Source organism: Triticum aestivum, chromosome 5B (assembly GCF_018294505.1).
Source record: "Triticum aestivum cultivar Chinese Spring chromosome 5B, IWGSC CS RefSeq v2.1, whole genome shotgun sequence".
Classification (NCBI taxonomy): Eukaryota; Viridiplantae; Streptophyta; class Magnoliopsida; order Poales; family Poaceae; genus Triticum; species Triticum aestivum.
This window is the reverse complement of record NC_057807.1, coordinates 647756179-647900357: the sequence shown is the minus strand read 5'-3', so window position 1 is coordinate 647900357 and position 144179 is coordinate 647756179. Positions and strand designations below refer to the sequence as shown.

The window sequence follows — 144179 nt, the reverse complement described above, 5'->3', positions numbered from 1 at the left end:
GAGGCACCGGGCTTGCCTTCAGTGCCTGGGGAGTACCGTGTCTCATTCCGGCTCTCTGTAATGTGCGGCTGCCTAAAGATTTCAAGGGTCCACGTAAGGTTCCTAATTACACCGCTGATCAACCGCCCGAGGCATGGGTGGTAAGTTATGAGATGGCAAGGGAGATGCTGGATGTGGATGAAGCGGCTTGTGCAAAGTACTTCATGATGATGTTGGCGGGAACAGTCTGTACATGGTTGAAGAACCTGCCAGCTAACTCCATCGAGTCATGGGACCAATTGAAGGCCCGGTTTATAGCAAATTAAAAGGATACATGCAAATAGCCTATGTCCATTGTGGATCTACAAGCCTGTGTTCAAGGAGAGAACGAGTCAACAACTCATTGGGTGCGCCGGGTTTCAGAAGTTTTGCACTCGTCAGACCGCATTAACGCTGGCCAAGTAATCATAATGCTGGAGCATAATTGTCGGTTTAAGTCACTGAAGATAAAGTTGGGACGGCTCAAGTGCCACTACAATGACATTGGAACCCTTATGGCAGCCTTGGTAAAGTATGCCGATTCTAATAATACCAAGGATCCCGATTCTGATGAGGAGAAACCGGAGAAGGGAAAGAAGAATGGCGGTGCAAAGGGACAGCAGCACAACCAAGGGGGCCATGTGAATAATGGTAAGCGCAAAGCAGATAGTTCAGATTTTGTGGCTAACACCAATATGCAGCATCGTAAAGGTAAACCGCCCCAACGCGGTGGCGGGATGAATCTGGAGCGTTTGTTAAACCAGCCCTGCCCAAAGCACGGGACCAAGGACATGCCAGCAACACATCTTTGGAAAGATTGTCACATTATGAAGGAGTTCAAAAACTCTGATCTCTTCCAATATGATCAGGGTCCATCGGGCGGTTCAGGTCCAGGTTTTCATGGTGGCGGCGGTTCAAACTCTGGATTTCAGAATAATGAGGGCAACCAGAACAACCAAGGTGGTAATAACCAACAGAATAATCAAGGGAATCAGCAGCAGTCAGGTTATCAGAGTCACCCAAAGCAGTTGAATGGTGGGTAGTATCATGTGTTCACTACTAGTTTGTGCAAGTGTAATCAGAAGCTTCAAAAGAGGGCAGTTAATGCTATTGAACCGGCAGTATCACATTATTTGCGGTGGTCCGAGCAACCTATTGTGTGGAGCAGAGAGGATCATCCGCCCCGGGTTGACAATCTGGGCCACTTGGCCTTAGTGGTGGCGCCTCAGGTGGGAGGTTATAAGTTCACCAAAGTGCTTATGGATGGAGGGAGCAGTATCAACATTCTGTATTATGAGACCTTCCGTCGCATGGGGTTGACAGACAAGAGTCTTAAACTGTCAAACATTATTTTTCATGGTGTAGTACCAGGTAAATCGGCATATCCCGTTGGCAAGATCGCTTTGGAGGTTGTGTTTGGTGATGAGCATGACTCCCGGTCTGAAACATTGACCTTTGAAGTGGTGAAGATCCAGAGCCCGTACCACGCACTGTTTGGACGGCCGGCTTATGCAAAGTTCATGGCAAGGCCCTGTTATATTTATTTGCAGCTCAAGATGCCGAGTCACAAGGGGACCATCATAGTTCATGGAAGTCGTAAGATCGCTTTGGATTGCGAGGAAGGTGATGCAGCTTATGCCGAGTCAGTTTGTGCTACAGAGGAGTTGAAACACTACAGGGACAATGTTGATCCAGCAGACATGACCCCTCTGAAGAAGCCCACCACTGAGCATGACCCGAACCTGAAATTCAAACCGACCGATGAGACTAAACTTGTCGACTTTGTTCCTGGCGATTCATCCAAACAGTTTAGCATCAGCACAAATCTGGATCCGAAATAGGAAAGCGCGCTCACCAAGTTTATCCGTGAGAACCGGGACATTTTTGCATGGAAGCCTTCTAACATGCCAGGTGTACCGAGGAAACTCGCTGAGCACACTCTCAATATTGATCCCAAGTTTAAACCGGTCAAACAATTTCTTCGCCGCTTTAACGAGGAGAGACGCAAGGCAATCGGTGAGGAGGTAGCCCGGCTGTTGGCTGTTGGTTTTATCATTGAAGTGTTTCACCCTGAGTGGTTGGCTAATCCGGTGCTTGTTCTTAAGAAAAATGGCACTTGGCGCATGTGTGTGGACTATACAGATTTGGACAAAGCTTGTCCGGCCGATCCTTTTGCTCAACCGCGTATTGATCAGATCATTGATGCGACGTCAGGTTGTGAGCGTTTGAGTTTCTTGGATGCTTATTCAGGTTATCATCAGATCAAAATGGCAGTTAAGGACCAGGAGAAGACCGCCTTCATTACTCCTTTTGGAGCCTTCTGCTACGTTTCTATGCCCTTTGGGCTCAAGAGTGCCCAGGCAACTTATCAGCGTTGTGTGCAAAATTGTCAATGTTCATGCCTATGTGGATGACATTGTAGTAAAATCCAGGAAGAAGGAGACATTGATAGATGATCTCAAGGAGATCTTTGACAATCTGCGTGTTTATAAGATGATGCTCAATCAGGACAAGTGTGTTTTTGGTGTTCCGGCAGGCAAGCTTCTAGGATTTCTGGTGTCCAACAGAGGCATTGAGGCTAATCCGGAGAAGATCAAAGCGATTACATCTTTGGCTACACCGGTGTGCATTAATGATGTTCAACGTCTGGCAGGTCGAAATGTAGCCCTAAGCTGGTTTATTAGCCGCTTGGTAGAGAAGGCGACCCCCCTATATCAGATGTTGAAGAAAACATACACCTTTGTCTGGAGTGATGCGGCTAATGCGGCGTTTGAAGACTTGAAGTGGCAATTGGCTGAACGCCGGTTCTTGCTGCTCCGGTTGACAAAGAGCCCTTGTTATTGTACATGGCTGCTAATGCCCGTGCTATCAGTGTGGCAATTGTGGTTGAGCGCAAGGAGGCGGGAAAGGAATATACGGTTCAACGGTCGGTTTACTATTATCAGTGAAGTGCTTATCGAGTCAAAACAACGATATCCGCATTGGCAGAAGTTGGTCTATGGGTGTTTTATGGCAAGTCGGAAGCTCAAACAATACTTTCAAGGCCATCCCATTACAGTTGTCAGTTCAGCTCCTTTGGGTGATATAATTCAGAACAGGGAGGCAACTGGCCGGGTTGCAAAGTGGGCAATTGAGCTTGGTCCACATGGGTTGAAGTATATGCCTCGAACAACCATCAAATCTCAGGCGCTTGTGGACTTCATCAATGATTGGACCAAGTTACAAGCACCAGAGGACAAATCGGATAACACATACTGGACTATTCAGTTTGATGGATCCAGGCAATTTGAGGGCTCGGGGGCTGGAGTTGTCCTTACTTCCCCTCAAGGTGATAAAATTCGTTATGTTCTCCGTTTAATGTTCCCCTGTACTAACAATGCAGCTGAGTACGAGGCTTTACTCCATGGGCTCCATGTGGCCAAGGAGATGAATTTAAACTGGGTACGATGCTTTGGAGACTCTGATCTGGTGGCCCAGCAAGTTTCTGGCACTTGGGATTCTAAGGATCCACTCATGGCGGCTTACAGACGCGAGGTGGATATTGTGGCGGGTCACTTAAAAGGGTACGAGGTTGAGCATATTGATCGGTGCAAAAACGAAGCGGCAGACGCTTTAAGCCGGTTGGGATCTCAGTGTAAACCGGTACCTCCCAATACCTTTTTAGATATCTTGCATAACCCGTCTGTTAAGTTGCCTACAGAGGAGGATTTAGCTGTTCCTGATCTGGAGGCCCAATTGGTGGCCGCTTTACATGTTGTTCCGGATTGGACGGTTCCATATTTGGCGTATATGAACTGGGGCGAGTTACCAGACGATGAAGTTCTGGCCCGGCAGATAGTCCGGCGATCCAAGTCCATGGTTATTCACAATGGCGAGTTACACCGCTGCAGCGTTTCAGGCGTATTCCAGCGTTGTGTTTCTCCTAAAGAAGGCCAAGAGATTCTACGGGAAATTCATGAAGGGGATTGTGATCACCATGCCGGTTCAAAGTCCCTGGTTGCTAAAGCTTTTCGTCACAGGTTCTACTGGTTGACAGCTCATGCTGATGCTGAAGATCTGGTAAAGCGGCATGACGCTTGTCAGAAGTTTTCACGCCGAGCTCATGTTCTGGCTCAAGAATTAGGGATGATTCCCATCACTTGGCCGTTTGCCACTTGGGGGCTTGATATGGTGGGGCCCTTTAAGCGCTCCAAGGATAAGAAGACCCACCTGTTGGTGGCGGTTGACAAATTCACTAAATGGGTTGAAGCGGAGCCCGTCAGCAAGTGTGACGCAGCTACGGTGGTTCAATTTCTGAAAAAGATTATCTTCCGCTTTGGCTTTCCACACAACATCATCACGGATAATGGCACAAACCTTTCTAAAGGTGAGATGGAGGACTTCTGTCAGAGAGAGCACATCCGGCTTGATTTAGCATCCGTGGCGCACCCCCAGTCCAATGGTCAAGCTGAGAGAGCCAAACAAGAAATCTTGAAGGGTATCATGCCCCGGCTCATGGTTCCTTTAAAGCGAACGCCGGGTTGTTGGGTGGAAGAATTGCCTTCTGTGTTATGGAGAATCAACACCACCCCCAATAGATCATTGGGTTACACACCTTTCTTCATGGTTTACGAGACAGAGGCGGTCCTCCCAAGTGATATTCGTCATGATTTGCCCCGGGTTGCCAATTATGTTGAAGCGGACAATGAGCAAGCACGCCAGGAGGCGTTGGAACTGTTAGATGAAAAACGGGACATGGCTTTGGCTCGTTCGGCGGTTTATCAGATAGACCTGCGGCGTTATCACAGCCGCCGGGTTAAAACAAGAACTTTTCAAGAAGGCGACTTGGTGCTCCGGCTCATCCAGGATCAGACCGATATGCACAAGTTATCCCCACCTTGGGAAGGACCCTTTGTGGTTAGGAAGAATCTGCACAACGGATCATACTACCTCATTGACGTTCGAGACAACTCACACAGTTCTTAGGAGGAGACCCGGAGGCCGTGGAACATAGCTCTCCTTTGGCCTTACTATACTTGAGCCATAGGCTTCTCTTATGTACATATTTTGACAATGTATATATTATGATCAATATAATAAACCGGCATCCTTGATATAAGCAGGGCCTCTGCTATTTTTTCTCAAATATCTTTTGAGTTACATGGGGGCTTCAGCTGGCAAAGCGGAGTACTACCTGTTAAACCGGCTATCATGCCACAATACAGCTTGGGAGCTTCACACCTAAGGGGCCAAAGAGAGTCTGAATGCTATGCACAACTCAAACATAGGCACCCAATGAGCACAGCTCACAAAGTTACTTGGGGGCTCTTTGTGTAAAGTAACAAAGAGTTTGAAAGGACCCTTGTAATTGGGTATCGACCCACGGCTTGGAAGCCTGGTGTATTCACCTAATACCCCGAGTTAACCTACCTTCATCAAGTAAGCCACTCCTATCCAGGTAATCCTGGCATGACCCGCCGAACGTTTGACAAGTCAATCTTATACAGACCCTGAACTTGTCAAAGTTAAAACGACGATTGGTTAGTTGGAGGTCCATCTTAAAAGGCTTTGCAAAATGGTTTAACTCAGTGGCCTGGCAGCCCATGAAAAGCCTTGAATTTGGGTCTGGCAGCCCTTGAAAAGCCTCGACTACACGGTTTTATTTGCCTTTGTCAAGATTTTTATCTTATAATGAATTTTATGTTGAACTGGTGTCTATTGACCTGGTATGGCTTTTCAGTCATCATACTAACCCGGTGTTTGTTAACCCGGCTTGGCTTTCAACTACAAGTTGTCAGACCATATTATCAACCCGGTGTTTGTTAACCCAGCTTGGATTTCAACTACAAGTTGTCAGACCATATTATCAACCCGGTGTTTGTTAACCCAGTTTGGATTTCAACTACAAGTTGTCAGACCATATTATCAAACCGGTGTTTAAAAACCGGCCTGGCTTTGACTACATGTCGCCAGTTTGATCATCTGGTGTTCATCGTAATCCGGCATGACTTGTTACACACCATCATTACATGGTGAGAGTTATCAAAGCTCAAGATTTGGGTCTTCACCCTTACTACAATAAAAGTTGGTAAACCAACTAAGTGATTTCATAGCACAGTTATGAGTTATTTCATATTTATTCAGCTTTGGTTATTAGCCAGGCTTTGTCTTGGGCATTGTGACCCGTTCGGCGGTAAACCGCCCGGACAATTTTTTGTATGCAGAAATCAAGATCGCATGAACTAATCAAAGTATAATCAAGCACAGTAAATATCATGGTAGATCAACAATGTCATGCATCAGTACCACAAATCAAAGTATTTTAACTAGCCTATTACAAGGCGCTTTTAGGCCCAAAATAATGATTGTTTGTACAGAACAAAGTCTGTAATAATAACCAGATAGTCGCATCAAGATTCATCGCCGGGCTGACGTGATGTTGATGGATCTTCAGGCGTCGGTTCAACCTCCTCCTCTCCACCCAGTGGCTGGAAGTCAACGGTGGTCCAGTCAATCCGGGTTAAAGCTTGAAAGACAACATCTTCACTTATAAGATTCGACGGTTCAACGTCAGGAGCATAAGTGTGCTTACAAATTGGCGGAATAAGATTCTGCACTTCCGTCATAGCAGTGTCAACTCAATGGTTGTTGGCATCATAGAAGGACCAATGCGAAGTCAAATTCACCTCGTCAGCCAGCTGACTTGCTACTGGATTCATCTCCTTGGTCAGGGCCTTGAGGGCTTCATTATCGAACGCTGATCCGTTTTCTTGTTCATCCGGGTAGCCCTTGGCGATATCAACTGGATCCAGGTCAGCCATCCATGATTTGGCACATGTCAGTGCTAGCAAAGCACCTGCTCTGGCAGCCGATCGCTTCACCTCCTCTATCTGACCAGGAGTCATTGAGAGCCTCGCCAAGGTATCCTTGATAAAGGTGGGTGCCGGTTTGTTGTACGAAGCTACAGAGATGACTCATTGTGCACCAGTATACAATTGCTCAATCAATGTGTATGCTTCCTTCAACTTCATCCACATGTCTGCGCCTAGATGACCAATGCGATTTCCTGCGACGGTTTACGAACTTAATGTTAAACTGGTGGAGTTGAAAATACTTCAGAGCAGGCTATTATAAAATACTTACCAAAAACTGCAGCTGTCATGGCGTTCACTTGATGTTTCAGCCCAGTCAGCTCTTCTTCCACCGGTTTAAGAGCCGATTTGGCATCTTCAGCCCGCTTCAACAAAGCAGCCTTTTCGGTTTCCCAGTTGGTGCGTTCAGTTTTGAAGCCATCCTTCAATTTTTCCATGGCAGTCAAAGATCCCTTTAGCTCCTCTTTGGCTTTAGAGGTTTCTTCCTGCTGGGACTTGATGTTCTCTTGAAGATCAGCGATTTGAGACTCTTTGGTGTTTATATCAGCCTACAAAGTCAAATGATGAAGCAGTTAGTATCTCTTAAAGTCCCAAGTGCATAACAAGTTATACACTTGGCACTTGGGGGCTAATGCGGATTGCTTCTTAAACCGGATATTTTAAAGTCCCAAGGTTCAATACAAGTATTAAACTTGGCACTTGGGGGCTAATGCCTCATTGATCAGTGAAATGACAAACTAAAGGCAGTTGATAAAGACAAAGTGTTAACAGAAAGTCCCGATTCATCTTGATGAGGTAAACCGGCCCTTGGGGGCTACTCAGTTGAAGTATTCTTAATATCAGAAGACCCGGTTTGTCTACAACAGATAAACCGGCCCTTGGGGGCTACTATGGAGTTGATATATGTTGCAAGCAAATTTAAAGTGTTTTGAAGATTACCTCATAGCTCTCCTTCATTAAGTTCACCAAACCGGCCTCATAGTCTTGGCTTGTGAAGAGGCGGTTTAAAAATCCAGAATGAAGCTCCTCGGTGCTAAGGTTAACGAAGCTGGACAAATATGTCTTCCCTTTCCCCTTGCCCATAGCTGCAAATTCCTCCTTGGCAGTGTGCTTTGACAAAATAACTGGGTTATCAGGGGTAGTGAAACCATGACCAGTGATAACAACATCATCATTGCCACCTTTTGAGGGGGTTGGCGGCTTGACAGTATCCCTGGCCGGGCTTGACACGTCGTCACCCTTGGCTGGGCTTGGAGGATCAGCATGCGGATTAGACGGATTGACTTCTGGCGCTTCAACATATGTATCCTGACTTTGAGGTACAGGGTCATCAACGGCAATATCAGCTTCTTTGTCAGCGCCTTCTGAAATTCTGTCCGGTTCAACTTCTTCAGCAGGGATAGTGGTCTTTGCTTTCTTGCTCAGAAGAGTTTTGGCACTGTGATATTAAAACAAGAGGTCAGTTGGTAAACCAGTGCAAGAAGACAAAGTTAAAGACAGTATCCTTACCCAGGGAGGGTCTTGAGGGGAGCCATCTGAGTGGTGGATGAACCGCCAGATGAAGAATTGGAAGACACCTGGTAATTCAAGTCAGATGGATTAAGAGGGTCACGGAAGCAACCCTTCAAGGGATAAAGACTTTCGGGAGAACAAGAAACCTCTGGACGACGCTTCCGTTTTGGTGTATCTGGTAAATCGGAAGAAGTGACCTGTTTGCCGCTGTGCCGGGTTGTGCGACAACCTTCATGTTGCTGTGTCTTAAAAGAAAATTGTGGATCCAAATGAGCAAGAGGATGAGAGTGTTTTACTTTCCGAACGGCTCAGCGAAATCTTTGAACCGGCACAAGTTCAGAATCAGAAGAAAGGATGATTACCTCAACATGGTCCGCACGACTAGCTTTCGCATCATCCTGGTAATAATCATTGTCAATAAGATGTATGAAAAATGAGCCAAGGGATTCAAGTTCTACCTCGTTTTCTGATTCATTGACATCCTCAGGAGGATCAGAAGACTCGCCAGTTTTCTTCTTGCCCGCCTTCTTTATGACTTTGCTTTTTGGGCGTTGAGTCCTCACCGGTTTGTCTGAAGCTTTTCTCTTCCAGAAAGAGTTGTTGGCCTGTAAAAACAAACAAAGTATTATCAGGATAAAGTTAAAGCGGAAATGGATCAATAAAAGTGGAAAAGGATAAAGTTCTTACCATTGGTGGTTTGTTGGAAGTACAGAAAGGAGCCAATCTGGTCTTGCTGCATTGAGCGATCGGTTCATCCAGCATTTTCTTCACGACTTCAGTAACTTCCTCATCAGTCTTTTCTATTTCATTGGACCGTCGAGGGTCTTTTACATCTCCGGTATACTCATACATCAAACCGGAGCGGCGGCTTAAGGGAAGGATACCCCATGAAACCTAGCATCGAACAAGGTCAATGACGGTTAAACCATTCGCTAGGAGGGCCCGGAGCTTAATGATTTGTGGTGCATAAACTTGCCGCTCTTTAGCAGTGAGCCGTGGAGGCAGTGGATGATTATTGCTAAGCCGCTGAGCACGGTAACCCAACAGAGGGTTTTCATCAGCAGGTGCAGTGTTAAGACAATACAACCAGGTTTGATTCCAGTCCTTTGGATGGCTGTGGTGTTTTGCATGAGGGAAGTCAACTTCTTTCCTTTTCTGAATTGATACGCCGCCAAGTTCAGTGTTGGGGCCGTCAGAGAATTCGGTCTGGCGGTTTAAGTGGAAAAAGTCTCTGAAAAGCTCAACAGTTGGTTCCTCTTGAAGATAAACTTCGCAGAACACTTGAAAATTGCATATGTTGGACACAGAGTTTGGTCCAATATCCTGAGGATGGAGTTGAAAGCTAGCAAGCATATCCCGGAAAAACTTTGAACCGGGCGGGCTAAAACCCCGGTCTAGATGCAACATGAACACAATCACTTCCCCGGCTTGAGGTACTGGAGGACACTCAGGGCCAGGAACTCGCCAATGGAGGACATCTGTCTTGGCCAAAGCGCCAATCAATACATATCCATTGAGCTGCGTTTCGGTGATCCGGGAAGGAACCCAGTTGCATGCAGCGAATTGCTTGGTCATATTGGAAAGGAAACTGAAAAAAGCACGAAGGTCGATTTACGATTTGAAGTTGATGTATACCAACCAGAGTTAAACTGGGTAATCATGCATGTTAAACCGGCTATTGCTACTCAAGTTAAATGGCGGTTTTAAGTGAGGGCTAATGGTACCAGGCGGATTATGATTTTCTACAAGTTAAACCACCTATGAGGGAAGCAACAGAGATGAAATTCACTAAGTGTTGCAGAAAACAGGTTTCACACAATGATGAAATTATTTTTGGATCTACCATGCTTCAGTAAAGAAATATTTCTGCGACCTATAAAGGCGTTAAGCAGAACAGAGAAGTTTGTGCATTCTACTAAGGATTCTTTACAAAGAAGGAAGATCTACTAGTGCCGAAAATGGATGCGGAGCAACTACCGCACGAGATCTACGCTACTGTTGGATCAAAGAAACCACGGCAGAAGCAAATGCGAAGAACTGAGATGAACGAGGAACTGTACAGATGAACTCGCTAACCCTAGCTTGGATCTAAATGCGGAAAAGGAAAACTTACAGCAGTGGATCTGTTGCGGAGGGGCGCCGCTGTTCTCTGGAGCTTTTCAGGTTGATGCAGCGGCCTGGTCGGTGCAAAGATGAAGACGACGATGCGCTCTGCAGCGGCAGTGGAGCTCGAGCGGTAGGGGTTCGCGAGAGGAAGAAGAAGAGGCAAGGGGAGAGAATGGAAAGACCCGCCGGCTTTATTTACAAGGAGAATGGGATAAGTGGCAGGCATGAAAATCGAGGAGCCTGAAGCGGCAAAAGAGGGCACGCATGTCACCTCGATCTTCGGGATACCATTTATTAAGGGAATCTTTTTAATCTTTTTATACAAAGATGACGTCATGATGATCTGTTGTTGTGTCCGGAAGATGATGTCACGGCAGTTTAACAAAGCTTACAGGAGAAAACATCCTAGCGGTTTACGATAAATGTAAGGAGATGTTCACATAATTTCTTGAAGTACTGAAGATTGACATGAACAGGTTCAAATCAATCTGGGGCCTAATGTTGAGGATATAACTACTGAGTGTAAACCGCCTAGGAGGGGCCGGTTCACGCTCAACTATATTGAAGCCCATGGAGACCCAGAAGATGGCGCTTTACTAATGAAGCTTAGAGGCCCGGAGCCCAAAGGCGGATTAGGGCCCATAGTGGTAAACCGCCATGGTTATGTAACTTGTATTGTAAGTTAGGAAAGGAGAGACCGAGTTGGACACTTGTATGAGCCGGCCTCGGAACTCTGTAAATCGTCCGGGCGTCAACCCGTGTATGTAAGGGGATGACCCGACGGTGGTTCAGGAACAAGAAACAACAATTTGAGTGCCAGGCATAGCGTGTTTTGCTCCCTGGTTATCGAGACCCCAATAATCCCATCACAACTAGACGTAGGCTTTCACCTTCATCGAAGGGGCCGAACTAGTATAGAAATCCTCGTGTCCTTTGTCCGGTTTAACCCCTTTAAGCTAACCCGTCGCGATGGCTCCACGACTAAGTTCTTTCACGAGGACATCTGACGTGATATTTCCACGACAGTATGTATTTTTCAAATATTCTATGTCTACAATGCTCTGCATGGAGCTACTCTAGCTAATTGCTCCCACTTTCAATATGTATCCAGATTGAGACTTAGAGTCATCTGGATCGGTGAAAAAGCTTGCGTCAACGTAATTCTTTACAACGAACTCTTTATCACTTCCATAACCGAGAAATATTTCCTTAGTCCTCACTAAGGATAATTTTGACCGCTATACAGTGATCCACTCCTGGATCACTGTCGTACGCCCTTGCCAAACTCCTAGCAAGGAACACAACTGGTCTGGTACATAGCATGTCATACTTTATAGAACCTATGACTGAGGCATAGGGAATGACTTTCATTCTCTTTCTATCTTCTGCCATGGTCGGGCTTTGATTCTTACTCAATTTTACACCTTGTAATACAGACAAAAACTCCTTCTTTGACTGATCCATTTTGAACTCTTTCAAAAACTTTGTCAAGGTATGTATTCATTGAAAAATCTTATCAAGTGTCTTGATATGTCTCTATAGATCTTGATGCCCAATATATAAGCAGCTTCACGGAGGTCTTTCTTTGAAAAACTCTTATTCAAGTATCCCTTTATGCTATCCAGAAATTCTATATAATTTCCAATCAACAATATGTCATCCACATATAATATTAGAAATGCTACAGAGCTCCCGCTCACTTTCTTGTAAATACAGGCTTATCCAAAAGTTTGTATAAAACTATATGCTTTGATCACACTATCAAAGCGTTTATTCCAACTCCGAGAGGCTTGCACCAGTCCATAAATGGATCGCTGGAGCTTGCACACTTTGCTAGCACCCTTTGGATCGAAAAAACCTTTTGGTTGCATCAGATACAACTCTTCCTCTAGAAAATTATTCAGGAATGCAATTTTGACATCCATCTGCCAAATTTCATAATCACAAAATGCGAAAATTGCTAACATGATTCGGACAGACTTAAGCATCGCTACGGGTGAGAAAATATCATCGTAGTCAACCCCTTTAACTTGTCGAAAACCTTTCGCAACAAGTCGAGCTTTGTAGATACTAACATTACTGTTAGCGTTAGTCTTCTTCTTGAAGATCCATTTATTTTCTATGTCTTGCTGATCATCGGGCAAATCAACCAAAGTCCACACTTTGTTCTCATACATGGATCCCATCTCAGATTTGGCCTCAAGCCATTTCACGGAATTTGGGCTCATCTTCGCTTCCTCATAGTTCGTAGGTTCACCATGGTCTAGTAACATGACTTCCAGAACAGGATTTCCGTACTACTCTGGTGTGGATCGCACTCTGGAAGACCTACGAGGTTCGATAGTAACTTGATCTATAGTTTCATGATCATCATCATTAGATTTGTCACTAATTGGTGTAGGAATCACTAGAACTGATTTATGTGATGAACTACTTTCCAATAAGGGAGAAGGTACACTTACCTCATCAAGTTCTACTTTCCTCCCACTTACTTCTTTAGAGAGAAACTCCTTCTCTAGAAAGGATCCATTTTTAGCAACAAATATCTTGCCTTCGAATCTGTGATAGAAGGTGTACCCAACCGTTTCCTTTGGATATCCTATGAAGACACACTTCTCCGATTTGGGTTTGAGCTTATCATGTTGAAGCTTTTTCACATAAGCATCGAGCCCCAAATTTTAAGAGGCGACGACTTTGGTTTCTTGCCAAACCACAGTTCATAAGGCGGCGTCTCAACGAATTTTGATGGTGCCCTGTTTAACGTGAATGCAGATGTCTCTAATGCATAATCCCAAAACAATAGTGGTTAATCGGTAAGAGACATCATAGATCACACCATATCTAATAAAGTGCGGTTAGGATATTCGGACACACCATTATGTTGTGGTGTTCCAGGTGGCGTGAGCTATGAAACTATTCCACATTGTTTTAAATGAAGGCCAAACTCGTAACTCAAATATTCACCCCCACAATCAGATTGTAGAAACTTTATTTTCTTGTTACAATGATTCTCTACTTCACTCTGAACTTCTTTGAACTTTTCAAATGTTTCAGACTTGTGTTTCATTAAGTAGATATACCCATATCTGCTCAAATCAAATGTGACGGTTAGAAAATAACGATACCTGCCATGAGCCTCAACACTCATTGGACCGCATACATCGGTACATATTATTTCCAATAAGTCATTAGCTTGTTCCATTGTTCCGTAGAACGGAGTTTTAGCCATCTTGCCCATAAGGCATGGTTCGCAAGTATCAAATGATTCATAATCAAGTGATTCCAAAAGTCGATCACCATGGAGTTTCTTCATGCGCTTTACACCAATATGACCTAAACGGAAGTGCCACAAATATGTTGCACTATCATTATCAACTTTGCATCTTTTGGCATCAATATTATGAATATGTGTATCACTACGATCAAGATTCAATAAACCATCAACATTGGTTGTATGACCATTGAAGGTTTTATTCCTGTAAACAAAATAACAATTATTCTCTATCTTAGATGAATAATCGCATCGTAGTAAACATGATCTAATCATATTTATGCTTAACGCAAACACCAAATAACATTTATTTAGGTTCAACACTAATCTTGAAAGTATAGGGAGTGTGCGATGATGATCATATCAATCTTGGAACCATTTCCAACACACATGGTCACTTCACCCTCAACTAGTCTCTGTTTATTCTGTAACTCCTGTTTCGAGTTACTAATCTTAGCAACCGAACAAGTATCAAATACCCAGGGGCTACTATGAATACTAGTAAGGTACACATCAATAACATGTATATCAAATATACCTTTGTTCACTTTGCCGTCCTTCTTATCCACCAAATATTCAGGGCATTTATGCTTCCAGTGACCATTTCCTTTGCAGTAGAAGCACTCAGTTTCATGATTTGGACCAGCTTTGGGCTTCTTCACGGGAGTGACAACTTGCTTGCCATTCTACTTGAAGTTCTCTTTCTTTCCCTTTGCCCTTTTCTTGAAACTAGTGGTCTTGTCAATCATCAACACTTGATGCTCTTTCTTGATTTCTACCTTTGTCGATTTTAGCGTCACGAAGATCTCGAGGATCCTTTTCGTCATCCCTTGCATACTATAGTTCATCATGAAGTTCCAGTAACTTGGTGATGGTGACTAGAGAATTATGTCAATCACTATCTTATCTGGAAGATTAACTCCCACTTGATTCAAGTGATTGTAGTACCCAGACATTCTGAGCACATGCTCACTAGTTGAGCAATTCTCCTCCATCTTTTAGGCAAAGTACTTGTCAGGGGTCTCATACCTCTTGACACGGGCATGAGTCTGAAATACCAATTTCAGCTCTTGGAACATATCATATGCTCTGTGACGTTTCAAAAACGTTTTTGAAGTCCCGGTTCTAAGCTGTAAAGCATGGTGCACTAAACTATCAAGTAGTCATCATATTGAGATAGCCAAACGTTCATAACATCTGCATCTACTCCTGCAATTGGTCTGTCACCTAGTGGTGCATCAAGGACACAATTCTTCTGTGCAGCAATTTGGATACACCTCAGATCATGGACCCAGTCCGCATCATTGCTACTGTCATCTTTCAACTTAGTTTTCTCTAGGAACATATAAAAACATAGGGAATCTATAACGTGAGCTATTGATCTACAACATAATTAGCAAAATACTATCAGGACTAAGTTCATGATAAATTAAAGTTCAATTAATCATATTACTTGAGAACTCCCACTTAGATAGACATCCCTCTAGTCATCTAAATGATCACGTGATCCAAATCAAGTAAACCATGTCCGATCATCACGTGAGATGGAGTAGTATTCAATGGTGAACATCACTATGTTGATCATATCTACTATATGATTCATGTTCGACCTTTCGGTCTCAGTGTTCCGAGGCCATATCTGCATATGCTAGGCTCGTCAAGTTTAACCTGAGAATTCTGCATGTGCAAAACTGGCTTGCACCTGTTGTATGTGAATGTAGAGCCTATCACACCCGATCATCACGTGGTGTCTCAGCACGAAGAACTGTCGCAACGGTGCATACTCAGGGGGAACACTTATACCTTAAAATTTAGTAAGGGATCATCTTATAATGCTACCGCCATACTAAGCAAAATAAGATGCATAAAGATAAACATCACATGCAATCAAAATATGTGACATGATATGTCCATCATCATCTTGTGCTCATGATCTCCATCACCGAAGCATCGTCATGATCTCCCTCGTCACCGGCGCGACACCTTGATCTCCATCATAGCATCATTGTCGTCTCACCAACTATTGTTACTATGACTATTGCTACCGCTTAGTGATAAAGTAAAACAATTACATGGCGATTGCATTGCATACAATAAAGCAACAACCATATAACTTTTTTACAAAACATCATCATCTCATACAAAATTTATATCATATCATGCCTTGACCATATCACATCACAGCAAGCCCTGCAAAAACAAGTTAGACATCCTCTACTTTGTTGTTGCAAGCTTTACGTGGCTGCTATAGGCTTCTAGAAAGAACCTTCTTACCTACGCATCAAAACCATAATCATTTTTTCGTCAAATGTATTGTTTTAACCTTCAACAAGGACCGGCCGTAGTCAAACTCGATTCAACTAAAGTTGGAGAAATAGACACCCGCCGGCCACCTTTGTGCAAAAGCATGTCGGTAGAACCAGTCTCATGAACGCGGTCATGTATTGTCGGTCCGGGCCGCTTCATCCAACAATACCGCTGAATCAAAGTAAGATGTTGGTGGCAAGCAGTATGACTATTATCGCCCACAACTCATTGTCTTCTACTCATGCATAGATCTGGCTTGGATGCCACTGTTGGGGAACGCGGTAATTTCAAAAAAATTCCTATGATCATGCAAGATCTATCTATGTGATGCATAGCAACGAGAGAGGAGAGTGTGTCCATGTACCCTCGTAGACCGAAAGCGGAAGTGTTATTTAATGCGGTTGATGTAGTCGAACGTCTTCGCGATCCAACCAATCCAAGTACCGGATGTACAGCACCTCCGCATTCAGCAAATGTTCAGCTCGATGACGTCCCTCGTACTCTTGATATAGTTGAGGCCGAGGGAGAGTTTCGTCAGCACGACGGCGTGGCAATGGTGATGATGAAGTTACCAGCGCAGGGCTTCGCCTAAGCACTATGACGATATGACTGAGGTGTGTAACTGTGGAGGGGGGCATCGCACACGGCTAAAAGATCAACTTGTGTGTTCTAGGGTGCCCCCTGCCCCCGTATATAAAGGAGGGAGAGGGAGAGGCCCCGGCCCTAGGGGGCGCGCCAAGGTGTGGAGTCCTACTAGGACTCCCTAGTCCTAGCAGGATTCCACCTCCCTTACGGAGTAGGAAAGGGGGAAGGGAGAAGGAGAAGGAAAGGGGGGCCGGCCCCCTTCTCCTAGTCCTAATAGGCCTCCTGCCCAAGGGGGGGGGGGGTGCACCAGCCCCTTGTGGGCTGGTGAGCTTCCCTCTAATGTCACATAAGGCCCATAACTTCTCCCATGGGGTTCCAGTAACCTCCCGGTACTCCGAAAAAATGTCCGAACAACTCGGAACCATTCCGATGTCCAAATGCAGCCTTCCAATATATGAATCTTTATGTCTCGACCATTTTGAGACTCCTCGTCACGTCTGCGATCTCATCCGGGGCTCCGAACAAACTTCGGTCATCAAATCACATAACTCGTAATACAAATCATCATCGAACGTTAAGCGTGTGGACCCTACAGGTTCGAGAACTATGTAGACATGGCCGAGACACATCTCTGGTCAATAACAAATAGAGGAACCTGGATGCTCATGTTGGCTCCTACATATTCTACGAAGATCTTTATCGGTCAAACAGCATAACAACATACGTTGTTCCCTTTGTCATCGGTATGTTACTTGCCCAAAATTCGATCATCGGTATCATCATACCTCGTTCAATCTCGTTACCGGCAAGTCTCTTTACTCGTTCCGTAATACATCATCCCGCAACTAACTCATTAGTCACATTGCTTGCAAGGATTATGATGTGCATTACCAAGAGGGCCAAGAGAATCCTCTTTGATACTCGGAGTGACAAATCCTAATCTTGATCTATGCCAACCCAACAAACACCTTCGGAGACACCTGTAGAGAATCTTTATAATCACCCATTTACGTTGACGTTTGATAGCACACAAGGTGTTCCTCCAGTATTCGGGAGTTACATAATCTCATAGTCTGAGGAACATGTATAAGTCATGAAGAAAGCTGTAGCAATGAAATTGTAATGATCATAATGCTAAGCTAACGGATGGGTCATATCCATCACATCATTCTCCTAATGATGTGATCCCATTCTTCAAATGATAACTCATGTACATGGCTAGGAAACTTAACCATCATTGATCAACGAGCTAGTCTAGTAGAGGCATACTTGGGACACTATGTTTTGTCTATGTGTTCACACATGTATCAAGATTCCGGTTAATATAATTCTAGCTTGAATAATAAACATTTATCATGAAATAAGGAAATAATTAATAACTTTATTATTGCCTCTACGGCATATTTCCTTCAGATACAAATATGTGGACTAAAATGTTGTATAATATCCATAATTGTCGATAAAATATGTAAATCAATTCCCCCTTTTTCAAGTTTCTTCTAAATTTCATATCATAGATTGTAGCCTTTTTTATTCATGGGGTAGTGATTTATATAACCCTTGTGGTGTAGGTGGCACCACGGATTAGGCCATGCAGAGGTACATTGCAAGTTGCCATGTCCCTAAAAATGTTGCATGAATGTTATCTCCACCATGCTAACAACCTGCCATTTGATTTGTCTTTGTATATGTCATGCTTATCATCCCCTAATTTACATTGGTTTGATTATTTATGTGCTTTCTTGGAGTGGAGAACATGTGTGAGAAGACAAGAAGGGAGATGGGATTAAGGTGAAGAGGTAGATGCAAAGGGGTTTTTGATCTGACTATTGTTATACACTACTTTCTTATTTTGAGAATGTATGTTACACAATATATGATGACTTGAATAGTTATCATCATATTCTTGGAAGGTTGAGCATTTTCATATGATATGGTGCCTTACTACATAGATTTTACACAAAACAAGTTCTCCAAATACTATATTTGTTTTTCTTTTCTTTATGTGTGTCAAAATCATTGTTGTAATCCAATATTAAATTATTACTCTCTATTAAAGTATGTGGCAGCCAAAAAATGAGATCAAAAAGAATATTATGATTCGATAAAGAAATATAATCTATAGACGTACAATTTTTGTAGAAGATGGATTGGACTTTACACATGACAACGAGAATGAAAGTGAAGGAGGGGAGGGGTCCCTTGAAATATATGTGCTTTGTCTTCTTGCAAGGAGAGGGTGGTGCCAAAACTATAATGAGCGGGAGAGAGAATCGATTTTTGGAAAACGAATGAAAACATTAACTCATATCCACTTTGGAACAATTATATCGATAACTGTGATTGTTCATTGTTCCATTCCAACACATGGACATTTAGCTAGTTACTATCTCTGTCCTTGTTGATTGGTCCCCTTTGTATTTTGCGCTAAAATTTGACCATATATTTAACAAAATGCTAATGCACGTTACCGAAAACTATATTGTTGGATTCGTATTTGAACATAGTTTTCGATTATATTATTTGTGTTGTGTATAACCTATATTTTATTAGTTAAAATCGTAATAAAAAATGACACTAAATATGAGGGGTACTAATAAACCAGGATGGAGGTAGTACTATATGGTGTGTGTGTGTGTGGCTTCTTGTGTAGGTGCAGCTCATCACAAGTAGAGAGAAAAAGAGAGAAATTCCATTTTGGAAAAGAAAAGAAAAATAAATTGCAGCAATCATATCCTATCAGCTCCTAACATGGATGCCCACCTTGGGTGCAATGTTAACACAGGAAAATGATGGAAACTAACTTATGTTTACGACTTTTTTAACACAACCGATGAACAAACATCACTAAAAAGTCTCACATAAATCCAAGAAATGCAAACATCGGTGCCAAGTCTAGAACTTCAACTCTGATGGGTTGGTTCCACCACAAGCGACCTAACCATCTAAGCTACGCTTAGTTCGCACACTTGTTTATACAACTAAAAGAAACGTAAGTTGCTCGTACTTTCCAAATAGAGAATACCAAGCCATCAATTAAGTATTTAAATCTTGAAGGCATGCAAAACCAAAATCATATTTGTTTGATAAAATATTTTCTTGGACCAAGGAGCCCCTCACTCCAGATTTTTTTTCCAGAAAACCCATAACACAGAATCCGCTGACGAGGTTCAGGAACAACACAAAAATAAACAGGCCAAAAACATCATTCAGGAACACAAAAACAAGTGAAAGAAAACCCAAGAGATGCCAAACTTTCGCAATGTGCATTGCCCTCGGGTTTTATACATAAAAAACTAGTCATAAAAAAGTTGGAGTGGACCATAAGTGAAAATCCTAAGATCCCAAAAACACGATAAAGGGTTATGTCACGTGATCGTCTTGGCGCTCATATCAAGCGGTTGAGGGGGAGTAAACTTTAGCTTTTTGCTTGGAAACTACCAATAATGTGTTTAGCATGGAAGATATTGAAAACCCTTTGTCGTGAAATTGGCTGGAAACGCACACCTTTCAAAATGTATTCATCTCTATTTTAAGCTTCGGGTTGTGATACCTCTACAAATCCCTGCTTCCCTCTGCGAAGGGCCTATCTACTTACTTTCATGTTATTCCCTTTTATTGTTGAGTCATCACCTTCACATTTGAAGCACCAATCTTGAGAGTGCTATTGGCATTCTTATGCATTGAGTTGAGTCAATGTTGGATGTGACCATGGCTGGATCTCTTCTACCATGGATTATAATGTTTAGTCATTGCTTGATCCTCAGAGGTGCTCTGCATTTATGTTTTGCGGTCTCAGAAAGGTCTAACGAGATACAATGTTAGCATATCATAAATTCATAATTATTTTGACAAATTGTTGGCATCCAAGATATCTTATTATTGCTCGTTAGTTAGTTATGCTACTATCATGAGTATAAATGAGACGTAAGTGTCATCATTCATGTGGTTAGTTCATAAAGTTTGCTGAAAACTTGAACACTAGTTAAGCATATATACAACAACGAGAATAAAAGAGTTTCTAGAAGTTTTCCTTTATCACTTTTAGTTTTCCAACTGAATTGCTTGAGGAAAAGCAATGAGATAAGCTAGGGGAGTTGATACATCCCAAATGAATCTACTTTTCTAAATAGTTTTACCCTTGTTTTGGACTCAAATTTGCATGATTTGAATGAAACTAACCCGGATTGACATTGTTTTCAGCAGAATTGCCATGCTGTTATGTATGAGTAGAAATAAAAGCTCTCTAATTGGGCTAAAAATTTATGGAGATTATTTCTAAAAAAATATGAAAAATATTGTCGAAGAGACCTACTGGAGGGGGCCACCCAGGAACCATGAGCTCAGGGGCGCACCCACCCACTCCCCCAGGGCGTGCCCTGGGAGCTCGTGGGCCCTGCGAGCCTCCATTTACCCTGATTCCAACTCCATAAATATCGTCTCACGGACAAAAAAATCAGAGAGAAAGTTTCATCATGTTTTGCGAGACGGTGCCGCCACCACCTCCTGTTCTTCATCGGGAGGGCTGATCTAGAGTCCGTTCGGGGCTCCGGAGAGGGGGATTCATGCTTGTCACTAGGGCCCGAGTACCATGATTTCAGATCTGAACTCTCCATGTTTTCACGAATATATTTGAGTTCCTAATCCTATTTGCTAGTTATATGCAGTTGTTATTGTTCTGATCCGTAGACCCCAAAGTGACAATAATTAGGATATTCTCCGGGAATGGTTGTAAATCGAGGAGTGTCAGTGTCAAAACCGACGGATCTCTGGTAGTGGGTCCCGAACTGCGCGTCTAAGGTCGATGTTAACAGGAGGCGTGGGACACGATGTTTACCCAAGTTCGTGCCCTCTCTATGGAGGTAATACCCTACTTTCTGATTGATTGATCTTGATGAATATGAGTATTACAAGAGTTGCTCTACCACGAGATCGTAATGACTAAACCCTAGAAGTCTAGCCTATATGATTATGATTGTCCTCGCCTCTACGGACTAAGCCCTCCGGTTTATATAGACATCGGAGGGGACTAGGGTTGTACAAAGTCAGTTACAGAGAAAGGAATCTTCATATCCGGGCACCAAGCTTGCCTTCCACGCCAAGGAGAGTCCTATCCGGACACGGGTGAGAGTCTTCGGTCTTGTATCTTCACAGCCCATCAGTCCGGCTCATGTTAATAGGCCGGATGCCCGAGGACCCCTTAACCTAGGACTCCCTCAGTAGCCCCTGAACCAGGCTCCAATGACGAGGTTTTCGGCGCGCAGATTGTCTTCGGCATTGCAAGGCGGGTTCCACCTCCGAATACTCCAAAATAGTCTTCGAACATAAAAAACGTGTCCAGCTCTACAAAACAAATTCCACACACAACCGAAGAGAGTCCAATCTGCTGACAAACTTTTGTAGCATGACATCACGTCGCCGCCCGACCATAATATCAAACCGTTTTTTAGCCTGTCACCCCATGTTTCAAGATGCGGTTTCATTGGCACGTCTTGTCAAAGCAGAGATCATGTCCCCTTATTGCGGGATTCTCATCAACACGGGCGTGGGTAACCCAACCGTTCCGTTGGCATGATTCCTTGGGAATAGGCACGTTTTAAGGCCTAAGAAGGGGCGTTTAATATCCATCGCCTTTATAAAGGGGCTAAGACTCATCCTTTTTCCTTTACGCCAAGCCTTTCCTCAACCTCTCCCACCTCGAGTTCCAGCACCCAAGGTTCACCTTAATCACTTCGTGCTTACCAGTCATGTCCGGACCCAGCCCTCAAGGCCAGTGGGTGGCTTCCTCTGTCACAGAGGAGCATATCGCGAAGCTCCGGGAGGCGAGATACCTGACCGCAGAAATCCCCCACAGGCTTTCTGCTCAAGGGTAGGTTATTCCTACTCCCAGATCCGGCGAGAGGGTCGTATTCATCCCCCACTTCCTCCGAGGGCTAGGGTTCGCTCTTCATCCTTTCGTTCGAGGGCTCATGTTCTATTACGGGCTAGATTTTCACGATCTAGCTCCGGACTCCTTTCTTCACGTCTCGGCGTTCATTATCATGTACGAGGCCTTCCTCCGTATTCCCCCACACTTTGGCTTGTGGGTCAAGACCTTTTTTGTGAAGCCTAAGGTAGTCGATGGGAAACAAGTGGAGTGCAGTGGTGATGCAGTGAGCAAACTTACCTATACTCCTTGGCCAAGGGCTCCTTCCCAAAAACTTCCAACCTATGGCAGCGGGAGTGGTTTTACATCACTGAACCCCATGGTACCAAGTGGGCAGGTACACCTGTGTTCTGATCTGGCCCTCCGTTACAGCTTGCATCATGGGATTAATAAGGGGTTGGACTGGGGATCCATTGATGAAGTGCAGACGTTGCAAGGCCGCATTCAAATCCTCATTGAAAAGGACACCAGTCTCGTCAACGTAATCCAAGTAATGCTAGTCCATCGGGTCCTACCGTGCCAGCGACAGCCTCTCTGAATGTGGGAGTTTGATCCGGAAGGACCACAAACCCTTCAGCACTTCTCTGGCGCGACACTTAGAGGAATGTGGAAATTATTCTTCGGGACACGAAAACAGTGGCCGGATACTACAGAAGACATTGGCCTTGACTGCAATCATCCGGATACCTCGGTAAGCACTCGACTCCCGAACACAGTTTAGTCAAATTCCACATAACAATATACTGAGAAAATCATACTCGTCCAGGGTTGGATAAAGAAGGCGGAGATAATTAGGTGTTCGGCCCCTCTTCCCAAAGACTCAACTGATCCGGTGTTAACAAGGATGCTGGCTCCGGCACCATATCAAGTGTCGGCGAGGGAAGACAAGAAGGAGAGCAAGAAGGCCCAAGGTGGCCCCCATTCTAGAGGCACACCAGACACCTCGTTCGGGGAGATTGGAACTCCCTCTTCTGAAGATGAAAGGGAAGGAGAAACTGACATCCCTTCTCCCCATGGGAAGAAGAGGACCGCCTCCGAATACTTGAAGATAGAGACTTCTAAGCGAGGGAAGATATCCCTGTCAGGGGGTTCTGGTTCGGGAGGTGACGTTGACACGCAGTTCCTCTGTAAGGACAGGCCCTTAGCTGAATCGTAAGTGAACAAGGGTGTTTTAAACATATCCCGTTCTTTCCTGGTTGCAAGAGTAACATTTAAAATATATGTTTGCAGTCCGGCATGCAGCCTTCCTCAACAGTCCTCCTCCTCGGCTGATCTTCTTCCAGAGATGATGGAGAGCAAGATGCCTCCACAGATCTCCCCGCCCAATAAGGCAGACGACGCCGAGGTGTCATCTCGGAAGATCTCTCCCGATCAACAAGCGGTGCGAGGGACAATGAAGACTAGGCCCGAAGGTGACACTTCGGCCGTCCAGGGATCCGGATGCGCCGGATACATTGATGGACATATTGCAACGTGCGACCGTCTCAGAGGAACATCGTACCTTGATGGGCACGGTGGTTGAGAGGGGTCTGTCCATGAAAATCGGATTGAATGAAGTCTTTACGAGCCTGCTAAGAGGCTTCGAGGTACGTAATGTAATGTCTTCAATTGTACTATAAACGCAAAATGCGCATGTGTATAGATAATAGCCCCTGAGACTCTGGTTGGCGTCCAAAGGGAGGCGGTCAAGGGATCAAGAAAGATATGCCCAGGAAATAATCTGACTAATTGGAACACAGGCTGTTACATCCCTGGCGACTGCCCAAGCTATAGAGGTTGCAGATCTGAAGCAGAAACTTGATGTGGCGGATGGTGACATCACACATATTAACAAGCGGCTCAACGGGGCGCAAGGTATGCTTTTTGGGGCAATCAGTTTATGCAAGTACTATTATATGAGCATGATGCTGAGAACAGTATACTAAGATATGCATAACTGCAGATAGTGCCGCCGCAATTGAGACCCTTCGGGCTGAGCTTGCCCAGGCCAAGGAGCAAGCCAGGATGAGTAATGCGGCCATTAAGGAGGTGTCAATGCGGCGAACTAGGAAATCGGACTATAGGGCTTTAACACTTTCACTTAGCCATAGGAGTTTGACGGTGGGTCTACGATATAGCCCCTGGTACGTACGCGGTTATCCGAATACGGTGCGTTGACGTACGTGACCAGAAGAACGGTCCTTCGTGTAATACGGAGGGAATCACGGAGATTCCGGTGAGTCATAGAGTGGTTGACCAGCTCTCGCCGCATCATGACAGTCAGTTTTCAGCTTTCTCTACTGAGGTGCTCATCCGGACGAACCAGGACACAATCGCAGTAGTTCTCCCTTTACTACCCTAGCCAATAGAGCGGAACGTAAGGTAGTAAGCACAGGAGCCGGGAAACCCAACTATTGACCAACTATAAGACAAGTAAGCTTCTCCAGACCATACAAATGCACGGCGAGCCCATGCGAAGGGTTTGGTTAAAATATGCCAAATTCCGCCAAATACACAAATAAAACCCAACCATACATGCCCACCAATTATATCTTCTAAATCATCTACACTAACAATCCACCCTTCTCCACCAAAAGGAGATTTTAGTAAATAACCAAATATAACACTAGGACTAAGGGTCAAATTGGTAATTTTTCTTACATCTCCCCCCCAGGGGCCCAGGTATCATGTGACGCCGAAGTGTGCTATAAAGCTGTTCAGACTTGTCGGCAACTCATATGTTGCCATATTGAGCCCCTGGCAATATATGCTGAGGGTAGAAAGCTGAGAAAAAAGGCACTTTACAGGTTTAGAATAAAGAGTGCGGTCGACAAAAACTTTTGGACCTCCTGTCGCATGTCTGCGCTGCCTTGCCTTGGTTGAAGGACTTCTCAGCAAGTATAGTCACCTGTGGTAAAAGATAAAAAGTGGTTAGAAAAAGAAAAAGAATATGAGAGTGCGGATGGTGTTATAGGCCTGTCCGCACTGTGCCTCTGCCGGTGACCAGTGTATTTTAAGTGTATAATTATGTGCGAGAGACAGACTCCGCGGCTATATGGTGCGGACGGCGGAGGCCAAACTACTAATTTAGCTCTGAGATTGATTGGTCCTGTCTAATAGGGACCGGCGGCTTGATGGTCGACGGAATGTGCGGCTTGATAAGGCCACTTTGCACTTCGGTCACAGTAGTCGTAGTGTGTTCCTCTGTAAGGAGGGAGCATTCTGTATTTTTGTTTATCGTGATAGTGCCGCATGGACCTGGCATCTTAAGTTGGATATAGGTGTAATGTGGGGCCGCATTAAAGCGAGCAAAAGCGGTACGCCCGAGTAGTGCATGGCAACTACTGTGGAGCAGGACAATATCGAAGGTCAAGCCTTCACTTTGAAAGTTGTTCGGCGAGCCGAAAACGACTTCCAATGTAATCGAGCCCGTGCAGTGAGCTTCTTCATCGGATACTGTTCCCTTGAAGGTAGTTGCTGCAGGCCTGATTCTTGAAGGATCAATGCCCATTTTGCTGACAGTGTCTTGGTAGAGTAGATTAAGGCTACTGCCGCTACCCATCGATAATTGGATCGAGGATGAGAGCTGTCGGACCTTCGTGAAGGATACTGGCTAGGTGGTCCTTGCGATCAAAAGTGATAGGGCAGGCTGCCCATTGGCTTAATTTTGGGGCCGCTGGCTCTATGACGCTGGCGTCCCGTAGCGCAAGCTTACGGCCCCCTTTAGGGGTGCACGTCACGTATACCATGTTCACTGTCTTATCTTCAGGGGGGAATTGCTTCTGACCGCCGGTGTTTGGTTGGCGAGTCTCTTCATCATCGCTGTCCCTTGGTGGCTCCTTCGCCTTGTGTTCGGCATTAGGCTTGCCGACTTGTTTAAAACCCCAACATCTCCTATTGGTGTGATTGGCTGGTTTAACGGGGGTGCCATGAATCTGGCAGGGCCGATCCAGTATCTTGTCTAAATTAAATGGTTCGTTTCTGTTTGCCTTGAATGACTTTTTCTGTTGATCGGGTTTGTAACCATTGAATCTAGCCTTGACCACCGTGTTTAGTGTTCCTTCAGTGTTATTGCGATGTTTATGTTTATTGTGTCGTGGCTTGCCATTGCCGTCTTGAACTTCGGAAGTACCCGGATCATTGGTGTTGTTGCTTCTACAAGCGAGCCAGCTATCTTCTTCCGTGCAAAAACGGGTCATCAGAGTGGTAAGGGCAGCCATGGATCCTGGTTTTTCTTGACCGAGGTGGCGGGCGAGCCACTCATCTTGGATGCTACGTTTAAAGGCCGCGAGGGCTTTGGCGTCCGGACAATCAACAATTTGGTTCTTTTTGATCAAGAACCTAGTCCAGAACTTCCTGGCAGACTCCCCGAGCTGCTGGATAATGTGACTTAGGTCATCGGTGTCCGGAGGCCAAATGTATGTACCTTGGAAGTTATGGCGGAAGGCGTCTTCCAAGTCTTCCCAGCTGCCGACGGAGTTCTCAGGGAGGCTGTTCAGCTAGTACCGCGCTGGCCCCTTTAGTTTTAGTGGGAGGTATTTGACGGCATGGATGTCATCCCCGCGGGACAAGTGGATATGGAGGAGGAAATCTTCAATCCATACTGCAGGCTCTGTTGTTCCATCTTATGATTCTATATTCATGGGTTTAAATCCTTCCGGGAATTCGTGTTCCATTACTCCGTCAGTGAAGCAAAGGGGTTGTGAGGCGCCTCTATGTCCGGCCACGTCGCGTCGTAGCTCGAATGGAGTCCGTCTGTGGTGCTCGGCCCGGGCGTTATTGCATTTGTCATGTCTGGCTAGATGGCCGCCGTTGCGCGTCCGGGCATGTCCCCGTGTTCTGTAGATCGATCTGGTCTGACCCGCTCTGTTGTCTAGGTCCTGCCATAGGTCATATGTATGATCCCGAGCTGTTGTGTCTATGTTTTTACGGCGAGGTAGTGTGGGCTGGTGTTCGGCTTGAGTTGCCGCTTTGCCCCGGCCACGTGGTGGTTGGTCAGCCGCATTACGCGCTAGTAGGACGGGCTCCAACGCCTCATCATCAAATTGGGGTAACAATTTGTGTTTCGGGTAACTTTTGGTTAGGCGCTCGAGGCCATATTCTTCTTTTTCAGGCTCCTTGCAGTGGCTATTAGCTGGCGCTTAAAGCGCTCCTGCTCGAGAGGTTCCTTAAGCACAATAAAATCCTCGTTGCCGAGGCTCACCTTGTCCTCGGAAAGCAGAAGGTAGTCACTGTCCTCCGAGTCTTCGTTCATGGTCTTCTCATCAGGGCTAACTCGCCCATCTTCCCGTTCAACCTGTTCGGAGGTTGGCTCAGCGGGGTCTTCGTTGTCTTCGGCATCGTCCGGAGTATTATTTTCTCCTGTGCAGGTATTGCTATTTTTTCCACGGCGTGGTTTAGAGCAGCGCCGCTGACGCTGATGCTTTGGCTGTATCTCAGGAGTATTATCCTCGACGGGATCCTTTTCATTGTCGATGTTACTCTCTTTATGTGCATCCACCATGTACACATCATACGAGGAGGTGACCGTCCTGTGTCCGGTAAGCGGCGGATTTTGGTTTTCCTCTTCTCCGGCATCGTCGTCCATACCGTCGATGTCTTCGGAGTCGTAATCAAGTATGTTTGTTAAGTCCTTGACATTGGCTATAAAGTGGGTGGTGGGTGGGATGTAAAAATCCCCTGCGCTCAGCCCCTAGTCCGGGCTGAGCATAGTTCAGACGTTGCTCCTCTGTAATGACGAGGGATCGCATCAAGTATAGGGCCTCACTTAAAAGCGAGGTTTGGTCTGAGAGAAGGGAGTCCGTTGAGTGCGGTGAGAAGGAGACTCCTTGGTCGAACTCGCACAGTGTTGACTCTGAGGTTTGGCTTCATGATGGTTTCCAGCGACACTACTTCCTCCAGCTCTCCCACGATGGTCCTAGAGGCTGCAGATAGCCCGGCGAGCTCAGGGAGCTCGTCTTCAAACCTAGCGATGCGATCCGGATCTAAGGCTAGAGCGGAGGTTGGTGTGCGAATCCTTGGAAGATCAAGTATCCTCGGATATCAGCGACATAGTCCAGATTCCCAAAACTAATTTGGTGACCTGGGGCGTAGCTGTCGATCTGCTCTAGGCGGCCGAGTGAGTTGGCCCGCAGTGCAAAGCCGCCGAACACAAAGATCTGGCCGGGGAGGAAAACCTCCCTCAGGACAGAATTGTTGTAGATGATTGATGGATCCATCAAACCTTTTTGGTGACGATGCAACGGAACTGTCAACGAAAGCACCAATGTCGGTGTCAAAACCGGCGGATCTCGGGTAGGGGGTCCCGAACTGCGCGTCTAAGGTCAATGGTAATTGGAGGCTGGGGACACGATGTTTACCCAGGTTCGGGCCCTCTCTATGTAGGTAATACCCTAATTCATGCTTGATTGATCTTGATGAATATGAGTATTACAAGAGTTGATCTACCACGAGATCGTAATGACTAAACCCTAGAAGTCTAGCCTATATGATTATGATTGTCCTCGCCTCTATGGACTAAGCCCTCCGGTTTATATAGACACCGGAGGGGACTAGGGTTGTACAAAGTCGGTTACAGAGAAAGGAATCTTCATATCTGGGCACCAAGCTTGCCTTCCACGCCTAGGAGAGTCCTTTCCGGACATGGGTGAGAGTCTTCGGTCTTGTATCTTCACAACCCATCAGTCCGGCTCATGTCAACATGCCGGACGCCCGAGGACCCCTTAATCCAGGACTCCCTCAAGGAGTTCATGTATTCACCATGTGTTAATGCTTTGTTTCGGTTCTCGGTTACAAGGATGCCATAATTTCTCTTAGTTTCCTTAAGGACCCCACTGCCACGGGAGGGTAGGACAAAATATGTCATGCAATTTCTTATTATAAGCAAGTAGACTATATACGGAATACATGCCTATATTACATTGATGAATTGGAGCTATTGTGTACCACTCTAGGTTGTGACTGTTATATTATGAGTGCCATCCAACACAAATATCCATCGCTGACCAAATGCCTACTATTTTCTCATATTTATGTTGTTGTTAAAATCATCACAAACTGCTATTGTTATTGTTCCTATTACTATCAAAACTATCAAACTCCTGTGTTACTAAACACTTTGCCGCATAAATATAGTTTCCCAGGTGTGGTTGAATTGACAACTCAATTGCTAAGGCTCATAAATATTATTTGGCTCCCCTTGTGTCGAATCAATAAATTTGGGTGAAATACTATCCTTGAAGACTATCACCATCCTCTATACTTGTGGGTTATCAGTAGATCATTCCAGTTTGTGCCAGGATGGTTAGTTTAGGGCTAATTTCGTCGATCAGGAGTAGTTGCGGAGTTTTCACGGGGCCGCCCTTGAGGTCATAATCTCCGTCCCAAGTGGCTACAAGTGCTTGGTAAGTCTCACAAAATTTCCTCTCTATTTGATCCTTCTGAATCTCACCGGGATTACTACTTCGTTAACCATTTGGGGCTCTTTTCTTTTTCAATTGTTCCAAATTAACCTTGCCCAAAATTACTCTATGAACCCAATGCATTAAAATTTCCAGCTTCTGAATTTTTTTTGAACTCCATTTATTGAGAATATTCTTGTTAATCTTCTATTATATACATAATACAGAAGTAAAACGAGCCACCACGTTCGTCCACATGTGCTAAAATTATTTCATCCGTTTGATTAGGACAATAACGGTTGAGATTTAAAAGTTTTACGTAACATGCCAACGCGTATGTAGCAGCATATTCCAACACAATGGACTGTCACACGTATACGCACGTATACATGTGTGAACCATATTAGGAGTCCAACATTGGTGGATAGAAAAGTAGACCGCACAGTCCGGCTGGCCAACGTCCGTAGGCGGCACAAAATAGGCAGCCAACCGGCAACTCAAACCGAAATTAGCCTCTTCTGAAAAAAGCCAATCCGATTCAACTGGCACTGGGTAAACACGTAAGGAAGTCCATGTATGATGGAAGTCCAAAAACAATGCATCTTAACACAACGTGACCAACAAGGATACATACGTCTTTTATACCCGTTTAATATATCCATGCTCTGCCCGTTGCAATTTTGTGGGATATGCGCCTGAGTTTTTTCTTCGCGTATATTTTCATTTTCTTCTAAATGCTATCATACGATAAATTTTTATTAATAACTAAATAATGACAAGAGGAAAAATAACAGGTCTCAAATTCTTTTTTTAAAGATATTTTGTCACAATTTTGAATCAATTTCAAGTGTATTTACCACGCAAAAAAAAATCAAGTGTATTTATTATCTCCAAATGAAAGATGCATTAATATATATAAATATATATTATGTATTTTTATTTTCCAAAAATAATTAGCCAACGGAAAAAAATGCCAATTGTTTAAATTAGTATATATGTTGAAATAAATTCAAGTATAGTTATAATCTCCTAATGACAAATTAACACATATGTCAAATAAAACTATATATGTGTGCCAGGATACATCTATGTATATAATCTACTTTTTGTGGACTTATATGTTCGCATCCGAGGGTTTGATTGAGAATCGAGGAACAAAAGAATTTAGTCCAAAATACCAAAAAGAAGTAGGCCTGTTTTTTCATTTCAAGATTTAAGAACTTCATATCTTGCCAAGATATTCATCCCTAAATATACTTGACAATAGTATTATTGGAGTGGATACACAACTCACAAAAAATACAAGAAGTCGACTAGGCGAATTGGTTCGAGTGAAGAGAAAAAAAAGGCATACGGAACTCAAAACATGCTGTGCGTTGATTCATGTGTTTTTGTGTATTATTTGCACCCAGTCATCCATATGTTCCATGTGCCTAGGCGACTGGCGGATCGATAGTGCCCCAATGGCATCCATGATCTGTCGATGAGGCGATCTAAAGGACTTTAACGGTAGCCCGGCTACCGCTACTGTATGATAGTGCCATGGTCAATATGATATTTTTTTCCTGTATATTCTAAATCAACGAGGAGGGCCTCACGATACCCAATGTCCTCGCTAAAGCATGAGCTGCTTAGCAGAAGCCCGATGCGCTAGACCTACTGGCACCCATCACAAACGCACGAGGAATAGTACCCATTGTTCAGCGTTTACTCCATAGCGATACACGGGCATTGTGCCAGAGTATGATGAAAATCACATCGCCTTAGATTGATCACGTTCATAACGATTAGATGGACAATATGAGCAACATCGGTGATAGTGACGAAGAGGATAAATGCCAACATAATTGAATGGGTTACTAGGGGCATGCGAGAATTTATTTCTCCCGTTGCAATGCACGGGCACATTTCCTAGCATACACAGTGTATAATCAAAATAAAATATTTGATTTGGGTCATTCAAAGATAGATAAAAACATATAATACATGTGGTTCACGTGTTCTAAATTTGTCTGTAAATATAGAAGAAATATTTGGATTGGGCAAGTAGCATATCATTATAAATAATAATGATTACAGTAATATACTAGAGGCCATCTCAAATTGTAAAATAATTTAGAAGATAACATGAGCAATTATGAAGTTTTTACCCAAAAACATAAAATCAACCTCATAAATACGTGTGAAAAAATTATTTTAAAATTGGCATCCGAGGACATGTGCAATTTAAAATTAAAAGGACTATTCTATTTAATTTCCATTCGGTAGCACTAAATATGCATCGAAGGAGAACCTGTGCTAAAATAAGGCACTTAAAAGTACAAACATGAGTATATTTAGTAGTATGGAAAGTGGTTGATGAATAATAGGCACACACGATTTAAAATCACTCTTGGAGACCACAATAGGTGGTACCAACAAGAAGTGTTCAACTTTGAAAAATCAATTTATGTGCATGTATGAAAATACCATAGCAGGCATACATTGCAACAAATAATAATAAGAAAGTACAGCCAATGTTCAAGGTATAACGAGAGTGACCAAGCCATAAATGATTGTGCAAGATGGGTAGAGGAAGATAAAAAAAGCCTTTAAGTATATGTCATCCGAGTTGATTTAACTTTGTGTAGAAAATCATCAAAAAATATGAAAATATAAACACCAAGGGTGAGTAGTGTGCGAGAGAAGGATGTATATTAGCAAGAAATGCTATATTTTCATGACAAGCTAAGCATATCAGATTTTTAATGTCACACGACAAGTCAATACCAAAAAAAGTCACAACAAAACCAAACAAGTTCAACATGGTGTAGTTGTGACATGCCACTATCTGTAATATCTATAATTTCAAATCTCTAGCTAATAAGTACACCAACATGTAAATCTAAATATAGTACACATGTAAATATAAAAGGAAGACAATACATAATAAATCTAGCCGCGCAAATGCGCGGGTCACACTACTAGTTTCATATTATTTGAGACTAAACAATCGCAAATCATGGCCTCCAATCGCTTTAGCTGCTATGGTTGAAAAGTCAAGATTAGGGACTTCTCCTTATAAAAAATAATTTTGTATTTTAATATTTTCTTATTACGATTATGTCATCTAATTCTAGTATATATAAAAATTTGATATACATCTAATGCATCCACGAAAAAGAAATATTTACTAAATCTTGAAAGTAGGAAATAAATGCATCCTCATTCATTTCCATTAATCCAAGATCAGATTATATGAGTTGGAGGATTTGGTAGCATATACTAACTAATGTTGCATATCACAATTGTATATTTGTGTCATTTAAGGCAAGATTCTCATTATTTGAGCACATTAAAACAATGATTTTAGCTGACTGCCTATATATATATCATATGAGAAGGAGAACGAACGCAATCCATCACTTGAGAGATCGTCCACTATTTCAATTTTTTTGTTCTTGTGATCTTCGGTAGCAACAAGAAGTCAAGAGCAACACTATCGATGGCACGGGGAACCATGGTACCCACCCTTTTGGTGCTGCTTCTGGCTGTTTGGTGTGCAACCACCATCGTCCAGGGAAAGGAGTGGACCGTTGGTGACAATAAGGGATGGAGCTTCGGCGTCTCCGGATGGGAGAGCGGCAAGCACATCCAGTCCGGCGACGTGCTCGGTGAGAACTCTAATTATCAAATGATTGGATGTTCTTGATGTATATACTGTGTTCTCATATGTATTCTTATGTTAACTAATGCACGCAGTTTTCAAGTACAACCCGAGTATCACTACAAAAAAAAGACACATCCGTGACATTTTGGGCCGAATGAATTTTTTTTCTGTCATACATATGACACTTCTATGACGATAATTGTGACAAAACCCGGTATCATCATAGATGTGGTGGGCTCCTACTTCTATGAAAAAAAATCATGACAGAAAATGGGCTTTTCGTCCTGGGCGGGCCGGAGACACAGCTGCATGACATTCTTTGGGCCGTCCATGACGGAAAAAACCGTGGTAGAAGCAAGGGAGAGAAAAATTTCGGGGAGTTGCCAGTTACGGTGGGAGGTCGGGGGCCGAGCGATGCGCATTTCTCTCGTACACGTACGCGTGTGTGTGCGAGGCGTTGGCTCTAACTGAACCCGAGCGAGGCGTTGGGCTCTAACTGAACCCAAGCGATTGCACTGCAGGATACGCGTTACTGAACCCGAGCGATTGATTGATGGCTGTTAACTGAACCTGATGGAGCGATTCCTTCGCTACTTCTGCTAACTGAAGCCGATCGGTTGGATGAACAGTGAGCGTTGGGGGAGGGTGTATGAATATTGAGCGGTGGCGTTGCCTCTGGATGAACAGGACCTCGTGGTGTGGAGGGCTGGATGAATAGTAAACTATGGAGGGGTGGCCGTGGAGGGGTGGTTGAATAGGACCCCGTGGTGTGGAGGGCTGGATGAACAGTAGATGGTGGAGGGCTGGATGAACAGTAGACGGTGGAGGGGTGGTTGAACAATAGCCGGTGGAGTAGCGCGTGGTGGAGGCTGGATGAACAGGAGCCCGTGGAGGCTGGAGGAGGTCGACGGTAGCCCGTGGAGGCTAGAGGACGTCGATGGTGGAGATGAACAGTATCCCATGGAGTCCCGTTTTGCGGTACGCCACACCCCTCCCGATGAATAGGACCCTTGTTTCGACTGTAGGAGGTCCGTTTCGTCCGTTTTGCGGTACCCCACACCCCTCCCGATCAACAGGACCCCCGTTTCGACCGTAGGAGGTCCGTTTCCTCCGTTTTGTGGTACATCACACCCCTCCCGATCAACAGGACCCCCGTTTCGGCCGTAGGAGGTCTGTTTCCTCCGTTTTGCAGTATGCCACACCCCTCTCGATCAACAGGACCCCCGTTTTGACCGTAGGAGGTCCGTTTCCTCCGTTTTGCGGTACACCAGGCCCCTCCGGATCAACGGGATCTCATTTCGAACATGGCCGGTCGAACACAAGGTCGTTTCCTCTGTTGTGCGTACGCGAGGCCTCGTTTCCATCGCCTGTTCCGTCCAAGCCCTCCCGATGAACACGACCACGCATTCTGTTCCGACCCAGCCAGTTGGCTCCCCATGAACATGAGACGACATTGTTTCTCGGTTCCGACCCAGCCATGTAGTATGCACGAGTAGGCGTTCGAGACCCTACCCGTATGTACGTACGTGGCCATATTTTCTTTCTTGCACCCTCGCTGTTGTACATACATGTACATGCTACGTGCGCGCCTCTACAACGACACGTGCACGCCTCTACATCCACCAGTATATCTGTACGTACACGTTCGCGACCAGAATGACAACGCTACGTACGCTTCGACTAGGTGGGTCCCGACTGTCAGGCACTTCCTTGCCTGCGAAGATGTAGCTGGTGGGTCCCAGCAGTCAGGGGGCGAATCATTTTTTTTTGCCTGGACGCACTTCCTTGCAGGCGAAGGTGTAGCTGGTGGGTCCTAGCAGTCAGGGGGGAAACGTTTTTTTTGCGAAATACGGTGGCCCGTTCGATGGGTCCCCGCTGTCAGGTGGAGGAATAATTATTTTGCGCGTAATAAGGAGGCACTTCCTTGCTGCGTCCGTGGACCCAGCTGTCAGCCTCTCCACGCACAGTACTCTTCCGAAGGAAGTCGGTCGTTGACCACATTGACCACGCCGCACCGAGAGCACCATGGCAGTGGACGACGGTGAGGCCTAGGAAGGGGACGACACAGAGGCAGGGAAGACTCGGCAGTTGTTTCCCACGCGGAGGGGAGTGCGACTGTACGAGGGTTTACTGGTTCGTCTGCCGTTGCCGGAGAATAACAGTAGGTGTGGGTGAGTAGAGGGATGGCTAGGCCAGCGATGGGAGTACGATGGGGCGGTGAGGCCTGCGCGGCAGCACAGCCGACCGCGGGGAGGAGGGAGCAGACAGTCCCGCCGGCGCTTGTTTGAGCGGCTTGAGCAGGAAGAGCAGAGATTGAAGAAGCACGACAGCCGTTGGATGGACATCCAACCGTCACTGCTTGTGCGTCAACTTTTTTTTAGGAAAGCCTCAAATCTATGGAAAACAGCATACAACCCATCTGCCATTATTTCAAATAATTTACAGCCCATTTGCTAATTCTTAAGGTTTTTTTGGATCCCTTATTCGTTTTGTTAGCATTACAGCCCATATTGTGGCCACGGTTAAAAAATTATACGTAATTTTGCATATTTCGGTGCGGTCCGAACTATTTTTAATCCTGAAATTTCGACTCACATTCAAACTGATTTTAAAAATAAATGTATATCAATATAAAATCCAACAAATTCTCCATGCATAAAAATTAATGTAATTTAAAATCATGAAATGAAAAAAATATATTTGAAACTAATTGCCGGTTTGATGTGTTTTAAAAATGTACAACCCATTTCTCATTACTGATGGGCCATTTTCTCGGACAGCCAAATGAAAGCTCTCCTCGTCTTGAAAGATTTACAGCCCAACAGGCCTGACAAAGCGACTTACTTGGCAAATCACAAAAAAACTGGGTTGTGGCCGTGGACCCAGCTATCAGCCTCTCCACGTACAGTACTCTTCCGATGGAAGTCGTTCCTTGACCATGTTGACCACGCCGCGCAGAGAGCACCACGGCGGTGGACGACGACAAGGCCTATGAAGGGGACGACGCGGAGCCGGGGAAGACGCGGCAGTGGAAGCCCGCGCAGAGAGGAGTACGAGGGTTCACTGGTTCGGCTGTGGTGTGAGGCTGCCGTCGCCAGTGGGCCTTGCCAGCGATGGGAATAGTAAAGGGCGGTGAGGCCTCCGCGGTAGCACATCCGGCCACGGGAAGCAGGAGCATGCGGCACAACCGGCGCTGCTTTGGGCGGCTGGAGCAAGAAGACCAGAGGTTGAAGAAGCACTATGGCCGTTGGATGGACATCGTACGGTCACTGGACCTAGAATCGTCTATATTGACTAAGTTGACAAAGCCCTCCGTCCCCGGCAACTTAGTAGGCCCACAAGTCATCCTCCCACAAAGGTGGGTCCCAGCTTGCAGGGGGGTATTCATTTTTTTGTGCGTAATAAGGAGGCACTTCCGGTGGGTCCGAGCTAACAGCAGGGGGAACGTTTTTTTCGCAAAATATGGTGGCCCGTCGGGTGGGTCTCAACAGTCAAGGGCAACCATTTTTTTTGTGAAATACTGGTGGCCCATCTGGTGTGTCCCTACTGTCAGGTGGAGGAATAATTATTTTCCGCGTAATAAGGAGGCACTTCCTTGCGGCTGCCGTGGACCCAACTGTCAGGCTCTTCACGTACAGTATTCTTCCGATGGAATTCGGTCGTTGACCACATTGACCACGCCGCGCCGGGAGCACCACGGCGGTGGACGATGGCGAGGCCTAGGAAGGGAACGACGCGGAGCCGGGGAAGACGCGGCAGTGGATGCCCACACGGAGAGGAGTACGAGGCTTCACTGGTTCGGCTGCGCTGCCGTCACCGCAGAATAACAGGGGGTGTGGGTGAGTGGAGTGGAGGGATGGGTTGGCCAGCGGTGGGAGTAGTATGGAGGCGGTGAGGCCTCCGCGACAGCACAGCCGGCCACGGGAGGCAGGAACAGGCGGCACGACCAGCGCTGGTTTGGGCAGCTGGAGCAAGAAGACCAGAGGTTGAAGAAGCACTACAGCCGTTGGATTGACATCGTACGGTCAGTCGAGCTAGGATCGTGCATATTGACTAAGTTGACAAAGCCCTTCATCCCGTCAACTTAGTAGGCCCCGTCAACTTAGTGGACATCGTATGGGGAGTATTCTTTTTTTTGGGCGTAATAAGGAGGCACTTCCTTGCGTGCGAAGATATAGCTGGTGGGTCCGAGCTGTCAGCGGCGGTAACGTTTTTTCCATGAAATATAGAGGCCCTTCCGGTGGGTCCCAGATGTCAGGTGGAGGAATCATTATTTTGCGCATAATAAGGAGGCATTTCCTTGCGTGCGGACGTGGACCCAACTGTCAGTCTCTCCACGTACAGTCCACTTCAGATGCATGTCTGTCGTTGACCATGTTAACCACGCCATGCCGAGAGCACCAGGGCGATGGACGACGGCGAGGCCTAGGAAGGGAACGACACGGAGGCAGGGAAGACTCAGCAGTTGTTTCCCACGCGGAGGGGAGTACGAATGCACGAGGGTTTACTGGTTCGTCTGCCGTCGCTGGAGAATAACAACAGGTGTGGGACTATGGGTGAGTAGAGGGATGGCTAGGCCCGCGATGGGAGTACGGTGGGGTGGTGAGGCCTGCACGGCGGCACAGTCGGCCGCGTGGAGGAGGGAGCAGGCAGTCCCGTCGGCGCTTGTTTGAGCGACTGCAGCAGGAAGAGCAGAGATTGAAGAAGCTCGACGGCCGTTGATTGGACATCCAACAGTATACATGCCATCTGTGGAAAGCCTCAAATCTGTGGAAAACAGCATACAACCCATCTGCCATTATTTCAAATAGTTTACAACCCATTTGCTAATTCTTACGGGGTTTTTTGGAGCCCATATTCTTTTTATTAGCATTATAGCCCATATTGTGGCCACGCTTAAAAAATTATACGAAATTTTGCATATGTCGGTGCGGTCTGAACTGTTTTTAATCCCGAAATTTCGAGTCACATTCAGACTGGTTTTAAAAATAAATGTATATCAATATAAAATCCAATAAATTGTCCACGCATAAAAATCAATGCAATTTAAAATCTCGAAATGAAAAAAAGATATTTTAAACTAATTGCCGGTTTGATGTGTTTTAAAAATGTACAGCCCATTTCTCATTACTGATAGGCCATTTTCTCGGCCAGCCGAATGAAGCTCTCCTCGTCTTGAAAGATTTGCATCCCAACAGGCCTGATAAAGCGACTTACTTGACAAATCACAAAAAAACCTTGGCTAGCCATTTTCAGAAAGAAAAAAAAACTACTAGGCTGGTCTGTGGTAAACATAAAAGAAAAGGCTATCTAGACAGGCCAGAGTGTCCCGCACAGCCCAGTTGACACCCTGCTTCCGTCTCAAAAACAAATTAGATAAATGCCACTCCAATTATGGCGATTCATAAAAATGCCATTGCAATTTCGAAACTTTGAAAAATGCCACTACAATTTTTGCAAACTTTGAAGAACGCCACTGCAGTTTGCAAACTTTGAAAAACGCCACTCCAGACTTCGAAAAATGCCACTAGAAATGGCATGAAATGGCATTTTTCAAAGTTTGGAAATTGCAGTGGCATTTCTCGGAGGCATTTATCAAATTAACCCAAAACAAAAATAAATGGGCGAGTTGCTGGGTCCCTGGTGTCAGCCGCTCGTTGTGCAATTCTCTCGTTTATTGACTACGTTGACAATGGCATGGGACCCAGATGTCAGAAATCCACTAGGAGGAGCCATTTTTTATTGGCTTGAAATAAGGAGGCACTTGCTTGCGTACTGCCATGACCTTGGCGGGTCCCTGCTGTCATCCTCTCCATATACAATCATCTCCTGATTGTGTACGCGTCAACTTGCTAGGCCCACAAGTCAGCCTCTAAATCCATGGAGGACAAATACAACCCATTTAAAAAAATAACATCCCATTCCATACGATCAAACGGAAAGTTCAACATTCAGAGCAAAGTAACAAGTCTGATCCACATATAGAGTACTGAACTTCCACGTTGACAACCATCATAGCCAAGTTAACTATCTACTCCCACTAGACAAGTACTAACTTACTCTTAGCTAACTAGACGATGCCGGCCGCCATCTGTGGTACACGCTAAACGCCGGCACCGGCGTCCTGCGCCTCGCCTCGGACTTGCCAGAGGTGCGATAGGGCGCGTTGATCACGCGCGTTGGCCCTTTCCATGCCGGCGTGGTCCACAGAAGCTTAGGCTTCCAAGCGGGAAACCCACTTGACGAGCTGGTAGTAAAAATCGGCGTCGCGAACACGTGCGTTCCCGACAGCCTCCAGGGCTATTTGCCGGGCGCCGGCCTCCACGTAGTCGGCCCAGTTGCGGGCGCTCTGCTCGCGACTCAGAGCATCGGTGCGCTGCTGCTCCATGTCCCGCTGGCGGTGCAAATCGGCGATATGTTGCTCCTCCGCCAGGCGGTCGCGCTCCAACAACTCCTGCTCCTCCGCCATGCGGTCGCGCTCCATCAACTCCTCGATCTGTGCATTGCCATCTAAAGACAGATATAATGCCCCCTCCCTCCGTCTGCCTTCCGGTGAAAAATCGGACACTAGTTCCGGTGGTGACCGCCTCCGGCGTCACCTACCGTGGACGGGCGGGGGCATGGCGGACGTGGCGAGCGACGTCGGGCCGGTGGCGGCTTGTGAGGATATGGCGAGTTGGGTCATGGTGGCACCGGAGAAGGCCAGGAAACAGTACCTATAGGGGCAAGGTAGCGCGACAGTCATCGGAATTCAATGCATAATGGCTTAGCGCGCCAGCTTGCCGTGGAAAACTAGGGAAACTGAAATTATGACTGTGCTGTCCCGTCCCGTCTGGGTCGCATGCCGGCATGGTGGTCAAACAAGTGCACTCGAATCATCTCCCTCCTTGTCAATAATGATTCCACAGATTTAAAAAGCCCGCAACAATTAAAGTGTATCTTTTTTCGCATTAGTTAGCTGCCTTAATTATGGACGGCTACATGCATGCACTCAAAACCGCTCGCAGGCAGTACGCGAAGCAGCATCCAACGAGTCGCAGCCGAGGGCACGCATGCAGCCACTTAAATCGCTGGAATTTATTAGGCCTAAACTTCTGCATGCCGTTAATTATTGCCATGCCTTGGTCTTGCTGCTTTGCTCACGGGACTAATAAACCCGGACGGAGGGACTACCTTGGTTGGTGAGAGGTTTGAATTAAGCCCTGCAAACCGGAAAGGGGGTACTAGTACATGCGTGATCCGCAATTTATTCATGTAGGATCGAGTGGGTCGTTTCTTGAATTGAGCCCTGCAAACCAGAAAGGAGGTAATACGTGCGTGATCCGCTATTTATCCGTGTAGGATCGACAGTGTAGCTTGTCAGTTTCTTCAGACATAGGCATTTTTATCCGTGTAGGATCGATAGTGTAGCTTGTCAATTTCTTCAGAGGTAGGTGAGGGAGTCCTGGATTAGGGGGTGTCCAGACTCCCGGACTATGAAGATACAAGATTGAAGACTTCGTCCCGTGTCCGGATAGGACTTTCCTTGGCGTGGAAGGCAAGCTTGGCGATATGATATGAAGATCTCCTCCCATTGTAACCGACTCTATGTAACCCTAGCCCTCTCCGGTGTCTATATAAACCGGAGAGTTTTAGTCCGTAGGACGAACAACAATCATACCATAGGCTAGCTTCTAGGGTTTAGCCTCTCTGATCTCGTGGTAGATCAACTCTTGTACTACCCATATCATCAATATTAATCAAGCGGGAGTAGGGTTTTACCTCCATCGAGAGGGGAGGACGTCGCCCAAGCCCTGAACCTAAAGTCAGGCAGCGGGCCTGATTCATTGAATAACGTCCAAGAAAACAAGATTCCGAATTCGGAAATTTCTTGGCCCCTGAGTCTTAGATCGGGCGAGGTTCCAGATTTAAATCCACCCGCCCACCCAAATACAAGGGATCTATCCCAAATTCGGCAAGAGCCCGGGGAAACAGTACACCATTACTGGGCCAGATTCCTCCTGGTTAGAAACAGGATAAAGGACTGCCGCGAGAGGGATGCAATTTCATTCTTCTGTAACAACTGCGCGGACATCGGAATCCTCAACGCCATAAGTCGCCGCGAAATTACACGCTTCACCGACTTGACATCCATAGTACGAAAGTACTGTGCAACAGAAAGCATTCGAAAAACCGAAACAAAATTCTGGGACAAGCCGACCCTGAATACAATCCCAGTCCGAAACAAAAGGGTGCATTATCGCCAGGCACATGGGCCAAACAGCAAAAAACAAAAACCCTCTATAGGGTATGGAACCGTACTGGAATGATGGCTCAATGGACCCTGTAAAATTCACAGTTCAAGGGAAGCCACACCAACTCATAGCCTTAGAGCATGTTGGATACTCCGGCAGGTGGCCAGAAGTGGCGAGGAGCTTTTAACTCCAGAATCCACAGAGCACCACCCCAGAAACGCCAGTACGGTGTAAACAGTGTTCGAGACTTTCGCATCAAATAATGCGAGGAAACGAACGCTCCGCAGCCTTACCGAAGTCTACCAAGTAGCAACAATAAACCCATGGAGTGACACGGCTATTACCTTTAATGCCAATGACGAACCTAAATCCCGGGCAGCCCGAGCACCAGCCGCACTGGTCCTCAATCCGATAGTGGATGGCTTCCGGCTTACAAAGGTACTCATGGACGGCGGCAGCGGACTAAACCTCATCTATGAGGAAACCCTGCAAAAATGGAAATAGACTGGAGCCGCATTGAGCGAAGCAACACAACCTTTAGAGGAATAATCCCCTGCCGGGAAGCGTGCTGTTCAGGGAAAATCACACTGGATGTGGTGTTCGGCACGCCGGACAATTACAGATCCGAGGAGGTCACATTTCAAGTGGCCCCGTTCAGCAGCGGATACCACGCTTTGTTAGGGCGAGAAGCATTCACAATTTTTCAAGCTATACCCCATTATGGGTACATGAAGGTCAAAATGCCCGGACCCAATGGAATCATCACTCTTGCTAGTGATCTGGACACAGCGCTCCGCGCCGAAAACAAGACAGCTGCACTGGCCCTCGAGGCATTGTCCAAAGCCCTAGCGGCCGAGGAACTAACCGTGTTGCGCTCCATGGTGGACAGGGATGACGTGATACTCGACAAAAGATCCAAGTCCACCTGCCGGCAGACGAAATAGTCAAGTTCCAAGTCCATCCAACGGACACTACAAAAACGGCCTCCATCGGGGCACAACTAAACCTAGATGTAGACGCCGCACTCAGAGAATTCCTACGAGAAAATTGGGACATTTTTGCCTGGCACCCTTCAGACATGCCAGGAATCCCACGCAGGCTGGCCGAGCACAGCCTAAACATCCTAAAAGGATTCAAGCCCGTCAAGCAGACTCTTCGGCCTTTCTCCGAACCCAAGAGACAAGCCATGGGAGAGGAGCTAGCCAAACTACTGGAAGCCGGATTCATCAGAGATATAAAACATCCAGACTGGCTAGCAAACCTGGTGATGGTACCAAAGAAGGACAAATCCTGGTGCCTATGCGTCGATTTTAAAGACCTAAATAAGGCCTGCCCAAAGGATCCCTTCCCCCTCCCCTGCATTGATCAAATCATCGACGCCACTATAGGACACGATTAATTATGTTTCCTCGACGCATACTCTAGCTACCACCAAATCAAGATGGCAGAGTCAGACCAAGCCGCAACAGCATTCATCACCCCATACGGCCCATTCTACTTCAACACAATGCCCTTCGGGCTCAAAAACGCCGGCGCAACATATCAGCACATGATCCGACATGTCTGGCCAGCCAGATCGGCAAAATGGTTGAAGCATACATGGATGACGTGGTCGTCAAAACCAAACACGTCAAAACTTTAATAGACAACCTGAGGCTCACATTCGATAACCTCCGAACATATGACATTAGGCTTAACCCGGAAAAATGCGTTTTCGGCGTACCAGCCGGAAAGCTCTTGGGCTTCATTGTATCCGGTAGGGGAATTGAAGCAAACCCAGCCAAGATCCGAGCTCTGTCACAATTGGATATCCCAAAATATCTCAAGCAAATACAAAAATTGACTGGATGCGTGGCGGCTCTAAGCCGCTTCATCTCCCGCTTGGGGGAAAAGGCATTACCCCTTTACCGCCTCCTCCGGCACACTGAACACTTTGAGTGGACGGATGCCGCCACGGTCGGACTTGAAGAAATAAAAGCCATACTGGCAACAAACCCTGTCCTGGCTGCGCCAAACATCGGCAAACCAATGTTGTTAACACCGCGGCAACTCACCAAGTTGTAAGCGCAGTCCTCGTCGTCGAACGAGAAATGGACGGACACAAATTCCCTGTCCAGAAACCAGTGTACTACGTGTCCACTGTCCTCACTCCATGCAAGTCCTGTTACCCGCATTACCAAAAAATAGCATACGCAGTGTTCATGGCATCCCGGAAGCTACGACACTACTTTCAAGAGTGTTTGATAACAGTAGCCTCCAAAGTACCTCTTAACGATATCATAAACAACCGCGACGCAACAGGCCGGATTGCCAAATGGGCCATTGAGCTCCTCCCGTTCGACATAACATATAAGCCACGGCGAGCCATCAAGTCACAAGCCTTGGCTGACTTTGTCGTGGAATGGACTGAAGCCGAACTCCCTAAAGAGTACGGCACATACTCCAACTGGACCATGCACTTTGACGGCTCCAAAATGCTGGTAGGTCTGGGGGCTGGCGTCGTCCTGACGTCCACAACAGGAGATACAGTCCAATATGTACTCCAGATAATGTATATGGACTCCAACAATGCAGCCGAATACGAGGCCCTTCTACATTGGCTCTGGATGGCAGTCTCCATGGGCATTCAATGCCTAGAGGTGCGTGGGGATTCGAACCTCGCGATATCCCAAATAAACGGAGACTTTGTTGCCAAAGATCCGAAAATGGCAGCTTACCGCAACGCCGTCCTAAATATGTCAGCTCAGTTCGAAGGGCTGAAATTCCACCATATAGCCCGAGAAAATAATCAGGCAGCAGACATACTGGCGCGCATCAGCGCAAAGCGCGATGCAGTCCCCCCCAACATTTTGCTGGAAAGGTTATTCAAACCATCCGTACAGTCGGAAGGGGAATCCGGAATTAACAAACCGGACCAAGCCACATCGCCTGACCCAGAACACCATGACACAATGGAAGACTCCGTCAATGAAGTCACACCCTCAGCCCACGAAATAATGGCAGTAATTGCCTCGTGGACAGAACCATTCTTAGCCTACTTAACTAGGCAGGAACTCCCCGAGGACCAAAATGAGGCACGCTGTATAGTGCGGTGATCTAAAGCCTATAAAGTCCACGAAGGAGAGCTTTATAAGAAAAGCACCACCACGCTGTATAGTACCGGATTTTATTGGCCGACGGCCCGGGTAGACGCTCAGGACTTAGTCCAGTGATGCGTCGGTTGCCAGTTATTCGCTAATGAAAGCCACATGCCGCCTACCGTCCTACAAACCATACCCATAACCTGGCCTTTTGCGGTCTGGGGGCTTGACATGGTTGGACCCCTTAAAGGAGGAACCCACAAGCAAAAATACCTACTGGTCATGGTGGATAAATTCACCAAATGGATAGAGGCCAAGCCTGTAAAGACGACAGAATCCGGACCGGTGATAGACTTCATATCCGGGGTTGTACCGCTACGGCATCCCCCACAGCATCATCACTGACAACGGCACAAACTTTACGGCCGACGAAGTTAAACTCTGGTGCAAAAACATGGGCATTAAGCTCGACTACGCTTTAGTCTATCACCCACAAACCAACGGTCAAGTCGAGCGAGCCAACGGTCTCATCGTGAGCGGCATCAAACCCAGACTAGTGCGATCCCTCAAGGAATCTAACACGCACTGGGTAGAGGAGCTTGACTCCGTACTCTGGGGGCTACGGACCACGCCGAATCGCAATACCAGATTCACACCATTTTTTATGGTATACGGCGCAGAGGCAGTCCTGCCCTGCGACATAATTCATGACTCACCTCGCGTGCGCATGTACGAAGAAAGAGAAGCTGAGCTCGATCAGCAGGACAGCTTGGACGCATTGGAGGAGGAGCGCGACGTGGCAAAAGCCCGTTCCGCATTCTATCAACAGCAGGCTCGAAGATATCAAAGCAGAGAAGTACGGGCCAAAACTTATAACGTTGGTGAACTAGTTCTACGCCTGCCGGACAAGAGAAAGGACAAACTAAAGACCAAATGGGAGGGTCCCTTCATAATCGACCAAGTCTTGACTGGTAGAGCGTACCGTCTGCGAAATGCATCGGACAACCGACTCGAGCCGAACCCATGGAACGCGGCACGCCTACGAAGATTCTACGCCTAGCGCCAGACTCCGTGTTCGTCTCCTTCCTCCGTCCCTTTTTTATTTTTTTATTTTTTTTCTTTTCAAAATTAGCTGCCTGGTATTTCTCTCCTTCTCCCTACCTTTTTCTCCCAAGCCTTTAGGGGCTTGCCTGCGCGTTGTTCGCACATACTTGACGCGCCACCTGCACTCATTATACCTGGGGGCTTCTTTATCAGAAGTTTATATAAACGGGCCTCATGCCCAAAACATGTGTGACACTTCCGCAAGAACCTTTTATACACCATTATATGCATCGATATGACTTAATTTTTGGCCAAGCTGGGTTGCCTGGCTCCTGTGCTTACCCCTACGTTCCCGTTTGTTCAGCTAGGCGGTAAAGGGAGCACCTCTGTGATTGTTACTGCCGGGTCAGCCGGATGTGTACCTCAGACTGGGTGAAGCCGAAAGCTAGCGTTCTTAAGGGAATATTCGGTCGGTGAAGAAAAAGATGATTTTTCTTGTTTATTTATCTACCCCCAGATGCTTTTCTGCTTTTTTTCTCGCAGTTCGGACATGCACTTTAGGGCATGCCTCCCAGGGAAAGGAACCCCTAACGGAACTATTCTCCCTGGAAGATGTTTCTTACTAACCATGTAATATAACATAACTAGTTGGGCACTTGTCTGCTAAAGCACTTATGACCCCTACGCCTGGTCTCCATGCATGCCCCGGTTCTTACATAACCGAGAGGGTATTCGGACACACTCCAAACTATCGGGTCCAGAGGTTGAAGCGAAAAGGTCCGCAACGACAAACGATCTACAATCCGGCTAGAAGGCATTTTACATGTCATTTTAAATTACATAGTCAATTTGACTCGGTATATTCTTCTTCAATACCATCCAACAGGCTGTCTAATTTGCAGTCCTGTTGAGAATACTTGGCAGCCAGCTATACCTGGCCATGCACTAAACTGACAGGGATCTCCTTTCCGTCAGGCCCCACAGGGCCGACCTTGGCCATGTGGTTCGGGTCAGCCTTCGTGTACCGAGTCTTCACCATGGCCCAGGCCTCCCCGGCACCTTGACGGCAGGCCGATATCTTCCACAACCGGAAGCGCTGCCGCACTCCCTCCAGCTTTTCTGCAAGCTCTCCAAGGCCTTCGGGCATGAAGAGGGATGGCCACATAGCCTGGACTACGCCTTGCATCGCCTGCCGAACTCGTTCGTGCAGTTGCAACAGCTCGGGAAGAAGGTCCCCCGCTGAACCGGGCATCTCCTCCACTGGACGACCTATCAGCACATCTGCAGACATAGCTCTGTCAATCGACTTCCTCGCCGAACTCTTTTTTTGAAGATTCGTTTAAGCACTTACTAAAAATGCCGCGTCGAAGTCGCCGATTCTCCTTTACGGAATCAGACAACTGAGCACGAAAATCCTTTAGTTCCTCGCCCAGCTGGGTATTGGCATCTTGAAGCTTGTTCTTCTCTTGCCTCACCCTCGTCAGCACGCTCTCGCCGGCCTTTAACTGGCACAGGAGGTGCTGCTTGTCCGGATTCACTCCGGCCCCATCTGCACTGTTATTGTCAGAATTGCACATATGCCGCACTTCACAACAGAATTATCTTTCGAAGCATATATTACCTGAGGGGGTCCCCTTGGCATTCTCTGAAGCGGCCAGTGCGGCCTCGAGTTGGGCCTTGCACTCTTCCAGCTCCTGGGACAGTTGCGTGTTCTTCTTTGTAAGATCTTGTATAACATATGATCCTTAAATCAGTTATCTTAACTGTTCAAGTCTCGGGGGCTACTGACATATATAACCATCAGATTCACTCACCCGTATGTCTTTCACATACTGCTTTGTGGCTCTGGCTAGACCATTTTGAGCGGCACGGAGATACGCATCTCCCGTATTAAAGGTGTCCAACGCCTCTTGGGAAAAACATTCGTCACGAAGATCAGCCCGGCGACGCCTGTGGTTCACGGCACTCTCCACCTCTGAATTGGTGGCAGATAGCCCATCCGCGTCCTCTGTCGGAGGAGCGTCCGCTATGCCCCCCGTGTTTGCCTCCGCTTCCGGACCCGGCCTTGAAGCCTGGCCGGTGGATATCGTCCGACGGGCGCTCTTCCTCCTAAGGAGAGCATGGGCGTTAGTGTGACTTGAGGGTATAAACCCTAGGGTTAAAATTGCATGCCGTACCGTTGCGCCGGAATCTCGATCCATTCCGCACTTCTCTTTAGCCAGCCTGGCTTCAATGGCCCTTGTTGGCTACCCACCAAGGGCTCGGCCCTCCGCCTCAAGGATTTCCCCTGCAAAGCGACACACTATTGGTTTACGACAATCAAAATAAATCATGGATGAATCCTCTTGAAAGTACTGGGACTTCGGTCTCGGTTACCTTTGAGGCCGGAAGTAGTCCGGGATAGTCAGTCGTAATGGCCACTAAGGTGTTGTACTTACTCAATTGATGAAACTGAAGGAAATATTCCCTAGAGGCAATAATAAAGTTATTATTTATTTCCTTATATCATGATAAATGTTTATTATTCATGCTAGAATTCTATTAACCGGAAACATAATACATGTGTGAATACATAGACAAACATAGTGTCACTAGTATGCCTCTACTTGACTAGCCCATTAATCAAATATGGTTAAGTTTCCTAACCATAGACATGAGTTGTCATTTGATTAATGGGATCACATCATTAGGAGAATGATGTGATTGACATGACCCATTCCGTTAGCCTAGCACTTGATCGTTTAGTATGTTGTTATTGCTTTCTTCATGACTTATACATGTTCCTGTAACTATGAGATTATGCAACTCCCGTTTGCCGGAGGATCACTTTGGGTGCTACCAAACGTCACAACGTAACTGGGTGATTACAAAGGAGTACTACAGGTGTCTCCAAAGGTACATGTTGGGTTGGCGTATTTCGAGATTAGGTTTTGTCACTCCGATTGTCGGAGAGGTATCTCTGGGCCCTCTCGGTAATGCACATCACTATAAGCCTTGCAAGCAATGTAGCTAATGAGTTAGTTACGGAATGATGCATTACGTAACGAGTAAAGAGACTTGCCGGTAACGAGATTGAACTAGGTATTGAGATACCGACGATCGAATCTCGGGCAAGTAACATACCGATGACAAAGGGAACAACGTATGTTGTTATGCGGTTTGACCGATAAAGATCTTCATAGAATATGTGGGAGCCAATATGGGCATCCAGGTCCCGCTATTGGTTATTGACCGGAAACGTGTTTCGGTCATGTCTACATAGTTCTCGAACCCGTAGGGTCCGCACGCTTAAGGTTTTGATGACAGTTTTATTATGAGTTTATGAGTTTTGATGTACCGAAGGAGTTCGGAGTCTCGGATGAGATCGGGGACATGACGAGGAGTCTCGAAATGGTCGAGACGTAAAGATCAATATATTGGACGACTATATTCGGAGTTCGGAAAGGTTCCGAGTGATTCGGGTATTTTTCAGAGTACCGGAGAGTTACGGGAATTCGCCGGGGAGTATATGGCCCTTATTGGGCCATACGGGAATAGACGAGAGAGGCCGAAAGGAAGGAGGCACGCAGCCCCCCTCTGGTACAAATTGGACAAGGGGTGCGGCCCCCCTTTCCTTCCTCCTCTCCCCCTCTTTCCCCCCTTCTCCTACTCCAACAAGGAAGGAGGGAGTCCTACTCCCGGTGGGAGTAGGACTCCCCTTGGCGCGCCCCTCCTAGGCCGGCCGCCCCCTCCCCCCTTGCTCCTTTATATACGGGGGCAGGGGGGCACCTCTAGGGACAACAACACAAGTTGATCTACGGATCGTTCCTTAGCCGTGTGCGGTGCCCCCCTCCACCATATTCCACCTCGGTCATATCGTCATGGAGTTTAGGCGAAGCCCTGCGCCGGTAGAGCATCTCATCGTCACCATGCCGTCGTGCTGACGGAACTCATCCCCGAAGCTTTGCTGGATCGGAGCCCGGGGATCGTCATCGAGCTGAACGTGTGCTGAACTCGGAGGTGCCGTACATTCGGTACTTGGATCGGTCGGATCGTGAAGACGTACGACTACATCAACCGCGTTGTCATAATGCTTCTGCTTACGGTCTATGAGGGTACGTGGACAACACTCTCCCCTCTCGTTGCTATGCCATCACCATGATCTTGCGTGTGCGTAGAATTTTTTTTGAAATTACTACGTTCCCCAACAGAAACACCCCATCAACTAACTCCACACATAAGTCCGGGTCCTCTTGGGAGTCCGGATCGAGGGACCGTTCTGGGTCCTCGGGTTGCGGAGGAGGGCTGTTTATCTCCTTCATAGTCTGGCGCAGCTCCTGTGTTAACATCGCTCGACTAAGTACTTAATTATGGGAATTTCAAAAGCGGGTAGACAAGTGAAAGTGTTCGCTCACCCAGCTTGGAGGACTGTACATGGAGAATCCGTCCCATGGGTTGACAGGGAGGAATTACTCTTCTTCTCCCTTGTACAAAGCGGATAAGATCTTCATTAGAGTGGCGGCCGAATCCGGCCCCTTGCGACCGCACCGGGTGGCGTCGTCCTCCCCGTTGAAATCCCACATGGGGTGGCCTCTATACTGAAGCAGCTGCACCCCCCGCGTGATGCATATGGCCATGACCTCGATCATGGTCAATCCGGAATGAGCCAACAATCTTATCCGGCTCATCAGGTAAAGGACGTCCCTGTTAGTTTCCCTCTAAGGGTTTCATGGGCGCCAGCTCAGGCGTTTCTTCAATGGAGCGTTGTTAAACTCAGGGAGGCCGATCCGTACAAGGTCCGGCAGGGGGACGTCGTCCATATAAAACCATTCGGAAGGCCAATCCTCGGACGCCTTCTTTGGGGTACCGGATAGATATCCGGTCCCGGCGATGCGCCATAGTTCGACTCCGCCCACTTGATAAATTGACCCCTCCTGAGAGCGGGGCACAAGGCAGAACAACCTCTTCCACAGCGCGAAATGGGCCTCGATGCCCAAAAACAGCTCACAGAGGGCCACGAAGCCCGCAACATGCAGAATGGAGGCAGGCGCGAGGTTGTGTAGCTGGAGGGCGTAGAACTCCAGTAGCCCTCGGAGAAACGAATGAATTGGAAATCCGATTCCTCTTATTAAATAAGGGACTAGGCATACCCGCTCTCCTTGAGAGGGATTGGGGACGCTCTCCGCCTGCTCTCCGCCGCTATAGGTGGCGATCCCGGCTCGAACTGGGACCATATATGTTGGGGGGAGGAGCCCCTTGGATTGAAGCACTACTAGCTTGCTATGTGGGACGGAACACCACTCCCAATCTCCGGGCCGAGGGCTGGAGAGGCGAGAGGAGAAGCTGCTTCGACCGGCCATGGTGGAATGGATCTCTGTCGGAAGCGCTCTGATGAATACTCTCGGAGGGAAGGTGGTGTGAATTGGATCCAAACCCCCGTCTCTTTTACGGGCGGCTCATTTACACGACTGGGGGGTAAATGAAAAAAAACTGGCTTTTCGCATTCGTTTGACACGTGGAAGATGGTAATTGTTGGGCACAGAAGCTGAGGAGAGCAACACGCACCAGAAGACGGACACTATCCGACAGGTACATGGAATTTGGAGAAGAACCCGCCTTGCAATGCTGAAGACAAACTTGCGTGCCGGACTTATCGTCATTGAATCCTGGTTCGGGGGCTACTGAGGGAGTCCTGGATTAGGGGGTGTCCGGATGGCCGGACTATGACCTTTGGCCAGACTCCCGGACTATGAAGATACAAGATTGAAGACTTCGTCCCGTGTCCGGATAGGACTTTCCTTGGCGTGGAAGGCAAGCTTGGCGATATGATATGAAGATCTCCTCCCATTGTAACCGACTCTATGTAACCCTAGCCCTCTCCGGTGTCTATATAAACCGGAGAGTTTTAGTTCGTAGGGCGAACAACAATCATACCATAGGCTAGCTTCTAGGGTTTAGCCTCTCTGATCTCGTGGTAGATCAACTCTTGTGTAGGACCTTGAAGTATGTCTAGAGGGGGGTGATTAGACTACTTGACCAATAAAAACTTAACCTTTTCCCAATTTTAGAGTTTGGTAGATTTTAGCTATTTTAGGACAAGTCAAGCAATCATCACACAATTCAAGCAAGCATGCAAAGAGTGTATAGGCAGCGGAAATTAAAGCATGCAACTTGCAAGAAAATAAAGGGAAGGGTTTGGAGGATTCAAACGCAATTGGAGACACGGATGTTTTTGGCGTGGTTCCGATAGGTGGTGCTATCGTACATCCACGTTGATGGAGACTTCAACCCACGAAGGGTAACGGCTGCACGAGTCCACGGAGGGCTCCACCCACGAAGGGTCCATGAAGAAGCAACCTTGTCTATCCCACCATGGCCGTCGCCCACGAATGACTTGCCTCACTAGCGGTAGATCTTCACGAAGTAGGCGATCTCCTTGCCCTTACAAACTCCTTGATTCAACTCCACAATCTTGTCGGAGGCTCCCAAGTGACACCTAGCCAATCTAGGAGACACCACTCTCTACGAAGTAACAAATGGTGCGTTGATGATGAACTCCTTGCTCTTGTGCTTCAAATGATAGTCTCCCCAACACTCAACTCTCTCTCATAGGTTTTGGATCTAGTGGAAAGAAGATTTGAGTGGAAAGCAACTTGGGGAAGGCTAGAGATCAAGATTCATATGGTAGGAATGGAATATATTGGCCTCAACACATGAGTAGGTGGTTCTCTCTCAGAAATGGTAAGTTGGAAGTGTAGGTTCGTTCCGATGGCTCTCTCCACGAATGAAGAGGAGGTGGAGGGCTATATATAGCCTCCACACAAAATCTAACCGTTACACACAATTTACCAAACTCGGTGGGACCGAATCGTTAAACTCGGTCGGACCGATTTAGTAAACCTAGTGACCGTTAGTGATTTTTGGTGGGACTGACATGCATCTCGGTGAGGCCAATTCGGTTAGGGTTAGGGCATAACGTAATCTTGGTGAGACCGATTACACAAACTCGGTGAGACCGATTTGGTAATAAGTTTTCCAGAGAGTTGGTCAGGTAAACTCGGTGGGACCGATTTGCTCTTTTCGGTGAGACCGAAATGTTACAAAAAGGAAATAGAGAGTTTACATTGCAATCTCGGTGGGACCGATCACTCACTTCGGTTAGACCGAAACGTTACGAAGGGAAACAGAGAGATTGCAACACCATCTTGGCGAGACCGAGATCCCTATCGCTAAGACCGATTTTCTTAGGGTTTGTGGCAGTGTCTATGACTTTTGGAATCAGTGGCGCCGGATAGAAAGAATCAGTGTGACCGATTTTGGCTTTAGGTTTAGGTCATTTGTGGATGTGGGAAAGTAGTTGAGGGTTTTGGAGCATATCACTAAGCACATGAAGCAAGACGCTCATTAAGCAACACCTCATCCCTTCTTGATAGTATTGGCTTTTCCTATAGACTCAATGTGATCTTGGATCACTAAAATGTAAAATGAAGAGTGTCGGTGTCAAAACCGGCGGATCTCGGGTAGGGGGTCCCGAACTGTGCGTCTAGGCGGATGGTAACAAGAGACAAGGGGCACGATGTTTTAACCCAGGTTCGGGCCCTCTCGATGGAGGTAAAACCCTACTCCTGGTTGATTAATATTGATGATATGGGTAGTACAAGAGTAGATCTACCATGAGATCGGAGTGGCAAAACCCTAAAGTCTAGCCTATGGTATGATTGTTGTTCGTCCTACGGACTAAAACTCTTCGGTTTATATAGACAGTGGAGAGGGCTAGGGTTACACAGAGTCGGTTACAATGGGAGGAGATCTTCATATCGTATCGCCAAGTTTTCCTTCCACGCCAGGGAAAGTCCCATCCGGACACGGGACGGAGTCTTCAGTCTTGTATCTTCATAGTCCGTGAGTCTGGCCAAAGGTCTTAGTCCGGCCATCTGGACACCCCCTAATCCAGGACTCCCTCAGTAGCCCCTGAACCAGGCTTCAATGACGATGAGTCCGGCGCGCAAGTTGTCTTCGGCATTGCAAGGCGGGTTCTCCTACAAATTCTCTGTATCCGTTGAATAGTGTCCGGCTTCTAGTGTGTGCTGTCCTCCTCGGCGTTTGTGCCCCATAATGACCATCTTCCACGCGTCAAACGAATGTGAAAAGCCAGGGGGTTTTGTTTTCACTTGCCCCCCCCCTGGTTGCACTAATGAGCCGCCCATAAAAGAGACGGGGATTTAGATCCAACTCGCACCATCTTCCCTCCGCGAGTCTTCATCAGAGCGCCTCTGACAGAGATCCATTCCAACATGTCCAGTCGATGCCGCTCCTCCTCTCGCTCCTCCAGCCCTCGGCCCGGAGATTGGGGGCGGTGCTCCATCCCGCATAGCGAGTTAGTAGTGCTTGAGTCCAAGGGGCTTCACCCCCCAGAATATATGGTCCCTGTTCGAGCCGGGATTGCTGCCTATAGCGGCGGAGAGCAGGCGGAGGGCGTTCCCAATCCCTCTCAAGGAGAGAGGGTATGCCTAGTCCCTTATTTGATGAGAGGACTAGGATTTCCAATTCATTCGTTTCTCCGAGGGTTGCTAGAGTTCTACGGCCTCCAGCTACATAACCTCACGCCCGCCTCCATTTTGCACATCGCGGGCTTCGTGGCCCTCTGCGAGCTGTTCTTGGGTGTTGAGGCCCATTTCGCGCTGTGGAAGAGGTTGTTTTGCCTTGTGCCCCGTTCTCAGGAGGGGTCTATTTATCAGGTGGGCGGATCCGAACTATGGCGCATCGCCGGGACCGGATATCTATCCGGCACCCCAAAGAGGGCATCCGAAGATTGGCCCTCGGAGTGGTTTTATATAGATGACGTCCCCCTCCCGGACCCTATACGGATCGGACTCCCCGAGTTTAATAATGCCCCGTTGAAGAAGCGCCTGAGTTGGCGCCCACGGAACCCTCAGAGGGAAGCTGACAGGGACGTCCTGTACCTGATGAGCCGGATAAGGTTGCTGGCTCACTCCGGACTGACCATGATTAAGGTCATGGCCGTATGCATTACACGAGGGGTGCAGCCGCTTCAATACAGAGTCCACCCCATGTGGGATTTCAACGGGGAGGATGACGCCACCCGATGCGGTCGCAAGGGGCCAGATTCGGCCACCACTTTAACGAGAATCTTATCCGCTTTGTACAAGGGGGAAGAGGAAGAATTCCTCTGTGTCAACCCGGAAGGAGGATTCTCTATGTACAATCCTCCTAGTTGGGTGAGCGAACACTTTCACTTGCCTATCCGTCTGTGAAATTCCCGTAGTTGAGTACTTAGACTTAGTAATGTTCAAACGCAGGAGCTGCACCAGGCGGTGAAGGAAATAAACAGCCCTGCTCCACAACCTGAGGACCCGGGACGGCCCCTCGATCCGGACTCCCAAGAAGATCCGGACTTATGCGTGGAGTTGATTGATGGAGTATTTCATCAATTGAGCAAGGATAACTCCTTAGTGGCCATCACGGCCGACTATCCCAGACTACTTCCAGCCTCCAAGGTAACTAAGACCCCAGTATTCTAATGTTTTATCTTGCATGACATGTACTAACAACGTTTCGCAGGGTAAATCCTTGAGGCAGAAGGCCGAGCCCGCGGTGGGCAGCCAACAAGGGCCGCTGAAGCCAGGCGGGCCAAAAAGAAGTGCGGACCGGATCGAGATTCCGGTGCAACGGTATGGCGCGCGGATTTAACGCCTAGGGTTTATGCCCTTGAGTCTTACTAATGCTCATGATTTTCTTAGGAAGAAGAGAGCCCACCGAACTATGTCCGCCGGCCAAGGTTCGAGGCCGGGTCCGGAAGCGGAGGCGGACACGGGACGCGCCTCGAGCGCTCTTCCGACAGAGGGCGCCGACGGGCTATCTGCCACCAATTTAGAGGTGGAGAGTGCCCTCAACCACAGGCGTCGCCGGACTATTCTTTGTGACGCGTGTTTTTTCCCAGAGGCGTTGGACGCCTTTAATACAGGAGATGCGTATCTCCGTGCTGCTCAAAATGGTCTAGCCAGAGCCACGGAGCAGTATGTGAAAGACATACAGGTGAGTAAAATTGAAGGTTATATATGTCAGTAGCCCTCGAGACTTGAAACAGTTAAGATAACTGTTTGAAGGATCATGTGCTATGCAGTGTCTTACAAGGAAGAACACGCAATTCTCCCAGGAGATCGAAGAGTGCAAGGCTCAGCTCGAGGCCGCGTTGGCCACTTTAGAGAATGTAAAGGGGACGCCCGCAGGTAATATGTGCTTCGAAAGGTACTTCCGTTTTGAAATGCGGCAGGCGTGCAACCCTGACGATAATAATGCAGATGAGGCCGGAGTAAATCCGGACCAGCAACAACTCCTACCCCAACTAAAGGCTGGCGAGAGTGTGCTGACGAGGGTGAGGCAAGAGAAGAACAAGCTTCAAGACGCCAATACCCAGCTAGGCGAGGAACTGAAAGATGTTCGTATTCAGCTGTCTTCTGCCGTGAAGGAGAATCGGCGACTTCGACGCGGCATTTTTAGTAAGTGCTTGAACGAATCTTCGAAAAAAGAATTCGGCGAGGAAGTCGATTGACAGAGCTATGTCTGTAGGTCTGCTGACGGGTTGTCCGGCGGAGGAAATGCCCGGTTCATCGGGAGACCTTCTTCCCGAGCTGTTGCAACTACACGAGCGAGTTCGGCAGGCAATGCAAAGCGTCATCCAGGCTATGTGGCCGTCCCTCTCCGTGCCCAAAGGCCTTGAGGAGCTTGCCAAGAAGCTGGAGGGAGTGCGGTAGCGCTTCCGGTTGTGGAAGATATCGGCTTGCCGTCAAGGTGCCAGGGAGGCCTGGGCCATGCTGAAGACTTGGTACATGAAGGCTGACCCAAACCACATGGCCGAGGTCGGCCCTATAGGTCCGGACGGAAAGGAGATCCCGGTCAGCTTAGCATATGGCCGGGTGGAGCTGGCTGCAAAGTATTCCCAACAGGACTGTAAATTAGACCGCCTTTTGGATGGCATTGAAGAAGAATATGCCGAGTCGAATTGACTATATAAAAATGACATAAAAATGTCTTCTAGCCGGATTGTAGATCGTTTGTCATTGCAGACCTTTTCGCTTCGACCTCTGGACCCTATAGTTTGGAGTGTGTCCGAATACCCTCTCGGTTATGTAAGAACCGGGGCATGCATGGATACAAGGCGTAGGGTTCATAAGTGCTTTAGCAGACAAGTGCCCAACTAGTTATGTTATATTACATGGTTAGTAAGAAACATCTTCCAGAGAGAATAGTTCCGTTAGGGGTTCCTTTCCCTGGGAAGCATGCCCTAAAGTGCATGTCCGAACTGCCGGAAAGAGCAGAAAAGCATCTGGGGGCAAATGAATGAATACGAAAGATCATCTTTTAGTTCACCGACCGAATATTCCCTTAAGAACGCTAGCTTTCGGCTTCACCCAGTCTGAGGTACACATCCGGCTGACCCGGCAGTAACAATCGCAGAGGTGCTCCCTTTACCACCTAGCCGAACAAACGGGAACGTAGGGGTAAGCACAGGAGCCAGGCAACCCAGCTTGGCCAAAACTTAAGTCATATTGATGCATATAATGGTGTATAAAAGGTTCATGCGGAAGCATCACACATGTTTTGGGCATGAGGCCCGTTTTATATAAACTTCTTGGTAGAGAAGCCCCCAGGTATTATGGACGCAGGTAGCGCGTCGGGTATGTGCGAATATTGCACATGCAAGCCCTAAGGGCTTGTGAAAAAAAGGGGGGGAGGGAGAAGGAACAAAATCCCAGACTGCCAAAAATAAAAATAAAAAATAAAACAAAGGGACTAGGGAAGGAAACGAACACAGAGTCCGGCACTAGGTGTAGAAACTTCGTAGGCGTGCTGTGTTCCATGGGTTCGGCTCGAGTCGGTTATCCGATGCGCTTCGGAGACGGTACGCTCCGCCGGTTAGTACTTGGTCGATGATGAAGGGGCCCTCCCATTTGGGCTTTAATTTATCCTTTTTCTTGTCCGGAAGGCGTAGAACTAGTTCGCCAACGTTATAGGTTTTGGCCCGTACTTCTCTGCTTTGGTATCTTCAAGCCTGCTATTGATAGAATGCGGAACGAGCCTTTGCCACGTCGCGCTCCTCTTCCAATGCGTCCAAGGTGTCCTGCCGATCGAGTTTGACTTCTCTTTCTTCATACATGCGCACTCGAGGTGAGTCATGGATTATGTCGCATGGCAGTACTGCCTCTGCGCTGTATACCATAAAAAAATGGTGTGAATCCAGTAGTGCGATTCGGCATGGTCCGCAGCCCCCAGAGTACGGAGTCAAGCTCCTGTACCCAGTGCGTGTTAGATTCCTTGAGGGATCGCACTAGTCTGGATTTGCTGCCGCTCATAATGAGACCATTGGCCCGTTCAACTTGACCGTTAGTTTGAGGGTGATAGACTGAAGCATAGTCGAGCTTGATGCCCATGTTTTTGCACCAAAGTTTAACTTCCTCGGCCGTGAAGTTTGTGCCGTTGTCGGTTATGATGCTGTGGGGGACGCCGTAATGGTGTACGACCCCGAATATGAAGTCTATCACTGGTCCGGATTCGGCCGTCTTTACAGGCTTGGCTTCTATCCATTTGGTGAATTTGTCCACCATGACCAGTAGATATTTTTGCTTGTGGGTTCCTCCTTTAAGGGGTCCGACCATGTCAAGCCCCCAGACCGCGAAAGGCCGGGTAATGGGTATAGTTTGTAGGGCGGTAGGCGGCATGTGGCTTTGGTTGGCGAATAACTGGCAACCAACACATCGTTGCAGTAAGTCCTGAGCGTCTGCCCGGGCCGTTGGCCAATAAAATCCGGTACGGAAGGCCTTGCTTACAAGGGCCCGGGCTGCGGCGTGGTGCCCGCCGAGTCCGGCATGAATTTCAGCCAAAAGGTCTCGCCCTTCCTCTTCGGAGATACACCTTTGAAGGACTCCGGTTGTGCTTTTCTTGTAGAGCTCTCCCTCATGGACTTTGTTGGCTTTAGATCGCCGCACTATGCAGCGGGCCTCGTTTTGGTCCTCGGGAAGTTCCTGCCTAGTTAGGTAGGCTATAAATGGTTCTGTCCAAGGGGCAATGACTGCCATTATTGCGTGGGCTGACGGTGTTGTTTCGTTGGCGGAGCCCCCAACTGTGTCAGAATGTTCGGTGAGGGGCAGTGTAGTTGTGTCCGGGCTATTGTTTCCGGATTCTCCTTCCCATGATACAGATGGCTTGAACAGCCTTTCTAGGAAGATGTTGGGAGGGACGGCCTCGCGCTTGGCGCCAATGCGTGCCAGCACGTCTACTGCTTGGTTATTTTCCCGGGCTATGTGATGAAATTTGAGCCCCTCAAACCGAGCTGACATCTTTAAGATGGCGTTGCGGTAAGCTGCCATTTTCGGATCCTTGGCGTCGAAGTCTCCATTTATTTGGGATATTGCGAGATTGGAATCCCCACGGACCTCTAGGCGCTGAATGCCCATGGAGACTGCCATTCGGAGGCCATGTAAAAGGGCCTCGTATTCGGCTGCGTTGTTGGAATCCGTGTACATTATCTGAAGTACGTATTGGACTGTGTCCACGGTTGGGTACGTCAGAATGACGCCAGCCCCCAGGCCAGCCAACATTTTGGAGCCGTCGAAGTGCATGATCTAGTTGGAGTATGCGCCGTATTCTTTAGGGAGTTCGGCTTCAGTCCATTCGGTGATGAAGTCGGCCAAAACCTGCGACTTAATAGCTCGCCTTGGCTTGTAGGTTATGTCGAACGGGAGGAGCTCGATGGCCCATTTGGCAATCCGGCCCGTTGCGTCGCGGTTGTTTATAATATCATTAAGGGGTACTTCGGATGCCACTGTTATGGAGCACTCTTGAAAGTAGTGTCGCAGCTTCCGGGATGCCATGAACACCGCGTATGCTATCTTTTGATAATGCGGGTACTGTGACTTGCATGGAGTTGGCACAGTGGACACATAGTACACTGGTTTTTGGAGGGGGAACTTGTGTCCGTCCGCTTCTCTTTCGACGACGAGCACCGCGCTTACAACTTGATGGGTTGCCGCGATGTATAATAGCATTGGTTCGCCCGTGTTAGGCGCGGCCAGGACCGGATTTGTTGCCAGTATGGCTTTTATTTCTTCGAGTCCGGCTGTGGCGGCATCCGTCCACTCAAAGTGGTCGGTGCGGCCCAGGAGGCGATAGAGGGGTAATACCACTTAGAGCCGCCATGCATCCTGTCAGTTTTTGTATTTGTTTGAGGTCCTTTGGGGTATCCAATTGTGACAGAGCTCGGATCTTGGCTGGGTTTGCTTCAATTCCTCTACCGGATACGATGAAGCCCAAGAGCTTTCCAGCTGGTACGCCGAAAACGCATTTTTTCGGGTTGAGCTTAATGTCATATGTTCGGAGATTGTCGAACGTGGGCCTCAGGTCGTCTACCAGAGTATCGAGATGTTTTGTTTTGACGACCACGTCATCTACGTATGCTTCGACTGTTTTGCCGATCTGGTTGGCCAGACATGTCTGAATCATGCGCTGATATGTTGCGCCGGCGTTTTTGAGCCCGAAGGGCATCATGTTGAAGCAGAATGGGCCGTATGGGGTGATGAATGCCGTTGCGGCTTGGTCTGACTCTGCCATCTTGATTTGATGGTAGCCAGAGTATGCATCAAGGAAACATAATGAGTCGTGTCCTGCGGTGGCGTTGATGATTTGATCAATTCAGGGGAGTGGGAAAGGGTCCTTTGGACAGGCCTAGTTTAGGTGTTTGAAATCGACACATAGGCGCCAAGATTTGTCCTTCTTTGGTACCATCACCAGGTTTGCTGGCCAGTCCGGATGTTTTATGTCTCTGATGAATCCGGCTTCCAGCAGTTTTGCTAGCTCCTCTCCCATGGCTTGTCTCTTGGGTTCGGAAAAACACTGTAGGGTCTGCTTGACGGGTTTAAACCCTTTTATGATGTTCAGGCTGTGCTCGGCCAGCCTACGTGGGATTCCTGGCATATCCGAGGGGTGCCACGCGAAAATGTCCCAATTTTCTCGCAGGAAGTCTCTGAGTGCGGCGTCTACATCGGGTTTTAATTGTGCCCCGATGGAGGCCGTTTTTGTAGGGTCCGTTGGATGGACTTGGAATTTGACTATTTCATTCGCTAGTTTAAAAGAGGTGGACTTGGATCTCTTGTCTAGTATCACATCGTCCCTGTCCACCGTAGAGCGCAACACCGTTAATTCCTCGGCCGCTAGGGCCTCAGATAATGCCTCCAGGGCCAGTGCGGCTGTCTTGTTTTCAGCGCGAAGCGCAATGTTCAGATCACTTGTGAGAGTGATGATTCCATTGGGCCTGGGCATTTTGAGCTTCATGTACCCGTAATGGGGTATGGCTTGGAAAATTGTAAATGATTCTCGCCCTAGCAGAGCGTGGTATCCGCTGCTAAATGGGGCCACTTGAAACGTGACCTCCTCGGATCTATAATTGTCCGACATGCCGAACACCACATCCAGTGTGATTTTTCCTGAACAGCACGCTTCCCAGCTTGGGATTATTCCCCTAAAAGTTGTGTTGCTTCGCTCAATGCAGCTCCAGTCAATTTCCATTTTTCGGAGGGTTTCCTCGTAGATGAGGTTGAGTCCGCTGCCGCAATCCATGAGTACCTTTGTAAGTCGGAAGCCGTCCACTATCGGACTGAGGACCAATGCGGCTCGTGCTCGGGTTGTCCGGAATTTAGGTTCGTCACTGGCATTAAAGGTGATAGCCGTGTCACTCCATGGGTTTATTGTTGCTACTTGGTAGACTTCGGCAAGGTTGCGGAGCGTTCGTTTTCTTGCATTGTTTGATGTGAAGGTCTCGAAGACTGTCGACACCGTACTGGGGAGGTATTCTTCGGGTGCTGGAGTTAAAAGCTCCTCGCCACTTCTGGCCACCTGCCGTAGTATCCAACATGCTCTGAGGCTGTGCGTTGGTGTGGCTTTCCCTGAATTATGAATTTTACAGGGTCCATTGAGCCATCCTTCCAGTACGGTCCCGTACCCTGTAGAGGGTTTTTGTTTTTTGATGTTTGGCTCAGATGCCTGGAGATAATGCGCCCTTTTGTTTCGGACTCGTGTTATATTCGGGGCCAGATTGTCCCAGAATTTATCTTCGGTTTTCCGAACGCTTTCAGTCGCACAGTACTTTCGTACTATGGATGTCAAGTCAGCGAACCGTGTAATTTCGCGGCGACTTATGGCGTTGAGGATTCCGATGTCCGTGTAGTTGTTAAAGAAGAGTGAAATTGCTTCTTTCTCATGGCAGTCCTTTATCATGTTCATAACCAGGAGGAATCTGGCCTAGTAGTGGTGTACTGTTTCTCCGGACTCTTTCCGTATTAGGGATAAATCCCGTATAGTTGGGTGGGAGGGTGGAATTAAATCCGGAACTCTGCCCGATGTAAGATTCAGGGGCCGGGCAGTTTCCGAATTCGGAAGCTTGGTTTCTCGGATATTATTCAATGAATCGGGCCTACTGCCTGACTTTAGGTTCAGGGTTTGGGCGACACCCTCCCCTCCGCAGGTATCTGGCTTGGAGGGATCGGGAATCTGGACACATCTGGTCCTTAGGGTGGGCGAAGACTCGCCGCATTGTTCTTCCACCACTTCGACGTGGTGGGTAATCTGGGGAGAGTCAATCTCTCTCTGATCGGGTTTAAGCCCAATCTGGTCGTAATCAGTAGCGACTCCCAGGGCCGCGATGCGATCCAAGAGCTCGTTCAGGGAGAAGAGCTCCATCGGATCTAACTGCTCGGCAATCTCCGAGCTGATGTGAAGATTGCGTTCGATGGCCCGAGAGGTCATCGTCGGCGCGACGGCCGGACAGACGGTCATCAAAAACCTACCTAGCCGGAGAGTTTGGCCGACGGCCAAAGCTCCTTTAGCAACAACGCCATCTTTAAAGACGAGATGCGACATCCTTCCTGATGGTGATGACACAGCGGAACTCTCAATGAAAGCACCAATGTGGGTGTCAAAACCGGCGGATCTCGGGTAGGGGGTCCCGAACTGTGCGTCTAGGCGGATGGTAACAGGAGACAAGGGGAACGATGTTTTTACCCAGGTTCAGGCCCTGTTGTTGGAGGTAAAACCCTACTCCTGCTTGATTAATATTGATGATATGGGTAGTACAAGAGTAGATCTACCACGAGATCGGAGTGGCTAAACCCTAGAGTCTAGCCTATGGTATGATTGTTGTTCGTCCTATTGACTAAAACTCTTCGGTTTATATAGACACCGGAGAGGGCTAGGGTTACACAGAGTCGGTTACAATGGGAGGAGATCTTCATATCGTATCGCCAAGCTTGCCTTCCACGCCAAGGAAAGTCCCATCCGGACACGGGACGGAGTCTTCATTCTTGTATCTTCATAGTCCGGGAGTCTGGCCAAAGGTCTTAGTCCGGCCATCTGGACACCCCCTAATCCAGGACTCCCTCAAAGAGTCTTGAGCTTTTGAGCTTGAGCCAATCCTTTGTCCTTATTGTTTTGAGGGATCCACTTTCATCATCCATGCCAAGCCATTCATTGAGCTTTCCTGAAATAATAGTCTTGGAATAGCATTACCTCAATGAGCTATATGTTGTTATGAATTACCAAAACCACCTAGGGATAGTTGCACTTTCAATCTCCCCCTTTTTGGTAATTGATGACAACATATAGATCAAAGCTTCAACAAATGATAATAAAATTTAAATAACATCGTCGCTTTGAGAAGTATGTGATAAGCAAGAGCTCCCCCTAAATTTGTGCATAGTTTTAGATTTGCTTTGGACTGCAAATGCACAACGAATTAAGCTCATGGGTTACTCTTCCATGTCACATACATCTTGGTGGAGCGCTCAAAATAATAAACAATGAATACATGCACTCATCACCAAGCATAGTGAGTGATCACATAAGATAGATAGGATAATATCAAGCATGCATAAGTGTAGCTTATGATCAAACACATGATCATCAATGTCTCACAAGCATAGTATCTCAACCAAAAGCAAACAAAGATTGAAAAACCACCAAATAAAGCAAGAGAGAACAAAAGCAACACACTCTCTCTCTCTCAGCCTATGATCTATACATTTTTCTCCCCCTTTGGCAACAAGTTACCAAAAAGTTCATAGAAAATGCATAGTGCTAGATTGACTCTCAGGCTTGATCTTCTGGTGGTGGTGTAGAGATGGATCCTTGGATGAAGGCTTCAGTTGAAGTGGATGGAGCTGGAGGAGTTGGTGCCGGAGTCGGTTGCACTGGAACTATAGGGGTAGTGGCTGGTGCTGAAGTTGTTGCTCTAGTGTCTGTCACTGGCACTGCAACTGACCTCTGGGCTCTGGGCACTCTGGCAAACACATTGGTGGTAGTCTTGCCCTTCCTCTCCTGCATGTCATCCTGCAGCTGCTCCACAACTGACTGAATCTCAGTTACCTTGACATCTAGATCATAGAATTTTTGTTCCATGATTCTTTCCAGGCTCTCCTGGTTTTGAGTTAGGGTGGCCAACCCCTTCTCAAACCTCAGAGATGATGCTATCAAGTAACCAAGCTGCTCCTGTTTGGTTTTCAAGAAATATTCAGATGCCTCCTCTTGAGTTGACATATTGGCAGCCTTCTCCCTCTTTGCCTTCTCCTTCTTCTCCTGAGCGTGAACTGATTGTGGATCATCTTCATTCATGACAACCTCATTGTCCTCAAAGTCTTGATAAAGTGGAAAGTGTTCCTTATCCAACTGATATTTTCCTGTGCCCATCTTTGAGTTTATCAATTCTTGAATCTGAGGTGCATATCCACAGCTCCTCTTCTGATCTGTTGCAGTCCTCTTGATTGTTTCAATGATCAGGCTCATGACTTTGAACTTTTGTGGCACATCGAACACATGCAACATGTTGATGCCATGCCCTCTGATCATGTTATGGTCATCAGACTTGGGCAACAAAGTGTGCCTCAGAATCCAATTTATGGTTGGCAACCCTGACAGCAGAAAGTGAACTGATCCAAACTTGTGAGTCTCCAATGCCTTGTTTGGAATTTCCTTGTACATGTGAGCCATTGAATTGTGACCCAACTTCTTCTTTGCATAAATGTCTAGGTCATCCTCATTCTCCTTAGGGGCATTGATCAGACTTGCCCATTCTTCAATAGTGGACTGGTACCTTGTACCTTCAGACATCCAAACTATTCTTCCATCTGGGTAAAAGTGTGCTGTGGAGTAGAACTGCATGATAAGCTCATCATTCCAGTTGGTGAACTTCTGTCCAACAAAATCTGCAACTCCACAAGTAACAAAGTTGTCTAGCACTCCTGGATAGTGTTGTTCATTTTCCTTGATGAATTTCCAGTCAACCCACCTCATGTCACAGATTATGGGCTTCTTGTCCAACAGAATTGTTTCATAGAAGTCCTGTTGTTCCTTTGTGTGGAACCTGTAGTCAACAGCAGTTCTTCTTCTTGAAGCATATGGATCTTCCATTCTCCACAGTCTCAGCCCTGAATCCTTCCTGATTCTCATGTCCTCATCCACAGGATGGGCATCATTGTGGTCTGGTATCTTGGGCTTGAGCTTTCTTAGAACATGTCCTTCTTCTTCTGAATCTTCAGCAACATTGGGCACTAGGGCCTTGTTCTTCTCAGCAGCTGGAATACTCCTAATATTCCTCTTTGGAACTTGCTTGGCCTTGGAGGCAGCTTTGGGTGATTCCTTGGGCTTGGATGATGCAGCCCCTGATCTGATTGCATCTCGCATAAGCTTAGCTGCCTTTGGAGCTGGTGCAGCAAGCTCTTCCTCTTCCATCATGGAAGGTTGACCAACAATTTTGGCCATGGTCTTCTTGACCCTTTCCTTCCTCTTCTTTCCTTCAGCAGCTGGCTCTTTGGGATCAGGCCTTTTAGGCAGTTGAGTTGATGCTCTGGCCTTGGACATTGGTTGTCTTCCTGCAGGCCTTTTGGTCTTCATGCCTGGCTTTGTATTCTTTGCTGAGCCATATTCCTTCTTGAGCACCACTTTCTTGGATGTAGCCTCATCTTCCTCAGCTTTGTAATCTTCATCCTCTGAATCTGAAATTCTTTTCCTCCTTTGCCTAGTTGCAGCCTTAGGCAAATTGCTAGGAGTACTTATGCTCCCTTCATCTGAAGTTGAGGGACTAGTGCCGTCACTCAAGTCCATCTGCTCTTCTCACCTGTTCTGGATGTCACTTTGATCAGACAAACTGCAAAAGCTGACTGCTGACCCTGTGAAGAGTTATAGATGAGATATAAAAGATGAGCATCACAAAATGCAGAGGTTTTTGCAGAAGAATGACTCAAAAGTTCAGTCTTAGTTTTCCACAGAAAGCATTTCGGATCCACCGATTTTCAAACTCGCTGATACCGAAGCAGTTTTGGAACCTAAACTGATGATCTCGGTTGGATCGAGTTTTAGTTCGGTGGTACCGAGACGGCTAGGGTTTCATAGAATCCTCAAATCGGTTGCACCGATTAGTAATTCTCGGTCAGACCGAGAGTCACTAGTGCAATGGCATAAGCCAAATTGGTGAGACCGAGTTTTTCAACTCGGTGGGTCCGAGATGGTTTCGGCGGAAACCTAACCCTAAAAATTTGAATCACATCTAATCTATGAACTACTTTGGCTGGATAGAAGAGTTTCAATCGTGGCAAGAATCAATATGAAAACAATGTGCCAGGAATCAGACGTGGATAGCACAAAGATTAAGTACATACCCTAACTTGGCGGTGGACTTGCTACGGCGGCAACGGCGGGGACGAAATCCGTTGACGGCGGCGGAGACCAGCGACATGAGGCTGCTGGCAACGAGGAGACGATCCGGAGACCACGATGGCAGAGCGAGCTGTTGCGCGGGCAAAGGGTTTCGGAGAAATTTCCAAAATTTTGACCGTGGCTATATATATAGCTCGACCCTGTCGGTGTGACCGAGTGGAACAACTCGGTGGCACCTAGATGCATAACTGGGTTTAGTTATAGCAAATCGGTGAGACCGAAAAGTTCAAATCGGTTGCACCGAGATTGAAAACTCATATCAACTTGATGATCTCGGTAGGACCAAAATGGGAGAATCGGTCAGACCGAGAATCACTAAGAGGTTTTGGAAGTTTAAGTCTATGACGAATCGGGGACTCCGAGTGCTCCTCACACAGAGTGGTTCGAATCTGACTTGATCAAATTTTGTGATGTAGCATGCACAGAGTTTGAGACGAGAAAAGCATAGATAGCTAAAGAAGGTTCTTAGGCATTCTTGTCCATCCACTTGGCACAAAGAAAAGAATCCAAACAATCAAAACAACAAGTGGATGTCCTTGAATGAGTAAAATATGCACCAACATGCTCACACAATAAGATGGCAATTGAAATATGTGGCAAAGCATGCACAACCAATTTTAGCATCTATCAAGCAATTGGCAATGACTAGGTCATCTATATATGAGTATATTGACTTAGGAGTCAAATGAGAACATTTGATCATAGGTCATACTCATCATTTAAGCTCAAGTGGGGTTACCATTTTTACATAATGCATTAATGTGTTCACACCATTAGAGTTGCTTTGACTCAATTCTTAGAGTTAAGCTCCCCCTAGATGTGAGATCCCCCCTTAGAGGGATGATCTAACCTTGGGTTTTGTCGATGATGACTTCATGTAGGTGTTGAAGATGTAGATGCTCAATGTTGATGTAGATCATTTGGAGCAATCCTTTGGAGTGAGTTGCACTTTCAACTTGCCTACATGGGTTAGTCCCACAAGGAACAAACAAGAATATCCATAGACATAGAGTGATGCACACACAAGATGATGTCCATGAAAACATTAGGTTACCTTGTCCCTTGCCTTACCAACATGAGGGTTTGTGACTCCTTGAACTAGTGCAAGATGTGAAAGTTGATTGCACTTGTTCTTGCCAAAATGATATGAGTGAAGAATGTTGGCGGAGTCACCCTCAAGAACTCTCTAGTTCTTCTTCTTCGGGATCCACATCATCTTGATGGGAATCCTTGGAGTTGTAGTTGTACTTGATGAAGTAGAACTTGACGTAGTCTTGGAGACTCAACTGAACGAGGCTTTAGGTGCTTCTTCAAATGCATCAATCTCTTCTTGAAGCTTATCCTTGCCTTTGTTCTTGTGGTCTTGTGGTGGAAGATCATCTTGAGCTTGTGTCCCCTTGAAGGAAGTAGGATCTTACTTCTCTTGTTGAGGAACAAACTTTGTCTTGGGGTATTGATCTTCTTCCCACTCAACTCCATTGGCGTTGAACTTTGTGCAAAACCAACACCTTGATTCTTCCGGTGCCATCCTTGCTTGCGTACAATTTCCTCGAATTGCTTACTCCCGGCAAGGCTCTTGTAAACACATTTCTCTATAATTCCCTTCAATAAACTATTTTCTTGCTCAAGTGTAACTTGGCTAAGAGAATCATTAGTGGAATCAAGATAACTACTAGAAGCAACAACATTGGATTTGACATTATTATTGTTACTACTAGAGGAAGTATCTTTCTTGTACTTGTTGCTAGACTTGACTTGAGGCATGTAAGTAGATATGAGTAAATGCTTGGCAATGTAAGAAGAACTTTTCTTGCGGAGATCATCATTGATTGCCTTTAAGAACTCATGCTCTTACTCAAGATTGAGCTTTTCAAAGCGTAACTTCTCATGAGCCCTTAAAAGTTCTCGATGATCTTCGAAGATAGTTTCATGAGCCAACTTAAGAGTGTTTAGTTCTTTAGTTAGAAGCTCAATTTTCTCCTTATCATTGCCATTCGTTTGATTAGCATGATTAATTGACGTTTCATCATAGTATTCATCACTAGAGTTGTCAACAAGTAAATCATCATCCACAAGCAAGTCATGTTCATCACTATTAAAATCAACATACTCGAGATGTGTTACCTTTGGACCTTTGGTGTCACAGCCCTAGATTATTGCTTGTATTAGTTGCATCATAGAGCAATCATGCATCATGTCTAAATTTCTGAAACTTGGAACTGAGGAAGGTGGAAGCCTCAAAAACTTTAAATAAAAGAAGGGCAAGGAACCCTGGAAATCTCATTCTTTGTTTCCAAGATGTCCTTTTGCAATGTTTGAGAATTTTGGCAAGAGCTATATATCAAACCAGAATTTAGGAACATTTTTAAGGATTTATTTCTGGGGCTCTGAATTTAAATCAATAGCTATTTGAATTTGAGTTATATTCATATAACTAGAACTAGTAGTGTGACCCGCGCATTTGCGCGGCTAGATTTATTATGTATTGTCTTCCTTTTATATTTACATGTGTACTATATTTAGATTTACATGTTGGTGTACTTATTAGCTAGAGATTTGAAATTATAGATATTACAGATAGTGGCATGTCACAACTACACCATGTTGAACTTGTTTGGTTTTGTTGTGACATTTTTTGGTATTGACTTGTCGTGTGACATTAAAAATCTGATATGCTTAGCTTGCCATGAAAATATAGCATTTCTTGCTAATATACATCCTTCTCTCGCACACTACTCACCCTTGGTGTTTATATTTTCACATTTTTTGATGATTTTCTACACAAAGTTAAATCAACTCGGATGACATATACTTAAAGGCTTTTTTTTATCTTCCTCTACCCATCTTGCACAATCATTTATGGCTTGGTCACTCTCGTTATACCTTGAACATTGGCTGTACTTTCTTATTATTATTTGTTGCAATGTATGTCTGCTATGGTATTTTCATACATGCACATAAATTTGATTATTCAAAGTTGAACACTTCTTGTTGGTACCACCTATTGTGGTCTCCAAGAGTGATTTTAAATCGTGTGTGCCTATTAGTTCATCAACCACTTTCCATACTACTAAATATACTCATGTTTGTACTTTTAAGTGCCTTATTTTAGCACGGGTTCTCCTTCGATGCATATTTAGTGCTACCGAATGGAAATCAAATAGAATAGTCCTTTTAATTTTAAATTGCACATGTCCTCGGATGCCAATTTTAAAATAATTTTTTCACACGTATTTATGAGGTTGATTTTATGTTTATGGGTAAAAACTTCATAATTGCTCATGTTATCTTCTGAATTATTTTACAATTTGAGATGGCCTCTAGTATATTACTGTAATCATTATTATTTATAATGATATGCTACTTGCCCAATCCAAATATTTATTCTATATTTACAGACAAATTTAGAACACGTGAACCACATGTATTATATGTTTTTATCTATCTTTGAATGACCCAAATCAAATATTTTATTTTGATTATACACTGTGTATGCTAGGAAATGTGCCCGTGCATTGCAACGGGAGAAATAAATTCTCGCATGCCCCTAGTAACCCATTCAATTATGTTGGCATTTCTCCTCTTCGTCACTATCACCGATGTTGCTCATATTGTCCATCTAATCGTTACGAACGTGATCAATCTAAGGCGATGTGATTTTCATCATACTCTGGCACAATGCCCGTGTATCGCTATGGAGTAAACGCTCAACAATGGGTACTATTCCTCGTGCGTTTGTGATGGGTGCCAGTAGGTCTAGCGCATCGGGCTTCTGCTAAGCAGCTCATGCTTTAGCGAGGACATTGGGTATCGTGAGCCCCTCCTCGTTGATTTAGAATATACAGGAAAAAAATATCATATTGACCATGGCACTATCATACAGTAGCGGTAGCCGGGCTACCGTTAAAGTCCTTTAGATCGCCTCATCGACAGATCATGGATGCCATTGGGGCACTATCGATCCGCCAGTCGCCTAGGCACATGGAACATATGGATGACTGGGTGCAAATAATACACAAAAACACATGAATCAACGCACATCATGTTTTGAGTTCCGTATGCCTTTTTTTTCTCTTCACTCGAACCAATTCGCCTAGGCGACTTCTTGTATTTTTTGTGAGTTGTGTATCCACTCCAATAATACTATTGTCAAGTATATTTAGGGATGAATATCTTGGCAAGATACGATGTTCTTAAATCTTCAAATGAAAAAACAGGCCTACTTCTTTTTGGTATTTTGGACTAAATTCTTTTGTTCCTCGATTCTCAATCAAACCCTCGGATGCGAACATATAAGTCCACAAAAAGTAGATTATATACATAGATGTATCCTGGCACACATATATAGTTTTATTTGACATATGTGTTAATTTGTCATTAGGAGATTATAACTATACTTGAATTTATTTCAACATATATACTAATTTAAACAATTGGCATTTTTTTCCGTTGGCTAATTATTTTTGGAAAATAAAAATACATAATATATATTTATATATATTAATGCATCTTTCATTTGGAGATAATAAATACACTTGATTTTTTTTGCATGGTAAATACACTTGAAATTGATTCAAAATTGTGACAAAATATCTTTAAAAACAGAATTTGAGACCTGTTATTTTTCCTCCTGTCATTATTTAGTTATTAATAAAAATTTATCGTAGGATGGCATTTAGAAGAAAATGAAAATATACGCGAAGAAAAAACTCAGGCGCATATCCCACAAAATTGCAACGGGCAGAGCATGGATATATTAAACGGGTATAAAAGACGTATGTATCCTTGTTGGTCACGTTGTGTTAAGATGCATTGTTTTTGGACTTCCATCATACATGGACTTCCTTACGTGTTTACCCAGTGCCAGTTGAATCGGATTGGCTTTTTTTAGAAGAGGCTAATTTCGGTTTGAGTTGCCGGTTGGCTGCCTATTTTGTGCCGCCTACGGACGTTGGCCAGCCGGACTGTGCGGTCTACTTTTCTATCCACCAATGTTGGACTCCTAATATGGTTCACACATGTATACGTGCATATACGTGTGACAGTCCATTGTGTTGGAATATGCTGCTACATACGCGTTGGCATGTTACGTAAAACTTTTAAATCTCAACCGTTATTGTCCTAATCAAACGGATGAAATAATTTTAGCACATGTGGACGAACGTGGTGGCTCGTTTTACTTCTGTATTATGTATATAATAGATATAATTTCAAATATCTTTGAAATATTTTATGTGCTTTTGGAAATGTCCATCCTGCAACATAAAATTATTCAAAGGGTTTTGTCACTTTTTTGAAATTGTTTGAATTTTGAACAGTGGCAGAATATTAAACAAAAGAAAACATAACAGTAAAAAAATAATAAAACAGAGCACTTACCTAGCCTACTTACCTGGCTGGCCCAGTTACGACGCAGCCCAGCAGCAGCCCAGCCCACCGCAGCCGCCACCGTCTTCAACCTCCTGCCAGTAGGCAGGAGGGCGTGTGCCCGACGCGCGCGCGCACGCGCCAGCCACCTCCTGCTTGCCTGCTCGCCGCTGGACTCACCCGAGGGCGCCACGCACCCCCCCAGGCCTCTCACTCTCTCCCATGCCTTCTTCCCCCCTCCTCTAGCTCCCTCCCTCTCCCACCGAGCGGAGCTCATCGCCAAGCGCTCGCCGCCGCGAAACCGTAGCCACAGCCTCCCCCTCGACCTCTCTCCGTGTTCTGAAGGACCGCCACGACTGCCTCTTCCTCCTAGATAATTCACGCAAGCCCGAACGCCCCGTAGAGCGGCCTTCAACGCCGTCTTCTTCCTCGATGACGTGGATCGCTGTCGTCGATTTCGCCGCGTACAGGACCTCCCCGAGCACTCTGAGCGTCTCCGCGAGATCACCGTAAGCCCCCGCATCATCTCCCATTGTTTTCCCTCTCGTTTTTGTCCTCTAGCCATGGCCCCCTTCGACTGAGCGCCGCCGTCCGCCATGGACATCGGCCATGGCTCTGCCTTGCCTCTCCGCTCGAATTCTTGAGCTAGTTGTGCTCCCCTCACCTCCAGGAGGCCGTAGAACTTCTTGTCTTCCCCGATAATGCACCGTAGCGCTATTTTGCCACTTGCCCGAATTCCGGCCGCCGCCGCCGTCGTGGTTGCCGTCGCCTCAGGCCACCCCACGGCCTCCCGCATGTTCCATTAGATGCGCGCGAGCGCCAGACACCCTCAGCACCCATCCGCGCGTCGAATGGACGTCGAAGCCGCGATTCCGGTGTGCCTCCGCCGTCGGCTGTGGTCGTCGCTGGCCATGCTCCGGCGAGTGTCGACGTGGCCGTCATTAGACGCTAACCCCGCCACCTAAGCAACCCTAATAGCCACTGACAGCGGGCCCTACTGCAGGGTCAAACCCAGTCAGCATTGGGTTTGACCGTGTTTAGCCCATGTCGCTGACGTGTGGACCCCGCACGTCAGGTTGGACCTGGGACAGCCCCGTTGACCTGCTGACATCATGTTGCTGTCATGCTGACGCAATAAGCTATTTTTTGGATTAATTTTAATTCAGGAAATTCCAGAAAATATCCAAAACTTCAAAAAATCATATAAATTCAGCCGTAACTCGGAATGAAATAATTTATATATGAAAAATTATCAGAAAAATCCAATCTATCCATCTGTACTATTTTCATGCATGTTAGAATAACTTATGACTACTGTTTAGGACAATTCAATTAAATGGCATTTAAATAACCACATGTGGAGTTTGAATTGAATCTTGGATTCAAACCAACTTCATTTAATCTGGTTTTAGTTGCATTATCACAAGCCACAACATATTGCCATGTCACATTCATGCATCATATTGTTGCATTGCATTGATTGTGTTTCTTCTTTGTTTGTCGGTGCTTGTCCCCTCTCAGTAGACGTGTATCGACGAGGTGATCGATGACACTGATGAAGAACTATTTCTATCTCTAGAAGTGCCAGGAAAGCAAAACCCCCTTGTTCATTCCGATACAATCCCACTCTCTCGCTCCTGCTCTCTTTTACTGCATTAGGACAACAACGATTCATTTGTTACTTGCTGCGGTAGCTGGACCCCTTTATCCTCTGCATGACCTGTCATTGCCACAGTAAATAGATGAAACCCACTACCATGAGTAGGAGTTGTTTGAGCCCTATTGTGCCTACTCATTCATGCTTGTTTGTCATTCCTGCTACTGCTTAGAGTTGAGTCAGGTCTGATTCATCGGGGATGAATCAGAGGTGTGTGAACATGTCGTACTGTTGAGAGCTAAGTGTGTGAACACGATTTGGTAAAGGTAGCGGTGAGAGGCCATGTAGGAGTACATGGTGGGTTGTCTCATTGCAGCCGTCCTCAGGAACTGAGTTCTGTGTTTGTGATCCATGACCAGTTACTACCACACATTGGAATGCTTAAGTGCCCCTCTCGACTTATTAATCAACTCGATCTCTGTCCAGGAGTTGCAACTAGTTTCTGGTGTTTGTATGTAGTGTTAGTAGTCTACCAAGTGGCACCCGGTACAGGTGGGCTTGGGACAGACTAGGCACAGTGGCCCGGTGTATCAAGTAGCACCCGGATGATGGGCTTGGGAACCCTGCACACATCGTTTGGGGCCGTGAGCGACACCTCGGCCGAATCTCCTTGCGGATGGAACCCGAATAGGCGATAAACCTGGACTAGAGACTTGTGTGGTTAGTCAGGTCGTGGCCGACTCCCTTGCCAGGCTTCCGCTTGAAGGTTGCCGAGATACACGAGGTGTACATGGCAGTAAGTGGCGAGAGCGTGTGTGAAGAAGTACACCCCTGCAGGGTTAACATTATCTATTCGAATAGCCGTGTCCGCGGTAAAGGACTTCTGGGTTGCCTGTACAGTTCATAGACAAGTGAAAGTGGATACTCTAAAATACGCAAGATAAGCGTGAGTGCTATGGATGGTGTTCTCGTAGGGAGACGGGAGCGGATCCATAATGGTGTATTGATATGGTGAATATGTGGACTCGTGTGCGCCACCTTAAAAGAGTTACTTGCAGTCGTAGTTCAGGATAGCCACCGAGTCAAAGCTGGCTTGCTACAGTTAAACCCCACCACCCCTTTGTTGATAATGATGCATATGTAGATAGTTCTGATGTAAGTCTTGCTGGGTACATTTGTACTCACGTTGCTTAATTTATGTTTTTGCAGAGAGACTTCAGTCTCGCTAGTAGTTCCATGCGGACTTCGACGTTTAGCTTGTTACCTCAGCTACGATCTTGTGCCCTCGGCAAGATCTGATAGATAGTCAGGCTTTTTAGCCTTTTTCATTTGTAGATGTCTGTACTCAGACATGTTAAGCTTCCGCTTGTGCTTGACTTGTGTGCTCTGAATGCTGGGTCATGAGACCCATGTTTGTAATATCTCGCTCCTCGGAGCCTATTGAATAAATACTTGAGTTGTAGATTCATGGTGTGATGCCATGTTGTATTTGCACATATCGAGCATATTGTGTGTATGCTATTGAAATGCTTGGTATGTGTGGGATCTGACTATCTAGTTGTTTATCCTTGGTAGCCTCTCTTACCCGGAAATGTCTCCTAGTGCTTCCACTGAGCCCTGGTAGCTTGCTACTGCTCCGGAACACTTAGGCTGGCCGGCATGTGTCCTTCATTCCTGTGTCTGTCCCTTCGGGGAAATGTCACGCGATGAATACCGGAGTCCTCTTAGCCTGCTACAGCCCGGTTTACCGGAGTCCTGCTAGCCTAGTTGCTACAGCCCGCATTCACTCGCTGATGACCGACACGTTCGTTGTTGGGTCATGTATGCCTGTCCCTGTAAGTTAGTGCCACTTTGGGTTCATGACTAGCCATGTCAGCCCGGGTTCTTTGTCATATGGATGCTAGCGGCACTATCATATACGTGAGCCAAAAGGCGCAAACGGTCCCGGGCCAGGTAAGGTGGCACCCGTGGGAATACCGTGTGTGAGGCCGCAAAGTGATATGATGTGTTACATGCTAGATCGGTGTGACTCAGGATCGGGGTCCTGACAGCTTTGGTATCAGAGCTTGACTGCCTGTAGGATTACCAAGCCAAACTGGTCGAAGTTGAGTCTATAAATTCTTTAGTTATATGTAGGGGAATTGATTGTGGGATGGAACGTAAGACTCTTTTTACTCCTTATACCTTATGCCTTCTGATCTGAGTCACCTTATCTTTCCTACGGGGTTAAGGAACTAGGCTTTCTCTTCTTTCTATCAGGATCACGTGTTACTAATCCGTAGACTTATATGATTGATAGATTTAAGCCTCAGTTCGGTTCCTACTACCTCCGTATGTTAACTGTTGATCTCGAAACCTTGATATTGTGCTTCTGAGTGGCTATGCCACCATCTTGTAGCATGTCTTCAATCCTTTTGAGCATTTACAGCCGTTATGCTGTCCGAGTCATCCCAGGTTTCTAAACAATCTGATGCACTTGCAAATCCTTTCCCTCTGGTTTTGATGTTCCTTTGGGCCAGGTTAATCACACTAATTGCTGAGTTGAGGTATTCTATTACCTCGACATATATGTTGGAGTTATTATTATGACCCTAGGTGTCTTAGGGGATCATCTAGTAATCTAGCCATGATTGTGTCCCAGTGTGATGATTCTGGCCTTTATTCTCGAAAGCATCCCGTGATGCCACTTAGTAGTAGGTATTCCACTTCTGGGTTTTGAACCCGAGATTCACCCTACTTACCTCATGTTGACGGTGTTGCTAGTTCCTTTAGGATATTAGTAACCTTTGCGATAGTCCTCGAGGTTTGTGGTATATCGTTCTTCCAAATACTATGAACCGCTTTATGGCAGAAGTTCCTTGAACCAAGAGATCACAACAAGAATGCTCTCGATGAGTTCTCGATTCTATGTTCATACTCTGCCAGTCCTACCTCTCTGCATGGATTACCCGGAAGAAACTTGTTGAACTTGGTTCGACATACTAATCTATGCATCCACAACTCAGAAAACCGTATGTTCCTTTGAGTTGTCCCTCTTTACTTGTCTTCTGGCCCTCGTCTATCAATTGGTAGTCAAGAGTATGCGTGCAATCGTTCATCGATGCCTATTATTCTTGTGGTATGTCAAGCCATTCTATTCAGGATGACTAGGAGAAACAAACTCCAGTACCTCATCCATATCCAGGATTGGGTCGAAATAGTTGTGCTCCGCAGATCAAAATGCTAATCCAGTTTTTGTTCTGTTCTACCCTGAAGTATTACCCTCTTTATGTCAAGAAAGTCATAGGAATTACACATCATCTTATGAATTCTTGGTGCAGTGATACTTCTCGCCCTCATTAGTCATTTCTCGGCTCCCGTGTTGTTGCAACCGGAATGCCGACATGTGATCTATGATGTGTGAAATCAATACTCCTAGCAACCCCGTTGCCTGGTAGTTAAAGGACAATAATTTCATTCTTAGCGTATTCGTTCTTGAATCATCATTCTAAGATAAATCGTGCTACCTAGTCCTTATTTCCGGTGCACCTTTCGATCAATGAGTTGGGGCTATGCCAATCCCTTGCTTATTTGATCATCTCGTCTTGCCCTGAAAAGCAAGATTATTCTCGAGCTTAATAGCATATCGGTGGTTCATGGTTTTTCGAATATCTTCTCGGAAGCATCACCAGGTCGTCACTAGACCGCTATGTTGAGTTCGTGGGCAAGTTGGTTGCTTGTAACCACCCCCTTCTCCAAGAATCTGTGTTACATACCCCCTGAGCTGGTTGGTTAAGCTAAACAACGACTTGGAGAGTTGGAAGATGAAAGCTTGTCCGACTCAGTTCATTCCAAAGGGATATCCTTGTGTGTGTGTTGAAGAAAGATGATATTCTCATTGATTGGTCCTCGTGATCAGTTGTTGGATCTGTTATCTTGTCAAAACTTTGATTTGAGTGTGAGCTATCCTCAAATCAAATTAGAACCAACAATATTCATAATGTTGTCTTACTCGTGGTTGATTCCTCGAGCATACACCATTACATCTTTTGGTCTGACCAATACTATCACATTGTTCACATAACGGTGGAAGTCCAGTGATATGGTAATTCCGATGAGTTGTTGTTGAGCCCATCAGCAACATTTTATCTCCTCCATGATTTGTGTTGAACATCCAGCTAGTGTTGGAAACTTGTGTAAGCATTTCCTTCATGCCCCGTTCATGAAGTATACGTTTGGATGAAAGAAGTGACTTCCTTTGATTCACGTGCATTTGATGTAAGTTGCCGCCGTGAATTCGAGAAAGTTTGTTTTTGCTCCTCTGGAATCATCCCAAGTCAGTCATGCATGTGCGAAGTATTCTATGGTCTGATAGACTGATCATCTTCATTCCATACTAGTAAGATGTCCGTGCTACGCTACGGGATCAAAAAAAGATAAGGTGGACCTAAATTATAGTGTGGAACTCATATGTTACTACGGACAATAAAAATGTACCGAGGCATTGATAAAAGTAATGATATATTATTATTGATAGGTAGACATCAAAGAAGGTCAAACATATGATTTCTAATCCCATTTGTCCAGGCCAAACTCTTTCTGCTCCATCTCCATCTCGTAGGAACAATTGGTACATAACTTGCATATATAAGAGAGTACATACAAGGTCAACCAAAATGATCGGGCTCGGTAAGCTAGATTAATTTGGCAAAATGATGTGTCGTGCGTCAGCATCCTTCGAACATTGGCTTCGTCAATCGCAAGCCGCGTGAGCATTGCAGGCGATAACTCCGAATTGTGATAAATGTGATGACTGCACTCACACCAGATCTCCCAAAATCTCCAGCACAACAAGCAATCTCCAATACATATCATCATGTCAAGCCTTATTACCACTGCAACATAACTGCTTCTTTCCTTGGAAAGGCTGTAGAAAGCAAAACAAGCTACTGTGTTACCATTCATCCAGGAATTGAACATTTCATGCCACCAGACTTACTGTGAAGATAAATGGCACCAATTAGTACACCCAAATAACATACATACTTTAGCTTGAGCACTCTTATAAATGGTTCCAGGACAAACAAGATTGAAGGAGTGTTTAACTGAAGCTTTGCTAAACATGTACAAGAAACATGAATCTGTAATACCGCGCCACCATGAAGAGAGGAAATATTCCAGACATGACTCAAATAGCTAGTTCCACTTAATTAGTTACATACCTTAGGCATCTATCAGGCCATGAAGTCATTTCTCAGCATAGTATACTCTTCTTTAGTTGTTTGATCAAAACATTTATGCCAACAATATTAGCTCTAGGGCTCTCACGTCATCCATCTGCTCACCCAAGAGGAATAAAGGATATCAGACAATCAGTATTGCATACATAATTGTCAAATATATTCAGGAAAAGGAAAATTGAGCCTGTAGAGGGTCTGTAGTATATTTAGTCAAGGAAAAAACAATGAACAACACTTGCAATACATTTTGTATCGAGCAAAGGAACAAAATGTACAGTAAAACATGCTTTTGAATCATGTATATATATATATAGAAGGTGGTGAATGCACATGTACATACATACAAAAAATAGTACTTGCCCTCTTTTTAACTTTCTTGCATCAACCAGGTTTCCACAGATAACATATAGTAGGGAAACAAATATCTAGGTTGTGACTTGAAAGATTTGATGTGGAACTATCAAGCAAAGGAGGGGCATCGATGAGAAAGCGAGCTGCTGTAGGTGTCATCCAAATTATTTTGAACAGTGGGAGTAATAAAGAAAACTACCAAAAAACAATTCGAATACATGTACAATATTTTCTGCAAAAATATCATGAACGCTAAAGCAAGCATCTTAGTTGTTTTCCTGAAAGTCCTCCACACAAACTTCAGAACCATAGATCGGAAGCAATTTTAGATGGCTGACCCTAGTAATCTAGATAGATTGAATTTTTACGGCCATCGAATTGTACTTGTGTGATTCATACCTTATACTACATGCTAAGAACTTCTTTGTAGACTATGTTCTTTGTAAAATTTGCAATGGAGTAGGACTGGCCTTCCTTTTGCTTATCTGGGACAGTAAGAATCTTCATATTACTTCTAGATGTAGCTCTAGAAAGAGCAACATAGTGCAACAGAATCCCTGTAGATGGCATCTCGTTTAGATGCGTAGCTTGCATTACATTGAGCTAGGAGTGCTTGCCGCTCTTCAGGTGGTAGGCTTTGCCTACGTGCTCGCCGGCGTGGATTTCTTTCTTGCCTCTCATCTAATGGCAAACTTTGCCTACGCGCTCGTTGGCTTGCATTCCTCTCATCAAGTGTCATTCATTGTATTTCCTCTCTTCTGTGTGCATTAATATTTTCCTTCTCAACAGGTGTTAAATTTCGCCGACGTGCTCTAACACGTTCTCGCCTTGCTTGGATTTGTTCTGGTGTACGGCTAGCATATCTTATGGCTTCACGTGCACACTTTCGCCCTACAACATTTTTACGAGAAATTAATTAAGTAGTTCAATAAATTACTTATACACACAATTTCACCTTATACATTTACCTTTTGAACTTTCACCTCGCACCAAGTCATCAGTTGATATGAGCATGCCATTAGTACGAAAAATCATAGATGATTCTTTTGTCACTTCATCATCCAAAGACGAGTGACTTGAGCTTGTCATATTTGTTGGCTCACATATATATAAATAGACTTGTATGAGCACTTGGCATGCCACTGGAGCAAGTTCTGTTAAACTTGGCTACAAAATAATGCAATCAAATTGCAGACTGATTAGATGAAATAAGCTATAAAATAAAAACTACATCCAGATTAGATATATATATAATCCTGGATGTTGGAGTCAGCTATGTAAAATGTGTAGCATTCAGTACTTTTCCAACTACTACTGATACAGTATTTAGACGGGGAAGCTAGAATGAATTATTATTTTTATGTATGGCCATCACGCTGCCACAAAAAGCTCTCTCGTGGAATACCATGCCACTCCATAGCTGAAAGGGGAAGCACTTGGCCTATGGCAAATATAGCCATCACTATAATAAATGAACCTTCAAATCCTTAGTTTGTCATTCCTTTCTAATACTCAAAGTTTCATTCCAGAAGACGATTCTGGATAAGACATTGCAACTAAACACTACTGATGGAAAAAAATAGAAGACAGTTCCATCTGTTACCACCATCACATATGCAATTGCACAAGTAAGTATTGTCTAATAACAAAGATGAAGTTGATGTGATCGTAGAGAAGATTTTACTATTCATTCACAGCACATACCTTGCCCTTGATGAAGATTAGATGGCGAAGAGGAGTGAATCACACTTCCCCACAATTTGTTCGATCTGAAGGTTAATGCGTGCCTTCTTGGAGGTGTAGTTTGAGCAGCGTGAGTCCCATAAGCCTACCCACTTATTTATACTGGGCTGCAGGAGTGGTTTCTGGACAGTTCGAACTGGGCGCGCGGATTTGAACTCTAAGGACAGAAAAAAATTGAACTTGGGAGGCGGGACGGATTGGGAAGCAGAGGCATAGTACCCCATGTCAACCATCACACCAGACCAGTTGTATCTGAGACGGGGTCGACTGAAGGAGGACATGGGTGTGGACCAGCGTGTGCACAAAGAGGACGGCCGTGGAGCGCGTCGGCAGGGAAGCTGGCGCCGGCGCCGGCGCCGCTGAGGATGAGTAGAGCGTGGAGGAGGACCCGAGGAGCCGGCCAGTAGGAGGGGGGAGGTGGTGGGTAGTCGGGTTTCTGCATCAGAGGAGGAGGCAGGAATGGTGTTGCGGACTCGAGGGACGGAATGTGCCGGCGGCGTACTCGCCAACGTAGGCGTCGCAGGAGATGGGGCGGGGGGAGGAGGAGACTCGGGGAACGAGGGGCAGATGGTGGGCGGCGGCGCAGCTGCGTCAGAGGAGAAGGTAAGAGGAGCATCGTGGAATCGGGGGCGGACGGCGCCGGCGGTGTGCGGCAGTGGCCGCTGCCCTCTTCGGTTCCAGTGTTTTCTTCCTTTTTCGTGAAGGATCCAGTGCTTGGCTTGGATAAGGTGAGGAATGTAGCTAAACCAAGAGAGTAAGGCGTGGTTGCCTCCCATGCATCCGATGCAGATCTGATGGCCCAAAATGAAGTATGGCAGGCACACCATCACCACCAACTGGGTATTTTATAGGAGTAGAGATGTATCCCCTAGCACACCAAGCCACTGATTTATTTGTTCAAGGTGAAGAAGCTCCTTCTTAAGAGTATACCTTATGCAAGGACTTCGATATCCTCGATGATGGCTCCCCACCTGAACTCGGTAGTGTTTTATTGTAAGACTACCATGTGATCATGTTTGTCTGGGACAACATGTTCACATGTTTGTAGCAGAACTAGCTCATGTTTTGGAGCTTGCTATCGTAGTCCATTTCCCGAGAATCTCGCTACGTCATCTCGTCGATTTGTGTTGCAAACTATCATTTTTCTTTCTAGACTCGATGAGTCTGGAATATCCTGCCACCAACCAGATCTGAATCTCAGGCAGATGTGATGGTTGGAACGTTTCCCAAGAACTATAATTCTGGTCTCTCTGTAACCGGTAAAGTGGATGTCGTGGCCAACACACCAGCCGGAAGATCTATTATTGTAGTAACTTGATTGAGAAAGTTGGCCACCTCCCCATAAGGATTTCATAGGATTTACTCCAACAATTGTTCCTTATGATTTTTTGTGTTCCCGAAGTCCGACCTTTTACTTGATGTTCTAGATATCAAACCATATCTATGAATGTGATACGCTAGTACATCAAGGAGAACATTAGAAGCAGAGTGCTAAATGTCTCTCGGTCGATCATCCAGATTCTGTTTCCTTGTCCTCACTAAGGTGAAATCTAAGAAGGTGTTATCTTCGTTTGCATCTGCATCATCCATCACTATCCATCATGGTGGTATGTTGTGTTGCCAGGATCCTTGACACGGATGTTGGTAAAACCTTGATGAATATGGAAATGCTCAAGTTCTTGAGGGCACACTCCATCACTAGGTTATATTCTCGGTATCAATTGGAATGTGCCTCCCATTTGCCGAGTTGTTCTATAACCATAGTCTTCTTTCCGATCTGAGTATGCAATTTCTTCGAACTCCGTTAAACAATCATTTGTGAATTGCCTTGGCCTGGTAAGAAGAGTTTCAATGATCTATGTATCAAAAGTAATTCTTTTTGCCGCTTAAGGGTTAATTCTACGAGTCACCTCCTCTAAGATGTCTCGTTATGGTATCATGGCAACTCAGCTCCTCGCTATGTTGGCAGCCGTTCACCACCTTCTTCAGTGTGGAACTATTGCCTATCTACTGAACCATCGTCATCTGTTTCACTCCATCACTCTAGATGTATGATTAGCGTCTCAGCTCAAGAGATGTTCTTACATCTCGTTCCGTAAGTTGATCTTGTGATCATTAAGATGATCCATCATTGTAGAGTTGTCTCTGTCCTCGTGTTTGATGAAGGTCTCGGAAGCAAAGACGTCAAGATCAATTGGAGAAATGAATCAACATCTTCGAGAAGGGCAATTGGATCATGAAGATCGTGTTAGCTTTGTGTCCCCTCTGTCTACTTACCTCATGTCTTGAATCTCGGGACGAGATTCTTGTTTAGTGGGGGTGAGTTGTCACAGCCCTAGATTATTGCTTGTATTAGTTGCATCATAGAGCAATCATGCATCATGTCTAAATTTCTGAAACTTGGAACTGAGGAAGGTGGAAGCCTCAAAAACTTTAAATAAAAGAAGGGCAAGGAACCCTGGAAATCTCATTCTTTGTTTCCAAGATGTCCTTTTGCAATGTATGAGAATTTTGGCAAGAGCTATATATCAAACCAGAATTTAGGAACATTTTTAAGGATTTATTTCTGGGGCTCTGAATTTAAATCAATAGCTATTTGAATTTGAGTTATATTCATATAACTAGAATATAATTTCAAATATCTTTGAAAAATTTTATGTGCTTTTGGAAATGTCCATCCTGCAACATAAAATTATTCAAAGGGTTTTGTCACTGTTTTGAAATTGTTTGAATTTTGAACAGTGGCAGAATATTAAACAGAACAAAACATAATAGTAAAAAAATAATAAAACAGAGCACTTACCTGGCCTACTTACCTGACTGGCCCAGTTACGGCGCAGCCCAGCAGCAGCCTAGCCCACCGCAGCCGCCACCGTCTTCAACCTCCTGCCAGTAGGCAGGAGAGCGTGTGCCCCACGCGCGCGCGCACGCGCCAGCCACCTCCTGCTTGCCTGCTCGCCGCTGGACTCACCCGAGGGCGCCACGCACCCCCCCAGGCCTCTCACTCTCTCCCATGCCTTCTTCCCCCCTCCTCTGGCTCCCTCTCTCTCCCACCGAGCGGAGCTCGTCGCCAAGCGCTCGCCGCCGCGAAACCGTAGCCACAGCCTCCCCCTCGACCTCTCTCCGTGTTCTGAAGGACCGCCACGACCGCCTCTTCCTCCTAGATAATTCACGCAAGCCCGGACGCCCCGTAGAGCGGCCTTCAACGTTGTCTTCTTCCTCAACACCGCCTCTCCACTCGAATTCTTGAGCTAGTTGTGATCCTCTCACCTCCAGGAGGCCGTAGAACTACTTGTCTTCCCCGATAATGCACCGTAGCGCTATTTTGCCACTTGCCCGAATTCCGGCCGCCGCCGCCGTCGTGGTTGCCGTCGCCTCAGGCCACCCCACGGCCTCCCACATGTTCCATTAGATGCGCGCGAGCGCCAGACACCCTCAGCACCCATCCGCGCGTCGAATGGACGCCGAAGCCGCGATTCCGGTGTGCCTCCGCCGTCGGCTGTGGTCGTCGCCGGCCATGCTCCGGCGAGTGTCGACGTGGCCGTCATTAGACGCTAACCCCGCCACCTAAGCAACCCTAATAGCCACTGACAGCGGGCCCTACTGCAGGGTCAAACCCAGTCAGCATTGCGTTTGACCGGGTTTAGCCCAAGTCGCTGACGTGTGGACCCCGCACGTCAGGTTGGACCTGGGACAGCCCCGGTTGACCTGCTGACATCATGCTGCTGTCATGCTGACGCAATAAGCTATTTTCTGGATTAATTTTAATTCAGGAAATTCCAGAAATATCCAAAACTTCAAAAATTCATATAAATTCAACCGTAACTCAGAATGAAATAATTTACATATGAAAAATTATCAGAAAAATCCAATCTATCCATCTGTGCTATTTTAATGCATGTTAGAACTTCTTATGACTACTGTTTAGGACAATTCAATTAAATGGCATTTAAATAACCACATGTGGAGTTTGAATTGAATCTTGGATTCAAACCAACTTCATTTAATCTGGTTTTAGTTGCATTAGCACAAACCACAGCATATTGCCATGTCGCATTCATGCATCATATTGTTGCATTGCATTGATTGTGTTTCTTCTTTGTTTGTCGGTGCTTGTCCCCTCTCAGTAGACGTGTATCGACGAGGTGATCGATGACACCGATGAAGAACTATTTCTATCTTCAGAAGTGCCAGGCAAGCAAAACCCCCTTGTTCATTCCGATACAATCCCACTCTCTCGCTCCTGCTCTCTTTTACTACATTAGGACAGCGATGATTCATTTGTTACTTGCTGTGGTAGCTGGACCCCTTTATCCTCTGCATGACCTGTCATTGCCACAGTAAATAGATGAAACCCACTAGCATGAGTAGGAGTTGTTTGAGCCCTGTTGTGCCTACTCATTCATGCTTGTTTGTCATGCCTGCTACTGCTTAGAGTTGAGTCAGGTCTGATTCATCGGGGATGAATCAGAGGTGTGTGAACATGTCCTACTTTTGAGAGCTAAGTGTGTGAACACGATTTGGTAAAGGTAGCGGTGAGAGGCCATGTAGGAGTACATGGTGGGTTGTCTCATCGCAGTCGTCCTCAGGAACTGAGTTCTATGTTTTTGATCCATGACCAGTTACTACCACACATTGGAATGCTTAAGTGCCCCTCTCAACTTATTAATCAACTCGATCTCTGTCCAGGAGTTGCAACTAGTTTCTGGTGTTTGTAGGTAGTGTTAGTAGTCTACCAAGTGGCACCCGGTACAGGTGGGCTTGGGACAGACTAGGCACAGTGGCCCGGTGTACCAAGTAGCACCCAGATGGTGGGCTTGGGAACCCTGCACACATCGTTTGGGGCCGTGAGCGACACCCCGGCTGGATCTCCTTGCGGATGGAACCCTAATAGGCGATAAACCTGGACTAGAGACTTGTGTGGTTAGTCAGGTCGTGGCCGACTCCCTCGCCAGGCTTCCGCTTGAAGGTTGCCGAGATACACGAGGTGTACATGGCGGTAAGTGGCGAGAGCGTGTGTGAAGAAGTACACCCCTGCAAGGTTAACATTATATATTCGAATAGCCGTGTCCGCGGTAAAGGACTTCTGGGTTGCCTGTATAGTTCATAGACAAGTGAAAGTGGATACTCTAAAATACACAAGATAAGCGTGAGTGCTATGGATGGCGTTCTCGTAGGGAGACGGGAGCGGATCCATAGTGGTGTATTGATATGGTGAATATGTGGACTCGTGTGCGCCACCTTAAAAGAGTTACTTGCAGTCGTAGTTCAGGATAGCCACCGAGTCAAAGCTGGCTTGCTGCAGTTAAACCCCACCACCCCTTTGTTGATAATGATGCATATGTAGATAGTTCTGATGTAAGTCTTGATGGGTACATTTGTACTCATGTTGCTTAATTTATGTTTTTGCAGAGAGACTTCAGTCTCGCTAGTAGTTCCACGTGGACTTCGACGTTTAGCTTGTTACCTCAGCTACGATCTTGTGCCCTCGGCAGGATCTGGTAGATAGTCAGGCTTTTTAGCCTTTTTCATTTGTAGATGTCTGTACTCAGACATGTTAAGCTTCCACTTGTGCTTGACTTGTGTGCTCTGAATGCTGGGTCATGAGACCCATGTTTGTAATATCTCGCTCCTCGGAGCCTATTGAATAAGTACTTGAGTTGTAGATTCATGGTGTGATGCCATGTTGTATTTGCACATATCGAGCATATTGTGTGTATGCTATTGAAATGCTTGGTATGTGTGGGATCTGACTATCTAGTTGTTTATCCTTGGTAGCCTCTCTTACCGGGAAATGTCTCCTAGTGCTTCCACTGAGCCCTGGTAGCTTGCTACTGCTCCGGAACACTTAGGCTGGCCGGCATGTGTCCTTCTTTGTTCCTGTGTCTATCCCTTCGGGGAAATGTCACGCGATGAATACCGGAGTCCTGTTAGCCTGCTACAGCCCGGTTTACCGGAGTCCTACTAGCCCAGTTGCTACAGACCGAATTCACTTGCTGATGACCGACACGTTCGTTGTTGGGTCATGTATGCCTGTCCCTGTAAGTTAGTGCCACTTTGGGTTCATGACTAGCCATGTCAGCCCGGGTTCTTTGTCATATGGATGCTAGCGGCACTATCATATACGTGAGCCAAAAGGCGCAAATGGTCCCGGGCTAGGTAAGGTGGCACCCATGGGAATACCGTGCGTGAGGCCGCAAAGTGATATGATGTGTTACATGCTAGATCTGTGTGACTCAGGATCGGGGTCCTGACATTTGGCCATGAAGCATCTTCCAACACCTTCATTTGGTGAGTTAAATATGTCGTAGGAGTTGGTTGACACAAGTGCTAGACCGGCAACACCTTCATCTTGAGTATATTTAGAGTCAGAGTGATAGCTTCTCTCGGAGTGATTGTCGGAGTCGGAGCCGGAAACCCATTCACCAACATGAGCTTGATGTCTTTGTTTTGTGTAGCTCCTTGATGACTTGTCCTTTCTTTCCGAATCCTTACTTCTCCGTGAGGGTCTTCGTTCATAACGATCATCTCTACTCCTCCTCTCTCTTGGTGGTGATTCTTCTCTTTTGCTCCTTCTTCTTGGAGAATCTTCTCTTCTTTTGTAGGGTGTCGTACACTCATTGGAGTAGTGTCCGGGTCTCCCACAATTGTAGCAATTGCGCTCTCGACTAGAAGATCTCTTGTCATTGTAAGACCTTGACTTGGAGCTTCTTTCTTTGCTTATACTTTTGTAGAATTTGTTGAAGTTCTTCACCATTAAGCTCAATTCTTCATTGTAGGTTGGTTTCTCACTTGATGATGTGGGGGCTTCACTTGAGGCTTTGTAAGAACCACTTGACTTGTTGTGAAGTTCCTCCTTATCCTTGAGTGACATCTCATGAGCAACAATCCTCCCAATGACTTCCGTTGGCTTGAGATCTTTGTAGTTTGGCATAATTTGGATCAATGTGCACACAGTATCTTACTTTCCATCCAATGCTCTTAGGATTTTCTTGATGATGAATTTGTCGGTCATCTCTTCACTCCCTAAGCCGGCAATCTCATTTGTGATAAGAGCAAGCCTAGAGTACATTTCAGCGACACCTTCACCATCCTTCATTTTGAACTTGTCAATCTGACTTTGGAGCATATCCAACTTGGATTGCTTGACGGACTCGGTACCTTCATGCATATCAATCAAAGTATCCCAAATTTCCTTTGCATTCTCAAGACGGCTGATTTTGTTGAATTCTTCGGGGCATAATCCGTTGAAGGTGATGTCACATGCTTGAGCGTTGTATTGCAGCATCTTCAATTCTTCCGCATTAGCTTCACGGTTCGGTTCTCTCCCATCAAAGAATTCACCTTGCAAGCCAATACAAATAATTTCCCAAACGGCAGGGTTATGTCCAAGAATATGCATTTTCATCTTATGCTTCCAACTAGCAAAATTAGTACCATCAAAGTAAGGACCTCTAAGGTGATAATTTCCCTCGCTAGACGCCATACTCTCCTAGGTTGTGAAACCAAGGCTATGACCACCAAAACCTATGGAAATCAAAGCAAATGGAGACCAATGCTCTGATACCAGTTGTAGGACCTTGAAGTATGTCTAGAGGGGGGTGATTAGACTACTTGACCAATAAAAACTTAACCTTTTCCCAATTTTAGAGTTTGGCAGATTTTAGCTATTTTAGGACAAGTCAAGCAATCATCACACAATTCAAGCAAGCATGCAAAGAGTGTATAGGCAGCGGAAATTAAAGCATGCAACTTGCAAGAAAACAAAGGGAAGGGTTTGGAGGATTCAAATGCAATTGGAGACACGGATGTTTTTGGCGTGGTTCCGATAGGTGGTGCTATCGTACATCCACGTTGATGGAGACTTCAACCCATGAAGGGTAACGGCTGCGCGAGTCCACGGAGAGCTCCACCCATGAAGGGTCCACGAAGAAGCAACCTTGTCTATCCCACCATGGCTGTCGCCCACGAAGGACTTGCCTCACTAGCGGTAGATCTTCACGAAGTAGGCGATCTCCTTGCCCTTACAAACTCCTTGGTTCAACTCCACAATCTTGTCGGAGGCTCCCAAGTGACATCTAGCCAATCTAGGAGACACCACTCTCCAAGAAGTAACAAATGGTGCGTTGATGATGAACTCCTTGCTCTTGTGCTTCAAATGATAGTCTCCCCAACACTCAACTCTCTCTCATAGGTTTTGGATCTGGTGTAAAGAAGATTTGAGTGGAAAGCAACTTGGGGAAGGCTAGAGATCAAGATTCATATGGTAGGAATGGAATATCTTGGCCTCAACACATGAGTAGGTGGTTCTCTCTCAGAAATGGTAAGTTGGAAGTGTAGGTTCGTTCTGATGGCTCTCTCCATGAATGAAGAGGAGGTGGAGGGGTATATGTAGCCTCCACACAAAATCTAACCGTTACACACAATTTACCAAACTCGGTGGGACCGAATCATTAAACTCGGTTGGACCGATTTAGTAAACCTAGTGATCGTTAGTGATTTTCGGTGGGACTGATATGCATCTCGGTGAGGCCGATTCGGTTAGGGTTAGGGCATAACGTAATCTCGGTGAGACCGATTACACAAACTCGGTGAGACCGATTTGGTAATAAGCTTTCCAGAGAGTTGGTCAGGTAAACTTGGTGGGACCGATTTGCTCTTTTCGGTGAGACCGAAATGTTACAAAAAGGAAACAAAGAGTTTACATTGCAATCTCGGTGGGACCGATCGCTCACTTCGGTTAGACCGAAATGTTACGAAGGGAAACAGAGAGATTGCAACCCCATCTCGGTGAGACCGAGATCCCTATCGGTAAGACCGATTTGCTTAGGGTTTGTGGCAGTGGCTATGACTTTTGGAATCGGTGGCGCCGGATAGAAAGAATCGGTGTGACCGATTTTGGCTTTAGGTTTAGGTCATTTGTGGATGTGGGAAAGTAGTTGAGGGTTTTGGAGCATATCACTAAGCACATGAAGCAAGAGGCTCATTAAGCAACACCTCATCCCTTCTTGATAGTATTGGCTTTTCCTATAGACTCAATGTGATCTTGGATCACTAAAATGTAAAATGAAGAGTCTTGAGCTTTTGAGCTTGAGCCAATCCTTTGTCCTTAGTGTTTTGAGGGATCCACTTTCATCATCCATGCCATGCCATTCATTGAGCTTTCCTGAAATAATAGTCTTGGAATAGCATTAGCTCAATGAGCTATATGTTGTTATGAATTACCAAAACCACCTAGGGATAGTTTCACTTTCATCTTGTACTACCCATATCATCAATATTAATCAAGCAGGAGTAGGGTTTTACCTCCATCGAGAAGGCCCGAACCTGGGTAAAAACATCGTGTCCCTTGTCTCCTGTTACCATCCGCCTAGACGCACAGTTCGGGACCCCCTACCCGAGATCCGCCGGTTTTGACACCGACAGTAGGCATTTTTATTTAAAAAATTGCCACTTTGCATCTTGCGTCGCGAATAAAACTGCCGGGAGCGCATTTGTAGGCTAGCTAGTGATCGATCAGTAACTTGTAAACACTGAGCAAACAGAAATAACTAACTGTTAATGCATCTCAATGATTCACAGATCATATACAAATATGTAGCTCCAAAAGCAAAGATCAGCCACTTCGGATCTTGTGTCGCAACTAAAACTAACTAGTACGATTCCCATACATAAGATCAACATGCTAATGCATCTCAATGATTCACAGATCATATACAAATATGTAGCTCGGAAAGCAAAGATCTAGAAAAGGAATCTACTCTTCCTACTAACATGGATGCTTCTATTGGCCAACATTCAGTACAGACTGAAAGACAAATTTGTTTGTGAAGTCTACAATTCCTCTTGCAAACGTAAGTGGTTTCACCAACAGCTGGAACCATGAGAATGAACCACACATGATGGAGGAACATCCACTGCAATATGATTTGGTCTTCTCTCGATCATACCGTGAGACTATTTTCGGAATACAAACTTTAACTTAGGCAAAATGATGCCCATTGTATAATCAGACCAAAGCAATGAAGCACCAACTGTTGGCCAGTAAATAGTAGAGTACTACTTTTCTGCAGTCCATGAAGTGACTATCCAATCTTTGTGTCTATTTTCAAATGGCACTGCATGCAGTGACTATACTATTCTCTTGTGCAGTTCAACCAAAATTGCGGACACTTTGTTTGTTTGCCAAATAGCAACGGGCAGACATCTCTGTCTGCACAAATATCAAGCAGCTAGTAAACATATCAAGCAGCTAGCAAACCACTAGTATTACTATATAATGACAGTACAAAAAGAGTAGCAATATAGTAGCAAACCATGTACCTTCATAATGAACAGCTCATAGTGCCACCAATTGGATATAAAGGTTTGGAAAAAAAAGCATGCTCCTAATGTTGAACCAGTTGGACTTTTTGTGCAGCTCCACTAAAATCGAGCATCCCTGTTCGCATAGATATTGAAAGTGTGATTACTATAAAAGTGGCACTAGTTGAAGCATAGACTCACAAATATAAGCATTCCAATTTCTTAATGGGAAAAGGTAGCAAGACTGTTTCTAACAACCTGTTTGAAGGAATAAATAAAGCAACAACGGCTGATGTCAAGAAGGCATACATAGTTTTTTCTGAAAAACTGAGTCATTCCTGACCTTTCCTCTTCTTTTAAGCAAATTTTATGCAGTTCTACTAAAATAAAATGCCATCACCGCCTTGACAATTCAGTGACACTGTACAAAAGGAAATGACTTAACATTACATCATGATGTCAGGTATGTAGTCGACAGGTATTAGAGACAAACATACAGACCTCCTCCGATAACATAATGAACATTAATTTTAGCAAAGGTGTGACTAGCTTTACCGGGATAATTTGAGTGAACTCTACACCATTCGAATACTACAAATATACACTAATGCAGTGGCTAGTGCAACAGTAGATTAGTTAGTTTATTACAGGGTACAGTACAATGGTTTTACTGAACAGATTTCAATAAACTCTAGCACTGGAAGATTTCTATAAGAATTAACAATACAAAATGTAAAGGTAACAAGTTTCAGCATTGGTATACTAGTGGCATTAGACAAAATGTAAAGGTAACAATACATCCACAATCAACAGCTAACCCTGAAATAATCCAGTGACATTAAATGGCATTGCTTAAATTTATCGGTGGCATTAGACTGAGACCGGCATTAGTTAAATGTGGCTTCACTTTAGCAGTAGCATTGCTTGACTTGACTGCTGGCGTTATACTAACAGCAAAAAAAAGTGGCAATAAGAGCATGGGAGGCCCATTCGGACAATGGGCTCACCAGTACGATGTACCTCCACAGACGCATAGTGGTGAGGGAGGTATGGTTGCCCAAAGCAACAAATATCCAGGCAGCATATGTGGATTATGTCCCAATATTGTTCTGTTTAGCCACCTTTTTCCTATGTGAGGACAACAAACCGATCGACCTGGTCATTCTCTATTGCGTTGTCATGCCTTTCTACCTGAGGGAGTCCCGGACTAGGGGGTGTCTGGATAGCCGAACTATCATGGTCGGCCAGACTCCAAGACTATGAAGATACAAGATTGAAGACTTCGTCCCGTGTCCGGATGGGACTTTCCTTGGCATGGAAGGCAAGATTGGCGATACAGATATGTAGATCTCCTACCATTGTAACCGACTTTGTGTAACCCTAGCCCTCTCCGGTGTCTATATAAATCGGATGGCTTTAGTCCATAGGATGAACAACAATCATACCATAGGCTAGCTTCTAGGGTTTAGCCTCCTTGATCTCGTGGTAGATCCACTCTTGTAACACACATCATCAATATTAATCAAGCAGGACGTAGGGTTTTACCTCCATCAAGAGGGCCCGAACCTGGGTAAAACATCGTGTCCCTTGTCTCCTGTTACCATCCGCCTAGACGCACAGTTCGGGACCCCCTACCCGAGATCCGCCGGTTTTGACACCGACATTGGTGCTTTCATTGAGAGCTCCTCTGTGCCGTCACCATCAGGAAGGATGCCTTTTCCCGTCTTCAAAGACGGCACCGTCGTCAAGGGAGCTTTGGCCGCCTGCCAGACTATCTGGCTAGGCGGTTTTCTTATGACCGCCTGTTCGGCCACCGCTCCGACAATGACCTCTCAGGTCATTAAAAGCAATCTTCACGTCAGCTTAGAATTCGCCGAGCAGCTAGATCCGATTGAGCTCTCCTCCGTAAACGAGCTCTTGGATCGCATCGCCACCCTGGGAGTCGATACCGACTACGATCAGATTGGGCTTAAAACCAATCTGAGAGAAATTAACTCTCCCCAGGTTACCCACCATGTTGTTGTGGTAGAGGAACAATGCGGCGACACTTCTTCTATGTTAAAAACCAACTATGTCCGGATTCCCGATCCCTCCATGCCAGATTCCCGCGGAGGGACGGACGCTAATCAAATATTGAACCTAAAGTCAGGCATCAGACCAGATTCGTTGGAAAGCGTCCAGCAAACCAAGCTTCCGAATCCGGAAGCTTCTTGGCCTTTGAGCCTCAGATCAGGCGGGGTTCCGAACTTGATTCCACCCGCCCACCCAAACATAAGCGATCTATCTCAAATACGGCAAGAGCCCGATGAAACAGTACATCATTACTGGCCAGATTCCTCCTGGTTATGAACAGGATAAAGGACTGCCGAGAAGAAAGCGCGATTTCAATCTTCTGCAACAATTGCACGGACAAGGGAATCATAAACGCCATCAGCCGTCGCGAAGTTACACGCTTCGTCGACCTAGCGACCATTGTACAAAAATACTGCGTGATGGAGAGTACCTGGAAAACCGAAAGTAGGTTTTGGGACAATCCGGCCCTGAATACAACCCCAGTCCGAAATAAAAGGGTGCGTCGTACTCAAGCACCTGGGTTAAAACCCAAAAAGCAAAAAAACCCTAAAGGGTACGGAACAGCACTGGAGGGATGGCTCAACGGACCCTGCAAAATCCACAGTATGGAGGGCGCCACTCCAACACATAGCCTTCGAGCATGTTGGATACTACGGCAGGTGGCCAAAAGTGGCGAAGGCTTTTTAGCCCCGGGCAACCAGCCCAGCAGCACCAGTACGGTATTAACAGTCTTCGAGACTTTCGCATCAAATAACATGCGGAAACGAATAATCCGCAGCCTCGCCGAAGTCTACCAGGTACCAACAACGAATCCATGGAGTGACATGGCTATCACCTTCAATGCCAGCGACGAACCTAAATCCCGAACAGCTAGAGCACCAGCCGCATTGGTCCTTAGTCCGATAGTGGACGGCTTTCGTCTTACCAAGGTACTCATGGATGGCTGCAGCGGATTAAACCTCATCTACAAAGAAACTCTTCAAAAAATGGAAATTGACTGGAGCCGCGTCGAGCGGAGCAGCACAACCTTCAGGGGAATAATCCCTAGTCGAGAAGTACGCTGCACAGGAAAACTCACACTAGATGTAGTGTCCGGCTCGCCGGACAATTACAGGTCCGAGGAGGTCACGTTCCAAGTGGCCCCATTCGGCAGCGGATATCACGCATTGTTAGGGCGAGAGGCATTCACAATCTTCCAAGCTATACCCCATTACGGGTACATGAAGCTCAAAATGCCCGGACCAAATGGAATAATCACTCTCGCCAGTGATCTAGATAGAGCACTCCGTGCTGAAAATAAGACAGCCGCACTGGCCCTAGAGGCATTATCCGAAGCCCTAGCGGCAGAGGAACTAACTGCGCTGCGCTCCACGGTGGATAGGGACGATGTGATACTCGACAAGAGGTCGAAGTCCACCTCTTTCAAACCAGCAGACGAAATAGTCAAATTTTAGGTCCATCCAACGGACCCCACAAAAATGGCATCCATTGGGGCACAATTAAATCCTGATGTAGAAGCCGCACTACGAGAATTCCTTCGGGAAAATTGGGACATTTTTGCCTGGCACCCTTCAGACATGCCAGGAATCCCACGCAGGCTGGCAGAGCATAGCCTAAATATCCTAAAAGGATTCAAGCCAGTCAAACAAGCTCTTCGGTGATTTTTAGAACCCAAAAGACAAGCAATGGGAGAGGAGCTAGCCAAGCTCTTAGAAGCCGGATTCATCAGAGATAACAAACATCCGAACTGGCTAGCCAACTTAGTAATGGTACCAAAAAAGGACTGCCTCTGCGTCGATTTCAAAGACCTTAACAAGGCCTGTCCAAAGGATCCTTTCCCTCTCCCTCGCATCGACCAAATCATCGATGCTACAGCAGGGCACGATTCATTGTGCTTCCTCGATGCATACTCCGGATACCATCAAATCAAGATGGCGGAAAAAGACCAGGCCGCAACGGCATTCATTACTCCATATGGGCCATTCTGCTTCAACACAATGCCCTTCGAACTCAAAAACGCCGGCACAACATATCAGCGCATGATTCAGACATGTTTGGCTACCCAGATAGGCAAAACAGTAGAGGCATACTTAGACAATGTGGTCGTCAAGACCAAACACGTCGAAACTCTAGTAGACGACTTGAGGGTGACATTTGACAACCTCCGAGCATATGACATTAAGCTCAACCCGGAAAAATGTGTCTTCGGAGTACCAGCCGGAAAGCTTTTGGGCTTCATTGTATCCGGTAGAGGAATTGAAGCAAACCCAGCCAAGATCCGAGCTCTGTCACAATTGGATATCCCAAAAGACCTCAAGCAAATACAAAAACTAACTGGGTGTGTAGTGGCTCTAAGCCGCTTCATCTCCCGGTTGGGAGAAAAGGCTCTGCCCCTTTATCGCCTCCTCCGGCGCACCGAACACTTCGAATGGACGGATGCCGCCACGACCGGACTCGAAGAAATCAAGGCCATACTGGCAACAAATACGATCCTGGCCGCGCCCAACCTGGGCGAACCTATGTTATTATATATCGCAACAACACATCATGTTGTCAGCGCGGTACTCGTCGTCGAACGAGAAACAGAAGGGCACAGATTCCCTCTTCAAAAACCAGTGTACTACGTATCCACAGTCTTAACTCCATGCAAGTCCCGGTACCCACATTATCAAAAGATAGCGTATGCGGTGTTCATGGCATCCCAGAAGCTGCGACACTACTTTCAAGAGTGTTCCATAACGGTGGCCTCCGAAGTACCTCTCAACGATATTATAAACAATCGCGACGCAACGGGCAAGATTGCAAAATGGGCAATTAAGCTCTTACCATTTGACATAACCTACAAACCACGGCGAGCTATAAAGTCGCAAGTCCTGGCTGACTTCGTTGCCGAATGGACCAAAGCCGAACTCCCTAAAGAGTACGACGCATACTCCAATTGGATTATGCATTTCGACGGATCCAAAATGTTGGTTGGTTTGGGGGCTGGCGTCGTCTTGACGTCCCCAACAGGAGACACAGTCCAATACGTACTTCAAATAATGTACATGGACTCCAACAACGTAGCCGAATACGAGGCCCTTCTACACGGTCTCCGGATGGCAATCTCCATGGGCATTCAACGCCTAGAGGTGCGCGGGGATTCAAACCTCGCAATATCCCAAGTAAATGGAGACTTTGACGCCAAAGATCCGAAAATGGAAGCTTACAGCAACGCCGTCCTAAAAATGTCAGCTCGGTTTGAAGGACTCGAATTCCACCATGTAGCCCGGGATAATAACCAGGCAGCAGACGTGTTAGCACGCATCGGCGCAAAACGCGACGCCGTCCCTCCAAACATCTTCCTGGAATGGCTCTTTAAGCTATCCGTATTATGGGAAGAGGAGTCCGGAAATAACAATCCGGAGCCAGCTGCAGCACCTAACTCAGACAATTCTGACACAATCGGCGGCTCAGCAAATGAAATAACACCTTCAGCCCACAAAATAATGGCGGTAATTGCCCCGTGGACGGAACCATTCCTAGCCTACTTACTTAGGCAGGAACTTTCTGAAGACCAAAATGAGGCCCGCTGCATAGTTCGGCGATCTAAAGCCTACAAGGTCCATGAGGCAGAACTTTATAAGAAAAGAACAACCGGAGTCCTTCAAAGGTGTATCTTCGAAGAGGAAGGGCGAAATCTCCTGGCTGAAATTCACGCCGGACTAGGCGGGCACCACGCTGCAGCCCGGGCCCTTGTAGGCAAGGCCTTCCGTACAGGATTTTATTGGCCAACAGCTCGGGCAGACGCTCAGGACTTAGTCCAACGATGCGTTGGTTGCCAACTCTTTGCTAATCAGAGCCACATGCCACCCACCGCCCTCAAAACTATACCCATCACCTGGCCGTTCGCGGTCTGGGGGCTTGACATGGTTGGACCCCTAAAAGGGGGAACCCACAAGCACAAATACTTATTGGTCATGGTGGACAAATTCACCAAATGGATTGAAGCCAAGCCGGTTAAAATGGCGGAATCCGAACCTGTGATAGATTTCATATCCGGGGTAGTAAACCGTTTTGGCATCCCCCATAGCATCATCACTGATAATGGCACGAACTTCACGGCCGATGAGGTTAAACTCTGGTGCAAAAATATGGGCATCAAGCTCGACTACGCTTCAGTCTATCACCCACAAACTAACGGTCAAGTCGAGCGAGCAAATGGTCTAATAATGAGCGGAATCAAACCCAGACTAGTGTGGTCCCTCAAGGAATCTAACACGCACTGGGTAGAGGAGCTCGACTCCGTACTCTGGGGGCTGCGGACCATGCCAAACCGAACTACCGGATTCACACCATTTTTATGGTGTACGGCGCAGAGGCAGTTCTGCCCTGCGATATAATTCATGACTCACCTCGCGTGCGCATGTACGAAGAAAGAGAAGCCGAGCTGGATCGGCAGGACAGTTTGGATGCCTTAGAGGAGGAGCGGGACGTGGCAAAAGCTCGTTCCGCATTTTATCAACAGCAGGCTCGAAGATATCAAAGCAGAAAAGTACAGGCCAAATCTTACAATGTTGGCGAACTCGTTCTACGCCTGCCGGACAAGAAAAAGGACAAACTTAAGCCCAAGTCTGAAGGTCCCTTCATCATCGACCAAGTCCTGACCGGCGGAGCATACCGTCTACATAACGCATCTGACAACCGACTCGAGCCGAACCCATGGAACACATCCCGTCTCCGAAGGTTCTACGCCTAACGCCGGACTCAGAGTTCGTCTCACTCCTCCGTCCACCTTTTTACATTTTCACTGCCTCTTGCCCCCCTCCTTCTTCCCACTTTTTTCCCAATACCTTTGATAGGCTGATTTGCGCATTGTTCGCACACACTTGATGTGCTCCTAGCACTCATTATACCTGGGGGCTTCTTTAACAGAAGCTTATTTACACGGGCTTCATGCTCAACACATGTGTCATACTTCCGCATGTACCTTTTATTCACCATTATATGCATCGATATGACTTAAGTTTTGGCCAAGCTGGGTTGCCTGGCTCCTGTGCTTACCCCTACGTTCCCGATTGTTCGGCTAGGAGGTAAAGGGAGCACCTCTGCGATTGTTACTGCCGGGTCAGCCGGATGTGTACCTCAGACTGGGTGAAGCCGAAAGCTAGCGTTCTTAAGAGAATATTCGGTCGGTGACTTGAAAGATGTTTTATTACTTACCTATTTATTTGCCCCCAGATGCTTTTTCTGCTATTTTCACAGTCCAGACATGCACTTTAGGGCATGCTTCCCAGGGAAAGGAACCCTTAACGGAACTATTCTCCCTGGAAGATGTTTCTTACTAACCATGTAATATAACATAGCTAGTTGGGCACTTGTCTGATAAAGCAATTATGACCCCGATGCCTTGTCTCCATGCATGCCCCGGTTCTTCTATAACCGTAAGGGTATTCGGACACACTCCGGACTGTTGGGTCCCAAGGTTGAAGCGAAAAGGTCCGCAAAGACAAACAATCTACAATCCGGCTAGAAGGCATTTTACATGTCATTTCAAATTACATCATCAAACTGACTGATTGTACTCCTCTTCAATCCCCTCTAACAGGCTGTCTAATTTACAGTCCTGTTGGGAATATTTCGCGGCCAGTTCTACTCGGCCGTACATCAAGCTCACAGGGATCTCCTTCCCATCAGGCCCCGCAGGTCCGACCTCGGCCATGTGGTTTGGGTCAGCCTTCGGGTACCGCGTCTTCACCATGGCCCAGGCCTCCCTGGCGCCTTGACGGCAGGCCGATATTTTCCACAGACGGAGGCATCGCCGTGCTCCCTGAAGCTTCTCAGCAAGCCCTCCAAGGCCCTCGGGTAGGGAGACGGAAGGCCATAAAGCATGAACGACGCCACTCATCGCCTGCCGAACACGTTCGAGCAGTTGCACCAGCTCGAGAAGTTGGTCACCCGTTGAACCAGGCATTTCCTCCGCAGGGCGACCTGTGAGCACACCTAAAGACACATTTCTGTCAATCGGCTTCCTCGCCGAATTCTTCTTTTCAAAGGAATTTGCTCAAGCACTTACTATAAATGTCGTGATGAAGCCGCTGATTCTCCTTCACGGAGCCAGACAGCTGGGCCCGAACAGCTTTCAGCTCTTCTCCTAGCTGGGTGTGGGCATCTTGGAGCTTGTTTCTCTCCTGCTCCACCTTCATAAGCACCCTCTCGCTGGCCTTTAGCTGACGCAGTAGTTGTTGCTTGTCCGGATCTAGTTCGGCGCCCTATGCAATATTATTGTCAGATTTACGCACACGCTGCACTTTGTTAAAAACTTATCTTTTCAAAGTACGTATTACCAGCGGGGGTCTCTGTGGCTCCCCCTGTGGTGGCTAGTGCGGCCTCAAGTTGGGCCTTGCACTCTTGGAGCTCCTAGGACAGGCGGGTATTCTTCTCCGTAAGATCCTGCATAATAAATGATCCTTAAATCAGTTATTTTAACTATTTTAAGTCTCGGGGGCTACTAGCATATAACGCTCATAGGGATCCTTCCCTTAAAAACAACGGTGTGCCATACCACTGCGGCGACGTTTCGATTTGAGTCGCACTCCTCTTCCGCCTGCTGGGTTGAACTGACCCTTGCTGGCCAGCCGCCGCAGGTTCGGCTTCCCACCTTAAAGGCACCTCCTGCGATGCACCATCAGTATAGGATGGTCAGAATTGAGCACGGATCAAATGATGGTGTCAAGACCTCGGTCGTAGTCACCTGGGAGGCCGGTATCAAACCGGGGTAGTTAGCCGTAATGGCGACTAGGGCATTGTCCATGCTAAGTTGGTGGAACACCCCGTCAATCAGCTCCACCTTTATGTCTGGATCCTTTTCGGAGGTCGGATCAAGGGATCGTTCCGGATCCTCGGGCTGTGGAGTTAGGCTTCGTATGCCCTCCACGTCCCGGCGCAGCTCCTGCGTCGAAATCACAAAGTAAAATACTTGACTTTGGAAGTATGGATCGGGTAGATAAACGTCCGCTTACCCAGCTCCGAGGGTTATTCATGGAGAATCCGTTCAATGGATTCATGCGGGGAAAGTCCTCCTCCTCCCCCTTGTACAAGCCGGACAGGATCTTTGCCAGATCGGCTGCCGAGCTCGGCCCTCTGCGGCCATGATGGGTGGCGTCGTCTTCTCCGTTGAAATCCCACATAGGGTGGCCCCTATATTGGAGTGGCTGCACCCCTCGCATAATGCACGTGGCCATGATTCCAATCATGGTCAATCCGGAGTGGGCCAGTAACCTAATCCGGCCCATCAGGTAATGGACGCTCCCATCATCCTCCCGTTGAGGGCTCCGCGGGCGCCAACTCAGGCGTTTCTTCAAGGGAGCATTGCTGAACTCCAGGAGGCCGATCCGAACTGGATCCGGCAGAGGGGCGTCCTCCATGTAGAACCATTCTGAAGGCCTGTCTTCGGACGCCTTCTTCGGGGTGCCGGATAGATACCCGGTCCCGGCGATGCGCCATATTTCGGCTCCGCCCACTTGATATATCGACCCCTCATAGGAACGGGGTACAAGGCAAAACAATCTCTTCCACAGCGCAAAATGGGGCTCGACGCCCAGGAACAGCTCGCAAAGAGCTACAAACCCCGCGATGTGCAAAATGGAGGCAGGTGTGAGGTGGTGAAGCTGGAGTCCATAGAACTCTAGGAGCCCCCGGAGAAACGGATGTATGGGAAATCCGAGTCCCCTTATTAGATAAGGGACGAAGCATACCCGCTCTCCTTTGGAAGGGTTGGGGACGCTCTCCGCCTACTTTCCACCCTTGAAGGTGGCCAGTCCGGCCTGAACCAGAACCATGAAAGCTGGGGGAAGATATCCCTCGGTTTGGAGCGCCACTAGCTCGCTGTGTGGAACTGAACATCTCCCCAATCTCCTGGCTTAGGGCTGGGAGCGCGAGAGGAGGAGCCGCGTCGACTATCCATGATGGAATGGATTTTTGTCAGAAGCGCTTCGATAAGAACTTGCGAATGGAGGATGGTGTGAGCTGGATCTAGATCCTCGCCTCTCTTATAGGCGGCTTGTTCGCATGGCTAGGGGGTAAAATGTAAAAATACCCTAGCCTTTCGCATTCATACGACACGTGGAAGAAGGCCATTATTGGGCGTAGAAGCCAAGGAGCGCAACATTTGTAAGGAAGCCGGACACTACTCGACAGGAACATGAAGTTTGAAGGAGAACCTGCCTTGCAACGCCGAAGACAATATACACGCCGGACTCGTCGTCGCTGAAGCCCGGTTCGTGGGCTACTGAGGGAGTCCCGGACTAGGGGGTGTCCGGATAGCCGAACTATCATGGTCGGCCGGACTCCAAGACTATGAAGATAAAAGATTGAAGACTTCGTCCTGTGTCCAGATGGGACTTTCCTTGGCATGGAAGGCAAGCTTGGTGATACGGATATGTAGATCTCCTACCATTGTAACCGACTTTGTGTAACCCTAGCCCTCTCCGGTGTCTATATAAACCGGATGGCTTTAGTCCATAGGACGAACAACAATCATACCATAGGCTAGCTTCTAGGGTTTAGCCTCCTTGATCTCGTGGTAGATCCACTCTTGTAACACACATCATCAATATTAATCAAGCAGGACGTAGGGTTTTACCTCCATCAAGAGGGCCCGAACCTGGGTAAAACATCGTGTCCCTTGTCTCCTGTTACCATCCGCCTAGACGCACAGTTCGGGACCCCCTACCCGAGATCCGCCGGTTTTGACACCGACACTACCCTTCTTCAACCAAGAGACACGAGACTCGTTCCTTAGCTACTGATTTTCCCCTTTTCAACCTAGATGCGGGTTCGATGCCTACTCTATTGGACAGTACAGTCTCCCTTCCTTTCCTTATTCAACCCAGACATGGATTAGTCTGCATGAAGTAGGGTTTCCTTTAATAGTGCAAATTATGGTTTTCGTCTGCGTGGTGAGCAGAGCAGAGGATAGCAAATTGGGAAGGTGGTGGAGTGGAAAAAGATCCACATGCAACGACGTGCCAGACGGGGCAATAGAACAAGGGTATGGTTCGAAAAGAGGTAGCATACCTGAGGGTCGCGGGAAGTGGCTTCGCTCGTGGTCGTCGTCCTCCGCACGTACTATGGCAGCGAGCTTGGGGAAGGAGGCCATCCAGCGCGGGCGCTAGGTCTGAGAGGACGGCCTTGTCATCAGTGCGTGACCTCGCTCACCGACGACGAGTGCGTCAACGCTGCACGTCCTTTTCTTCCCCGGCGGATCTGTGACCACCGTTGAGGAGGGAGTGAGGGGCCGTCTTTTTTAGATCTGGAGAGAGGGTGGTAGTGTGAGAAGCAAGTGGGAAGCCCTTGGCAAGAAAGGGCTGAAGCTCCAGCCTATATATCTTTTTTATACTACTAGTACTGGAGGTGGAGTAGTGGTAGAGTAGTTTATATTTTCTCTGCGTACAGTAATAGTTAGTCGTGCTTCAAAACTGAACGGCACGCCATTAAAAAAATAAAGGTCGATAACTAATGCAGCACCTCGGGCCAACGCGGCAAGATCGCATTTTGCACGAGAAATTACACACCATGTTTCGTTGACATGTGGTCCCGTTCCAACATATCAGTGAGACGACGGCGAGTAGTAGGAGTATTTCCGAACCGACGTGTTGGCCGGGGCGCCCCTTCGTGAACCGCGGCAAACTGGCAACCGTCCACCTACTCTTCGCCTTTCCCTCTCGATTTGGAACTACTGTCGCATGCTCTTCCTCTCCCTCCTCCATTTTCCTTCAGCCCTTCACCCTTTCTTCTGCCATTGTTCGATCGTCTTCTCCATGGAGGGAACATGACGGAAATGACCCCGTTATTCTTGCCCCGATCTGAAAGATGACGTGGTGGAGGAACTCATTGATTGGTGCGACGTCATCACCTCGGCTAGCATGGCAGGTTCGTTCAAGCCCATTCTTGACTCAACTAATAACATCATTACAAGGAACCCAAGAGTCAAGGAGCGGTTTGATCTCCCCTATCTTCTTCGCCCTGACCCTGATGACTAGCGCCGTCACGACGGAGGCCTCGCCCTGTGCAAGTTGATGCCGCTTGATAATGATACATATGATGTTAAGATGCCATCACTTGAGGGCAAGGCTTGGGCAGGCGCAAATGGAGATTGGGTTGTTTACATTGGGTCCAGCTGCGAGTGGGACCTTGTGAATTTGTACACTCGTGACCGGGTTCCACTTCCAAAAATCTTAGCAGACTGCCCATAGGTTGAGCACACCGGTATTGTACTCACATTCAAATACAATCATGGTGACTGTCTTCTACGGAAGATAGCAATTTCTCGAGTTCCCAACCGCTCTTGGAATTACAACAACTATGAAGTTGTTTCTATCTTCGACAAGCTTGTTGCCGTCCTTGCTGGTTTGACTCGATGGATATTGCTCAAAAATCAGTTTCTGTACACGGATGAGTACTGTGATGCAATTGAATACGAGGGCCTTGTGTTTGCTGCCACCACTCGTGGCACTGTTTTTGCATGGAATCATTGTTTCGGTACGTTTGTCTTCCACCATAATTATAATTGTTTGATCCACATGCATGCGGGTTAGCAAGTTTCCCTTTTCTAATTAACCTTCTTCTTGTGTTTCCAAGGTCCTGCGAACATTCCACCACCTATACTTGAAGATTTTTATAACCAAGGGGGAGATGACGATGGTGATGATCACGAGCATGAGGACGAGCAGCGCCCATATACTATTTGGCGCCTGGCAACTAATTCCGATGGATCACCTCTTCTCGTGTGTATACAGCCCACTGATGATGTTACTGCTAAGGAAGCAGGTGTAGTCTCCCATGGTCGCACTCTCCGGACCTATTCCAACACCCGTTGCATGGTATTCGGGATGGATACTAGTGTGCTAGCGCCAACTCCTTCTCCCTGGTACAGAATTGATAGTCTTGGAGAAAACTCGCTCTTCCTTGGACAAAACTATCCAATGATGGTGAAAGGAGATCGAACTACTGTTGACACAACATTACTACCATTTATGAGAAGCAACTGTGTATATACCTTGGACATTTGGGTGGTTCCCTACCCTGGTACTGATATAGTAGGCCGCTTCAGCCTGGATGATCAGTCCTGCGTTGGTCTCCAGATCGACAATAGATGGCCCGTCCCAGAGAATCACTTGTGGTTCAAAGCAAGTGTTTCCAACACCGAGGAATGGTTGAGTTGAAGTTCACTTCATTGCTTGTTATTTGTTGTGTGGTGAAAACTTTAGTATTTATAATGTATCCTCATTGTCGATGTGGGTTGATGACCTGTTGTATGTAATAAAATGAGATGCCTGTGATAAACTTACTAAATTTATGAATGTCTTTCGAGTCGCTTCTGTGAGTGAGTGGTGCGACGAGGCAAAAAAATATTTTACGAATACATAATTGTACGTGCATTGCAGCAGGTTATCGGATGAGGCCAATCAACAATAGTAGTGCACTATTTGTACTAGCTTCACATGCTTCGCGCGTTGTGCGGGTGTTTTTACTATAGCCATATTGTACTATGTAACCAGCACCTCCAATCCTCGATACTAGTAGTACTATATAGTAAGTAGTAGGAGTAGTAGGGTGGCATGGGCCAGAACAAGCATTCACGTCCAGGAGTATGGCACACACCACCAGCACGACTTCCATCTGACACCATATTTCTTGGAGTCTGTGCTAGAGCAATCTCTTCAACCTCATCGTTTCTCTAACTCAGCCATCGCACGGCGGGCAAGGTGGGGGTTTGCCGATAGTCGGTTTCCTTAACTGCGGTCCCACTTGTAAGGCCAACTGCAACGCACGACCCCAAACGGACCTCCGTTTTGCACGAACTCCAACAATAATTTTGACTAGAAAAGCAAGACCAAAGAAAACAAGAACCACAAGAATACATTTTACTACTCCTGTAAGTTGGATTAGTGCCTTCTCGATGCATTCATTGTTGATCTGCGGAGGCTCGATCTTGCGTGCTTCTTTCTTCTTCGAGTGTAAAGAAGTAGATGTTGCTTCCTCGCATCTAATCTCATGTCTAGCCTCTATTCTAGTACTCCCTTCGGTCCGTTTTTCACTGCGTCTAAGCAGCAACACGCATACCAAGTAGGAGTATCAACAAGTGCACTAATCTCATCTATTGCCTCTGTGCTAGCTAAAAGTGATAGAACATCTACTAAATTGCGCTCTATCAATATATGGATGTACTCCCAATACAAAAACTCGCATCCATTCTACTCCCTCCGTTGCACAATACATGCCTTCTATTTGTCAAAATATATATGTATCTAGACATGTTTTAGTATATAGGTACATCCATTTTTGGACAAATGGAAGTCAAGTATTTTGGAACGGAGAGAGTAAACAATAAATAATTTAAGTTAGCACAACTAGTCTAATCCGAGAGCACAACCGAAGATTTGGTCGGGTTCTTCCTCCTTTTGCCGACACGTGGGACATCCCGCATCCAGGTCGTGTCATGAAAGAAAATAGAGTGATAGTTGAAGCCACGAGATGTGCATCTTGGGTTAAACTGTAAATAGAATCTTACTACTCTTGATTAACTCCAAAAGCGGCCACCGACGATCTTTCTTGATATGTTTTTCATCACCAGCACGTCGAGGTGAAAGATGTGCAGGTTCAGTGGGTCTGCTTGCATTTTCACTGGCATGTGGGACCGCATGTGAGCAAACAGACGATGGGCTCCGCGCGTCCACTGGCTGGCTAAGAAGAGAGATAGAGGAGGGCTGAGCACGGACTGCAGGAAATTTGTTCTACATACCTCGATATAGGCTCGATATAGTGGGCTGGCATGGGCCATAACTAGCATTCATGTCTAGCAGTATGGCACATGCCACCAACACGAGTACCATCCGACACCAATTTTCTTCGAGTCCATGCTACAGCCATCTCTTCTCCCTCTTGTTTTCTCAGCCATCGCGCGGTGGGCGGGGTGGGGGTTTGCCGATAGTCGGTTTGCTCAACTGCGGTCCCACTTGTAAGTGAAAATGCAACACCGCACGCATTCCCGCTTGAGTGGCGTGCCGGACCAACCATGTGGGGGTGCGACGCGAACACGGCAGGCTTTTCCTTTTGAACTCGTAACTTGTAAAATTTGGTTCTGCTCCATGGCGCGATCGATAGATAGAAAATAATGATTTTACCTAGAGTAATGACAAGTTTGGTTCTGGCGCCGTTCATGCATGGAGTACGTACGAAAAATATGAAGTTGATGTGAAAGGTAAGATAATTACAGTAGTATCATATACTACTACATGGATTTGACGGAAAGATAAAAATACGTACGGATCCATCAACGACATCCTCACGCCCTAGTGCGCCGGGTCACCAACCGACATGTGAGGAGCAGCGGCGTTGGCGGCGAGCTCAACGTGCTTCTGAACAGTGTCGTCCAAGGTTGCCCTGCGGTCCAAGAAGGCCAGCATCCTATCGTCCTCCTCTTGCATGTAGTAGTCCTTGTGGATGATTTGCGCGTAGACGTGGGTGATTATGTTGATGGTGTCTTGCTGCGCCAGGCGCTGCGCGGCGAGCGCGACCTCGAGGTGGACATCCTCTGGCATGACGGCGGGCAGTCACAGGGCCACCAGTGCGTCGAAGAGGTTGTCACCATAGTGGCCGTTGAGGGTGGCGGGCATCGCAGAGCCTGGGTGCGTCGGCTGGAGGCTTACGTCAAAGTCGTCCGCGAGCTTCTTGACGACAGTGAACTTGTCGAGGAAACCGACGAAGACCACGTCGAACAAGGAGATGAAGTTGTCGTCCAGGCGGCCCCTCGCCCTGGAGGCCTCAAGCAATACTACCTGGAGACATTCCTCGTTGCCGGGCTGCAGGCCGGCATCGTGGACCATCTAGCACAGCCGGCTGATGCTCGCGCTCATCGCCTCCATGGGTCAACTGATCTTGCGATTCGAGTGATCACTCTTGCCCTTGGTTAGCGTGCATAGGTGCGTATGATTTCGTACTACTCCTTGGCCCTCTACTGCACCTGCCTTTGGCTGTATGATAGGTGGGCCAGCCACCCCCTGGGCCCACATGTCATTCACCCAAAGGCAGTTGCCGTAAGTCAATCAAGCTGCGTCCCCCTCCGTGCCGGTGCAGATAGTCATCTCACCAGACCTCTAGTTGGGGCCAAACGAGAGAAGTTTGATGTTTACTGGTTTATTAGTCCCCTTTGCATTTTTGTGCCAAGTTTTGACCTTTGATTTAACTAATAAAATGTTAATGCATGTAAAAAAAATGTTGTGTAAGTCACATTACGAAAATCAAATAATCCCAAAACACTTAGCCTGGTCATAGTGGAGAGTAACTTAGACTAGTAACATGCGTATGTTACTAGTCTATGTTACTATCTTTATAGTGCATAGTGTCATAGATTAGTATCATAAGTGGTCTCATTTATTGCCATGCATGACACATAGTAGCATTACATTTATTATGTTACGGTATCTACCTATGTTACTATAACCATCTCTCTCTTCTTTAATTTCCTGCCACATAAGCATGTTTGCGAGTCCCAAGTGCATGATACTACTTATGTTACCCCCATTATGGCTAGCCTTAGGCACGGTGCATTAACTCCCTCCTTGTTTCTTATTTCGTGACATATCAGCCAATGAGAGATGTGGGCCGTTCATGCTTTCAATGACTTGAGACTACCAAACATGACATGCAGTGTTTAGTTCATTGCATGTAATCCTATTACAAGTTAGCAAAAAAACATTAAGTTCTCTCACCGATAGGAATAAAACACCATGTATTTATTTACAGAGGGAGTAGTACATTTTTTGTGACATGCATTACTACTAGATATTGCTAGGCAAATACTAAATCCAGATGGACGTGGTAGTACTCCTAAATCCAGACAGTGGTGCTACTAGTACTAGCACTGTACTACCCGTTGGTCAAATTATTACGTGCTGCTCCTCACAGTGAAGTGACAAGACCCTGCGCTGGAGATGACACCTAAGTATAGGCGCCGTGTTCGGCATACCATAGTCAGCCTCACCGTCTGCAGTCACTATCATCATGGCTGTAGAGCTAGCCTGCTTACAACTAGCCATGTTCGACATAATTTCCCGTGCGTAGATGTATGTGCATTGCATGGAACACCAAGATTGGGGGTGGACGGCTCCGGCAGCGGCCATCGCGCCAGATTTTTCCACCGCCTTCTAGATGTGGTGGGGAGGAGATAAGGCTGATTGTGAGAGATAAGGAGTTGTTTGTAAATAGGGAACAAGTACGGACATCTTTTTGCAAAAATGGAGAAGCTTGGTTTGTATGCGTCAGATCTAGATCCGGCGGCTATTGGTGAAAGATGGGAGGCACAACATCATCACCAACTCCGGACCTGTTTGATTCACAGGATTTTGAAGATGCAGGAATAGGACACGACAATATTACAAGTTTCAAACTGATATTACAAATGTTAGGAGTAATGCTGCACCTAGGAAGAGGGAATTACTAGCAAGTTTACGTAAGAACTTTCGTTACTTTAGGTGGATACAGCATTATCATACAAACTAAAATCCACCGCCCTGACAAGTTACTAATGGGCAAATAAGTTTTCGAGTCTCTGGCCACTTGATGTTTCAAAAACAAATTCAGCTTCTACGGAGACTTTGTCATTTAGGCTTAGACGCTTGGAGTGATCAGCACGCCATTCATGGTTGCGCCAGAGAATGCCAAACCTCATTACCTTGAGCACACTTGCCTCCAGAACAAAGAACCTGGCCAATTTAATCTCAGATGTGCTGCCTCGGTAGTCGATCAAATCAATTTCTGTAAGATGGAGATCAAGGCATTCGATGAGATTGTTATAGTGCAGCACATTTTTCACTTTCGGGTCTTTTTTTATCTGCAAAAGAAGAGAACATATTAGAGCAGCTGGCTGCATAAGATTGCAGTGTCATCAAGAGGTACCAATATCATTCGCTCATACAATAGGGTTGGCTGGGTAGTGATATTTTTTCACTCTCTCTCTCTCTCTCTCTCTCTCTCTCTCTTTCTGTTTCCTCTCATTTAACTAGGAGCACGTGAAGAGCTTGGGCATTTGTTGCCTTCCACTATGTGGCCGATGCCATATTTCACAAAAGTATGCCACATAATACGCATCGATGTCAAATCAAAAGATTTTGGCTCCGCTCTCGCGATGTGAGAGAGTTGGCACCACTGTGCACACAGACCCACATGTATAAACAAATCAATCAAACCAACTACACCAGCCTCTCACTCTCCCAAACAAGTGTTTTTTATTGCCTCAGTCCTCTCTCTCTCCCATGCAGTGTTTTTTCATTGCGTGAGTTAATTTGGCACCGGAGCAAAGTAGGTGAGCCAGATTGGGGCACCAGGTGAGCAATGGAGGGGCATCGATGCCAAATGCATCACAAGTGAATTTGGCACATGTTTTTGCCTACATAGCCAACTTTTGTACTTCCTCCGTCCCAAAATTCTTATCTTAAATTTGTCTAAATACGGATGTATCTAGTTACATTTTAGTGTTAGATACATCCGAATCTAAACAAATGTAAGACAAGAATTTTGGGACGGAGGGAATACTACCTCGTATTTAGTATAAACTTTTGACCATAGATTTACCTAAGAAAATGCCAATGCTTGTCACTAAAAATTACACCATTTGAAATTATGTTCAAATACGAATCCAACAATATAGTTCTTAGTGACATGCATTAACATTTTGACAGTTAAATCTATGGTCAAATTTTGATACTACAAAATTGGAAGAGTAAACCAGGACGGAGGTAGTACTTGCTCTTAGGGTAACCATAGAGTTACTGGAGTAGTCTAAGTTACTTTCCACTATGACTAGCCTAGGCTACTATAGTAGTAGTACAGCATAAAAACGATGCAGGTGATCATGTGAGAAAAAATACTAAAAACATTTCTTTCGGTGCAATGCGTAGATGTAGTTTTGAACACTACACTTGTCATCGTAATTTGGGAAAATTACGAAAAAATTGAGCTACTTGTGATTACCGTTTACTTATAGGAAAGAAGTTTCACCTCGATGAGTAGCTTCTCGGTGCACGGAAAGCATGTAAGGAACCCAACAACTTGATCCAGATTGGGGACGATAGATTTTAGTGCTAAGATCTTCAATGTGCGCATGGATTGGGTCAAGCTTGTGGGAATCATTTTCTGGAAGACGGTCGTAAATACATCAAGAAGAAATTTAAAAATGTGAATTTCAAGAAGACGGAGAAGAAGATGAGTGTTGTACCTGAATGATTACGGATCCAATAAAGAGTTCGGAGAATTTGGCAGACGAGTACACCAATACTGTCAATTTCGGCGCGTTAATGACCCTGATTTTTGTTGGACCTTCTAGATCCGATACAAGCAATCTCTTAAGGAAAGGCGCATTCTCAATGACCATAACGTGGAACAGCTGGAATGATCTCTTCCCAATTGATGTCTTGTTGCGGGGCCAGCAAGACACGTAAATCCATAGGAGATTCGTCGAGGCCATGTGGAGGCTAATGAACCCATGGATCTGCTCAAGACGAAGGTACTCGAGCGCAGTACAGCTGCGGAGCAAGTGCTCCATAGCCTTCTTCGAGATGACAATGTTGAAGAGGTCGAGCTGCTTGAGTTGAGGGAGAAGAAGGGCGGGCGCGGCATTAATCTGGGGAAGATAGCAGGAGCTGAAGCTGGCGCGGTGCAGTGTTGGCGTGAGGCGGAGTGCGGACGGCGGAAGAGAGCGACATCGTCCAGCTTCAAAGCTGAGCTCCTCGAGCTGATCTAGGGCGGGGGATAAGAACCACTCGTCGAACTTGGGTTGGACCTTGCAGTTGGTACTGAACATGCGGATGTCAAGGCGTCTGGCTGGCCCAGGGTGCGATGAAAGGATCTTGGAGACTGCGGCCATGCGTTTGCAATCCCCATCGCAGAGGCAGCTATCGATAGTGAGGTTGAGGGGGACGCAGCGCCAAAGGGGGTGCCACCGCCGGGAGAGCAGGGCGGTCCGCACGGCAGATTTGGTGGGGAGGAGGCCGATGATGACGAGCAGCATGTCATCAGGGAGGCTGCTGATGAAGTCCAGGCTCGCCGGATGCGGTTTTGGCTCGAGCCGCCTCCGCTTGTTGGTTGCCTCACCGTCCATCTCAACCGGCGGCGACGCCGGTGTACACATGTGCTGGTGTGTGTTGTGTGCTGGGTGTGCGCGAGTGCGTCCTTCTGTGCATGCCGCCGTGCAATGGTGAATTGTGCGCGAGTGCGTCCTTCGCGCGCAAGAAGTTTGTCCTCAATGCGCCCTCAATTTACTAGCGTGTGGGGTGCTACCCCGAGTGGTTTCAACTTTGTTTACTTCACCGCATGTCAGATGGGCCTCTACTTATTTTCACCCACTGCCACATGGGCCAGCACACCAAGATACAGAACACGAGCTCACAACACAGCATGTGGATTGGTTTACCGGTCAACTAAACAATATACGGAGCTATACGCTGACATAGTGAGTGTATAATCCATCGGTATAGAGAGTTCGAGTGAGAGGGCAGGCCCGTGAGAGATAGCAGAGAGAGAGAAAGAGCTACTCCCTCTGTTCGATAATGTAGTTACAACATTTTTTTAAGTTAAACTTTTGAAACTTTGACCAAATTTATAAAGAAATTACTTATATCTACAATACCAAAGATAAATGATAGTATGAAGTAAGTACATGTTGTGATGAATCTAATGATCGTTCTAGATGTAAATGTTTTTCTCCACATATACCTGGTCAAACTTTTCTGAGGTTTGACTTTTCAAAACATCCATATGCTTATGGACGTGACAGAGTCCCTAGAGAGAGAGAGAGAGAAGTGTGTGTGCGTGTGTGAAAGAGACATGGACAACACACGATAAAAGTAGAGAAAAAGCGTGTGTGTCTTATGCAAACATATCACACATGCATCTTCGACAATGGAGGCAAGGTGAGGAGATAGTGTGTGGTTGTTTGGAACCGAGAGAGGAAGACCCCTAGCACATGGCCAAGAGGGGTCTGACAAAGAAGGGAGAGAGGTCGAGAGAGACGTACGGAGAAAATGCAGACATGGGGAGGAGATAGTGTATGTTTGTCATAGAGAAATCCCCTGGAGATCGTGATGGGACTACATGGGTGGGAGATCGAGTGACAAGGTGTGTGCGCGATAGAAGATGCCTCGAGAGATATCGAGATAGACGTATGGATGGAAGGAGATGATACATGTGTTCCTGATGGCTAGTAAGAGATAATCATACTTAGGAGGGGGGAGTGCTTGCGCCTATGGACATGTTTGGATACTCTAACTCAGTTAGAGGTTAGAGTTAGATTCATACCCTTAACTAACCCTGAACTAACTCTAAGTAAAGAGGTGTTTGGATGGTAGGGTTAGATGGAGCGCGGATACGGCGAGGCACCTTCACGGGTGGTGCGAGAGGGAGGGAGGGAGAGGACGAGAAGCTTCGAGGAAGTGGGGAGGGATCTACTGCGGGGAGAGCGAGAGAAAAGGTGTTTATTAGTGGTCCCGAGAAGAACTAACCCAAATAAGCACCTCTTGGATGGGTTAGTTTTTTTGGATGGGTTAGATGCATCTAACCTAAACTAACCCTCCTGTTTGGATCTTTTTGGGTTAGTTGACTCCAAACTAACCCAAATTAACTCTAACCCATGGATCCAAATAGAGCCTATGATGGAGTGAGGGGTTATGGTACTTAGGGGGGTGCGTGTCACATGGAGAGAGAACAAGGGCAGAGAGTGTTGGATGGGTCTATATGTATAGCGCGAGCGAGACATGTGTATGTGTGAACCAGGGAGATATAAGGCCAGTTTGGCTTGCGTCATGAGAATCTTTTGCGTGGCCTGGGGTTGTGGCTGGATTTCATGCATGCTTGTTTGGTTGCTACCCTATGAAAAAGAAAGCTGGCCTGGGCTGGGTTCCCTTGCACTTTAATTAGCCTGGCTAAACTCCAGATACTGCAAGTAGCCTGGCCCAAGCGACCGATTTCGAACGCCTGGCCGTGCCTGGTCGTGCGGCCACGAGGCTAACATCAACATGGATGTATATTAGCATTAAATAATTGATGCATGGATTGATTGATGGGACGTTGATGCTTTGACTGGCCCAGGCATGACCCAAACGCTTCAGCACCACACAAGCCTAGCCAGGCAGAAATATTTTACATCTCACATCCACACCAGGCAGTACCGGCCATCAAGGCATGAGGGTCTGGTCACGAACCAAACTGACCAATAAAGTTTGAGAGAGATTGAGGAGCCCCGATAAGGCTGAGTGGTGCGTCAGATAGCTGAGAGGGGGAAAGAGATATTCCATCCGCTCGATAATGCTATGCATGTAAAAGTTTTAGAAGTCAAACTTTGGAAACTTTGATCAGGTTAACGCAAATGTTATTTATATCTACAATACCAAAGATACATCATACAAAACTACATCTCATGGTGAATCTAATGGTATATGTTTGTCGTACTAGATGTAATTGTTTTTCTCCACGTACATGGTCAAACTTTGTGATGTTTGACTTTTCAATAAATCTATATGCTATGGACAGAGGAGAGTGCCTCAGTCGAGACAGATCAAGTGCGTGTGAAGGAGAATGAGTAAGTGTGCAAAAGAGTATGTGTGTGAAAGAGAAAGTGACAACAAATGATAAATTAGAGAGAGAGTGTGTTTTTTCATTTCTTATGCGAACATATCACGCATGCATCTCCGAGATGGAAAAGTGAGGCGAGGACATACACGAAGATAGCTAGTGTGTGATTGTTTGCAACGGAGAGAGACACCCCTGTAGCACATGTCCAATAGAGGTCTGGCCAACAAGGAAAAAAGGTCGAGAGGGACACATGGATGGCATGGACGCATGGGGAGGGAGAGAGGGTGTGTTTGTGATAGAAAGATCCCCTCGAGATCGTGAGGGGACTATATGGGTGGGAGATCGAGGGAGTGCGTGCGCGATAGAAAGATGCCCCGAGATAAATCAAGATAGACCATGCACATGTTTGTGATGGAGACTAAGATTAGCTAGTCATATACATATAGGGGGGACTGCGTGTGCCTACAATTGAGTGAGAGACCATCATACTTGGCTAGCTGGGCATGAGATTGTGTGTGTGTGTGTGTGCGTGTGAGATGGAGAGAGAACAAGGGAGAGAGATAGAGTTTTAGATGGGCCTATCGAGTGCGAGTGCGATATGCATGTGTATGTGTAACCCAGGTGGATGGGGAGTTTGAGAGAGGGGGGGAAGAGCTCCGAGACGACATAGTGGTGTGTGAGAGTTACGGGCAAATAGCCAAGGAATTTGTGTGCATACGATGATTGCACCCAAGATATCTAGCTTGGACTAGCTAGAGTATCATACATAGTGTACGAGAGAGACCTATAGATGGTGTATATATGAATGTGAACTAGAAAGACCCCCCCCCCCACACACACACACACACAGAGAGAGAGAGAGAGAGAGAGAGAGAGAGAGATGGAGAGAAAGGGAGAGGGACCAACAAGGTTTTTGTGTCAGATGCGTGCGACAGAATTGAAGATTGTCGGCGAGAGAGTGAGAGAGAGAGAGAGAGAACAGGAGTCCGGGAGAGGGGGAGGTCGCGTTTTATGCATCAAAGACTGATATAAACCATGTTTCGATATAAACTTGCATTCAAATATTTAAATTGGAGAACATATTGTCTGCAATCCACACATGAACGGATATATGCGTATATCAAACAAGTTCATTAATTTGACTTTCAACATGTTCATGGAGTACTATAATAATGTACAACATGCTACTCGATTGAGGTGTTCAATTTTGGATTTAGTTCACTATTTTGACCTACTGAACGAGCTACTTCATTGAATCGAGATATTTCATTTTGGGTTTGATTCCCGTTTTTCAGTGGGTCAACTATTTGTCATATAGTAAATCGCTAGCAACGAGCATGTAAAAACACATTACTCCCGAGCATCATCTCTCCATCTAAAAAAGAAGTGGCAAGCTAATATTTCAAAATTTGATTCGAATCGACTTGGTAAGGTAGACGTGGATGCTCGTTCTCCCAAAATTTGAACGAACCGTTAAACATCCTTTCTGCTCGGTGTAATTCGCACGAGCAAATAAATGGGAGACGCGAAATTACCGTCCTATGTGGGACACGCATCAATTGGCCCGTTGTACATCGAGGGTAGGATCGTAACTTCATCCAAGCGCACCTTCTCCTCGGCCGAAATGACATGTGCCGAATAATTCATAAACCATGGTCGGCAAAACACGCTCTCCTCGCTTGAAATAGCTCGCGCCCACTATTTCAAAAACGCTCTCCTCGCCCAAAATCGCTCGCGCCCACTATAGTTCAAAACACGACCTCCTCGCCCGAAATCGCTCCCGCCCACTATTTGGGGAGAAGCAAAGTTACTCTACTATCCCCGACCCTCAGTACACAGACCAAAGCCGAGAAGCCTATAGGCAAGGGTAGAACTGTAACTCCCCCTCATATTTCAGACAAATGCGTCCGTAAGACATGGTTCCACTCCCCTCCCAATCCCCCCCCCCGCATGCCCCCATTCATACCTCATGGGCGCCAAATCACCTTCTCCTCGGGAAGCTCCCTTCTCCTGAGCCGCGAAACCTCAGCCCCACCTCCATGGCGGCCCCCACCGCACTAATTTCACAGCCGCCCTCCTCCCTAATGCCGGAGACGCTGTCCAATTGCCGTTGTGCACTGGGCCGTGTGCCTCTTACTCCGTGCTGCTGGTGCTACCTCGACGACGGCCGCGTGAACCGTACCAGAGCCGACTCACCCCCGCCGTTGTTCACGGCATCGGAGCGGCTCCAACTTCGGATCTGTCCAGAGTCCTGGCGCTGCTTCCGCGTAGCCATCGACCGTCACGTCATCGCTCTTTCCCTGCCGCTGGTCGCCACCACAACCGCGTCGGCCTCACCGACTCGGTAGCTGGACCTGCCTACTTCACCATGCCGCCAGATAGGTCGCACCCTCATCTCAAATCACTTTATTTAGGCGTCAGTTGTCTGAATTTTTATTCTGGGCCAATCGAGTCCCAATGGGAAGCAGCACCCCTCGAGGCGGCGTAGCTCCTAGTCTGCCGATTGGCTGGTGTCTAACGTAAGGGTGTGGGGCCGCAAGTTCGCCACGGAAGCAACGCTTAGATGGCTATCTTTTAGAGTTGCGTGGGTTGAAGGTACTATCGCCGCCGGATCTGGATGATGGGGAGTCTTTGTGGATTGGCCCGGGGGCGGCGCAATCACGGCAGTGCGGTGGGGCGGGGAGCGGGGTCTTGGCCGGGGCCACAGACGGCGGAGGCAGGCTGCTCTGCCGTTGGTCGCTGGCTCTTCGGGGAAGATTCCGAACAGTGTCAGCTGGGAGGCACAAGACGGCCATCAAGCCATCCGGCGTAGATCGGACAGTACCAAAATAAAATAAAATCGTGTGACCCCAATTTAGTCTTCAGTCAATAGACGTGTGACCACTCTCGTACCTTGTTGTTGATCTCTTAGTGTACTTTTTAGATCAAAGAGATATGTCGTTCTTAACATTATGTGTTATCTACATCTTCAGACACACCGTCTTCTGACTCACCGCAGCTGCTCCAACAAGGGAAGCATACACCAGAAGGGAGCTAAAGTCCCCACTCAACAGTTCCCTCCATCGAATGCACGTGCCCGACATGAACAGCCACAACAACTGTAGGGCCATCGACAAGTCAGCACATGATGCTCACTCCTATGGATGGCAGCCAGATAGGTTGTACCCTCATCTTACCTGTGTGCAACATTTCTGGCTTTGTTATTCATCTAAGAATGGAAAATAGATCATCACATTTCACTGTATATTCATGCTGATCTCTTACGGGTCTTGTTCAGGAGTTCACGTTGTTCCATAGTTCAGCTAAGATACTTGTTCTTTAGGTAACGCTGTTCCATAGTCATCATCCATCAACCAATGCTATCCCACAGGCTGGTGATTATAGTATTATACCACTTCTAGTATTACCTATGTTGTTCTTTAATACTTTTGTGTGCCATCTAGTTAATCTCGAGTACAAATGATACATATTATGTAGCTTTCATCTGTGTTCTCCCTTTAGTTTATGAGACCTGTTGCTGCTAGTTAACCCCAGTCCTACTATTTATGTCGTCTCCTACAGGCACTCATCTACATAAATCTAACTACTAGTTGTCTTCCATGCATGTCAAATATAATTGCACACACTGATATATCCACAAGAACCTCGCGGAGCAATGTAAAGGCCAATAAACTTGATGTCAATGATACCCAATATGATGGAACATGTAAAGGCAGTTATTCAGAAGACTTGCAGAAAGATGATGAATCCTCTTCACCCCAGAAGGTCCTTGCTCTAACTTTGCATGTGATATGGGTACAACATGCATATAATGTCCTGGAGTGTATTACTCTGTTGCAATGCCATGTGCTTAGCATGCTGATCATGCATGTAAATATGTCATGCCTTCCTGTTTTATAGTACCTATTCCATTCATGATAACATGTTTTCAAATTCAAGTACTGTCATTCTACTCTATCGCAATGCCATCTGCTTAATTTGGACATCATGCTTCTGAATATCTTATGCATTGTTATTCATCAGTATGTACTTCATCTGTCTGCCATACCATGTTTTTTACATTGAAGTGTTGTTCTAGTGCTCTATTGCAATGCCATATTATTTTCCCAATCATACACGTGTGTGTTGCCTTAGTTATTTCTATACGTATTCCGCTAGCATATAGTTTTACATTCAACTAGTGTTTTTTTTGTTGTGTTGTCCTGTCATATCCCTAGCTCTTACACCATACTCCCTCCGTCCGGATTACATGTTGCCAAAATGGATAAAAAAGGATGTATCTAGAACTGAAATACGCCTAGACCCATCCATTTTTCCGGATGGAGGGAATACATGTCAATATGTCATGCCTTTCTATTCTTCAGTACCTATTCCATCTCTCTGTTGTCGCATGTTTTATAATTAAAGCACCATTCTTCTATACAAGGCATGCAAGGGGAAGGCGACTATGTTAGAATCTGAAGGGTTACAAACAAGGCCTTTGCAAAAGATCCAAACGCCAGGAGATAAGAAACCAACTCCAGTTTTTTTAGATACTGCTCCAGCACAGAGAAACCCAACTCCTACTGATAATAAGCAGATTCCAGTGGCCAAAGAACTAGTCCGCTCCAGTCCAGCAAATATATGTCAGCTCAATTCTAAGAAGCGTGTGCGTATCCTTGCATCATGAAATTTTATAGCATGTTGATCATATTTTCTACATGTTTCTTACCCTCTCTCTTTTAGAAAATAAGCTTAACAGATAGAAGAATTTTTGCAATGGTATCGTTTATGAGGAAAGATTCTTGCAGGAATTCTCTGTGCTCCAATGTAGATGTAAGTACCTGTTGTATATCACTATATTTTTACATCAGCATGTATTTTGTTAATCGGCGTGAATCCAACCTTTATCTTATCTAAATTTAGTTGTAGCAAAATGTATGGTTAAAGGCCACAATGTTGATTTTTGTAAGGAAAACTGCCTGGTAGTTTTGCATCCTGAGTTGCATGAGTGTACTATCTCATATCAGTGGGTTTGAATACTTTGGTTATGCAATGGGTTTTTCAGTGTTTTTTACTGTGTTGTCCTGTCGTATCCCTAGCTCTTACATCATACTCCCTCTGTCCGGATTAAATGTCGCAGAAATGGATAAAATTGGATGTATCTAGAACTGAAATACGCCTAGACCCGTCCATTTATTTCCGGATGGAGGGAATGCATGTCAATATGTCATTCCTTTCTATTCTTCAGTACCTGTTCCATCTCTGTTGTAGCATGTTTTATAACTGAATCACCATTCTTCTATATAATGCATGCAAGGGGAAGACGGCTATGTTAGAATCTAAAGGGTTACAAACTAGGTCTTTGCAAAAGATCCAAACGCCAAGAGATAATAAACCAACTCCATTTTTCATAGATACTGCTCCAGCACAGAGAAACCCAACTCCCACTGATAATAAGCAGATTCCAGTGGCCAAAGAACTAGTCCGCTCCAGTCCAGCAAAAGAATGTCAACTCCATTCTAAGAAGCGTGTGCGTATCCTCGCATCATGAAATTTTATAGCATTCTGATCATATTTTCTACATGTTTCTTACACATCTCTCTTTTAGAAAATAAGGTTAAACGATAGAAGACTTCCTCCATTGGGATCGTATTCGAGGAAAATATCTTGTAGGAATTCTCTGTGCTCCAATGCTGATGTAAGTACCTGTTGTATATCACTATATTTTTACATCAACATGTATTTTGTTAATCGGCGTGAATCTAACCTTTATCTGATCTAAAATTAGTTGTAGCAAAATGTTAAAGGCGCCAATGTTGATTTTTGTAAGGAAAACTGCCTGGTAGTTTTGCATACTGAGCTGCATGAATGTACTATCTCATATCACGCACATTACTGAATTGTAGTGCTTCTCTGGTTGCCCATTCATTCATTGTTTCAATGTTGCTTTCGTGCTACCTTACCTGGCTGATGATAGCTGTGCCATATTGTGTTAATTTGGTGTAGGCTAGTTGCCCAAACGTTCGTTGTGTCAATGTTGCTTTCCTATTATCTGACTTGGCCAATGATAGCAATGCTAGTGTGTTAATGTTGTGCAGGCTGCTGAAGATAAGAAGACAAACTCTGAAAATAGCAAGGCAACCCCATTGTTTCTTTCCAGTAAATCTTGGCCAGGTTATATGGCAATAACTCTTGATTAATCTGTTTGGTTCCCGTCCTAATTTATGTTATGATGTAGTGGTCGAGACACTCTCCACTATCAATAATAGAAGCCTGCCAAAATCGCCATCTGAATCTGTTCAGTATCCTCTGTCTAGAATGCAATGGAATAAATGTATGTTTGTGAACCAATTAATGGCTTAAGCAATGATGGTAATGGTGGATGAATCAGAGGTGCAGAGTCGTGCGACACAACAACTGATCAATGTTTTCAGAGACAGTGTAGCAAAGCAGAAAGAACTTGCCCACATGCTTATGGGTGTCATCTGTGCTGAGGTTGTAGATTGTGACGTTGTAGATGGTTAGGTTCTGCTCATTTCTTTGCACTGGCATCAATCTTTGATTGCCCAGTGGATGTAATTTCCTGTAAAATATGCTGGATGTGCAATGTTATTCCCTATATGCCGTACCTTTGCTTGATCGGTTTTGGTCATGTGCATAATTGCTCGTCGTAATGGGCTCAAATTATCTAATTTGTCCTAAAGACATGTACGAACTTTAGTGGGCCCATTAAGTTAATGGGCCGTTACTAGGCCGAAAGTTAATGGTCGGCCCTCTTACCTCCCGGGTCGTTAACAGGCCGACATCGAAGTGGGCAACAGGTGGCACGGGTCGTTAACAGGCCATTACTAAGTTTGGGATACATATGGCCCAACTATACTGTAGGCCTTTAGCAGGCTGAAAGAGACAGTTGACTTGTACTGGACCATGAAGACCATGGGCCGCTAAGAGGCTGAAAGTCAGGTCGTATTGTAAATGGCCCAACTGTGTTGTGGGCCTTTAGCAGGCCGAAAGAGAAACCGGGCTGGTATTGCACCATGAAGGGCATGGGCCGTTAAAAGGCCAAAACTAAGGTCCAACTACAAATGGCCCAACTCATTTATGGTCCGTAAACAGGCCAAATGGCACACAGGGCCGGGAATTGGCCCAACACTTAAATGGGTCGCTAAAAGGCCAAAACTCAGGTCCGACTACAAATGGCCCAACTGATTTATGGGCCGTCAATAGGCTGAAAGTGACACCGGGCCAGAAATTGGCCCAACACTTAAATGGGTCACTAAAAGGCTAAAACTTAGGTCCGACAACAAATGGCCCATCAGATTTATGGGCCGTCAACAGGCTGAAAGACACACCGGGCCGGAATTTAGCCCAACATTTAAATGGGTCGCAAAAAGGTCGAAAGATGTATATCCTGAAAATTGGCCCATCCATTAAATGGGCCGTTAACAGGCCGAAATCTCATCTGGCCGATATTGAGCCCAAATATATAGCGGGCTGTTAACGGGCTCGAACTGACGATGGGCTGCAATGGTGTCAAATCTTTAACGGGCCGTTGATGGGCCGAATTGGCACATCTCGTATGGGTCGTGGGCTTAAATGGACCTGACACAAGTAGGCCTTATATGGGCTGGCCTGCTAATTTTTACTGGGCCAGCCTTTTCACAGGAATGGGCCTCTGTTGGGCCGTGCCACGTGTCGACGTATCATAGGCGCCTTCCGTCCAGTGAGTGGATGACATCTGTCCCAACGATGAGCCGACACGTGTTTCCTCCAGCCAATGATGATTTTACACGTGGAAAATCCCCATTGGTCGGGGCAGTTAACGGGTTATCCGATTCAAAACCCGACCTGATAGCTTAACGGCGTTCCGTTACGGTGGATGCCACGTGTCGGTCACCCTTGACGAAAGCACTTCTAGGACGTGCGATTTATCGTCATAGAAGTGGACACTTCCATGATGATAATTTTGGTAATGTCATGGAACACTTCTACGACAGCACAGGTATGACTATCTTGATTCTGTCATAAATTTGTCATGGATGTTCATGCATGACAAAAAACGCGACCTACTATGACAAACACGTATCATCACGGAAGTGTATTTTTTCGTAGTGTATGCACAACGTGGTGCAGGTGGGAGAAGGCGACTACAACTCATGCAGGGTCTCGGGCCCGTCAAGGACCTACACCTCCGGCAATGACCACATCCAGCTTGCCCGCGGAGGCAAAGCGTTCTTCATCTGCAGCCTTCCGGGTCACTGCCAGCAAGGCATGAAGATCGATGTCACTGCTTAATAGATATTGCGCATATGTGGGTATTTGTATTTGTACTTTTTTACCAAGTCTTTATGGTGTGCTAGCTCATGATGAGTTGGTTATAGAAGATATAAAATGATCCTAGTGCAGTGTCTGCATCATGTTTTCATGGAACCTTGATAAACCAACATGTATTTGGACTAACTACTACAAATATACAAGTAGACATAAGTTTCTACCATTCTACCAACCATACTTTGAACATTAAGGGAAAATGATTATGAAGGTCTATCACAGTCAATTGAATTCGGAGTCTTTTTTAAAAGTAGTTCACCAAAAGTACAAAGCATCCCTATAATAATAATAATAATAATTACATAGACATTCTTGGACCATCAAGCAACCACTACCGCCAGAACGAGCCGCTCACGTGCTGCTTGTCGGACTTGGCCCGAACTTGTCGATTACAGATGGGAAGTCTTCATACACGCGCCCCTAAGAACTAGTGGCCCTGAGCCCTAGTCATCGAGTCAAATTAACAAACTAGATCCACAAATCCAGTAACATGATCGACCTTCACATATAAGATATGCTCCTGCTTGGTTCTTATCGGATTGAGGGTAGGCTTTGGACTGCTCCAGATTTCAGTAGAGTTGTTTCAAACACCTCAATTTAAATTTCTTAGTGGATTGGAGCTGGAGTAGCATCTAGTTCATTTTATTGGAGCAGAGAAATGGTTGCTTCACCTGCTCCACTTCACCTACCATACCCCTCTGCCCTCGGAGTTCCTTTGAAACTACCCAATATGCCATCTTATTAACAAACACTAAGAGCATCTCTAGTCAACCTCTTATAATTTACTCCCTCCATTCATTTATGTAAGGTGTATAATTTCGACACGATGACCAAGGCACATGATTATAGACAAGTTAGCCAAAAATTAACCTTGCCTAAATCATTGATTAGTGGTAAGTAAATCATTTAGGCTAGAAAAGTAATAGATACACGCAATCGCAGAGGTACTTTCCTTTTTTTTACAAGGAGAGATACATGGAATCAGGGGAGAGGTAGTTTCCTTTTCTATAGGGCTAAAAATGGATTTTTTTTGATTAATTAGAAGAAATGCACCTTACATTGTGGAATTTTATCAAAAAACAAATACACCTTATGTAAAGTAACAGAGGGAGTATCTCCTTATATGCCTTTCTAAACTTAACTCCTTCAGATTTAAGGATTTAAATTGTGGCCAAACCTAACCAAACCCTATATTTAACTCCCTAAAATATTTTTGACTAATTATTCTATCATTTTTAACATACATTCCAAACAATTGCATGGTATTTCATCAATCATTTGCATGATTTAAATACAACGTACACAACAAGTCAACCATAAACATACATATAGTTCATCCAATCAAACAATTCAATTAAAACATGCACATAGTTCATCCAAAAACCACCATCAATTAAGTTTGATCCAAAAAATCACAACATAACATGTGTTATGTTGTGGACCAAGCCCTATCCAGAAAAACAAGAACTCAAGCACTTTCATGATCATCACCACTGTCGGTGTCAAAACCGGCGGATCTCAGGTAGGGGGTCCCGAACTGTGCGTCTAAGGCTAATGGTAACAGAAGGCAGGGGACACGATGTTTTACCTAAGTTCGGGCCCTCTTGATGGAGGTAATACCCTACTTCCTTCTTGATTGATCTTGATGATATGAGTATTACAAGAGTTGATCTACCACGAGATCGTAGAGGCTAAACCCTAGAAGCTAGCCTATGATTATGATTGTTGTTGTCCTACGGACTAAACCCTCTAGTTTATATAGACACCGAAGGGGGCTAGGGTTACACAGAGTCGGTTACAGAGGAGGAAATCTACACATCTGAATTGCCAAGCTTGCCTTCCACGCAAAGGAGAGTCCCATCCGGACACGAGAGGAAGTCTTCAATCTTGTATCTTCATAGTACAATAGTCCGGCCAAAGTATATAGTCCGGCTGTCCGAGGACCCCTCAATCCAGGACTCCCTCAGTAGCCCCTGAAGCAGGCTTCAATGGCGATGAGTCCGGCGCGCAGATTGTCTTCGGCATTGCAAGGCGGGTTCTTCTCCAAATCCTCCAGAGTATTATTGCAATGAGCGGTGTCCGGCTCCTCATCAATGTCGTGCTCCTCGGCTTTTGTGCTTTAATAATGGTTGTCTCCATGTGTCGAGCGAATGCGAGATGTCGAGGCATTTTTACATTTGCCACCCCGACCATGCGAGTAAATCGCCTATTTAAGGAGACGGGGATCCTCAGATCCAAATCACACGATCTCCTCCCAGCGAGTATTCATCAGAGCGCGCCCGAAAAAAATCCATACCACCATGGCCAGTCGTCGCGGTTCCTCCTCCGCACCCGTAGCACTAGGCCAGGCGATTGGGAGAAATGTTCTGTCCCCCACAGCCGACTAGTAGAGTTGCAGACCAAGGGGTTTCTCCCGCCTGCGTACATGGTCCCCGTCCGAGCTAGACTAGCCACTTATAATGGCGGGGAGCAAGCGGAGAGCTCTCCAAACCCATCCAAGGGAGAGCGGGTATGCTTTGTCCCCTATTTGCTGAGGGGCTCGGATCTCCAATCCATCCCTTCCTCCGTGGGCTCCTAGAGTTCTACAGCCTCCAGCTGCATAACTTTACCCCAGCCTCCATACTGCATATCGCAGGCTACGTTGCCTTCTGCGAGCTATTTATGGGTTGCGAAGCCCATTTCGAGTTATGGAAGAGGTTATTCTGCCTCGTACCCCATACTCAATAGGGGTCGGTATATCAAGTGGGCGGAGCCGAAATATGGCGCATCACCGGGACCAGATACCTATCAGGTACCCCGAAGAAGACATCCGAAGACTAGCCTTCGGAGTAGTTCTACATGGAGGATGTCCCTCTTCCGGACCCTATTCGGAAGGGCCTTCCCGAGTTTGTAAATGCCCCATTGAAGAAATGCCACAGCTGGCGCCCCAAGAGCCCCCAGGAGGAAGAAAATAGAGAGATCCTTTTCCTGATGGACAGGATAAATACGCTGGCCAAATTAGGACTGACAATAATTGATGTTATGTCCATATGTATAATGCGGGGAGTGCAGCCACTTCAATATCGTGGAAATCCATGTGGCACTTCAATGGAGAAGACGATGCCACCCTCTGCGCCCGTAAAGGTCCGGACTCTCCCGCCGCTCTGGCGAAGATACTGTCAGATTTGTACAAAGGAGAAGAGGAGGAGTTCATCCATATCAAGCCACGGAATGGATTCTCCATGTACAACCCCCCAAGCTGGGTGAGTCGCAATCTTTTATTCCAGTCTTTCCCACATTTTAGCACAAATGTTTACTTCGTCAACTCATAGCAGGAACTGCGAAGAGCTATGAAGGATGTTCACAGCCCATCTCCACAGCCAGAGGACCCCAACCGGGCTCTCGACCCCGGGCTCAAAGAAGATCCGGACACATTTGTGGAGCTTGTTGACAGGACATTTTATCAGTTAAGCTGCGATGGTGTGATGGTGGCCATCATAGCTGATTATCCTGGCCTACTCCTTGTATCCCAGGTAAGTAAAGCTAGAGTCCCAACTTCCAAAAAGGATTCCCTCTTTACACTTCACCCACCGCACATGTATTGCGTCTTACAGGGAAGGCCATCGGGGCGCCAAGCCGAAACCACAGTTACTCGCCAACAAGGGGCACCGAAGTCGGGTAGGCTTAAAAGGAAGGCGGTCAGGACCGAGACGCCGTTGCAAAGGTATATTTAAAAACCTGCCACGAAATTATCATCGTTAAAATATAACAATGTCCACTGTCTTCCGACAGAAAAAGCGCTCGCCGGACTATATCCGGATAGCCTGTCGGTCATGCCTCCACCAGCCGGACTCTGAGGCCGGATTCAAGGGCGGAGGTCAACACGAACGATCCTCCAACAGAGGATGCGGATAGATTTTCCGCTACAAACTCCGAAGTGGAGAGCGCCATGAATCATAGGCGCCGACGGGCTGCGCTACGCGATGCTACTTTCTCTGAAGAGGCATTCGATGCCTTCAACTCAGGGAACGCGTACATCCGGGCTGCTCAAGGTGGCCTTGCCAGGGCCACGGACCAGTACGTAAAGGATATACAGGTAAGAAAATTTGATAAGTATGTATGTCAGTAGCCCCTGTGACTTGAAACAGCTGGCACAACTGATTTAAGGATCGTCGTGTGCATAGCTTCTGACAGAGAAGAATACCCAGCTGTCTAAAGAGCTGGAGGAGTGCAAAGCCCAACTGCGGGCTGCACTTGCCGTAATGGAGGAGTCAGCGAAGGCCCCATCTGGTAATATTTCCTTTAAACGAAAATAATGTCATGGCATGTACCAGTTTTAGTATTTGGCATGAATGCAATTCTAACAATAGATTCTGCAGACAATCCCAGAGGCAATCCGGAGATCATACTAGAGGATGAGCAACATGTTCGGCGACAGCTGAAGGCTGGCGAGCGTGTGATTACAAACGTTATAAAGGAGAAAAATACTCTCCAGGTCACGAACATCTGACTGGACGTCGAATTAAAGGATGTTCGGGCCCAGCTTGCAGACTCCGTAAAGGAGAATAGGAGTCTTCGCCGCGGCATACTCATTAAGTGCTCTAACAAACCATTATAACGTTTGGCGAAGAAGCTTGCTAACAGAATTATGTCTATAGGTATGTTAACAGGTCGTCCCGAAGAGGAGATGCCTGGGTCTGCCGGCGATCTCCTGCAGGAGCTCTCACAACTGCATGAACAAGTTCGGCAGGTGATGCAAGGTATTGCCCAGGCCTTATGGCCATCCGTCTCCCTGCCAGGAGGCATGGGGGAGCTTGTGGAGATGCTCAAGGGAGCGCGGCAACTCTTCTGATTATGGAAGATATCGTCCTGCTGACAAGGCGCGAGGGAAGCCTGCACCATGGTGAAGACGCGATACACCAAGGCTGACCCAAACCACATGGCCGAGGTCGGACCTGTAGGGTCAGATGGGAAGGAGATCCCTATACATCTGGTATATGACCAGGTAGCATTAACCGCCAAGTATTCCCAACAGTACTGTAGGCTAGACAACATGTTGGATGGTATAGAAGAAGAACTTAGTCAGTCTAACTGACTTTGTACTTCGAAGGACACATTTTGTCCCTAGCCGGATTGTAAATCATTTGTCTTGGCGGACCTTTTCGCTTCAACCTCTGGACCCGACAGTTCGGAGTGTATCCGAATACCCACTCAGTTATGTAAAAACCGGGGCATGCTTGGAAACCAGGTGTAGGGGTCATAAGTGCTTGAACAGACAAGTACCCAACTAGTTATGTTATATTACAGTGGTAGTAAGAAACATCTTCCAGGGAGAATAGTTCCGTTAAGGGTTCCTTTCCCTGGGTGCGCATGCATTAATGTGCATGTCCGAACTGCGAAAAATGGTGCAGGATATAAGCATCTGGGGGCATATTTTGTATTAGGTGAAAGACATCTTTTGTTCACCGACCGAATATTCCCTTAAGAACGCTAGCTTTCCGCTTCACCAAGTCTGAGGTACACATCCGGCTGAACTGCAGTAACAATCGCAGAGGTGCTCCCCTTATGCCCTAGCCGAATTAACGGGAATGTAGGGCATAAACACAAGAGCCAGGCAACCCATCTTGGCCAAAATTTAAGTCATATCGATGCATATAATGGTGAAAAAAGGCACATATGGGGAAATAACGCATATGTGGTGGGCATAAAGCCCAGAAGGTAACTATATTAAGCTTTAAGAAGCCCCCTAGTATATTGAGCGCGCATATCGCGGCATGAGTGTGCGGTCAAAGCGTACTTGAAGCTTTTAAAGCTATATATAGAAAGGAGAGAGAGATGATAAAATTTAAAAGGGAAGACGGAGGTAAGGAGCCAAACACAGAGTTCGGCACTAGGCGTAGAATCTTCGGAGTCTGGCCGCGTTCCATGGGTTCGGCTCAAGTCGATTATTTGATGCATCACGCAGGCGGTACGCACCTCAAGTGAGAACTTTGTCAATGATGAAGGGACCCTCCCACTTGGGCTTGAGCTTGTCCTTTTTATTCTCTAGTAGGCGTAGAACGAGTTCTCCAATGTTATAAGTTTTGGCCCGCACTTCTCTGCTTTGATACCTTTGAGCCTGCTGTTGATAGAATGCAGAACGGGCCTTTGCAACGTCACGCTCCTCCTCCAGGGCATCTAAGTTGTACTGCCGATCCAGCTCGGCTTCTCTTTCTTCGTACATGCGCACTCTAGGTGAGTCATGGATGATACCTCAGGGTAGCACTACCTCTGCGCCATACACCATAAAAATGGTGTGTATCCGGTTGTGCAATTTGGCGTGGTCTGCAGCCCCCATAGTACAGAGTCGAGCTCCTCGACCCAGTGCGTATCTGATTCCTTCAAGGATCGCACTAGTCTAGGTTTAATGCCGCTCATAATAAGACCATTTGCTCATTCGACTTGACCTTTGTTTAGGGGTGATAGACGGAGGCATAGTCAAGTTTTATGCCCATTTTGCTGCACCAGGTTTTTACCTCTTTGGCTGTAAAGTTTGAGCCGTTCTCGGTGATGATGCTGTGTGGGACACCATAACGGTGTAAGACCCCGGACATAAAGTCTATCACTGGTCCGGATTCAGCCGTTTTAACTAGTTTGGCTTCTATCCATTTGTTGAATTTATCGACCATGACCAACAAGTATTTATTCTTATGGCTTCCACCTTTAAGGGGTCCAACCATATCGAGCCCCCAGACCACAAAGGGCCAAGTTATGGGGATTGTTTGGAGGGCGATGGGTGGCATATGGCTTTGATTTGCAAAAAGTTGGCAACCAGCGCAATGTTGGACAAGGTCTTGTGCGTCTGCCCGGGCTGTCGGCCAGTAGAAACCTATATGGAAGGCCTTGCTTACGAGCACCCGAGCTGCGGCATGGTGGCCGCCGAGTCCGGCATGTATTTCGGCCAAGAGCTTCCACCCTTCCTCTTCGGAGATGCACCTTTGGAGCACTCCGGTCGCGCTTTTCTTATAAAGCTCTCCCTCGTGGACTTTGTAGGCTTTAGAGCACCGCACAATGCAGCATGCCTCATTTTGGTCCTCCGGGAGTTCCTGCCTGTTTAAGTAGGATAGGTAGGGTTCCGTCCACGGGGCGACGACCGCCATAATCACGTGGGCCAAAGGTGTGATTTCGGTGGTGGAGCCTCCGATTACGTCAGATTGTTCGGGATCTGGGGCTATATGCGGATCCGGACTGTTATTGCGGGTCTCCCCTTCCCATACCACGGATGGCTTGAACAGCCTTTCCAAAAAAATATTTGGTGGGACGGGGTCGCGTTTAGCGCTGATGCGGACGAGAATATCCGCCTCTTGATTATGTTTCTCGAACCACATGGTGGAATTTGAGTCCCTCGAATTGCGCTGACATTTTGAGAATGGCATTGCGGTAGGCCACCATTTTAGGGTCCTTGGCGTCAAAGTCTCCATTTATTTGAGATAATGCGAGATTCGAATCCCCGTGTACTTCTAGGCGTTGAATGCCCATGGAGACTGCCATCCGAAGACCGTGCAACAATGCCTCATACTCGGTTGCATTGTTGGAATCTGTGTAGAGTATTTGGAGTACATATTGGACTGTATCTCCGGTGGGGGACGTCAGGACGACGCCAGCCCCTAGACCAGCTAGCATCTTAGAGCCGTCGAAGTGCATGATCCAATTGGAGTATGTGCCGTATTCTTTAGGGAGTTCGGCTTTTGTCCATTCGGCGACGAAGTCAACCAGTACTTGCGACTTAATGGCTCACCGCGGTTTGTATGTTATGTCGAACGGGAGGAGCTCGATAGCCCATTTAGCAATCCGGCCTGTGGCATCGCGGTTATTTATTATGTCATTGAGTGGTACTTCGGAGGCCACCGTGATTGAACACTCTTGAAAGTAGTGTCGTAGTTTTCAGGATGCCATGAAGACCGTATATGCTATCTTTTGATAGTGTGGGTACCGTGACTTGCATGGAGTAAGGACAGTGGATACATAGTATACCGGCTTTTGTAGTGGGAATTTATGTCCATCTCTCTCTCGTTTGGCGACGAGCACTATGCTTACAACCTGGTGTGTTGCAGCTATGTATAGTAGCATGGTTTCGCCGACTTTTGGCGCTGCCAGGATTGGATTGGTGGCCAAGAGGGCTTTTATTTCTTCCAGCTCCGCCGTAGCCGCATCCGTCCACTCGAAGTGTTCGGTTCGTCGAAAAAGGCGATAAAGAGGTAGTGCATTTTCTCCTAATCGGGAGATAAAGCGGCTTAGGGCGGCCACGCATCCCGTTAATTTCTGGATTTGCTTGAGGTCTGTTGGGTTAGCCAACTGTGACAGAGCTCAGATTTTAGCCGGTTTGCTTCGATTCCTCTATTGGGAACAATGAAGCCCAAGAGCTTTCCGGCTATTACACCGAAAACGCATTTTTCCGGGTTGAGCTTGATGTCATATGTTCAGAGATTGTCGAACGTAAGCCTCAAGTCGTCTATTAATGATTTGACGTGTCTAGTTTTGATGACCACATCGTCTACATAAGCCTCCACTATTTTGCCGATTTGTCTTTCCAGGCATGTCTGAATCATGCGTTGATAGGTTGCACCGGCGTTTTTTGGCCTGAAAGGCATGGTGTTAAAGCAGAAAGGGCTGTATGGAGTGATGAATGTCGTTGCGGCTTGATCGCCGCTCTTGGCCACCTGCCGGAGTATCCAACATGCTCTAAGGCTGTGTGTTGGTATGATGCCCGGTGTGCTGTGAATTTTGCATGGCCTGTCGAGCCATCCCTCCAGTACGGTTCCATGCCCTGTAGAGGGCTTTGGCTTTGGCTTCTTTGTAATTGGGTTAGGGATGGAGCATCCCAGAATTTTGTTTGGGTTTTCCAGACGCTTTCCATCACACAGTACTTCTGTACTATGGTTGCCAAGTCGGCAAAGTGTGCTATGTCACGGCGACTTATGGCATTGAGAATTCTCTTGTCCGTGCAATTTTTGTGAAAGAATGAGATTGCGTCTTCCTCATGACACTCCTTAACCTTGCTCATTACAAGAAGGAATCTGGCCCAGAAGTGGTGTACTGTCTCTTGGGGCTCTTGTCTGATGTGGGAAAGATCGGTTGTGTCTAGGTGGGTGGGTAGACTTAAGTCCACATCCTGACCCAATTTGAGACCCAGGAGAAAAGGATCCCCCGAGCTTGGCAGCTCGGGCTCCGGGACATTGCCCAATATTTGTGGCATGTTGCCCAATTCTAAGTTCGGAGCCTGGGCCATGTCCTCTCGTAGATGGGTATCTGGCTCGGAGAGCTCGGGAATCCGGACATAGTTCGTCCTCAAAATAGGGGAAGAATCGATGTTTTGTTCCTCCACCACCGCTATCTGATGGGTGATCGGCGGAGAGTTAATCTCCCTTAGGTCGGGTTTAAGCCCAATCCGATCGTAGTCTGTAGCGACTCCCAGGGAGGCGATGTGATCCAAGAGCTCGTTTAGGGAGGAGAGCTCCATTAGATCCATCTGCTCAGTGAATTCCGGGCTGACGTGGAGGCTGTTCTTGATGACCTGAGAAGTCACCATCGGCGCGGCGGCCGAACGGGCGGCCATGACGAAGCCGCCCAGCCAGAGAGTCTGGCCTGCAGCCAGGGTTCCTCCAGAGGTGATGTTGTCCTTGACAACGAGATGAGCCATCAAGCCTTATTGGGAAGGCACAGTGGAACTCTCAATGAAAGCACCAATGTCGGTGTCAAAACCGGCGGATCTCGGGTAGGGGGTCCCGAACTGTGTCTAAGCCTAATGGTAACAGGAGGCAGGGGAAACGATGTTTTACCCAGGTTCAGGCCCTCTCGATGGAGGTAATACCCTACTTCCTGCTTGATTGATCTTGATGATATGAGTATTACAAGAGTTGATCTACCACGAGATCGTAGAGGCTAAACCCTAGAAGCTAGCCTATGATTATGATTGTTGTTGTCCTATGGACTAAATCCTCTGGTTTATATAGACACCAGAGGGGGCTAGGGTTACACAGAGTCGATTACAGAGGAGGAGATCTACACATCCTAATTGCCAAGCTTGCCTTCCACGCAAAGGAGAGTCCCATCCAGACACGAGAGGAAGTCTTCAATCTTGTATCTTCATAGTCCAACAGTCCGGCTGTCCGAGGACCCCTCAATCCAGGATTTCCTCAACCACCAAACAAATAAATTTCGGGTGATATGCAATCTTACCATTTTCGGGTGGAACTTGCAGGTGCGCTACAATAATGAATGAATCATGCATGTCTTTTGCACTACCGGGATCGACATCAGAATAAATAATACATGATGCGATAGCATAGGGTACGTCTTCAATAGAGTATTGTAGTGTCATTTATTTTTATTTGGAAACGTAGAAATTTGTAGAAAATGGAATAATTTTTTAGACACAGAAAATGGAATAGTTTGTACCTTCAACAGAGTACTAGTGGGATGAGCCTGGGTCAGGTAATGATTTGTTGTGCTAACTGAAATTCCTTAGGCCCATTTCCGACCCTCTTGATGTCTCCCCGAAATTAGCCGACCTTTGAATTCCTTTGCGGCTAAGTCTTGCATCGAAGTTTTCTTGTTCGTGGTCATTACTGGGCTAGTCCATTTTCGCACAGAGTCTAAAGAAAAATAGAAGGGAAAAGAGGAGCACCAGGGATCGATTGTCGGTGTCAAAACTGTCAGACCTCGGGGTAGGGGGTCCCGAGCTATGGATTTTCGCATTAATGGTAACAGGAATGAAGGAGACGATGTTTTTCCCAGGTTTGGGCCCTCTCTAAGAGGTAAAACCCTATGTTTGGCTCTTGTTTATATTGATGGAGTATCAAGTACAGAGTTGATCTACCTCAAGATCGTATGTTGTGGTCTAAACCCTAATGGTATGATGATGAATGTCATAATAATCTATTGAGTAGGCTAGCCTCGGCTTATATAATGTACCAGAGGCTTAGGATAACAAGAGTCTAATATGTCTCCAACGTATCTATAATTTTGATTGTTCCATGCTATTATATTATCTGTTTTGGATGTTTAATGGGCATTAATATGCTATTTTATATTATTTTTGGGACGAACCTATTAACCGAGGGCCCAGTGCCAGTTTCTGTTTTTTGCCTATTTTAGAGTTTTGCAGAAAAGGAATACCAAACAGAGTCCAAACGGGATGAAACCTTCACGATGATCTTTCTTGGACCGAAAGCAAACCAGAAAACTTGGAGATGAAGTCGGAGACGCAACGAGGAAGCCACAAGGCAGGAGGGCGCGCCCAGGGGGTAGGCGTGCCCCCACTCTCGTGGGTCCTGCGTGGCTCCCATGACCTAGTTCCTTCGCCTATATGTACTTTTATACACTAAAAACATCAGGGGAGCCACGAAACCACTTTTCCACCGCCGCAACCTTCTGTACCCGTGAGATCCCATCTAGGGGCCTTTTTCGGCGTCCAGCCGGAGGGGGATTCGATCATGGAGGGCTTCTACATCAACACCATTACCTCTCCGATGAAGCGTGGGTAGTATACCACAGACCTTCAGGCCCATAGTTATTAGCTAGTTGGCTTCTTCACTCTCTTTGATTCTCAATACCATGTTCTCATCGATGTTCTTGGAGATCTATTCGATGTAATATTCTTTTGCGGTTTGTTTGCCGAGATCTAATGAATTGTGGATTTATGATCAAGATTATCTATGAATATTATTTGGTTCTTCTCTGAATTCTTATATGCATGATTTGATATCTTTGCAAGACTCTTCGAATTATCGGTTTAGTTTGGCCAACTAGATTGATCTTTCTTGCAATGGGAGAAGTTCTTAGCTTTGGGTTCAATCTTGCGGTGTCCTTTCTAGTGATAGTAGGGGAAGCAAGGCACGTATTGTATTTTTGCCATCGAGGATAACAAGATGGGGTTTTTATCATATTGCTTGAGTTAATTCCTCTACATCATGTCATCTTGCTTAATGTGTTACTCCATTCTTTATGAACTTAATACTCTAGATGCATGCTGGATAGCGGTTGATGTGTGGAGTAATAGTAGTAGATGCAGGCAAGAGTCGGTCTACTTGACACAGATGTGATGCCTATGTTCATGATCATTGCCTTAGATGTCTTCATAATTATGCGCTTTTCTACCAATTGCTCGGCAGTAATTTGTTCACCCTTTGTAATATATGCTATCTTGACAGAAGCCACTAGTGAAAGCTATGGCCCCCGGGTCTCTTTTCCATATGATTGAATCTCGTTTACATCTTGCTAGTTCCCGATCTACTATTTTTCAATCTTTACTTTTCAATCTATAAACCAAAAATACCAAAAATATTTACATTACCATTTACGTATATCTATCAGATCTCACTTTTGCGAGTGACCGTGAAGGGATTGACAACCCCTTTATCACATTGGTTGCAAGTTGTTGATTGTTTGTGCAGGTATTCGACGACTTGTACATTATCTCCTACTGGATTGATACCTTGGTTCTCAAAACTGAGGGAAATACTTACACTACTTTGCTGCATTACCCTTCCCTCTTCCAGGGAAAACCAATGCAAGCTCAAGAGGTAGCTGCTACATCTCCAACATATCTATAATTTTTTATTGTTCCATGCTATTATATTATCTGTTTTGGATGTTTAATGGGCTTTAATATGCCCTTTTATATTATTTATGGGACTAACCTAATAAACCGGAGGCCCAGTGTCAGTTTCTATTTTTTTTGCCTGTTTTAGAGTTTTGCAGAAAAGGAATATCAAATGGAGTCCAAACGGAATGAAACCTTCGCGATGATCTTTCTTGGACTGAAAGCAAACCAGAAGACTTGGAGTTGAAGTCAGAAAAGCCACGAGGCATCCACGAGGCAGGAGGGCGCGCCCAGGGGGTAGGAGCGCCCCCACCCTCGTGGGCCCCTCATAGCTCTACCGATGTACTTCTTTCATCTATATATACTCTTATACCCTAGAAACACCAGGGGGGGCAACAAAACCACTTTTCCACCGCCACAACCTTCTGTACCCGTGAGATCCCATCTTGGTGCCTTTTTCTGGCGATCTGCTGGAGGGGGAATCGATCATGGAGGGCTTCTACATCAACACCATTGCCTCTCTGATGAAGCGTGAGTAGTTTACCACAGACCTTCGGGTCCATATTTATTAGCTAGATGGCTTATTCTCTCTCTTTGATTCTCAATACAAAGTTATTCTCGATGTTCTTGGAGATCTATTCCATGTAATACTCTTTTGCGGTGTGTTTGCCGAGATCCGATGAATTGTGGATTTATGAACAAGATCATCTATGAATATTATTTGGTTCTTCTCTAAATTCTTATATGCATGATTTGATATCTTTGCAAGTCTCTTTGAATTATCGGTTTAGTTTGGCCTACTAGAATGATCTTTCTTGCAATGGGAGAAGTGCTTTGCTTTGGGTTCAATCTTGTGGTGTCCTTTCCAAGTGACAGTAGAGGCAGGAAGGCACGTATTGTATTGTTTCCATCGAGGATAAAAAGATGGGGGTAATATCATATTGCATGAGTTTATCCCTCTACATCATGTCATCTCTCCATTCTTATGAACTTAATACTCTAGATGCATGCTGGATAGCGGTCGATGTGTGGAGTAATAGTAGTAGATGCAGAATCATTTTGGTCTATTTAACACGGACGTGATGCCTATGTTCATGATCAATTCCTTAGATGTGTTCATAATTATGCGCTTTTCTATCAATTTTTCGGCAGTAATTTGATCACCCACCGTAATACATGCTATCTTGAGAGAAGCCACTAGTGAAACCTATGGCCCCCGAGTCTCTTTTCCATTATATCACATCTCTTTTCCATTATATTGCATCTCTTTAAATCTTGTTTACTATTTTGTAATCTTTACTTTCCAATCTATAAAACAAAAATACCAAAAATATTTACTTTACTGTCTCTATTAGATCTCACTTTTGCGAGTGATCGTGAAGGGAATTACAACCCCTTTATCACATTGGTTGCAAGGTTCTTGATTGTTTGTGCAGGTACTATGTGACTTGTGCGCCGTCTCCTACTGGATTGATACCTTGGTTCTCAAAACTGAGGGAATTAATTATGCTACTTTGCTGCATCACCCTTTCCTCTTTAAGGGAAAAACCAACGCAAGCTCAAGAGGTAGCAAGAAGGATTTCTGGCGCCATTTCCGGGGAGATCTATGTCAAGCCAAGCCATACCAATTACCCATCATAAACTCTTCTACCTCATATTACATTATTTGCCATTTGCCTCTCATTTTCCTCTTCCCCACTTCTAAAACGATTTTTGAAAACCTTTGCCTTTTCTTCGCCCCTCTTCCATTCGTATGTTTTCGCTTGCTTCTTGTGTGCTTGTGTGTTGGTGCGCCTGTTTGCTTTGATGGCTTTTTCAAAAAGTGTTCATCCTCACCTTAGGAGGTTGGAAGGAATTGAAAACAACGTTATAAGCTTTATGTCTTTGCAATTTGAGAATAATAATTTTTTCAGAAACGAGCTTAATGAACAAAAAGTTTTATGGAATACATGAATAAAGAGCTCGATGATATGTCTAAGGAATTTTATGGTTTGAAATCTCAGTTTTCTCATCTTGAAATTTTAGTAGGCCAAATTCCGATAAAAAAGCCACCTTAGTTAATAAGATGGCTGCTAAATTGGAAGATCTACATAATAATGATGAAGATCTAAAAGTGATTGATGTGACACCTATTAAATCTTTGTTTTCCAATATGAATCTTGATAAAGATGGGACTAGAGATGAGTCAACTTTAGTTAAAAGGCGTCCCAATGATTCGGAGTTTTCAGATCTAGATACAAAAATTGATAAAAGTGGGATTGAAGAGGTCAAAACTTTACGTAGCAATGAACCCACTATTTTGGATTTCAAGGGATTTAATTACGATAATTTCCCTTTAATGGATTTTATTTCCTTGTTGCAATCTGTGTTAAATTCTCCTCATGCTTATAATCAAAATAAAGCTTTTACTAAACATATCGTTGATGTTTTGATGCAATCTTATGAAGGAAAGCTTGAACTAGAAGTTTCTATCCCTAGAAATTTTTATGATGAGTGGGAACCTACTATAAAGATTATGAATGCTATGCTTTGTGTGATTTGGGTGCTAGTGTTTCCACGATTCCAAAAACTTTGTGTGATGTGCTAGGTTTCCGTGAATTTGATGATTGTTCTTTAAATTTTCATTTTGCAGATTCCACCATTAAGAAACCTATGGGAAGTATTAATGATGTTCTTATTGTTTAAAATAGGAATTATGTGCCCGTAGATTTCATTGTTCCTGATAAAGATTGCAGTCCTACATGTCCTATTATTCTTGGTAGACCTTTCCTTAGAATGATTGATGCAATTATTGATATGAAAGAAGGAAATATTAGATTCCAATTTCCATTAAGGAAGGGTGAGGGAGTCCTGGATTAGGGGGTGTCCGGATGGCCGGACTATGACCTTTGGCCGGACTCCCGGACTATGAAGATACAAGATTGTAGACTTCGTCCCGTGTCTGGATAGGACTTTCCTTGGCGTGGAAGGCAAGCTTGGCGATATGATATGAAGATCTCATCCCATTGTAACCGACTCTATGTAACCCTAGCTGAGGGAGTCCTAGATTAGGGGGTGTCCGGATGGCCGGACTAAGACCTTTGGCCGGACTCCCGGACTATGAAGATACAAGATTGAAGAGTCCGTCCCGTGTCTGGATGGGACTTTCCTTGGTGTGGAAGGCAAGCTTGGCGATACGATATGAAGATCTCCTCCCAATGTAACCGACTCTGTGTAACCCTAGCCCTCTCCGGTGTCTATATAAACCGGAGAGTTTTAGTCTGTAGGACGAACAACAATCATACCATAGGCTAGCTTCTAGGGTTTAGCCACTCCGATCTCGTGGTAGATCTACTCTTGTACTACCCATATCATCAATATTAATCAAGCAGGAGTAGGGTTTTACCTCCATCGAGAGGGCCCGAACCTGGGTAAAAACATCGTGTCCCTTGTCTCCTGTTACCATCCGCCTACACGCACAGTTCGGGACCCCCTACCTGAGATCCGCCGGTTTTGACACCGACATTGGTGCTTTCATTAAGAGTTCCTCTGTGTCGTCGCCGTTAGGCCCGATGGCTTCTTCGCTCATCAATCGCGATGCGGTCCGGGACGAGACTTTTCTCCCCGGACAGATCTTCGTATTTGGCGGCTTCGCACTGCAGGCCAACTCGTTTGGCCATCTGGAGCAGATCGAAAGCTACGCCCCTGGCCATCACATCAGGTTTGGAAGCTTAAACTACACGGCCGACATCCACGGGGACTTGATCTTCGACGGATTCGAGCCACGACCGGGCGCGCCGCACTGTCACGATGGGCATGATTTAGCTCTGCCATCAGACAACACCCAGAGCGTCGCTCAAGTGTCCTCTCCGACCATTAGCTCGGAGCCCACTGCGCCAGTCGGGGACGGACAGTTGGACGCCGCCCCGGAAGCTGCAACCTCTATGGCGATAGAGCCGGATACCAGCCTAGTCCCTCGCAAGGCCCGTGACTCCAAGGTGCTGGACTCAGATCCGAACTCCGTAAATCCCGCACCTCTTCCGATTAAGCCCGATTGGGCTCCGGTCATGGAGTTCACCGCCACGGACGTCTTTCAGCACTTGCCTTTCAGCAATATCCTGAATTCATTAAAGTCTCTCTCTTTGTCAGGAGAGCCCTGGCCGAACTACGGCCAACACGGTTGGGATGCGGACGACGAAGAAATTCGAAGCCCACCCACCACCCACTTTGTAGCCACTGTCGACGATTTAACCGACATGCTCGACTTTGACTCCGAAGACATCGACGGCATGGACGCCGATGAAGGAGACGATCAAGAACCAGCACCTATAGGGAACTGGAAAGCCACCTCGTCATATGACATATACATGGTGGACACCCCTAAAGCGGGGGATGGCGAGGAGAAAACGGAGGATGACCCCTCCAAGAAGCAACCCAAGCACTGACGTCAGTGGCGCCGCTCTAAGTCCCGCCAAAGCAAAAACAACGATTCCGGCACCAGAGATAACAACACACCGGACAGTGCCGAAGACAACCCCCTCCGGCAGGATTCAGTGCAGGAGGACGAAGGAGCCAGCCCTCATGAGAGAGCGACCGACAAAGAGGATGAGGACGACAATTACATGCCTCCCTCCAAAGACGAGGCAAGCCTCGACGACGACGAATTCGTCATGCCAGAGGATCCCGTCGAACAAGAGTGTTTCAAACGCAGGCTCGTAGCCACGGCAAGCAGCCTCAAAAAGAAACAGCAGCAGCTTAGAGCTGACCAAGACTTGCTAGCCGACAGATGGACTGAAGTCCTAGCGGCCGAAGAGTATAAACTAGAACGCCCATCCAAGAGCTACCCGAAGCACAGGCTGTTACCCCAACTTGAGGAGGAAGCAACTAAACCTACATCACCAGCGTACGATGCGCCCGATCGGCCACCCCGTGGCCGCGATAGAGAGGCCTTCAGGCCCTCACCCAAGCTGCACCCCGACACCGCTCGAAACATACTAGAGTACGGGGAGACGCAACAGACCTGCGAGACATCTTGGAGAATAAGGCAAGGCAAACAAGATCGATCTACGGATCGCATGGGCGCCCCGCTTCACGTGACGCTAGCCGTCACGCCGGACATAATAAGTATGGCCCGGACGAATACAACAGACCAAGCTCGTCCGAGCTGCGTCGTGATATAGCCCAGTACAGGGGCGCTGCACACCCACTATGCTTCACAGACGAAGTAATGGATCATCAAATCCCCGAGGGCTTCAAACCCGTAAACATCGAATCATACGATGGCACAACAGATCCTGCGGTATGGATCGAGGATTATCTCCTTCATATCCACATGGCCCATGGTGATGATCTACACGCCATCAAATACCTCTCGCTCAAGCTTAAAGGACCAGCTTGACATTGGCTTAACAGCCTGCCAGCAGAGTCAATTAGTTGTTGGGAGGACCTGGAATCCGCATTCCTTGACAACTTCCAGGGCACGTATGTGCGACCACCAGACGCCGATGGCCTAAGCCACATAATCCAGCAGCCAGAGGAATCAGACAGACAATTCTGGACACGGTTCCTAACCAAGAAAAACCAAATAGTCGATTGTTCGGATGACGAGGCCCTTGCAGCCTTCAGGCACAGCATCCGAGACGAATGGCTTGCCCGGCACCTAGGACAGGAAAAGACGAAATCTATGGTAGCCCTCACGACACTCATGACCCGCTTCTTTGCGGGAGAAGACAGCTGGCTATCTCATAGCAATAACATAAACAAGAGCCCCGACAATTCGGATACCAAGTATAACAACGGCAGGTCACGTCAAAACAAGCATAAGCGCCGCATTAACGGTGACAATACTCAAGATACGGCAGTCAATGCCGGATTCAGAGGCTCTAAACCGGGTCAGCGGAAGAAGCCATTCAAAAGAAACCCTCAGGGCCCATCCAGCTTAGACCGGATACTCGATCGCTCGTGCCAGATACACGGCACCCCCGAACAGCCAGCCAATCACACCAACAGGGATTGTTGGGTGTTCAAGCAGGCAGGCAAGTTAAGTGCTGAGACCAGAGACAAGGGGCTACATAGCGATGACGAGGAGGGGCCCCGGCCGCCGAACAAAAAAGGACAGAAGGGATTTCCCCCGCAAGTTCGGATGGTGAACATGATATACGCAACCCACATCCCCAAAAGGGAGCGGAAGCATACTCTCAAGGATGTCTATGCGTTGGAGCCAGTCGCCCCAAAGTTCAACCCATGGTCCTCCTGCCCGATCACCTTTGATCGAAGGGACCATCCCACCAGCATCCATCACGGCGGATTCGCCGCACTGGTCCTAGACCCAATTATCGACAGATTTCACCTTACCAGAGTCCTAATGGACGGCGGCAATAGCCTGAACCTGCTTTACCAGGACACAGTGCGAAAAATGGGCATCGATCCTTCAAGGATTAAACCCACAAAGACAACCTTCAAAGGTGTCATACCAGGGGTAGAGGCCAGCTGTACAGGCTCGGTTACACTCGAAGTGGTCTTCGGATTCCCGGATAACTTCCGGAGCGAGGAGTTAATCTTCGACATAGTCCCATTCCGCAGTGGCTATCACGCCCTGCTTGGACGAACCGCATTTGCAAAATTCAATGCGGTGCCGCACTACGCATATCTCAAGATCAAGATGCCAGGACCTCGCGGAGTCATCACGGTAAACAGAAACACCGAACGCTCTCTCTGAACGGAGGAGCACACGGCGGCCCTGGCGGCGGAAGTACAGAGTAGCCTCTCAAGGCAGTTCTCCAATCCAGGCGTCAAACGTCCGGACAACGTCAAGCGAGCCCGAAGTAACCTACAACAAATCCGGCTAGCACGTTCCGAGCAAGAATAGCAGTGCGGCCCCAACCCCAGCCCCCGCCAAACAGCGATACTGGTACCACGCGTACATAATTACGCCTTAGAGATACCATGGGCATAAGGGGAGGGGCACAACAATGGCACGCCCAGAATGCGGCTCAACCGCACTAAGGGGCTCCCTATTTCGCCGTTTTCCTTTTTACACACTTTCAGGACCCAACTATTCGGAAGGCATGTCCGGCAATACACTCGCCGAACCCACGATGCAACAGCCACGGAGGGAGCAAGCCACGTCAAAAGTCCAGGTGGTCTCTATAACGAGCTTAATACCTGTTTTACTTACAATCTCGTAGCTTGCCCCTAGAGGGGAATATGTCAAATACTCCCATCTCTTGCTTACCGGACTTCTTGTATCATTCTGCTTTCGCAGCAACCCCTTTTTTAATAAACAATATATAGCTCTTACCTATTATTGTACTTATCTATTTTTATATACAAATATGTTCAGTCATGACATTCTGCAACCGTACACTTTGGTGCGGACAATACACCAGGGGCTTACAACACCCCATAACATGGTGTGAGAAGACCGAACACTCTCACGAGTGCGGCACCCCGAACTTATAGCACTATATGCATTGGCTCCGAATCATGTCTTTGGTCAATAGTTGGGTTTGCCCGGCTCCCATGTTTTGGTACCTTACGTTCCGCATTGTTGGCTAAGGTAGCGCTGGGAGAACTACTGCGATTGTGCCCCAGTTGAGCTGGGTTAACACCTTAGTAGAGAAAGCTAAAACTGACTGTCATGATAGTGTGAGAGACCGGTCGCTGTTCGCGAGGTTTCTTCGAGTCCTTAAAGACTTATGCCGCTTCGAGCGAGGAATCGGACTTATCCGGCCTAGGCGTGGATAGCGCCCTGAACTCGGTCTTCCAAATACTAGGGGCTTCGCCGAAATTTAAAATTATAGAATTCTATGGCTAAGTGAGAGTGATAAAGCATTATAAGTCCGACGGCCTGGTTCGTTGTGCTGAACGCCTCCCTAGATGGACCCAAGAATGGGAACAAGAGCGCTCAGGTTTATCCCGAACACCCCAGCACTCGTGGCATGGGGGTCGAAGCCGACGACTTGCATCTCTCAGATTTGATAAACGGCCGCACAGAAGGTAATATTTTAAATTAACAAGCGTTGCTTAATGCATATGAACAAAGCTTCAGCGTACAGGATAACAAATGCGAGCCTACTCAAAAATTACATGTTTGGAGCACTCATCCGCTATACGGCGGGCCCTTCAGAACACCATTATAATACATCTCGGGCGTACGATACTCCTTGCCCGGCGGTGGCGCGTTCGTCAACAGCTTCTCCGCATCTAGCTTGCCCCAGTGCACCTTAGCACGGGCAAGGGCCCGACGGGCACCTTCAATACAAACGGAGCGCTTGACGACCTCAATCCACAGACACGCGTCCACCAGCCGCCGCACCAGACTGAAGTAGCTCCCAAGCATGACTTCTCCAGGCCACGGCCGAGCTATGAGGCCCTTCATGGCCTGTTCGGCCACCTTGTGGAGCTCGACCAGCTGCTTCAGCTGGTCGCTCAGGGGCACCGGATGTTCGGCCTTAGCATACTGAGACCAGAACACTTTCTCTGTCGAGCTCCCCTCTTCGGCTAGGTAGTATGCGGCGGCATCAGACACACTACAGGGCAGATCGGCGAACGCTCCTGGAGAGCTCCAGATTAGGGTAAGTAGCAGATAATTAACTTTTATATTTTTTCTTTGCATAAAGAATGCCTTACCCGCCGCTATCTTCTTCATCGCCTCGATCTCCTGAAGGGCCTTCTGGGCTTCGGCCTTAGCGGTCTTGGCACTCTCAAGAGCTAAGGCAAGCTCGGTCTCTTGAGTCTTCGAGTCACGCTCCAAACTCTCGTGGTTTTCCACGAGAGCCTGGAGCTCTTGCCGCACCTCCGCTACCCGCGCCTCCTGCTTCTCTCGCTCGGTGCGCTCCAAGGCTGCACTCATTTCGGCCTCGGAGACCGCCTCTTTCAGGGTCGCCACCTCGGTCGTGGCTCCTGCAACATTAACGTTGGTCCTGTTCTTATTTTGCAACCAAGTATTTCTATATACATTTACAGGAGGTACTATGTACCCTCTTTATCCTCGAGCTGCTTCTCGGCACGGCAGAGCTCGCTCTCGGACCACTCGAGGCTTTCCTTCAATGCATTGACCTCCGCAGTCAGTGCGGCAGAGGTCAGCTGCGCAGCCTGCATTCCCATATTGACATATTTCTATTAAACTCCTGCGTATATCTTTTTAGATCCTCAGCTCGGCTTTTCTTTCCGAACACCGAACTGAGCATTAGGGGCTACTGTCTATGCGGTAATATTATTTATATATGTTTTTGAACACATACCTCAAAGCCCGTTAACAGGCTTGTGCAGGCTTCCGTCAGCCCACTCTTGGCGGACTAAACCTTCTGAATCACCGCACTCATAATAGTGCGGTGTTCCTC

The 144179-nt window shown here is 46.5% G+C and overlaps 1 protein-coding gene and 1 long non-coding RNA gene across 3 annotated transcripts; one reads left to right on the top strand and one right to left on the bottom strand.

The window, feature by feature from the left end:
* Positions 1–33439: 33439 nt before the first annotated feature.
* Positions 33440–122258, top strand: LOC123117376 (basic blue protein-like). The gene is made up of 3 exons (XM_044538145.1): positions 33440–33608; positions 33697–33714; positions 122077–122258. Exons 1-3 carry the CDS (start codon positions 33440–33442, stop codon positions 122256–122258), a joined length of 369 nt encoding a protein of 122 aa, XP_044394080.1.
* On the bottom strand, positions 78252–81162 carry LOC123117377 (uncharacterized). 2 transcript variants are annotated; one of them, XR_006457354.1, is made up of 4 exons: positions 80958–81162; positions 80222–80420; positions 78885–78999; positions 78252–78660 (listed from the first exon to the last, which is right to left on the bottom strand). It is a non-coding gene; the product is annotated as an uncharacterized lncRNA (long non-coding RNA). The 2 variants fall into 2 exon arrangements; XR_006457355.1 differs by lacking the exons at positions 78252–78660; positions 78885–78999 and adding an exon at positions 80040–80144.
* Positions 122259–144179: the final 21921 nt, after the last annotated feature.

Excerpts from the sequence above, each read along its gene's own strand:
- LOC123117376 (XM_044538145.1), top strand. The coding sequence starts at position 33,440 with ATGGCACGGGGAACCATGGTACCCACCCTTTTGGTGCTGCTTCTGGCT.